This window comes from Lissotriton helveticus, chromosome 3_2, assembly GCF_964261635.1.
Source record: "Lissotriton helveticus chromosome 3_2, aLisHel1.1, whole genome shotgun sequence".
Lineage (NCBI taxonomy): Eukaryota > Metazoa > Chordata > Amphibia > Caudata > Salamandridae > Lissotriton > Lissotriton helveticus.
In genome coordinates, this window is record NC_136062.1 from 328,276,810 (window position 1) to 328,420,988 (window position 144,179).

Below are 144,179 nucleotides of genomic sequence, written 5' to 3' on the forward strand. Positions count from 1 at the left end.
TCCCCCCGTCCCCCACTGCCATGTGTGAGGCATCAGTCTCGGCCACAAATGTTCGAGATGGATCTTGATGTCTTAGAACAGGGGCTTATGTGAAGGCTTCTTTCAGTCTGTGAAAGGCCTCTTCGGCCTCAGCAGTCTACCGAAACTCCACACCTAACTTAAGTAGCTTGGTAATGGGGAAGCTAAAGCAGAAAAACCATTGATGAATCATCTGTAGAAGTTGGCAAAGCCAAGGAAACTCTGAATATCTCTGGCTGTTTTTGGTGCTTGCCACCATCTAATAGCTTCCACCTTCTGTGGATCCATACCAACGCCTTGGGGTGAAACAACAAACCCGAGAAAGCACACTTGAAAAGTATGGAATTGACATTTCTCAAGCTTGCAATTTAAGTGGTTGTCTCATAAGCGTTCAAAAAACGATCTCACATGAAGTTTATCTTCCTGTATGGATGCAGAGTAAATCAAGAGGTCATCAATGTAGGCTTTAACAAAGATCTAACATATCTTTTAATACTTCATTAATAAAGAACTGAAAGTCAGAAGGGGCGTTACAGAGTCTGAATGCATTACTAAATACTCATAAAGACCAAACTTGGTGCAAAAGGCTGTCTTCCAGTTATCTCCCTCTCTGCCTCTCACCAGGTGCAAGGCTCCTCGCAAATCTAATTTGGTGAAGATCTTAACATTTTTTAGCTGGTCAAGGAGGGAGGATATTAATGGAAGAGGATATTGATACTTGATCATAATGTTATTAAGTGCTCTGTAATCCATACAACATCTAAGACCCCCCCTCATTTGGGTATGAAGAAGAGAGTTGAAGAGGGATCTAGAAGGGCAAATAAAACCGATTCTGAGCATTTCCTCTGGATAGTCCCGGAAATACGCAGTCTCTTTTTCTGTCAGAGCATATATTCTGCTACATGGGATGCGGGTCCCAGGTACTAGGTCAATTCGACAGTCATAAGGTTGATGGGGGGCAGAGAAGTAGACTTTTCTGCATCAAAAGACTCTTTCAATTCAAACTAATGAACAGGCAAATCGGTTACTGCAGAACTAGTGAGAGCCGCTGTCTTTACAGGGGTGTCATATATGGTTCTTACAGTTCTCAAAACTAAAAGCCATTGTAATTTACTTCCAATTAATAAAGGGACAGTGTTGACATAACCAAGGTAACCCCAGTATGGCAGGAAATTGAGGAGACTGAATAAGATCAAAAGTGATCATTTCTTTATGTTTTTCTTCAATGATCAATGTTAAACCAGCAGTAGTATGCATAATAGGGCCAGACTTAAGTGTGCTGCCATCTATCTCAGGAAGCTTTAGACACTTGGGGAATGTCCTTACTATGTGCCCATTTCGAATCAATAAAGTTACCAGTGGCAAAGGAATCCACCATGATTTGTATATTCAAATTCTGGTGTCCCCACAACAAACAAGAGGAGAGGAAGAATTGGCGTGGAAGAGACAAATCAGTTTTTGTATGTGAGACAGTCAAACCGGCACTACCCGAAGTCTTTGTCTCATAAGGCTTCAGGTTTTCTAGTATTTCTATGTTTTGGTTTCACAGTGCATTCCCTGAGGAAATGACTTTGTTTAACACAATATAAGCACAGTTTTTTTTATCATGCCGTCTCTGCTTAACTTCCTCACTAGGAGGCCCATTTATGCTCCCAATCTCCATGGGTTCTGGGTCTTCAACTGGCCTGTCTGTCTCTGCTTTTTTCTCTTTGTAAACAAATATTCATCCTTCCTACTTCCCCTTTTCCCTATTTCTCTCACTTATTCAGTGGTCTAATTTAATTACCAGATCCTCCAAAGCAGCAAAGGTTTCGGGAGGATCTACCACTTGTGCTAGAAGATCCTTCAAGTCATCTCTTGGTCCTCTATAAAAAAAAAAGCGCTATGTTCCTCATCTTGCCACCCAGATTCCGCCGCTAGTCTATTAAAGGTACATATGTATGTTGTCAGATCCTTGGTCCCTTGTTTTAAATTTAACAGCTCAGTGTTAACTGACTATATAAAGGAATGTCTGTCAAAGAGTTTCTTGAGTTCCCTCTTGAAGGCAGCGTAGTTTTGCAATAAAGGGTCATTCTATTCTATTAAAGGTATAGACCAATTGGTTGCCGATCCCCCTAAATATGAAAGAACAAAAGCCACCTTCGCTTGATCTGTTGGAAAACAAGCAGCTTTACAAATAAAATGTAGTTGGCATTGGCTTATAAAGGCCACAAACTTGGTAGGGTCCCCCGTAAACCTTTCAGAAGGAGCTAATGGGATAGACTGTGGTGTGGTAACTTGTATGACTGTAACACTACTGCTAGGGGACTGAGAGGAAGATGGAAACTGGCATAATACCACCACTAGATTCTAATCTTATACCTCATTGCAAGGCGTCTACTCAGGCTGATAGGGTCTGTGTTTCCTTTTGCAAGTTTCCCAACATGTGAACTAAGTCTGAGAGCGTTATCTGACTCATTTCCATCACGTCCAGGCAGAAAGTGGATTTTTTATTTGGCGTTGCATTCTGTCAGGCTACTGACATTTCTGCAGGAACGTGATATAAATGATGAAAAGTTCTCAACTTCACCTGATCAACAAATGTCCCTAACTTGGTCAAAGTGCGAATGAGAACCTGGGGATGAGGGGAAGAAAACAGCGGAAAAAACACACACAAAGTTTTCATGTGGCATCTCCATCTGAGATAAGGTCACTGTAAAACATAACAGTGAACATTGGTAAGTATAAACTTAGTGTACAGCCATTAATCTTTCTCTTGTCCAGTCTAATATATGTATCTAGTTATGCATATACCTGATTATTTTCCTTCTCTAAGTTTTTCTATTTTCCGGGGTAAGTCTAGAGTATAGATGAGTCTGGAGTATAGAAAAAACCTGGTCAGAGAAATCTAAATGCAAGGAACACAGTTGAAGAACAGGCATAGTTTGTTTGTTTGTCATATATTAATGGACTGTAATAATGAAACCCACCAATTAGTATTATGTGCGCTGCTCCATACATATTTTAATTATCAACATAACAGAAATTCCCTTGATTGCTGGTAATTCATCCATTCCTTAACATCAGGAATCAGGAATGAACAAGGAGTCAAGAAAAAATCTAACCTTCATCTGCGTGGAGCCCATTTCAGATAAGTAAATTCTATAACCTAAAATATATAATGATGAACTGAGTACACTTTTTATATTGCTATATCAGTTTAAAGCTTTTCTATCTTGTGTTCATTTCAGGGGGTGGACAAGGAACTAAAGTCTAACGCTAAGGAAAAAATACCTTTTTGGGCTAATGAAAGCCTACCGCACTAAGGATTTCCATCAGGAGTCTAGTAATTGCAGGAATCGAGGAGTTCAATAAGGAATCGCAGGAATCGAGGAGTTCAATGCGGACGCCGCGAGGAAGCCACAATAGTAGAAACCTGATGGGAGAGAAAGCACGACCCAGAACCCATGTGAGTGACACTGAAGCAGAATCAGTGTTCCAAAAATTAGAAAGCAAAGCGTTCTTTCCTGTCACCAGGTAGGTCGCCCCCCTAGCCACCGTGTGGTCCTCCCCGTGCTGCGCTGCTGCGCCCTGACCGGCTTGTACCCGTGACCTGTGGTGCTGTACTTCCTTCATTTCTCCATCGGATCTTGTGCCTGTAATTTCGTCATTACCCTTTTGCATTTTGTAATTTTTTCGTTTTTTCTCCCCACTGTATCCTTGTGCTTGTCCCTGTAATTTCGTCATTACCCTTTTGCATTTTGTAATTTTTTCGTTTTTTCTCCCCATTGTATCCTTGTGCTTGTGCCTGTAATTTCGTCATTACCCTTTTTGCATCTTGTAACTCCTTCGCTTCTTTCCCATTGGATCCTCGTGCTTGTGCCTGTGATTCGTCATTCCCCTTTGTAACTTAATTGTTATTCTGCCCATCGCTCCCCCTTGCCTTCTGTGCCCTCCCGCTTCCCGTCTCGCCCTCTCGCTTCCCGCCGCTGCACCCTGCGGCCCTACCCCCCCGCCGTTCCCATTGGCCACCCCGCTCCCGCCTCTCAGCTGCTCCTCCCTCCCTCAGCCCCTCATATGGAGGCCGCACGGCGGACGCGCAGCAGACGTGCGCAGCGGGAGTGCCGATTGTGCGCCGAAGGCGCGCCAAAGGCAAGGCCGTCTGCGCCCGTCTGCGCCTGGACCGAGCCCAGCGCCAGGACCCCTGGCCCCCGACGATGCCAGCCCACACGACGGACCTACGACGCCGCCACCCTCATCGCACTCAAACCCGACCGAAAGAGAGCCTGCCACCGAGCCACCCCGAGACGCACCCACGGACCCTTCACCTGTTAAGCCTGCAAGTTCACCTGCCTCCGGACCTGCACCGCACCCAACAAGCCAAATACCAACAACAGCCACCTCAAGTGCATCCTGCTCAACACCCGCTCCATCCACAGACACGCCATCGAACTTTGGAACCTGCTCGACACAACTTCACCAGACGTCGCCTTCCTCACAGAAACCTGGATGAACGCCTCCTCTGCACCCGACATCGCCATCGCCATCCCAGACGGATACAAGATCACCCGGAGGGACCGCGTCAACCAGACTGGAGGAGGCATCGCCATCGTACACAAGAACACCATCCGCATCACGACCGACTCCAATGACACCTTCTCCGCCGCCGAGCACCTCCACTTCCAGATACACACCGACCCAAAGACGACCCTCAGAGGCATCCTCGTCTACAGACCCCCGGGACCACGCACACAATTCAGCGGAGACATCACGGACTTCATCAGCCCGCACAACCTCCCCTCCGCTGACTACATCCTCCTAGGGGACCTCAACTTCCACCTGGAGAACAACAAGGACCGCAACACTGCCGCCCTGCTGGACAACCTCGCCAACCTCGGACTCAAGCAACTGATCAACACCCCCACCCACTACGCCGGCCACACGCTTGATCCCGTCTTCTCATCCAGCAAGCACATCACCTTCAGCCACTCCACCGTACTTCACTGGACCGACCACAGCTGCGTCCACTTCAGCTTCAGAAGAACCACGACCCACCACCACCCGCAACAGGTTCCTCACAGGAGCTGGAGCAAGATCACCGCCGAGCAGCACACCACCTCCCTCAGCCAGAACCCACCCGCCAGCACAACGGACCCCAACAAAGCGGCCCGCAACTTCACGCAGTGGCTGACCGCCTGCGCCGATGACCTCGCGCCACTGGAGAACCCCCCCAGCAGACCAAGAAGCAAGAAAGCCTCCTGGTTCACCGACAAACTCAAGGACTCCAAGAAGAACTGCCGCACCTTCGAGAAAGCCTGGCTCCTCGACCAGACCACAGACAACATGACCGCCCTCAAACAAGCCACCCGCAAGCACCACCAGCTTATGCGCACCACCAAGAAGAAATCACTGAAGGAACGACTGGACAACAACGCCCACGACAGCAAGGAACTCTTCAGCATCGTCAAGGAGTTCTATAACCCCAGCACCGGCAACAACGACATCACTCCTTCACAAGATCTCTGCGACTCTCTCGCCTCATTCTTCCACCGCAAGATCGCCGACATCCACAACAGCTTCGGTGCACCATCCACGCACCCAACCCTCGAACCATCGCCCCCCACCGCCACCCTCCGCACCCGGACCACGCTGACCACCGAAGACACAGCCCGCACGATGAACACCATCCACTCCGGATCTCCTACCGACCCCTGCCCCCACCACGTCTTCCAGAAGGCCAACTCGACCATCGCACCCCAACTCCGGAACATCATCTACACCTCCTTCAACACCGCCACCTTCCCGGAGAGCTGGAAGCATGCCGAGCTCAGCGCCCTACTGAAGAAACCAACAGCGGACCCCACCGACCTCAAGAACTTCCGCCCCATCTCGCTCCTCCCTTTCCCTGCCAAAGTCATCAAGAAGACCATCAACAGACAGCTTGCCGCCTTCCTCGAGACAAACGGATCCCTCGACCCCTCGCAGTCCTGTTTCCGAGCCAATCACAGCACCGAGACCTCCCTCATCGCAGCCACCGACGACATCAGAACCCTGCTCGACAACGGGGAAACAGCGGCCCTCATCCTCCTGGACCTCTCTGCAGCGTTCGACACTGTCTGCCACCACACCCTAGTTCAACGCCTCAGCAACATCGGTATCCAAGAGAAGGCACTGGAGTGGATCATCTCGTTCTTTGCCGGAAGAACACAGAGAGTCCGCCTCCCCCCGTTTCAATCCGAGGCCACCGAAGTCATCTGCGGCGTACCGCAAGGATCATCAGTCAGCCCCACCCTCTTCAACGTCTACATGAGACCTCTTGCAGCCATCGCACGCCAACACAACCTCAACATCATCTCCTACGCCGACGACACCCAACTGATCCTCTCCCTCACCAGAGACCCAGCCACCGCCAGAACTAGCCTACACGAAGGGATGAAAGACGTCACCGAGTGGATGAAGAACAGCCGCCTGAAACTGAACTCAGACAAGACGGAAGTCCTCATCCTGGGACCATCGCCCTCCGCCTGGGACGACTCCTGGTGGCCCCCCGCCCTGGGCACCACTCCCAAGCCAACAGACCACGCACGCAACCTGGGCTTCATCCTGGACTCCTCCCTCTCGATGACCAGACAAGTCAACGCTGTCTCCTCATCATGCTTCAACACCCTACGCATGCTCCGCAAGATCTTCCGATGGATCCCTACCGAAACTAGGAAGACGGTCACCCAGGCACTCGTCACCAGCTGACTGGACTACGGAAACACCCTCTACGCCGGAACCACGGCCAAGCTACAGAAAAGATTCCAACGCATCCAGAACGCCTCCGCCCGATTCATCCTGGACATCCCCCGATGCAGCCACATCTCCGGCCACCTGAGGGACCTGCACTGGCTCCCCGTCAGCAAGAGGATCACGTTCAGGCTCCTCACCCACGCACACAAGTCTCTCCACGACCTAGGCCCCAAGTACCTCAACAACCGCCTGACCTTCTAGACGCCCACTCGCCAGCTACGTTTTACAAGCCTCACCCTCGCCGCCGTACCACGCATCCGAAGAGCCACCGCCGGAGGAAGATCCTTCTCCTACCTGGCGGCCAAGACATGGAACTCCCTCCCCATCCACCTTCGGCTGACCCAGGACCATCTCGCCTTCAGGAGACAACTCAAGAACTGGCTGTTCGAGCAGTAGCAGCATCCCCCCCCCCCAGCGCCTTGAGACCCTCACGGGTGAGTAGTGCGCTTTACAAATGTTATGATTGATTGATTGATTGAGAGCAGCTTGCCCAAATGCACTGCAGCTGACCCCAACGCATGTGCAGGGCGCAGGTCGGCCATTGTTGTAGTCCGATAGCTGTTCGTGCTCTGCATTCCTGACAATACTGATGATTGAGGTTCCCCCTAACTACTGCATATTATACCCAAATGTGGGGTCCTGGCTGGTCAGGTAATGTTATGGTGGGAAAATTGCACCATAAGGTACAGTTTAGGTGCACAGTAATGATGTTCTTGTGACAGTGGCATATACATGTCACAATATTATTTCCCTACATGTTACGACTCAGGCAAGTGCCTCCTGGTGAACAAAGTGACATGTGTTTACAACTATGGTGCACTACCTGTGGTGTTATGACTCTGGCCATAAGGCAGAGTGATTATGATTTATGGTCTGATGTGTTTTGACCTACAACAAAGTGATTTATGAGATTCTGTAGACCTTTAGGAATAGTGCCTAGTGGCACAAAAATTCATGTTGTGTGGTCTAATTTTTTTTACATGCTACACAATTATTTATGGTCTAATGAAGAGGTCTTCAAACTTTTGTAGGTTGAGCCCCCCACCTCAATTTATTTAGCTGTTGGGCCCCCCCAACACCTGAAAGGAATTTCTGGAATCTGGTACACTACATAATTGACCGCCGCGCGCATATCCTGGGCCATATCCAGCATATAATGTTCAACATAATAAGAGTGTTTAGTTAGGTGCAGGTTTGTGAGTGGGTGTGCTGAAATGACAGATTATTACATAGCTCAAACCACCATTTTCCTAGATAAATTGTGCGCAAATTGTTTTTACTAGGATGGTTTGTTTTACACATGACATTGATTGATAACACCACCAGCATAAATGTGACGGGTGTGCCTGGTTTTCGCCACAGACGGTCAACCTGTGGATGGATTTTTGCTACTGCAATCCTCAGGTTGTGCTCCACATCCAGGGGCAAATTTACAAGGAAGTGCTGCAGTGTGGCACTGCAAGCCCTTTGGCTGCGCCTCGCAGCAGTACTTCCGAAGCACAGGGAGGCAACATATTTCCAAGAATATGATGCATCTCTGTGCTTCCCCCTGCGCTGGCGCACAAACTGCAGCCATGCGCTGGCATAGGCATCCTTGCACCATGGTGCAAGGATGCCTGCGTCATGGGGAGATTGTTTTTGTGCAGGAAGGGGCCGAACTTCGGGTGGGGGCTAACACTCCCAGCCAGGGCTGGCGCAAGCACTTGTTGCACACAGTGCAACAGTCTTTTTTTGGTACCCCATCCCACATTTCCTCCTTCTTCATGAATTCCCTCACTACCACTCACCAACGATGCACCTCATCTCTTTATTTTGTGATAGCGCTACTCATTGTTTACTCACACTCAGTTCTGTGATCTGCATGGTACACATTCTGTGGAGCAGGCACATTAACCCTCTGTGCTGTGTGGGTGGCAGGAGTGCTCATGTGAGTGCACAGTGAGGCATGCAACAGTTTGCGAGTAGGGTAAGAGGAGGGACTGCAGGGTGAGCGAGGTGACCATATGAATTTGGGTGCAGATATAAGTGCAGAGTGGGACGAATGAACGTATGGTTAGAGGTGGGCTTATTTGAGTGAGATTGCAGCTTAAGCAGTGAGGGGGAGAGTTGAGTGAAATGTCACATGAGTGCGGGGCGAGTAGTGTGCTTCTGTGACTGCAGGGTGAGGTACAGGGTGAACAGTGCAAGTGCATTGTGAGTGCAGAGTTATCACTGTGAGTGCAGGGTAAGTGCTTGAATGGTGTGAATGCATGGGGATCAATGTGAGTGCAGGGTGAGCGTGAACGTGAAGGGCGAGAATGAGAAGTCAGTTGTCTGAATGCAAGGTGCATTCCCAGACACTTGAAGTAACTCAGAATGTTATTGAGGGCAGCGTAGGGTTTCAAATGTTTTTTCAGAACATCTACTTGACAAACCTCTGGTCTCTTTCAAGGAAGATTATTAATCAGCTGAGTTATCTTGACATTTTAATTGTGCCAGGAACGCGCAGCAGGTGTTTTAAAAATGAAGATATACTGGCAAAAAATGACGCCCCCACCCCTCTCAGCGCCCCGTGCAGTGGCACCGATTGCACCGCCCTAGAGCCGGCCCTGGTCTCCTCTACTAGAATATCGAATGCAAAGGAACAGGCCTGTCTGTTTGTTTACCTTCTAATTTAGCCGAGGAGACTTCCTGCCTCCTCACTGCAGCTGAAGCTGAAATAATAAACCCCCTCCTGGGACCGTGAACATAATAAAAACAGGGCACTTCGTGCCCCGTCGATTTTCCCTCTCTCCTCCCTCAACTTGCCACAGGGAACAAAGGTAAAATTAGAGTTGGAGTGCGCGCCCCCTCCTAGGATGGTGTTGCGCCCCCCCCCAGGGGGGCGCGCCCCACAGTTTGAAGAACTCTGGTCTAATGTGTTATGTGTATATAATACAAAGGTTATTTTTAATATACCCTTGAGTGTAGTCTCTTTTGTGTCATGCCTAGTGTGTCACTGGTGTGTGGGTGTGTTGCACAAATGCTTCACACATTGCCTCTAGGATAAGTGTGCCTACTCTGCCATGCTACCAAGGGGGTACGCAGGGGGTATCTTGGGTGTGTAATTCAGTTACCCTGACTCCAGTGGCGGGTTCTGCCTGGCTTAGGCATACACCCTAGCCAACCAGGAACCCCATTTAGAACTAGCATGGGATCCTGTACTGCTAGGAGTGCTCTTGCACAGAGGATCAAAGGCTCTATGCCATCAAATGGGTAGAATTGATTGCATCAAAGGTAACATTTGTGGATCGGTATGGTCCAAATGCAGATGAGCCAGAATGTTTTGATTGATTATGGGGGACAGTCCAAGCCAAACTTTGTGGGGTGGTTAGTTCAAATGTGTGCTGCAAGAAAGTGCAGATAAATTGCATTTTCCCTCCAGCTACCGCATTCTAGCTTCTGCACATTTGAACAGCATAGTAGCAGAACACCATCTAGTTGATATCTGGAGAACTAGTTGGTAGATCTGGGGGTTTCTAGTTGGCAATGGTATTCACCTTACTTCTAAGTCAGGATAAGGGGATTACAGTCCTAGATAACCCTTGCTCACCCCCTTGATAGCATGGCACAAACACACAGGCTTATTTCAGAGGCAGTGTGTTAAGCACTTGTGAATATACACAGTAATACAGTGAAAACCCTACAAATGGACACAACACATGTTTTATAAAAAATAAGCATGCTTTATAACGACTTAACACAAGACCACAACTGTCAAAAATCCACAATACTGTACTTAAGATTGACTTAAAAGATTGTAAAAGTTGCTTATTTCAAGTTGGTGATAAATGCGTCACGGTTCTCACAAAAGTACCTGTATGCTTAACGCAAAATAAACAAATGGCTCACAAAGGGAGATGCGAGGAGGTGATGCGTCGCTCCTCAATTCTTGCGCAGAGTGGGAGATGCGTTGTGCTCCTTACCGGTGAGGGGATGATGCGTAGGTACTTGGCATGCGGGCAGGTTGCGGTGCGCAAGATAGCGCCTTGATGCGATGCAACAATTCTGGTGCGCTGTCAGAAGATTGCGCCCTTGATGCGACAATGCGATGACAATGCGAAGACGCCCTGGCAGCCTTGCGACAACTCTGTACTTTGGAGCCGCGACAGGCCCTGCGACACGCTTCACTGGCGATGCGATGGCGACCCTCTCGATGGCGTCACGCTTCTCCGGTGATGCAACAGCAGACGGTAAACGACCAAAATATAGAATCCAAAATATAGAATGGACAGAATATCGATTGAATTACCAAAATATAGTTAGTCAGGATATATAATTTGGGGTAGGAAATATCGATTTCCATAATATCGAATTTAAAATATCGATTTCCATAATATCAATTTCTTTTTAGTGTTGTGTATGGTAGTATATGTGTTAAAATTATGTATTAATTTTGTAATTAATGAATGTAATGTAATTACATTTTTGCGTAATTCATTTCCGTAACGGGTTATAGATTTATAGGGAAATAGGGTGGGAAGTAATTTATGTATAGTAAATTAAATATTAATTTTTATTTATATGTATAGACAATTAATTAATTGATAATTAATTATTAATTCGTAAATATTTTGTAATAATGTGTAGCTAATTTTTATTAATTGATAATTAATTTGTATTAACCCCTTCCATGCTCATGAGGGAATGGTTCCGTCATGAGCATCGGTGCTCCTGTGCTGATGAGGGAACCATTCCGTCATGAGGCCAGGGGCACGAAATCCCTCTGCTGCAGACAGCAGAGGGATTTCCTTTTCACCCCTGTGACCTTGGGAGCTGGGGAAGAGCTTCCCCAGCTCCCGAGGCCCCCTCCCTGGTTTCTGTTCAATGACGATCAGCGCGCACGTCGCGCTGTCGTCATTGAACATAAACCGAAACTAAAAGGAGCCTTTAGGCTCATTTCAGTTTCAGTTTCTACATGCTCAGTGGGCTATCTCAGCCCCCTGAGCACGTAGAAAGACGGGAGAGGTATCATTGGAAAGGGAAATACATTTATTGTATTCAGTCTTTCTGCCCCCCTGGGGGGCAGATGGGGCAGTAGGCCCCCAATCTGCCCCCCGTGGGGGCAAAAAGCCCACTATACACCAGGGAATTTTTTTGGGGGCACTTTTTTTAGAGTGGGGGCTGCCCGAAATGGGTGCGCCAATGCAACCACCCCCCTGGCACCATTACAGCCTTTCTGACCCCCCTGGGGGGCAAATGGGAGCAGTAGCCCCCAATTTGCCCCCCCGGGGGGCAGAAAGCCCACTATGCACCAGGGATTTTTTTTGTGTGCACTTTTTTTTAGTGTGGGGGCTGCCCGAAACGGGCACGCCAATGCCCCCAGCCCTCCACCACCATTACAGACTTTCTGCCCCCCCTGTGGGCCAATCTGCCCACAGGGGGGGGCAAAAAGGCCAGTAGAGGTCAGGGATTTTTTGGGCAAATGGTAATTAGGGTGGAGGCATTATCATGCCCGTTTTGGGCAGCCCCCACCCTAATTAAAATTTGCCCTAAAAACTCCCTGGCGTCTAGTGGACTGTCTGACCCCCCTGGGGGGCAGATGGGGAATTACCCCCTAATCTGCCCCGCCGGGGGGGCAAAATAGCCCACTAGACGCGGGGGGGTTTTTGCGGGCAAATTTGAATTTGGATGGGCTACCCAAAAAGGGCATACCTATGCCCCCACCCCCTCCCCCACAAAAATAACAGCCTTCATGCCCCCCCTGGGGGCTCATGGGGCAGTAGCCTCCAATCTGCCCCCCCTGGGGGGGCAAAAAGCCAACTAGACACCAGGGATTTTTTTTTAGGCACATTTTTATTAGGGTGGGGGTATTGGCATGCCCGTCTTGGACAGACCCCCCTAATAAAAATTTGCCCAAAAAAGTCCCTGGCGTCTAGTGGACTTTCTGACCCCCCTGGGGGTAGATGGGGGCATTACCCCCCAATCCGCCCTGCCAGAGGGGCAAAAAGCCCACTAGATGCCAGGGATTTTTTTGGGGGGCAAATTTGAAATAGGGTGGGGCTGCCCAAAACTGGCATGCCCATGCCCCACACCCTCCCCCACTAAATTTAGAGCCTTCCTGCCCCTCCCGGGGACAGATGGGGCAGTAGCCCCAATCTGCCCCCCCCAGATTGGGGCCCAATGTACCAAAAAATCCCGTGTGTCTTGTGAGGTATCATTTTACTCGGGAGAACAAGGGGAACGCAGGGTGTTAGGACATTTGTGCCGGCACGGAGATCCCACGCAAAAAAGTATGGAAAAGTGATTTTTTTACCTAATTTTAAGGTTTGCAAAGAATTCTGGGTAGGAAAACGTAGGGGGACCCACGCATGCCATACTTCCCTGGACTCCCCCGGGTGTCTAGTTTTCAGAACTGTTTTGATTTGGTAGTTTCCCAAGTTTGCCACCGAGCCCCGGTTCAAAAACTCAGGTGCCCCCCAAAAAAATAAGGTACTTTTGCTATAGGTTAATTTTAAGTCTCCACCGTACGATTTGGGCCTTTTCCTGTTGCAGCCACGCAAGTGAGGTACCATTTTTTTCGGGAGACCAGGGGAACGCGGGGTGGGTAGAAATTTGTTGATCTACGGAGATTCCAGAACTTTCCACCACAGAAATGTGAGGAAAATGCGTTTTTTTGGTCAGTTTTTTAGCTTTGCAAGGGATTCTGGGTAACAGAACCTGGCAGGAGGCAGTTGGGTCACACCATCCTGAATTCCCTAGGTTGTCTAGTTTTCAAAAATTTATAGGTTTGCTAGGTTTCCCTAGGTTCCCGGCAGAGCTAGGGTTCAAAAAAGGAAAGGTAGGCACTTTGCCAAAAAAATGCCCATTTTCAATGCGAAATTGCGGTGCACCCACATTGCGTTTTGCGCTGTTTCCAGTCGCAGGCACTAGGCAGACCCAGGCAAGTGAGGTACCATTTTTTTCAGGAGACCTGGGGAAACGCAGGGTCGGTGGAAATTTGTTGATCCACGCAGATTCCAGAACTTTCCACCACAGAAATGTGAGGAAAATGCGTTCTTTTTGTCAATTTATTAGCTTTGCAAGGGATTCTGGGTAACAGAACCTGGTGGGAGGCAGTTGAGTCACCCCATCCTGAATTCCCCTGGGTGTCTAGTTTTCAAAAATGTATGGTTTTGCTAGGTTTCCCTAGATGCCGGCAGAGCTAGGGTTAAAAAACGAAAGGTAGGCACTTTGCCAAAAAAAGGCCCATTTTTACTGCGAAATTGCGGTGCGACCACGTTGCGTTCTGCGCTGTGTCCTGTCGCAGGCACTAGGCATACCCAGGCAAGTGAGGTACAATTTTTTTCGGGAGACCAGGGGGAACGCGTGGTGGGCGGAAATTTGTTGATCCACGCAGATTCCAGAACTTTCCACCACAGAAATGTGAGGAAAATGCATTTTTTTGGACAATTGTTTAGGTTTGCAAGAGATTCTGGGTAACAGAACCTGGTGGGAAGCAGTTGAGTCACCCCATCCTGAATTTCCCTGGGTGTCTAGTTTTCAAAAATGTATAGTTTTGCCAGGTTTCCCTAAGTGCCGGCAGAGCTAGGGTTCAAAAATGAAAGGTAGGCACTTTGCCAAAAATGGGCCGTTTTCACTACGAAATTGCGGTGCGAACACATTGCGTTTTGCGTTGTTTCCTGTCGCAGGCACTAGGGAGACCCCGGCAAGTGAGGTACCATTTTTTTGGGGAGATCTGGGTGAACGCGGGGTGCATGGAAATGTGTTGATCCACGCAGATTCCAGAACTTTCCACCACAGAAATGTGAGGAAAATTCATTTTTTTGTCAATTTTTTATGTTTGCGAGGGATTCTGGGTAACAGAACCTGGTGGGAGGCAGTTGAGTCACCCCATCCTGAATTCCCCTGGGTGTCTAGTTTTCAAAAATGTATACATTTGCTAGGTTTCCCTAGGTGCCGGCAGAGCTAGGGTTCAAAAAGGAAAGGTAGGCACTTTGCCAAAAAAAGGCCCGTTTTCACTGCGAAATTGCAGTGCGAACACGTTGCGTTTTGCACTGTTTCCTGTTGCAGGCACTAGGCAGACCCAGGCAAAATAGGTACCATTTTTTTCGAGAGACCTGGGGGAACACGGGGTGGGTGGAAATTTGTTGATCCACGCAGATTCAAGAACTTTCCACCACAGAAATGTGGGTAAAATGTGTGTTTTTTTGTCAATTGTTTAGCTTTGCAAGGGATTCTGTATAATAGAACCTGGTGGGAGGCAGTTGAGTCTCCCCATCCTGAATTCCCCTGGGTGTCTAGTTTTCAAAAATGTATAGGTTTTCTAGATTTCCCTAGGTGCCGGCAGAGCTAGGGTTAAAAAGTTAAAGGTAGGCACTTTGCCAAAAAAGGGCCCGTTTTCACTGCGAAATTTCTGTGCGACCACGTTGCGTTTTGCGGTGTTTCCTGTTGGATGCACTAGGCAGACCCAGGCATGTGAAGTACCATTTTTCTCGGGAGACCTATGGGAACGCTGGGTGGGTGCAAATGTGTTGATCCATGCAGATTCCAGAACTTTCCACCACAGAAATGTGAGGAAAATGCATATTTCCCCCCAATTTTTTAGGTTTGCAAATGATTCTGGGTACCAGAACCTGGTTGGAGGCAGTCAAGTCACCCCATCTTGAATTCCCCTGGGTGTCTAGTTTTAAAAAATGTATAGGTTTGCTAGGTTTCCCTAGGTGCCGGCAGAGCTAGGGTTAAAAAACTACAGGTAGGCACTTTGCCAAAAAAAGGCCCATTTTTACTGCGAAATTGCGGTGCGACCACGTTGCGTTCTGCGCTGTTTTCTGTCGCAGGCACTAGGCAGACCCAGGCAAGTGAGGTACCATTTTTTTTTGGAGACCTGGGGGAACGCGTGGTGGGCAGAAATTTGTTGATCCACGCAGATTCCAGAACTTTTCACCACAGAAATGTGAGGAAAATGCATTTTTTTGGACAATTTTTTAGGTTTGCAAGAGATTCTGGGTAACAGAACCTGGTGGGAGGCAGTTGCGTCACCCCATCCTGAATTCCCCTGGGTGTCTAGTTTTCAAAAATGTATAGGTTTGCTATGTTTCCCTAGGTGCCGGCAGAGCTAGGGTTCAAAAATAAAAGGTAGGCACTTTGCCAAAAATGGCATGTTTTCACTGCGAAATTGCGGTGCGAACACATCGCGTTTTGCGCTGTTTCCTGTCACAGGCACTAGGGAGACCCAGGCAAGTGAGGTACCATTTTTTTGGGGAGACCTGGGTGAACGCGGGGTGCATGGAAATGTGTTGATCCACGCAGATTCCAGAACTTTCCACCACAGAAATGTGAGGAAAATTCATTTTTTTGTCAATTTTTTAGGTTTGCAAGGGATTCTCGGTAACAGAACCTGGTGGGAGGCAGTTGAGTCACCCCATCCTGAATTCCCCTGGGTGTCTAGTTTTCAACAATTTATACATTTGCTAGGTTTCCCTAGGTGCCGGCAGAGCTAGGGTTCAAAAAGGAAAGGTAGGCACTTTGCCAAAAAAAGGCCCGTTTTCACTGCGAAATTGCAGTGCGAACACGTTGCGTTTTGCCCTGTTTCCTGTTGCAGGCACTAGGCAGACCCAGGCAAAAGAGGTACAATTTTTTTTGAGAGACCTGGGGGAACACGGGGTGGGTGGAAATTTGTTGATCCACGCAGATTCAAGAACTTTCCACCACCTGTAGGCCCCCAATCTGCCCCCCGTGGGGGCAAAAAGCCCACTATACACCAGGGAATTTTTTTGGGGGCACTTTATTTAGAGTGGGGGCTGCCCGAAATGGGTGCGCCAATGCAACCACCCCCCTGGCACCATTACAGCCTTTCTGACCCCCCTGGGGGGCAAATGGGAGCAGTAGCCCCCAATTTGCCCCCCCGGGGGGCAGAAAGCCCACTATGCACCAGGGATTTTTTTTGTGTGCACTTTTTTTTAGTGTGGGGGCTGCCCGAAACGGGCACGCCAATGCCCCCAGCCCTCCACCACCATTACAGACTTTCTGCCCCCCCTGTGGGCCAATCTGCCCACAGGGGGGGGCAAAAAGGCCAGTAGAGGTCAGGGATTTTTTGGGCAAATGGTAATTAGGGTGGGGGCATTATCATGCCCGTTTTGGGCAGCCCCCACCCTAATTAAAATTTGCCCTAAAAACTCCCTGGCGTCTAGTGGACTGTCTGACCCCCCTGGGGGGCAGATGGGGAATTACCCCCTAATCTGCCCCGCCGGGGGGGCAAAATAGCCCACTAGACGCGGGGGGGTTTTTGCGGGCAAATTTGAATTTGGATGGGCTACCCAAAAAGGGCATACCTATGCCCCCACCCCCTCCCCCACAAAAATAACAGCCTTCATGCCCCCCCTGGGGGCTCATGGGGCAGTAGCCTCCAATCTGCCCCCCCTGGGGGGGCAAAAAGCCAACTAGACACCAGGGATTTTTTTTTAGGCACATTTTTATTAGGGTGGGGGTATTAGCATGCCCGTCTTGGACAGACCCCCTAATAAAAATTTGCCCAAAAAAGTCCCTGGCGTCTAGTGGACTTTCTGACCCCCCTGGGGGTAGATGGGGGCATTACCCCCCAATCCGCCCTGCCAGAGGGGCAAAAAGCCCACTAGACGCCAGGGATTTTTTTTGGGGGCAAATTTGAAATAGGGTGGGGCTGCCCAAAACTGGCATGCCCATGCCCCACACCCTCCCCCACTAAATTTAGAGCCTTCCTGCCCCTCCCGGGGACAGATGGGGCAGTAGCCCCAATCTGCCCCCCCCAGATTGGGGCCCAATGTACCAAAAAATCCCGTGTGTCTTGTGAGGTATCATTTTACTCGGGAGAACAAGGGGAACGCAGGGTGGTAGGACATTTGTGCCGGCACGGAGATCCCACGCAAAAAAGTATGGAAAAGTGATTTTTTTACCTAATTTTAAGGTTTGCAAAGAATTCTGGGTAGGAAAACGTAGGGGGACCCACGCATGCCATACTTCCCTGGACTCCCCCGGGTGTCTAGTTTTCAGAACTGTTTTGATTTGGTAGTTTCCCAAGTTTGCCACCGAGCCCCGGTTCAAAAACTCAGGTGCCCCCCCAAAAAAATAAGGTACTTTTGCTATAGGTTAATTTTAAGTCTCCACCGTACGATTTGGGCCTTTTCCTGTTGCAGCCACGCAAGTGAGGTACCATTTTTTTCGGGAGACCAGGGGAACGCGGGGTGGGTAGAAATTTGTTGATCTACGGAGATTCCAGAACTTTCCACCACAGAAATGTGAGGAAAATGCGTTTTTTTGGTCAGTTTTTTAGCTTTGCAAGGGATTCTGGGTAACAGAACCTGGCAGGAGGCAGTTGGGTCACACCATCCTGAATTCCCTAGGTTGTCTAGTTTTCAAAAATGTATAGGTTTGCTAGGTTTCCCTAGGTTCCCGGCAGAGCTAGGGTTCAAAAAAGGAAAGGTAGGCACTTTGCCAAAAAAATGCCCATTTTCAATGCGAAATTGCGGTGCACCCACATTGCGTTTTGCGCTGTTTCCAGTCGCAGGCACTAGGCAGACCCAGGCAAGTGAGGTACCATTTTTTTCAGGAGACCTGGGGAAACGCAGGGTCGGTGGAAATTTGTTGATCCACGCAGATTCCAGAACTTTCCACCACAGAAATGTGAGGAAAATGCGTTCTTTTTGTCAATTTATTAGCTTTGCAAGGGATTCTGGGTAACAGAACCTGGTGGGAGGCAGTTGAGTCACCCCATCCTGAATTCCCCTGGGTGTCTAGTTTTCAAAAATGTATGGTTTTGCTAGGTTTCCCTAGATGCCGGCAGAGCTAGGGTTCAAAAACGAAAGGTAGGCACTTTGCCAAAAAAAGGCCCATTTTTACTGCGAAATTGCGGTGCGACCACGTTGCTTTCTGCGCTGTGTCCTGTCGCAGGCACTAGGCATACCCAGGCAAGTGAGGTACAATTTTTTTCGGGAGACCAGGGGGAACGCGTGGTGGGCGGAAATTTGTTGATCCACGCAGATTCCAGAACTTTCCACCACAGAAATGTGAGGAAAATGCATTTTTTTGGACAATTGTTTAGGTTTGCAAGAGATTCTGGGTAACAGAACCTGGTGGGAAGCAGTTGAGTCACCCCATCCTGAATTTCCCTGGGTGTCTAGTTTTCAAAAATGTATAGTTTTGCCAGGTTTCCCTAAGTGCCGGCAGAGCTAGGGTTCAAAAAGGAAAGGTAGGCACTTTGCCAAAAATGGGCCGTTTTCACTCCGAAATTGCGGTGCGAACACATTGCGTTTTGCGTTGTTTCCTGTCGCAGGCACTAGGGAGACCTCGGCAAGTGAGGTACCATTTTTTTGGGGAGATCTGGGTGAACGCGGGGTGCATGGAAATGTGTTGATCCACGCAGATTCCAGAACTTTCCACCACAGAAATGTGAGGAAAATTCTTTTTTTTGTCAATTTTTTATGTTTGCGAGGGATTCTGGGTAACAGAACCTGGTGGGAGGCAGTTGAGTCACCCCATCCTGAATTCCCCTGGGTGTCTAGTTTTCAAAAATGTATACATTTGCTAGGTTTCCCTAGGTGCCGGCAGAGCTAGGGTTCAAAAAGGAAAGGTAGGCACTTTGCCAAAAAAAGGCCCGTTTTCACTGCGAAATTGCAGTGCGAACACGTTGCGTTTTGCACTGTTTCCTGTTGCAGGCACTAGGCAGACCCAGGCAAAATAGGTACCATTTTTTTCGAGAGACCTGGGGGAACACGGGGTGGGTGGAAATTTGTTGATCCACGCAGATTCAAGAACTTTCCACCACAGAAATGTGGGTAAAATGTGTGTTTTTTTGTCAATTGTTTAGCTTTGCAAGGGATTCTGTATAATAGAACCTGGTGGGAGGCAGTTGAGTCTCCCCATCCTGAATTCCCCTGGGTGTCTAGTTTTCAAAAATGTATAGGTTTTCTAGATTTCCCTAGGTGCCGGCAGAGCTAGGGTTAAAAAGTTAAAGGTAGGCACTTTGCCAAAAAAGGGCCCGTTTTCACTGCGAAATTTCTGTGCGACCACGTTGCGTTTTGCGGTGTTTCCTGTCGGATGCACTAGGCAGACCCAGGCATGTGAAGTACCATTTTTCTCGGGAGACCTATGGGAACGCTGGGTGGGTGCAAATGTGTTGATCCATGCAGATTCCAGAACTTTCCACCACAGAAATGTGAGGAAAATGCGTATTTCCCCCCAATTTTTTAGGTTTGCAAATGATTCTGGGTACCAGAACCTGGTTGGAGGCAGTCAAGTCACCCCATCTTGAATTCCCCTGGGTGTCTAGTTTTAAAAAATGTATAGGTTTGCTAGGTTTCCCTAGGTGCAGGCAGAGCTAGGGTTAAAAAACTACAGGTAGGCACTTTGCCAAAAAAAGGCCCATTTTTACTGCGAAATTGCGGTGCGACCACGTTGCGTTCTGCGCTGTTTTCTGTCGCAGGCACTAGGCAGACCCAGGCAAGTGAGGTACCATTTTTTTTTGGAGACCTGGGGGAACGCGTGGTGGGCAGAAATTTGTTGATCCACGCAGATTCCAGAACTTTTCACCACAGAAATGTGAGGAAAATGCATTTTTTTGGACAATTTTTTAGGTTTGCAAGAGATTCTGGGTAACAGAACCTGGTGGGAGGCAGTTGCGTCACCCCATCCTGAATTCCCCTGGGTGTCTAGTTTTCAAAAATGTATAGGTTTGCTATGTTTCCCTAGGTGCCGGCAGAGCTAGGGTTCAAAAATAAAAGGTAGGCACTTTGCCAAAAATGGCATGTTTTCACTGCGAAATTGCGGTGCGAACACATCGCGTTTTGCGCTGTTTCCTGTCACAGGCACTAGGGAGACCCAGGCAAGTGAGGTACCATTTTTTTGGGGAGACCTGGGTGAACGCGGGGTGCGTGGAAATGTGTTGATCCACGCAGATTCCAGAACTTTCCACCACGGAAATGTGAGGAAAATTCATTTTTTTGTCAATTTTTTAGGTTTGCAAGGGATTCTCGGTAACAGAACCTGGTGGGAGGCAGTTGAGTCACCCCATCCTGAATTCCCCTGGGTGTCTAGTTTTCAAAAATTTATACATTTGCTAGGTTTCCCTAGGTGCCGGCAGAGCTAGGGTTCAAAAAGGAAAGGTAGGCACTTTGCCAAAAAAAGGCCCGTTTTCACTGCGAAATTGCAGTGCGAACACGTTGCGTTTTGCACTGTTTCCTGTTGCAGGCACTAGGCAGACCCAGGCAAAAGAGGTACAATTTTTTTTGAGAGACCTGGGGGAACACGGGGTGGGTGGAAATTTGTTGATCCACGCAGATTCAAGAACTTTCCACCACAGAAATGTGAGTAAAATGTGTGTTTTTTTGTCAATTGTTTAGCTTTGCAAGGGATTCTGGGTAATAGAACCTGGTGGGAGGCAGTTGAGTCTCCCCATCCTGAATTCCCCTGGGTGTCTAGTTTTAAAAAATGTATAGGTTTTCTAGATTTCCCTAGGTGCCGGCAGAGCTAGGGTTAAAAAATGAAAGGTAGGTACTTTGCCAAAAAAGGGCCCGTTTTCACAGCGAAATTTCTGTGCGACCACGTTGCGTTTTGCGCTGTTTCCTGTCGGATGCACTAGGCAGACCCAGGCATGTGAAGAACCATTTTTCTCGGGAGACCTATGGGAACGCTGGGTGGGTGGAAATGTGTTGATCCATGCAGATTCCAGAACTTTCCACCACAGAAATGTGAGGAAAATTCTTTTTTTGTCAATTTGTTAGGTCCGCAAGGGATTCTGGGTAACAGAACCTGCTGGGAGGCAGTTTAATCACCCCATCCTGAATTCCCCTGGGTGTCTAGTTTTCAAAAATGTATAGGTTTGCTAGGTTTCCCTAGGTGCCGGCAGAGCTAGGGTTAAAAAACTACAGGTAGGCACTTTGCCAAAAAAAAGGCCCATTTTTACTGCGAAATTGCGGTGCGACCACGTTGCGTTCTGCGCTGTTTTCTGTCGCAGGCACTAGGCAGACCCAGGCAAGTGAGGTACCATTTTTTTGGGGAGACCTGGGGGAACACGGGGTGGGTGGAAATTTGTTGATCCACGCAGATTCCAGAACTTTCCACCACAGAAATGTGAGGAACATGCATTTTTTTGGACAATTGTTTAGGTTTGCAAGAGATTCTGGGTAACAGAACCTGGTGGGAAGCAGTTGAGTCACCCCATCCTGAATTTCCCTGGGTGTCTAGTTTTAAAAAATGTATAGTTTTGCCAGGTTTCCCTAAGTGCCGGCAGAGCTAGGGTTAAAAAATGAAAGGTAGGCACTTTGCCAAAAATGGCCCGTTTTCACTACGAAATTGCGGTGCGAACACATTGCGTTTTGAGCTGTTTCCTGTCGCAGGCACTAGGGAGACCCCGGCAAGTGAGGTACCATTTTTTTGGGGAGATCTGGGTGAACGCGAGGTGCATGGAAATGTGTTGATCCACGCAGATTCCAGAACTTTCCACCACAGAAATGTGAGGAAAATTCATTTTTTTGTCAATTGTTTAGGTTTGCAAGGGATTCTGGGTAACAGAACCTGGTGGGAGGCAGTTGAGTCACCCCATCCTGAATTCCCCTGGGTGTCTAGTTTTAAAAAATGTATACATTTGCTAGGTTTCCCTAGGTGCCGGCAGAGTTAGGGTTCAAAAAGGAAAGGTAGGCACTTTGCCAAAAAAAGGCCCGTTTTCACTGCGAAATTGCAGTGCAAACACGTTGCGTTTTGCACTGTTTCCTGTTGCAGGCACTAGGCAGACCCAGGCAAAAGAGGTACCATTTTTTTTGAGAGACCTGGGGGAACACGGGGTGGGTGGAAATTTGTTGATCCACGCAGATTCAAGAACTTTCCACCACAGAAATGTGGGTAAAACGTGTGTTTTTTTGTCAATTGTTTAGCTTTGCAAGGGATTCTGGGTAATAGAACCTGGTGGGAGGCAGTTGAGTCTCCCCATCCTGAATTCCCCTGGGTGTCTAGTTTTCAAAAATGTATAGGTTTTCTAGATTTCCCTAGGTGCCGGCAGAGCTAGGGTTAAAAAATTAAAGGTAGGCACTTTGCCAAAAAAGGGCCCGTTTTCACTGCGAAATTTCTGTGCGACCACGTTGCGTTTTGCGCTGTTTCCTGTCGGATGCACTAGGCAGACCCAGGCATGTGAAGTACCATTTTTCTCGGAAGACCTATGGGAACGCTGGGTGGGTGGAAATGTGTTGATCCATGCAGATTCCAGAACTTTCCACCACAGAAATGTGAGGAAAATGCGTATTTCCCCCCAATTTTTTAGGTTTGCAAATGATTCTGGGTACCAGAACCTGGTTGGAGGCAGTCGAGTCACCCCATCTTGAACTCCCCTGGGTGTCTAGTTTTTAAAAATGTATAGGTTTGCTAGGTTTCCCTAGGTGCCGGCAGAGCTAGGGTTAAAAAACTACAGGTAGGCACTTTGCCAAAAAAAGGCCCATTTTTACTGCGAAATTGCGGTGCGACCACATTGCGTTCTGCGCTGTTTTCTGTCGCAGGCACTAGGCAGACCCAGGCAAGTGAGGTACCATTTTTTTCGGGAGACCTGGGGGAACGCGTGGTGGGCGGAAATTTGTTGATCCACGCAGATTCCAGAACTTTCCACCACAGAAATGTGAGGAAAATGCATTTTTTTGGACATTTTTTAGGTTTGCAACAGATTCTGGGTAACAGAACCTGGTGGGAGGCCGTTGCGTCACCCCATCCTGAATTCCCCTGTGTGTCTAGTTTTAAAAAATGTATAGGTTTGCTATGTTTCCCTAGGTGCCGGCAGAGCTAGGTTTCAAAAATGAAAGGTAGGCACTTTGCCAAAAATGGCACGTTTTCACTGCGAAATTGCGGTGCGAACACATTGCGTTTTGTGCTGTTTCCTGTCACAGGCACTAGGGAGACCCAGGCAAGTGAGGTACCATTTTTTTGGGGAGACCTGGGTGAACGCGGGGTGCGTGGAAATGTGTTGATCCACGCAGATTCCAGTACTTTCCACCACAGAAATGTGAGGAACATTCATTTTTTTGTCAATTTTTTGGGTTTGCAAGGGATTCTGGGTAACAGAACCTGGTGGGAGGCAGTTGAGTCACCCCATCCTGAATTCCCCTGGGTGTCTAGTTTTCAAAAATGTATACATTTGCTAGGTTTCCCTAGGTGCCGGCAGAGCTAGGCTACAAAAAGGAAAGGTAGGCACTTTGCCAAAAAAAGGCCCGTTTTCACTGCGAAATTGCAGTGCGAACACGTTGCATTTTGCACTGTTTCCTGTTGCAGGCACTAGGCAGACCCAGGCAAAAGAGGTACCATTTTTTTCGAGAGACCTGGGGGAACACGGGGTGGGTGGAAATTTGTTGATCCACGCAGATTCAAGAACTTTCCACCACAGAAATGTGAGTAAAATGTGTGTTTTTTTGTCAATTGTTTAGCTTTGCAAGGGATTCTGGGTAATAGAACCTGGTGGGAGGCAGTTGAGTCTCCCCATCCTGAATTCCCCTGGGTGTCTAGTTTTCAAAAATGTATAGGTTTTCTAGATTTCCCTAGGTGCCGGCAGAGCTAGGGTTAAAAAATTAAAGGTAGGCACTTTGCCAAAAAAGGGCCCTTTTACACTGCGAAATTTCTGTGCGACCACGTTGCGTTTTGCGCTGTTTCCTGTCGGATGCACTAGGCAGACCCAGGCATGTGAAGTACCATTTTTCTCGGGAGACCTATGGGAACGCTGGGTGGGTGGAAATGTGTTGATCCATGCAGATTCCAGAACTTTCCACCACAGAAATGTGAGGAAAATGCGTATTTCCCCCCAATTTTTTAGGTTTGCAAATGATTCTGGGTACCAGAACCTGGTTGGAGGCAGTCGAGTCACCCCATCTTGAATTCCCCTGGGTGTCTAGTTTTCAAAAATGTATAGGTTTGCTAGGTTTCCCTAGGTGCCGGCAGAGCTAGGGTTAAAAAACTACAGGTAGGCACTTTGCCAAAAAAAGGCCAATTTTTACTGCGAAATTGCGGTGCAACCACGTTGCGTTCTGCGCTGTTTTCTGTCGCAGGCACAAGGCCGACCCACACAAGTGAGGTACCATTTTATCGGGAGACTTAGGGAAATTCAGATTTGTAAATCATCTATTATTACCTATTGAGTTTTCATGCATTTCTCCCTTCCGAATGAAAGACATTGTGTAAAAAAAAAATCTTTTTGAAAAATGACCAATAATTTTCATGCTAGTATGAGTATTCCCAATTTTGAAAATGTGCAAATATATACTGTTTCTAAACTCTATAATTTTTACCCAATTCAGAAATACATAGGTGTCTTTCATACCGATTTTGCCATGTATACATTTTCAAAGAATAATTGCTCTATACCCAGTACATAATAAAATACCATTGCAAGTTGCTGCTCAGTTTTTGGCTCTGGGTTCGTCGGGTTCTTGGTGAAACTACAAGTCCTATATATCTCCACAATCAGGAAGGTCAAACGGATGTAATGGTATATTGCTTTCAAACAGCTGTCAAAATTACAAGAAGTTACAGGTGAAAATGTTGAGACTAAAGGATGTTTTTTTCAACTAATTTTCAATTATTCCAATATCTAACTGTTAGTTTCTATAAGGAAACCTTCATGGATTCAGACAAATGACCCATTTCTGAATTCAGCATTTTGTCTAATTTTCAAAAATGTATAGCTTTCCAGGAACCATTATTGCTTTCAAACTCATTTCTACCATTAACTGGAAGGAGGTTGAAAGCTCTAAAAATAGCAAAAATAGGCTATGTCCCAGAAAAAGGCCAAAACTGTGTGAAAAATGTTGGTTCTCTGACAAAAGCCTGTCATTCCCTAAAAGCTGGGAAAATACTGATTTCAGCCCCACAAACCCTTTTTTGGATAACATTTGCAGGGAAAAACCCGGAGGCTTTCATTTGCAACCCGTTTTTCCAATTTTTCTGAAAAAAACAAAAAGTTTACTGTATTTTGCTTATTATCTGGGACCCCTCCAAGGGAATCCACAAACCCTGGTCATCTTTAGAATCCACATGATGTTGGAAGAAAAGGACGCAAATTTGGCGTGGATACCTTATGTGGTCAAAAAGTTACAGGGGCATAAGCACGCACTACCTCAAATCGCCAAAAAAGGGCTTAGCACAGGAAGGGAAAAGGCCTAGCAGCGAAGGGGTTAATTGATTAATTGATAATTATGTTAATTGTATTTATTTGGAGAGGGTTGCGGGTGTATAGGGGAATAGGGCAGGAAGTAATTTAATTGTAATAAAGTTAATATTTATTTTAATTTTAATGTATTGATAATTAATTGCTTGGTAATTAATTATTAATTGGTAATTATTTTGTATTAATTGGTCATTATTTTTAATTAATTTTTTATTGGTATTGATAATTAATTTTATTTTAGTTTTAATATTAAATCATTACTTTTCCTACTGTTGTACTCTCTGGAGTGGGAATAGCAATTTCTACCCCTACGCTATTCAACGCTTTCCCTACTGTTGCACTCTATGGAGTGGGAATAGTAATTTTTACCCTTATGCTATCCAACGCTTTCCCTACTGTTGCACTCACTGGAGTTGGGAATAGTAATTTTAACCCCTACGCTTTCCAATGCTTTCCCTACTGTTGCACTCACTGGAGTGGGAATAGTAATTTTTACCCTCCCGCTATCCGATGCTTTCCCTACTGTTGCACTCACTGGAGTGGTAATAGTAATTTTTACCCCTACGCTAACCAACGCTTTCCCTACTATTGCATCCACTGGAGTGGGAATAGTAATTTTTACTCCTACGCTTTCCAACGCTTTCCCTACTGTTGCACTCACTGGAGTGGGAATAGTAAATTTACCCCCCGCTATCCAACGCTTTCCCTACTATTGCACTCACTGGAGTAGGAATAGTAATTTTTACCCTCACACTATCCAACAAATTCTCAACTTTTTTTACTTTACATTTATTATTTTTTCATTATAAGCTTTTGTACATTATTTTAAGTATGTTTTATTTAATTGTATTTAATTTTAAAAAAAAAAAATTCCGTACATTTTAAATATTCAATATTTCCGTTAACTATATTTAAAAATTTGATATTTTAGTACTTACTTGTTTGTAGATAGAGATTCTGTACTTCGATATTTTGGAGTGGAGACTTGAGCAGGAGGCAAGCACAAGTGCAAGCCCTTGAAGAAATATTCTGCAAGATGATTAAAGTTCTTAAAAAGTTCCTTCTCCTTTCCTTGGCAATGAAAAAAACTCTGCAGGCCAACCCAGCAAACAGCACACTGGCAGAGGGGCAGTCCAAAACTCCTGCAGCTTCCTTGGTTCTTCACCTTGGCAAAAGGTTTGTCTTGTTCCCAGAAGTTATCTTAAGTTTTTGGGTCTGGGTCCCAATATATATACTACTTTTCTCTTTGTTTTCTGAAGGCAGAGCGGCCTTCGCCCAGTCCAAACCAGTTCTGGAGCACTCTGTTTACATGACTCCTTTCCTTTCACAGTGCAGGGCAGAAATATCAGACGCCCCACAGGAGGTGGAGCCAGCATTGTGGATGAAAAGCACAACCCTAGAGCACTTTGTTGACATGATTCCTTCTCTTCTTTCACAGTGCAGGGCAGAGACAGCAGCCGCACCCCAGGGGGTGGAGCCATCATTGTAGAGGGAAGGCCCAGCCCTATTCAGATCCCAGATGCAACTCCTCCCTCCCATCTCGATGCAGATCTCCCTCTTTACCACTGGGTTGACTCATTCTGACTGCTGGAATCCCCCAGCCCTGTCACTCAATTTCCAGACAAGGAATACACAACCTAGCAGAGGCAGACTTTGGATAGTTAGACAAGAAAATACCTACTCTCTAAAAGTGGTATTTTCAAACACAGAATGTTAAAAACAACTGTACTAAAATATGTATTTTATAATTCTGAGTTCAGGCATAATACATTCACATTTCTACCATGTTCCCTGAGTCAGTTAGGATTATAAAATGTAATAATCTAACTTCCCATTCTGGTCAATGTAGAACAGATAAAAACGAAAATAGCTGTAATTCACTATTAGGACATGCTACACAAGGGCATGTCCTACCTTATACTTACAATGCATCCTGCCCTTGGGCCTACCATAGGGGTGTCTAATATGAAGAAAAGGGAAGGTTTAGGGGCTGGCAAGTGGGTGCACTTGCCAAATCGACATGGCAGTCACCGACTGCACACAGGCCTTGCAATGGCAGGCCTGAGACACACTTTACAAGCAAGCTGCTTCTGTGGGTGGCACAACCAGTGCTGCAGGTCCACCAGCAGCATTTAATTTACAAGCCCTGGGCACACATGGTGCACTGTACTAGGGTCTGACAAGTAAACCAAAGAACCCAATCATGGAGTAACTAATCAGTACATCAATTTAACATAGGGAGCACTTGCACTGTTGCACTAAATAGCAGTGACACAGTGCCCAAAGCAAATAACCAGCAAAACATATCAAAAACAGAGGAGGCAATCAGTAAAAATGGAAGGGGGACACACGCCAATGATGCCAGGTCTAACACGTGTCCTCTCCAGCTGCAATGTACGGAGAACTACCCTTCCCCTTGGGAGTTCTCTTCACTAAGGCAGAAAACTCTGGACAGACCAACAGCTTTGGCGTGATCTGTACCAGGGCGGTGTTCCACCGTAAATTCCATACCCTGTAGGGAAATGGACCACCGCAACAACTTTGGGTTCTCACCCCTCATCTGCATTAACCATCTGAGGGGCCTGTGGTCAGTCTGAACCAAGAAGTGAGGCCCAAACAAGTATGGTCTCAACTTCTTTTGTGCCCAGACCACAGCAAATGCCTCACGCTCAATTGTACTCCACCTCTGTTCCCGTCAAAGTAACCTACTGATGAAGGCTACAGGTTGGCCTAGGTCCTCTTCATTAATCTGTGATAGAACAGCTCCCACACCAAGCTCTGAAGCATCTGTTTGAACAAAGAATTCTTTTGAGAAGTTGGGCGCCTGAAGCACGGGTGCTGTGCTCATGGCAGTCTTCACGGTGTCAGAAAGCTTTCTGACAGGTGTCAGTCCGGTTCACTTTCTTGGGCTGCTTCCTGGAAGTCAGCTCAGTCAAGGGTGCAGCAATGTTGCCATACCCCTTGACAAGCCTCCTGTAGTACCCTGTGAGTCCTAAAAATGCTCTCACCTGTGTCCTAATCCTTGGGGGTTCCCATGCCAGGATGGTATCAATCTTGGGTTGTAGGGGCGCCACCTGGCCACTCCCTACCTGGTGACTCAAGTACACCACGGAATCCTGCCCGATATGGTACTTACTTGCCTTGATCGTGAGGCCTGCCTTTCGCAGTGCCATCAACACTTCCCATAGGTGGTGCAGATATTCTTCCCAACTGGTGTTGAACACTGCAATGTCATCCAGGTAGGTGGCACTGAAGTAATCCAATCCAGCCAACACCTGGTTGACCAACCTCTGAAAGGTGGCAGGTGCATTCTTCATCCAAAAGGGCATAACCCGGAATTAGTAGTGCCCATCTGGTGTGGAGAATGCTGACCTCTCTTTAGCCCCATCAGTCAAGGCTATCTGCCAGTACCCAGATGTCAAATCAAATGTGCTGAGGTACCGTGCAGCCCCTAACCAATCAATGAGCTCATCAGCTCTGGGGATGGGGTACGCGTCAGTCCTGGTGACTGAATTGAGTCCTTGGTAGTCTACACAGAACCGACGTTCAGGTGTGGCACCAGGCGCGGCAGCCTTTGGGGCCAAAACCACTGGGCTGGCCCAAGGACTGTTTGAGGACTCAATCACCTCTAAAGCAAACAACTTGGAGACTTCCTCCTTGATGTAAGCCCTGACCTTGTCAGACACTCTGTAAGGCCTGTGCTTAACAGGAAAACTGTCCCCAGTGTCGACATCATGGACGCACCACTCAGTGACACCAGAAACCAAGGAAAACAAATCAGAGCATTGTCCCAACAGTTGGCGATAATCTTGCTGCTGATCAGGGGTCAGTGTGGCAGAGAGACAGACACCATCCACTGACTTATCTTGCTCCGTTGCAGACAGGAGGTGAGGAAGAGGCTAGGAGCATGCCCACTTCGGACCTCTCTAAGTTGGGCTTCAGGCGGTTAACATGTAGGACATGCAAAGGATTACTGGGAGACCGCAAGTTCACCAGGAAAGTGACATCACTCTTGCGCTCCACCACCTCAAATGGACCGATCCACCTGTACTGGAGCGCACAAGGGTTTACAGGGGCCATGACCCAAACTTTCTGTCCAGGCTGAAGCTCAATCAGAGTGATCGTTCCACCGCTTCATCTCTTTCTGGCTGGCTTCCAGATTCGCCTGAGCGAGATCTCTGAATCGCCGAGTCTGAAGGCCAACATGTAACTGTATACATCATGAGGAGGTTTCCTGGGAGATTGCTCCCAGCCTTCCTTGACCAGGTCCTCTTCCTACATGGTGTCCATACAACAGTTCAAGGGGGCTGAACCCAAAAAGTGACTTTTGTGGCACCTCACAGTAAGCAAACAGAAGGCATGGCGAGAGGTCGGCCCACTTACACCTCATTGGCACTTCAAGACCCATGATCATGCCTTTAATGGTCCGGTTGAATCTCTCAACCAGCCCATTACCTGGTGGTGGTGAACTTATAGGTAATACCACACTCCTTGCACAGAGACTTCATATAACTGGAAATGAAGTCTGTACCTCGGTCAGACACCACCTCTCTGGGGAACCCCACATGAGAGAAAATCCCCATCAGTGCACGTCCCACCACGGGGGGCATCACTGTCCTGAGCGGGATGGCTTCCGGGTACCAGGTAGCATGGTCCACCAAGACCTGTCGCCCATGGCTGTCTTGGGGCCCAGTGGACCCACAATGTCAATGCCCCTCCATTCAAAGGGGGTGCTGACTACAGGGAAAGGTTGGAGAGGAGCCTTGTGCTTCCTTCCACTTTACCCACTTGCCTGGCAAGTTTGACAAGTTCGACAATGAGTATCTGAACTCTTCTGCATCTGGGGCCAATAAAAGTGGGAGACAAGCCTTTCAAAGGTCTTGTTCTGACCCAGATGTCCAGCTAAAGGTATCTCATGAGCCAACCCCAGTAGGAAGGCTCTGAAGCACTAGGGTACCACCAGCACAAGGGCGGACCCAGGCTCAGCAACCTAGGGCTCGCTATATAGGAGGCCGTTCTCACAGTAGATCCAATGTAATCCTGACTGATCACCTGCTGCCTGGTATGTGGCCTGTTGCCTCAAACCCTCAAAAGAAGGGCACTTCTTCTGCTCTGCACAAACTTCCTCCCTGGAGGGCCCCCCTTCTTGCTGCCAATGGGTCAGCTCAGGTAAGTTTCCCAGTTCAGAATCTTGCTCCCCTGTAGGTTCCAGGGTATCCCCCTCAAGGTCTGCCTCCTCCTGGACCGTGGAAACAATGGGGCCTGGTTTCCCATGCCCCCTACCTCTTCTCTTTTTGACAGGTTCCTGGGCCATACTTCCAGGCTCCAGGATCTCCTGAACACCCTTGGCTGCCATAGACCGAGGGGTCACACATGCCCGCTCAGGCAGACCCAACATCTCAAAATGAGCCTGCTTTTCCTCCTTAGCCCAAGGGGAGCTTTCCAAATCATTGCCTATCAAACAATCAGCAGGCATGGCTGGCCTCACAGCTACTTGAAGATTACCAGAGACTCCCCCCCACTCAAAGGGAACCTGAGCCACCTTCAAATGGCTTTCTGTGTTGTCAGTGGCAACAACTGGGAAGAATGCATTGGGGACCACCCACTCTTCAGACACCAAGTGACACTTGACAGCTGTCACACTGGAGCCTCCACTCTATGGCCATTCTTTGTCACCCATATCCTGTATTTTCTAGTGTTATCAGGCAGCTGAGTCTAAGAAACCATCTCAAGTCTCCTAATGAGATAGGGACATTTCTGCAGGACCCCACTCACCTTGGGCACACACATCCTCCCACCCAGATCTACACTGGCCATCTGACGGGGTGGTGCACAGGGTGCCATATACTGACCCTTTTGGGGACACTGGGGATCATACCAATGGTGGCCCATATGTTTACACTGAACGCAGGTAGCTGGCCCCCTATGAACAGGTTTACCTGTCTGGGGCTCTGACTTCTTCTCAGGCTGGGAACCCTTACCTCGGTTCCCTTGGAAATTACTTTGGGGCCCTTTCAGGAACTCCCTCTGTTTACCCTTGTCCCTCCCACTCTTCTGCTGGGGACCTTGCCCACCTTTGGCAGGGTCTTCCACATAACCCTTGTGAACCCTGGTACTGACCTAGCGGTCCGCCTCCTCACCAAGTTTCCTAGGGTTAGTTAACTTGCTATCAATAAGGTGCTGGTGTAGCTGTAGAAAACAATTAGCAGATAAGTGCTCCCTGGCAATCAAATCATAGAGAGCTTCAAACGTACCCACTTTTCTACCCTTCACCCAACCATCCATAGCTCTGCAAAAGAAAGATACATATTCTACCCAAGTGGTTCCCTCCAGCTTCTTACAATTTCTGTACCTCTGTCTATCGAGTTCTGGGGTCAAACCATACCTTGTCATTAGGGCTTCCTTCATGTGGGAAGAAGACATCCTATTCTCACTGGGTAGGTCTAACAAAGTATCCCTCCCCTCTCTCACAAAGCGGCCCCACAACCCTGCTCCCCAATCCTTCTCAGGGACCCGGTGGGCCAACATTGCTATTTCATAGGCTGCAAACCACTGCCCAATATCTTAATTTTCATGGAAATCTTTGATGACATCCTTGGGAATATATGCCCTGCCTTCTAAAGGCACAGATGGTGTGCTGCCACTAGAGGGATTGATCTCTAAGCCCTTTGCCTTGATCTCTAACTCCCTCAACATCCTCACAAGTTCCATTCTCATTCTCGCTCTCTCCAAGGACAATCTGTTATTCTCTACTTCCCTCTGACCCTCTATCTTAAGCTTAGCCATCTCCAGCTTGTGTGCTCTATTTCTCTCCCTGTTTTCCAACTCTCTGTGGGACAGGTCTTTGGAAGAGATACTACTGCCAGAAGGGGACGGAACCCCTCCCCTGGCTGGGGCCTATCCAGTTGCCCATTAACACCTCAAAGTGCTTTGGCTCCTGCACAAACAAAATTATCTGACATCAGGTCTGCCGTGTCTTTTGTCATTCCAGACAGTTTGGAGCCTTGACAAAGAAATAGGAAAATTGTTCCAGAAGCAGATATGGGAGTAGTATAAGAAACCCTCCCACATAAAGACTGGACCCCGGTATAAATATTGGACCGCCAAAGAAACTCATCAGAACACTCCTGGACCAGTTGTCATTACAGACGAAGATCTGATCTACTTCCAAGGACAACCTTGCTGTCTGAGAAAGAAGATTGGATATGCTTACCTTCATCCTAGGCTACCTGCGTGGCTCCAAGAGTCAGTTGGTTGACCTTCTGTAGGAACTACAGGGAAATAACAAGCTCCAGAGGCCTCAAAGCAACCACCCAGCTGACCTGCTGCATTAGAAGTGCAGTTGGACCTGACCAAGCCCTTCTGGCCTCTGCTGTAATGAGTTCCTGATTCCTAAGAGGTGCCCCCACCCTCAGGTTCTGGACCCTTGACTGACATCAGTTTCAACTCCCTCAAAGAAGAAAAGTTAAAATCCTGAAGTTTGGGCTTGCGTTACTACAACTGGGCCTCTTCACGCTGAAGCTCTGCCACCTATCACTACCGCCACCATGAAGCTCTCGTGAGACCTGCTCTTTGCGCTACAGTGACCACCAGTGAAGACCAGCAACACAGGGTTTTCCCTCTGTGCTAAAGCAGCAAGAGCCCGCAATGAATGCCAGCGTAAAGCTTCAGCAACAACCACCTGCAACGCTCTTTTCATTAAAGATAATGTTAAAATTGAATTTCACCCGTTCTACTCACTGGATTTTCATAGTTCTGGGATCATTATATTTATGAAAAGTTACTCTATTTTTCTAAATTGTTTTTGGATTTTCCTTGTGTGGTGTTTTCACTTTATTACTGTTGCATAAATATTTAACTCTTAAGCTTGATTGCTTTGTGCCAGCTATCAGAGGGTTCAACTCAAGTTAATTTAGTGACTTCTATAGTTCTCACTGACAAGTATTATGGTTTCTGGCTGAGCTTGACTTTCACCACACTCAACACACAACCCAATTTCTTTCAGGTACTTACTGACGTTACTAAATACATTAATTAAAATTAAATTTTGCCTTTAATATATGATTTTTAGTAATACTTGATTTACCAAACATGAGATTAAAATCAATATTAAAAAAACAATATTCTAAACAGATTGTATTAAAAAGCAACCAGGTAGGTTCATTGCAGCAGGCAGTAACTAATCGTGAAAAACTGTTGAAACTACAGTACAACACAGCTCATAACTAATTCCTCTGTAGCAGGTTTCACAAACTAATATTGCTGACTTATGTATCACATATACTTTAATAATGACCACAGTACACTTAGAGTTTGGAAATTGATTGGGCAAAAGGCAGTACACATTCAGTAAGGAAAGGATGATTATCCTACTTTTGGTATATGTGCCTATCCAGTGTGACTAATGTTACTCTTCTGACCTTGCAACGAACATTAAATGATTTTGGGGGCTTCTTATGTTATTGTAACGGCGTGGGTCCATCACAGGTTCAGGGGTGTGACCATGGTTAATTTCACCAGATGTCCACTATCTCATCTCCTTCTTTATACTTCCCGCAGAACGTCGAAATTTACTTTGAAGAACAAGAGAAGGAGACAGTACAATGGCCCTTTAACTCAAACTGGAACAACGAGTGGGAGGAGTCACAGCCAGACGTAGAGATGTCATATACGGAGAACGACGAATCAAAAGTGTGTTGTTCACCCGGAGGGAGAGAGTTGTCGAGCGGAGCGTGGAGAACGGAGGAAGCAAAGCGGAGGAGAGTTTGGGAGGATTCGAGGAAGAGGAGACGAGAGGCGGAGAAGTGAAAGCGGAGGAGAAGCCAGGAGGCCACCGATATTACGAGTCGCCCAGCCATACACCCGCGGGAGGTGTATGGCTCACACAGGTACGAAACAAAATCAAGGGCTGGGTCAGTCGTAAGAGTGTTTCTACCGCGTAACCTGGGTATTCACAGCTCCCCGGTTTTGTGTTCCCTACCCTGAGCACTGACCCCTCACTTCGGCACTGTATGTAGACGTGTTACACGGGTTGCTGTTCCCTCACTCCTTTCCCCGTAGACTGGTAAAATAAAGAGGACATTTGACTTACACCGTATTATCTCCTTCGGTTTGTACCGAGCGGCAAGACGGAATCGGACGTGACTACACCCCGACGGAACCCGGAGAGAACCCGTCATCCAGAATCTACAGAGCGCTGCCCACGAAGAGCCGAGAGAAGCCGTTCACCGCGTCGGACTGTACATTTCAAGAAGAAAAGTTCTGATTTGTTGTATAGCAAAATAAAGCCCACGAAAACCAAAACACATGTGTTACCGTTTCGTGCTGCGCTTGTCACAGTGGTGGAGAATGCGGGCATAGCGACCATCTCTGGAGAAAAGATGGAAACAGCAGATTGAACAACTCGTGAAAGGCCAGGAAAGACTTGAATGGGTCATAGAACAACATTTAGTATCGGCCCAAGCAGACAGAGAAATAATAAAAAAAGCGATTGAAGAAAAACCAGAACAAACCTGGGTTGATCCCATTGCGAGGGGAGGAGCAACTGAAAGATCCCAGTCACATGGGGCACCGGCCGTATCTCTACAGAAATATAGAACCGGGGAAGATCCCGACTCATTTTTACTAAATTTTGAGAGGGCGGCTAGAGCTTGTGGCTGGCCCGTAACTAAGTGGCCTTTCTTCTTAGCACCGCTACTGGGAGGAGAAGCTCAGGCCGCTTATCAAGTGGCAAACCCTAACGGAGATACCACTTATGCAGAAATAAAAAGAGTTATACTAGACCATTTGGGGCTAGATCCTAAAGGCATATCGGCTAAGGTTTCGCAAGGAGAGAGGCAACATTGGGGAATACCCTAAAACATTGTTCGTAAGACTAAAGATGGCCGCCGACAAATGGCTTTCACCCTCCACTAGCAGCAAAGAAGAAATCCTCGACCGCATATATTTAGAGCAATTTCTCGAGGCACTCCCATATGCCCCGCAAAAGTGGCTTAGCCAACATCACAATCTAACCACCACTCAAGCAGTAGAGATGGCATCCTCGTTTTCTCGAGCACAACCGAAAAACCCCAATTTGATTTTGAGAGAGAGAAAAAAATGGTTATACGACCTGAAAGAAATTTTTCTAGACTAAAAGAAACCCCACGACCACGTACATGGAGGACAGATAACTGTGGACTGTCGGGGCCACAATGTTTTGATTGCAGACATTGGGGCCATATAGCTCGTTTATGTCCCAAAAAGAGAGTTGATGAGGAGCCTATGGAGGTCAGGTACCTTCCCAGAACAGTTCTCTACTCAGCGGAAATGGGTGGCTCTTTTCGAGTAAGTGGGAAAGTTAATGGGTACTCTCTGCAAGCCTTGTTAGACTCCGGCTGTCGCCAGTTGGTCATACAATCACAACATGTGGCCTCATCCCAATGCATTCCCCGGGGTTCCGTTAATATTAAGTGCGTTCACGGAGATATTAAACCATACCCTATAGCAAACATTTCCATAGAGCCTGCATCAGGAACTCCACACAGGATAAAAGTAGGCGTGATGTCCTCGTTACCCGAAGATCTAATCATTGGGACCGATAATCCCGGCTTCCTGCAAATGTTTAAAAAAACTTTAGAACCTAGTCCTAATATACAAATCACCGACAACGGTCGATCGGCCACAGATCTCGGAGAGGTATATGTCCGTCCTGAGGTGGCTACCCTAAACTTTGCAAAATTATCAAAATATGCAACAACTCCCACCCGCGGTCCCTCCAAGGCAGCGGGATATGACTTGTATAGCGCATATGATTATGACATACCCGCAAGGGAAAAGGCATTGATCAAAACAGACATTCAAATAGTGGTTCCGCCCGGTTGCTATAGCAGGATTGCTCCTCGCTCCGGTCTAGCTGCTAAGCATTTTATAGACATCGGAGCCGGTGTTATTGATGAGGACTATAGAGGTAATGCAATAATATTCCTTTTTTATTTAGGGACAGAGACTTTTCTAGTCCGTAAAGGGGACCGAGTGGCACAGTTGCTCTGTGAACGCATAGCCTCCCCCTCATTACGTCAACTGGATAAATTGGATCACACAGATCGTGGGTCTGGCGGTTTTGGGTCTACAGGCCTACACGGAGAGCCGATACCCGCTCTGCTCTCGCCTGATCCATGGGTTCTCGATAGGAGTTTTAGATTTGCACAAACTAGTGACTCCACCCTTTTCAATGCATGGGAACAAGCCAACCAGAGACCCGAGGGGTACGACGGTTATCCCAGATTTTTAATTCAGGATGATATGCTTTATAGAATAGGAAAACAGGGAGATTCACCTCAACTCCTAGTGCCCGTCTCTTTCCGAGATCAGGTACTTTTTTCTGGCCATAGCCATCTGATTGCTGGCCATGCAGGAGCCGAAAAGACTACTCAAAATATCCTCAAACACTTTTTCTGGCCAGGGATATATAAGGATACTGAAACATACTGTAGTAAATGCGAAATATGCCAGAGGTTGAACATGGTTAAACCGCCGGCTCTTCCGCTTCAGCCATTACCCATTATTGGGAAGCCGTTCGAAAGAGTTGGCATGGACCTTATTGGCCCATTGCCCAAAACTCGCTTTCAGCACATCTTGGTCGTGGTCGACTATGCCACGAGATTCCCTGAGGCTTTTCCCTTATCTGCAGCGAATTCGAAACAAGTTTGTGACAAAATGGTGGAACTGTTTAGTAGAGTCGAATTCCCAAAAGAGATTTTGACGGACCAAGGTACACCGTTCATATCCAAGCTAATGAAAGACATATGCCGCACATTGGATATCCACCAGATCCGTACCTCTGTCTACCATCCTCAGACGGACGGTCTGGTGGAGAGATACAACCGCACCATAAAATCTACCCTCCGCAAGATGATGGAAGTTAGTGGGCACGAATGGGATAGGATGTTACCACTTGCTTTATACGCCATAAGAGCTCAGAAACAGAAACAGAGCAGCATGGGTGTATCAGCCTTTGAGCTGCTGTACGGGCGTCAACCCCGCTCCCTTTTAGAAATGACTAAAGACGCATGGGTAAATGAAACACCCGAGGAAACTGCTGCGACACTGGACTATGCTAACAGTCTAAAATCAAGAATTGGGAAATTAAGAGATTTGGCTTTGGCTCACCTTGAAACTAGCCAACATAGACAGAAAGTTGCTTATGATCGTGGAAAGAAATGGAGGCAGCTCCAAATCAATGACTGGGCCTTGGTTCTCCTGCCCTCCTCCACGCATAAATTTAAGGCGGAATGGATGGGTCCCTATAAAGTGATTGGGGTGATAGGTCGAACTAGTTACAAATTGCAAGTTTCTCCTCACAAACAGCAATCCTACCATATCAATCTTTTAAAAAAATGGTTGGGTCCCCCTCCGTCCGAAATTCATCTGACTGATCTGACACGATCAACTGCATCTACCTGTGACCAGCTTGTCCATAATGACGAACTAACTGCACTACAACAAAAAGAACTTGAAGAAACGCTGGAAAAGCATGGTGATGTCTTTTCTAATCTTCCGGGGAGAACGTCTCTGGCGGAACATTGTATTGTGACTCCCCCAGGCAAGAAGGTTAGGATTAGACCATATCGGGTACCTGAAGCTAGGAGATCAGCTATAAAAACTGAAATTGACGAGATGCTCCGCCTTGGGGTAATACAACCTTCTAAAAGTGATTGGTCTAGCCCAATAGTCATGGTACCTAAACCTGACAGCAGCAGACGTTTCTGCATGGACTTTCGAGCACTAAATGACATTTCACTCTTTGATGCGTATCCTATACCTAGAGTGGACGAGCTCATTGAAAAACTGGGAAACTCGAAATATATCACTACCCTCGACTTAACCAAAAGGTATTGGCAGGTTCCCCTTAGGCCTGAAGATACCAAAAAAACTGCCTTTTCTACGGATGAAGGACATTTTGAATTTACCGTACTTCCCTTTGGGCTGCATGGAGCACCAGCGACATTCCAACGCCTAATGAACACAGTCCTATCCGGTTTGTCTGATTTCACATCCGCTTATCTGGACGACATTGTAATATACAGTCCAGATTTGCCAACTCATCTCTATCATCTTTGCAAAGTGCTGGCGGCTCTCCGAAGGGCTGGGCTTACTGTTAACGCAAAACAATGTAAAATCGCCTTTCAGAAGGTTAAATATCTGGGTTACATATTGGGACACGGATTGATAGAACCCCAGATTAAGAAAGTACGTGCAATTGCTGAAACTCGTTTTCCATCTACTAGGAAAGAAATTAGGTCCTTTTTAGGACTTGTTGGTTATACCGACGGTTTATTCCACAATTTGCAGATTTGGCCGCCCCCCTTATGGATGCCCTGAGAAACGTGGGAAAATCCTCCACGCCTGTAATACCTACTGAACAAATGCTTGAGGCCTTTAGAATATTGAAGTCTATTATCACATCTACGCCTGTACTATCATCCCCCGACTTCTCTCGCCCTTTCTCTCTACATACAGATGCATCAGACTATGGCATTGGGGCTGTGCTGTCTCAAGTAGGTGTTGATGGCCACGACCATCCAATCCTGAATGTTAGCAGGAAGTTGTTCCCACGCAAACTGAAATATGCAACAATTGAGAAGGAGTGCCTCGCTATAAAATGGGCTATTGACAAATTGGCTTACTATCTCGAGGGCCGTCGATTTGACCTTTTTACGGATCATGCTCCACTACTGTGGATGGCTCGCAATAAAGCAAATAACGCTAGAGTCCTACGTTGGGTCCTATCCCTGCAACCATACTCCTTCTCTATTCATCACCGCAAAGGCACAGAGAATGTTGGGGCAGACTTCCTATCACGTCACCCACTCCCCGATCGTGAGTGTCCTGAGGGGGAGGTGTGTAACGGCGTGGGTCCATCACAGGTTCAGGGGTGTGGCCAGGGTTCATTTTACCAGATGTCCACTATCTCATCTCCTTCTTTATACTTCCCGCAGAACGTCGATATTGACTTTGAAGAACAAGAGAAGGAGACAGTACAATGGCCCTTTAACTCAAACTGGAACAACGAGTGGGAGGAGTCACAGCCAGACATAGAGACGTCATATATGGAGAACGACGAATCAAAAGTGTGCTTGTTCACCCGGAGGGAGAGAGTTGTCGAGCGGAGCGTGGAGAAAGGAGGCAGCAAAGCGGAGGAGAGTTTGGGAGGATTCGAGGTAGAGGAGATGAGAGGCGGAGAAGTGAAAGCGGAGAAGAAGAAGCCAGGAGGCCACCGATATTACGAGTCGCCCAGCCATACACCCGCGGGAGGTGTATGGCTCACACAGGTACGAAACAAAATCAAGGGCTGGGTCAGTCGTAAGAGTGTTTCTACCGCGTAACCTGGGTATTCACAGCTCCACGGTTTTGTGTTCCCTACCCTGAGCACTGACCCCTCACTTCGGCACTGTATATAGACGTGTTACACGGGTTGCTGTTCCCTCACTCCTTTCCCCGTAGATTGGTAAAATAAAGAGGACATTTGACTTACACCAGATTATCTCCTTCTGTTTGTACCGAGCGGCAAGACGGAATCGGACGAGACTACACCCCGACGGAACCCGGAGAGAACCCGTCATCCAGAATCTACAGAGCGCTGCCCACGAAGAGCCGAGAGAAGCCGTTCACTGCGTCGGACTGTGCATTTCAAGAAGAACAGTTCTGATTTGTTGTATAGCAAAATAAAGCCCACGAAAACCAAAACACATGTGTTACCGTTTCGTCCTGCGCCCGTCACAGTTATGTTAGCTGCATTTGATACAGCACAAAGAAATCATCCCCCTAGAAATATCTCTGTGCTAGACTAAATACAGACGTGCAGCAATAATTCATCTAGACCACTTGATATGCAAAGGCACGAAACTTGAGGGGGCCACCCTGCATGATACGTGGAGAGGCCCCCTCCGGGCTCAATCAGGAGTTCTCAAGCCAGAGTTGTGTGCTGAGGGGGCCCCTTGGAGCTTGGAGGCCCCCCACACTGCTGGGGCCTGTGTTACGCTCTGTGCAAAGGTTGTTAATTCCAGTGGATGGGAGCGAGATAGGAGAGTGAACTCCCACCATATCTGACAGTGCGAATTCGCAGAGTTCGCAAAAAAGCTTTGTCTTTAGACCTTAGCAGTCTAGTCAGGTTGTGCTTTTTGCACCTATTTTGTAGGTAAGATGAAGCATTCTCATTTAATGACGTACAGGTAAGACAAAAGAACCTAAAAATTAGCTTTTTCCTGATAGGTAACCAGTGCAAGGAGTTCAGAATTGGAGAAGAAGAGGATCTAGATAGAAGAATACAAACCAGTCTGGCTACTTTATTCTGAATCACTTGTAGTTTAGGCAGCAAAGTCTTGTTGGCAGCTAAACATAAGTTATTTCCATAGTCCAACGGACTTGGACAAGTGTTTTTCCGGAAGCTGGATGGAGCCAAAGAAAAAAAGTTATTCAATAATCGCATAGTAGCGAAGCAAGTTCCACAAATAGGCGATGCATGCTCTTAAATAGAGAGAGTGAGATCCAACTTTACACCAAGGGTTTTTGCCCACTTCCTTTCGGTACGGGGCTGTCCCCACTACAGGAAGCCAGCAATCTATCTTCTATAGACCCAAAGCTTTGCGGAATAGGAGTCTTTAAATTTTTTCACCATTTAATTGAAGACATCAAGGAAGCTATCTTCCTCATACAGTTATAAAAGTGGATTTAACCCCTTTTAGGTCCTGACCAAATGAAATAACCAGTTGTGTATCATCAGCATATGAAATCGCCTCAAAACCACATGCCTTGATAATCACTGCGAGTGAAGCAACATGGATGGTAAATAGTGTGGATCCCCTGTGGTACCACTTGGTAAACAGGCATGGTGCAAGATTTAAAGGGGTTCAAAGAAATGCATTGGGTGCGCTCTTTTAGGAAGTCAATAAACCATCTGAGCACCTTACCATAAAACCCAATAACTTAATAGCAATCAAGAAGCAGGCAGTCCACAGAGCAGTATCTCTGCAACAAACCACAGTGCCACAGTGGAACAAAGAGTAAAAAGTGTTTGTGCAAAATTAAAAGAGCAGCAATAACCTCCACAACATTTTTTTAATCTAAAGCACTTTTTCTGAAAGAGGTAAAAGTGTTTAAAATGATCCAAAGTAGTGAAAAGGTATTGCACTTTCCCAGAATGGGATAAAGTCAGTAGAATGCCACAAAGAAACACCATCAATAGGAGCAAGGTAATGGGCTGTACTGCATTCCGCTTGGAAAGAAATCAATTTTTCCTACACATTAATCAGTCTTTCTTAAGTGTCATCTATTACACCGACATGATCCCTTCAATAGGTGCCTCCTGGAGGTAAGTGATGAAATTAGAAAACACTTAAACCAGGGAATTCATGGTCAGTCAAATGCAAGCATGGGTCATCTGAAGATACCACCTTGTATTTCCATTTAGACGTGTTCTAATAGAACCCCTACGTAGGCCTGGGAGTAAAACTCAGCTCTGCTCCGCTCACAGAGTTTCCAGAATTTTACACCTCCATGTTCCTTGGAGAATGTCAAGTTACCGATAACCTCCACAATCCGGCACGGAGCAGAGGTTTTTTTTCTTGCTGCGCTCTAAATGTCCTGCTTGCATGCATTAGAGCGAATTGCTGGGTGCTCACAACCGGCCATGAGATTTCCTAGCCATTCGGGAGCACCACGAGATTTGCTAGCTGCCTGTTATTTCCCGTGCCATTTCGCAGTTACTAACGCGTCTTTTAGCTACTCCAGCATCTTCCGGCAGGTGAAATGTGCAGTACACAATCGTGAACGCACTCGATCTACCAAGGCTGCAATCCGTGGAAGATTCTCTCCTCGAGAAGCATCAAAACCTTCCTGAAATTATGGTTTGGAGTAAAAAAAAAATACATTGAAAGGAACATTGCCGTTGATTTTTTGGGCAAGGAGGCTATTTTAAAAAAACCAACACGAAGAAAGTGCCCAAGGGGCTCCAGTTTCCTGTTCCTGTCCAGCAGGTTCCTCCCAGTGCTTTGTCCATCTCTTCATTTGGATGTGGAGCAGGAAGGATCTCTCTTTGTGTCTGCTGCATATATACCATTGCGTTTAAGGACTATGTATTTGGATTTCACATGTAAGTTAAAACAACGTTGAGTAAGGGTTTTGTTTTTTTGACAGAGGGCATACACCAGGATTTTGTTTTTTAAATAATTTTTTTACAATTTATTTAGGTTAAGGTGGGCTGTCCTTTCAGTAGGGGTCATGTAATATTTCTTATTTTGCAAAGGAAAAATGAAGCACAGTTGAGTAAATTTTTTCCATGTTTTAAAAAAAAATTGCAATCATCTTTTAATTCACTATGTGGCCTAGTCTGCCAATGAGCCTTCCAGCCAGTTGGCCCAGTACTAGTCATGGTGTATGAAGCAACTGTTTCTGTGGTGTTTGTTGAACTTAAACACCTTTTAGGCCATAGGTGGGATTGGATTTAAATATATATTTTTTTGTGGCATCTAATGTTTTCTTTTCCTGCAAACAGTGTTTAAGTGGAGTAATGCCTTTGGAGGATGTGTGTTGTTGAAAACATTTTAAGCCCTGTTAATTTTTGTTTTTGGCATTGCTGAATTAATGCTGTGTTCTCTGTTTTACCATGCCTCCTTTGTCTGGGCAGTGTGATTGTGTGTTTGCCTTTGTTCCCCATGCCATTTTGTATAATCAATACCCATATGTCTACATGCATTTTTTTTCCAGGCCTTCTGTTTGTTGTAATGATCATGCAGCTGTGTAGCCAGCCAATGTGCTTTTGCAATAGGCCTTCATGTGTTCTTTGTCCCCGATGCCTTCTTGCTTGTTATTGTAACCATGTGGCTGGCAGCCATTTTGACTAGGCAGACAGTGTATTTTTGCCCTAGGCCAGCATGTGTTGTTCTTCTATCATTGTGTTGTGGCCATGCATCCTTGCTTGCTGGTTCACCATGTGGTCGGTCGATGGCCATTTTGAGTAGGCAGCCAGTATGCTTTTTCCATAGGCCTGCCTGTCTTCTCTTTGTTCAAAATGCCTCCTTGCTTGCTGTTTGACCATGTGGCTGGCAGCCATTTTGCTTAGGCATCCAGTGTGCCTTTGCCATAGGCCCACATATGTTGTTCTTATATCATTATGTTATGGCCTTGCATCCTTGCTTGCTGGTTCACCATGTGGCTGGTCGATGGCCATTTTGTGTAGGAAGCCAGTGTGCTTTTCCCATAGGCCAGCATGTCTACTCTTTGTTCACAATGCCTTCTTGCTCGATGTTGTTGTTACTGATGACCACATGGCAATGACAGGCAGCCATTTTGTGTGTCCAGGTAGTGTGGCCCTTTGCCATAATCTTGCACGGATGCTTGAGCAATGAGATGCACTTTAATGAATTAAAATTACATGCTTCAGGATAATTTCACTTATTTATGATTTGTTATTTTATTTTTTCAATGTCTTTTTTTAGTTTAGATTTTTTGAGTACTTTATTTAATTTTTATTTACATTTTTGAAAATGATCTTTTAACCATTTTCATAACATCTGTATTCAATGAATCAACACTATGTCTGCTATAGGTGCACCAAAGCATTAATTGTCTAAGGATTATTCCATTCTCATTTGTCAGCTGCACTCCCCTCCCTGAGTGCCACATAACATGTGATGCACATAAAGCACATAGTTACATCTGTATGTTGCTGTTGTTGTTGCTCTTTCTCATCCTTCCTGAGGATACACCAGAAAAGTTTATGTTGGTGCAGTTTTCCATTTTACGAATGGATACACTGTATTGTTAATTATTTATAATAACTTAAGTATCCAGTCTCCACACTAAATGATATTGTTTGTTTGTAGTACTAATTAAACTGCGACAATGCCACGTTTCACTTTTTCAGGAAAAAACAAACTGTGCCTTCCGCACCGGCTTTCATGAAGCAAGCTGGGAGCAGCACCCCCGCATCAGCGGACCCACCCCAACCTCAGCCCAAGCCCATGTCTGTAACAGAAGCAGCCAGTCCAGTCAAGGCAACGCCGACGAGCAGTGACGTTGAAATTGACTTATTTCTATTGCAAAGTAGTACACAATCATTGCAGGAAACTCAGGGAGTGGACAACAACAACAGCTGCAACCATCAATAGTAGTTCCTCCTGAAGTGGGAGCAGTCCAGGAGATTTATCTTCATGCTGAGGAAGTAGAAGAAGCCACTTTCAGAAGATCCATTGTCTTCTAGATCTAGTGCAAGGAAAAGCAGGGCCATTTTGTGTAGACAGACTGTGTCATTTTACCATAAGCCTGCATGTGTGCTTTGTTTTCCAGGCCTCTTGCTTGTTGTTGTGACCATGTGGCTGGTAGCCAGTTTACGTAGGCAGCCAGTGTGCATTTGCCATAGCCTTGCATTTGTTCATTGTTTGTGACCTTGCCTCCTTGCTGGTTGTTGTTGATTTGCATCTATTTTTTCTTATTTTGTACAGGACAACTGTAGCACACTTTAGTACATTTTCTCCATGTTTTTAGAAAAAAATTGGAAATAGTCTTTTAATTCACTATGTAGCCTAGTCTGCCAATAGGTCTTCCAGCCAGTAGGCCCAGTACTATTTACGGGTTCATGAAACAACTGTTTCCGTGGTGTTTGTTGAATTTAGCCATAATTTATGCAATTGATGGCATTGGATTTTTTTGTGGTATTTCATGTTTTCTTTTCCTACAAACGGTGTATAGATAGGGTAATGCCTTTGGCGGATTTTTGTTGTAACCTGTTTAGCCCGGATAGTTTTTGCTTTTGGCATTGCTGAATTAATGCTGTGTTCTCTGTGTTATCATGCATCCTTTGTCTGGCCAGTGTGTGTGTGTTTGACATAGACCAACATTTGCCTTTGTTCCCGAAGCCATGTGGCCAGGGGCCATTTTATATAGGCAATGTCAATAGGCCTACATGTGTTTTCCAGGCCTCCTGCTTGTTGTCGTAGCCATGTGGCTGGCAATATTTTTGTGTAGGCTGCTAGTGTGCTTTTGCCAAAGGCCTGCAGGAAACAACCTTAATAACGAATTTCTAACAACGAGTGGGCTTAACAACGAATCTTAAACAACGACCTGTAACTGAACCACAAACTCCTTAACCACTACTTGACCTGAACCACGACCTCCTTAACTGCTATTTTACCACTAATTTTCAGAGGTCAGTGTATTTATTAGTAAACAAATATTGTAAACGGTTTCAACAGAACATAATAGTGTAATTGGTTTAATTAAAGACTTCAACAATATCATGTTTACTAAAATATAAACATCTTTTTAAAGGCAAGCAGGACAATTAGTGATACATCGGTATTTATTTAAAGTGTGTGACTAAAGTAGGGGGCTAAAAAGTATGTCCAGTTTGAAGACCTAGAGTTTTCTAGAGTTTAAAACCCCTACCAAATGCAAAAACTGAAACTGGACTAATTACAAGCAGACGTATCTAGCTGAAATTTCATTTATTTATATATTAAAAAAATAATTGTAGTTTTTTTAATTTTAATATTTATTGTTTTATTTTAAATTCATTTTTTAGTTAATGCTTTTTACTTTTAATGGTTTTAATGTAAATGTTCTTACATTTTTGCATTTACTTTTTAAAATTTTTCCCTCATTTTCTTAACATCCGGCATCAATCAACACCATGTGTGCTATGAGTGCACAACAGCATTAATTTTCCAAATAATATTCCATTGTCATTTGTCAGCTGCACCTCCCTGAGTGCCACATCCCACAGGATGCACATAAAGCAAACAGTTACGTCTGTATGTTGTTGTTGCTGTTGTTCTTTCTTATCCTTCCTGAGTGTACACCAGGAAAGTTTATTTTAGGGTGTTTTTCAGTTTTATGAATGGATACACTGTATTGTTAATTATTAATAATAACTTAAGTAACCAGTGTCCGCACTAAATGATATTGTTTGTTTGTGCTACTAATTGATCTGAAACAATGCCTCCTTTCACTGATGTTCTTCTATCTGCTTGCTTACTTTTAGGTGCACAAACATCACCACCAATACTGCCAGACAGCAGGCCTGTGCATGACATGACGCATGACCACACATCACAGATATCTCCTCAGCTTGTGAAACTAAGTACCACTGTCAACTGACAGCTTCAAGATGCCCCCAAAAAAAGATGCTATCACAAAATTAGCCAGAAGGAACTTACCACTACAGGTATTTTGACCCAGACCATTTTCGGGCAAATCATTTTTTTGTGTCTGCTGTGCCTGCCTCCGGGGAGCAAGCTGGGAGCAGTCCCCCGCATCAGCAGACCCACCCCAACCTAGTCCCAAGCCCATGTCTGTCACAGAGGCAGCCACTCTAATCACAGCAACGCCGACGAGCAGTGATGTTGAAATGGAATTATCTTTTTCACAAAGTAGTACCCAATCTGTGCAGGAAACTGAAATAGCCAGCAATAGTAGTTCCTTCGGAAGTAAGAGCAGTTCAGGAGATTGAGCTTCATGCTTCATGGTGAGGATTTTAAAGAAGCCAATCTTTCCGAATAAACATTATCTTTCATATCTCCAGCAAGAAAAAGAAGGTTTAGTTCACCATCTTATTCTCCAATCCCCCCTTGTGGTGATCAAGACTCCACTTTCATCCCGCATCAGTGTGAGAGTGAGACACACCATGAGAGGCTGCGGGAAAATTAAGGTGCCTGAAAGCCCTAGACTTATGACTGTAGAAGAGGAGGATGATGAGGAGGATGATGATGAGCCAGTCATCATGGATGTTATCTCAGCATCAGTGGAGACCAACATTACCCCATCCCAACCTGCTCTGAGGGATGTTACCCCACAGATACCACCACCACCAGCTGTCACATTTGCAAAGTCCCGGCAGCAACCTGCATCCACAACCACCACAGTAGAAGTAGATAATGTAGAGAGGCAAACATCAAAACGCCCACCTACTATCAGTTCATCTGACATTGGCAGTGCCAGTGGCACCAGTGTCAGAAAGGGGACCCATTTTGGGGCTTCTTTACAGTTCGAAAGAAGGAACCTAACATTGCCATATGCTCCATTTGCAGGGCAAGTGTTAGTCGGGGTAAGCTTGGTACAAACTATGGTACCAGAGGCCAAACAACCCATTTTAGAAAACACCACAGAATCCAAGGAGAGGAGCGCCGCATCAGCCCAAAAATAGAATTGGTTTTGTTGAATGGGTGAAAGGCTGAGCAGGGAATCCATTCAGATCACTGTGGAAGGAGAAGAAGAGGAAGACATTTTTGATACGCAAATCAGCAGTGCAGTAGTATCGCCCAAATCAGCAACATTGCAAAGGCACAAGACTCAGGTCGAGACAAGTCAAGAGCGTACAGTAACTGCTCCATGAGACGCATATTGACCCTGCCACTGTCTGCTCACAAGAAGTCACCTGCAACAATGTCACCAGAAATGAAAAAAATCCCTCAACAGGGAAGGTCCGCACATTCAAGAACACACTCTAGTAATCTATACAATTTGTGTGAAAAAGTCAAAAGATATCTTAATAAGTCTGTACAAACGGGTGCTCGCTTAGCCCAAAACACCTACCACCTAAAGGTAGTATTTAGCACACATCTGTGTGCAACAACTTGTATACAAAAGATTGGGACTCCAGCAGCACTCCTTTAGTTACATGTAGATCATACACCATAACTATCACAATTCTTGGGACTTATAATATGTATCCCTATATTCAAAAGTGGACAAGGCACAACAACATTAGTCAGAATCAGAAATCCAGACAAGACATATTTCTTGCTGTTCAGCAGTCTTTATTCAAGCTGTGTAAAGAGTTTCTTTAAAATGTTCCCAGCACACGGTAACCGACACGTGTTTCGTCTTTTACTAAGACTTTTTCAAGGCTGGAATAACAAACCTGGTATAATAAACAAACTATGTACATTAAAAACAATTATATATAGGACATAGTTACACAATGCCCAAACATAACAATGTTACTGCTAACCAGATTTAGAATATCTTCGTAATACATACATAGAAAACCACATGGGACAAAATATAAACTCATCTTAAGACAAGACCTATCCAGATGTCATCAATACCAAGGTGCATGTATTAAGTGTAGCATCCATCTAGATATGGATATACACACACGCCCAAATCACTATTCCTGGCATGCTTAGGCAGGAGGGGCAGTACGAAAGCAACCACCCAGTGGCACATTTGTACAACACAAAGCTGGTAAAAATGTTAGCGCTGAACCTCCTTCCTATTTTCTTTTGTGGAAGTGGTGGGTTAGAATTATTGGCAGTCATCTGCCCGAAATGGAAGGTACCCAGCCGGTCCTATTTTGCATGAGTTACTTTTCTAGCGCTACATCACGATATGTTGGAATTGTTTGGACAAGCTTTGCAGCCAAGTGCTGTTCACACCAACCACCTGACAAAAGACATGTGGACCATTTGCCAAGCCACTGATGTAACATGTGTCACTCCACACTGGTTCTCTTTTGTTGGGGTTAGCGAAATGATATCTGCAGGTGTTGACACTGCTGAGATTTTTATTGGTGCTCAGAAGCATGCTGTAAACATCTTGGAAGACTTTAACAACAAGGTTGTTGAATGGCTGCAAACAAGAGGGCTTAACATTGGAGTGTCTGCCACGGACAATGGCAGTAATATAGTTAAGGCCTTGGCAGATGGTGACCATTTCAGGGACCTGTGTTTGATGCACTGCATCAATATCATTGTGCAGGACTTTCATAAAAGACAAGAACGAGTCAGCAACTTACTGTATACCTGCAGAAGAATCTGCACTCATTTCAGGCTTTCCTTTGAAGCCCGGAAGCAACTGAGGGTCTTTCAGTGTAATAATAGGATTCCAGTTAAAGCACTAATACAGGAGGGGCCAAAATGTTGGCACTTAACTTATTACATGTTGCAACATCTGTTTGAGCAGTACAGAGCCGATCAATGATTATGTCATGCAAAGAGGGGATGCAGCCATAAAAGGCATGATCCTTCATCTGGACCAATAGTGCCTAGTCAAATACCTGACAGAGATGCTGCTTTCTTTTGAGGTTTTCATACAAGAAGTCAGCAAGGAGGATAGTACCATGGGCCTAGCTATCCCATGATTGCATATGCTACAGGCACAGCTAAAGGAAGTGTCGGTAATGTATGCAGGTGTGGATAAAAAAATATGCGCATGAGTTGGTGGAGAGCTTAATCCTTCGATTATCTGTTAATGCAAGGGTGCAAAGAGACATTGTGTCATCCAAACATTGCATATGTGCCACAATTCCTTATCCATGGTACAAACAATTACTACTTTCATTCCCTTTTCAGACAGGGGTGTTTCAAACTACAAAATGTGGATTACTGAGCAAGCCAGTGACCTAGAAAAAGAACAGCTGAGATTTAGAGACCCACTCCTGCAGGTCACAAGTTGTGAGGTGCAGCCTTCAACTTCAGAGCCTAAGGGCAGTGCTGTTGACCCAGAGCAGCCAAAACAAAAAAGAGCACCAGCAACAACATAAACCAGAGCACCAGCCCAAAATCTGCATATGATTGGTTTCTAAAGGCAGTGCTTAAGTCCAGTGCGGAGGCAAAGGCAAAAGAGGTCGAGCAAGGTGAAGCACCAATGACTATTGAGAGGATGCTCCAAGCCTATCTGGATGACTCAACCAAGGTCTATCTTGATCAAAACCCATTGGTGTATTGATATGGGAAGAGGCGCCAATGGCCAGTGATCAGGAGACTGGCAATAAACTATATGGCTTGCCTGGTATCCTGTGTGTCCACTGAGCGTGTTTTCAGAGCTGCTGGTGAAGTTGTCACAGTGAGAAAGACCAGTCTCTCAGTGCAAAATGTGGAAAGATTAACCGTGATCAAAATGAACCAGCACTTTATAACACCGGATTACACCATACCTGAAGTACGACATGAGGAGGAGGAGAATGATTGGTCAGACTCCGGTCATGATAGTAGTGTGTTAGCAGACCTATTTTTGGGTGAACCACCTGATGTAGGGTAGTTTCTATATTCCCAATAGGCTCTGCACATTGAAATAATATATCCTATAGATTAGACGTATGACTGAGGTAGACTAGCTCTCTATCAAATGTATTAAATTAAATAGTGAGTGCCAGCTAGCTCAGATGTCACTAGAAACTTTCTCGAATTCACAAGAAGGGATTAGTTTCTGACAATCGCATAAACATGACAACTTTGTTTCCCAAGAATAAGAAATATATCCCTAGAGACGTGGAAACAATAGATAAGTATTTAACTTAGTCAATCGTTCATGCTTTGTTTCAACAGAGATGCAGAGAAATAGAGAGGTAGGCATTTTCAATAAAAGGTTTATTTTGAACAGTCTTCCTTCTCATGCAAGTAAAGTGAACTGCTCCAATCGTAATACAGGCTGCAAAGTATAGTGCGTACAGAGAGAACAATATTATAAAATAATACTGTAAAAGCATTGTATGGTCTCTAAGCCATATAAAAATACATACATAAATACATTGACTAAAATACTCAACTGGCGCTTCTAAAATATGCCTACCCCAGTGTACCTAACCTAAGTCTAGTACGCGGAAGGGAGTAAGTATTGTGTAGCATAGGTTTAGTTTTTCTTGGCCAAGAATCTATCCAAGATTTCTCTTAGGTTCTAATCAGCTCCATACCTTAGTTTAGAATGAAGGAGGTCTGGTATCTCTTGTCTTGGGACTCGATGGCCCAACACCCCGCAAGGGGAAATTGGAAACACCGGAGCTGGATTCTCGGCGAGAGAAAGACAGCCTCTTGATCAGTGCATCAGCTGGAGGGTCTGCTTCCTTCGGCACTTGCTGTAGCAAGCTGCGTGGGCAAGTAGATAGTCGAACTGCTCCGAACCACTGTGTCTTGCTAGAGCAAGTGAAGGCATATTTATACCTAGAAGGTGTCTACTTTGACATAAAGTCGGGCATAATAACATCAGTGAAGAACCCCAAGGGAATAGTTGTGCTTAGTAAAGTACATGAGTTCTTGGACAAATCAATATTCAAGCAAGGGGAGGTCCCTGACTGCTTAAGTCGATTTTCCAAGAAATCGTTGTGACAATTTGGTACGGGTGGAAGTAGCCATGCCTGTATTTGGACTGCATGGGCTATGTCTAAATAAGGGAATGATTTCTATGCCTATATTAGGGCAATGGGAAATGTACCTATATAAGGGCATGAATCGGGAAAATTCGCTCGGATCCTAAAACGCCATACAACACTGAGTTTGAGGGCGAACTCTAATTCCCTGACTACTAGGCCTAGGCAACCAATCATATAACCTTCTCTTTCCACCACCGAATCGCTTTGACAATAAAAAGATATAGCTAGGGAACAATATTTTATTTTGTTTATTTGTGTCTGACTGACTAATGCAGCTCCGCCATTTTAGGCACATTTTATTGCCCGATTTCCCTCCATTTCCCACAAGGACATTGGAGATACAAATGTGGGCCTGCCTCCGTCCCGTGCCTTTCTATATTTTCTTAGTGTATTCCCCTAACCAGACTGCCCCACATTATTTGATTTACAATACTGGCCAATGTCTATTTCATGAAACAATGTATGTCACTGTACCAAAGTGGCCATGCTTGAATTAGAACAGGTAAATGGCATGCATTGCACGCTGAATGATTGTTGTTTGGGAGAGTGTTGAGATGATTCATGTGGTGACAGGCTGTGACACTGGGTGTTTTTTCAACTATAACTATTAATCTTGATTTAGTTTGTGATGATATACAATGTTGGTGGCCCAACGACGGGTGATAATGTTTTTCCTGAAGGTGATTTTTTTCCTTTCCCTTTGACACTTAGTGAGATTTGTTTGCCAGGTCACACTGTTTTGTTTTCTGCTTCCTAGTCCTCACAGACCCAACCAGTCCCTTTCACTAACAAGCACATATCTAATCTACTCAAACAATGACATTATGTGTTTCTCTTGTTGCTTATCAACAGTGTTGTACTACAGGTTGATCTATCACATTTGAGTCGGGACTCAGTCGCTACAGAGTAGGACATATTACTCAGAGGTAGGAGGATTAAGGAAGGACTCAGGGCATGATGAATACTTCAACAAGTGCCACCAGTAGAAGGTAGTTATCAACGTCACCAAAATCATCCGATTTGGTGATGACTTTAAAGAGGCCTACCCAACTCTGTGGAGTGGTGGTGAGGTGAAAGAGGTGCGTTGATTTTACTTGATTTGAAATATGCAATGTTGCTTGGTGTGTGTGCCAGCTGGCTCAACTTTGAAACTATGTGGTGGTTGGGTGGGGGGCTTATTTTGGGTAACTGGCGATGGACAAGTGGTCATGATCATAATATTATGCATGTTCTGTTAGGCTATATATTACTTTTATGAAGATTTGATGACCAAGACAGTTGCGAGTATGATCAGCCAGATACATGCATCTTCTTGTGTGTGATTGTTGGTTGTTGTAAATTTTGTTTTAACTTAATTGACAGCACCTCAGTTATAACACTAATAATTACAAAAAGGACTTTTTCTTCTCTCTTATGCTGCCTCTGAGCCTTCTTGGTGCACTCCTCCTTATGAAGTTCACCTTTCTATCCTCGTTATTTCTGCAGTAGCATTTTTGTTTTACAATCCGCAGGCCTTCTCTTCTCCTGCACAAAAAGGGAAAAGCACCATAACACTCATGTTTACCTCACTGGACCGCATCAGCTAGGTATCTAAGAATGACGGACAGTCCAAGAAGAATGCAGATGTTTCTCCCAGGTTGGCAATACAGTATCATTTTTACTTTTAATAAACATTTTTTAGAACTGTGTGTGTTACCTACTTCACTCCTACATAATTTGTAATGAATTTGCTATTTTCCAAACCTAGGTGACAGAACATTTAATATATAATAATGTTACTTAGGTATCTCTGGGGCAGAAGATCTGTGTGGTTTGCATTGCATTTAAGTTACCGTATCTGCACTCATTCCTTCATTTCCTTTTCCTGCCATAACAGATTGATGATGGACCTTTCCTAAAATCCCCTTTCCCATCCATTCATCAAAGCCCTAAACCTCCTCCCGGTCTGTGTGATCTATTTTCATTGAGGTGCGACTTAATCATTTTCACCATTAATGGATCACAACGTTGGTGGGGCGGATGTGGTGAAAGCAACACCAATCAGTGCAGGATCTTCAGTTTTAAGCCTCTTACTAAAACAATAGTCCACATTGGCCCCATTTACCCACCCAAGCTTAAAAGTGATCAATATTTTTTGATACAGATGAACATCATTCATCAGCATCATCATTCAGGCATTCGGTGTTGGTTAAACGCTTAACCAATAACCATGTCCACTCCGGACTTTAAGTCCGCTTAACGAATCACAATTAAAGTGTCACTTTGGGAAACAATGCAGTACTTGCTTCTTCTATTGGGTAAAATAACTATGGTTCGTTGAAGGCAAGGCAATGGTAAACCCCCCAATTAGTGGTCAATATAGCCCTGTCAGAAAATTTTAAAAATAGGTTGCATTAAAAGGCAGATGTGAAAATTAAAACACCCTTAAAAACCTTGACTTGAGGCATGAATAGGCTTAAATATTTATTAATCAACCCAAACATTAAACCCACCCCTTCCATCCACCACCACAAACTGGCCCACCCGTCTCCCCAAACAAATTAAATGTCCCTGCCCTCTAACATTGTCCAACAACTCAGGAGCTCATTGAAGTACTGGTCCATTCATCTCTGCCGGGCTTCAATCTGCGCCAGCCTTGAAAGGACGTGGCGTAGTTGGGTGTGGTCTGAGAGGTAGGCAGCGGTAAGTGTTTGCTGGCAGACAGCTGCCTACAGACTGTGCCGCCAACATTGTGAATAGGAAGCTGGTGGTGCTGGGGCCCTGGTGACTAGGGGTGGGTGGAATTTGCGTAACCGCGTTACGCAAATCTCAGCGAAACTGTAAAAAGTCTCAGCGAACACGCTGACATTCTCTGAACATGCAGAATTGCTTGTTTGCGATGCTTTTTTCCTGTTCACAATTGGTGTTTGCGTGCTCGGGGGAAAATATCTCGCGAACACGCATTTTGAGTACGCGAACAAGGAAAAAATTCTGCGAAGTCGCAGTACGCAGAATTTTAGGCAATTTCGCGTTCCCCGTGGAACCCGAAATTACCCAAATTCCGCATATTCCGCGAGTGGAACAGAATTTACCGCCCAGGCCTACTGGTGACCAGGAGCTACTAGAAAGAAAAAAAGACAAATTGTAAACAATGTTCTACACCAACACCGCCAAAACAGAAGTACTCATATTGGGCCCAAACCCCAACGCCTGCAACAACACCTGGTGTCCCCCTGCCCTCGGAAGCCCGCCCACCCCCGCGGACCACACACGCAACCTGGGAATCATCCTGGACTCAGAGCTCAATATGGACCACCAGATCAATTCCGTCTCGTCCTCCTGCTTCCACACCGTCTGCCTCCTATGTAAGACCTTCAAATGGATCTCCCTCGAACACAGGAAGACTGTCACTCTTGCCCTGGTCACCAGCAGGCTCGACTATAGCAGCGCACTCTATGCCGTAATAAACAAAAACCTCACCCGCAAGCTACAGAACATCCAAAATGCAGCCACAGGACTGGTATTCAACCTGCCAAGACACTGCCATTTCTCCCAGCACATCAGCACACTCCACTGGCTCCCATCGAAGCTAGAGCCCACCTTCAAGATGCTAACCCATGCTCACAAGGCCCTCCACGACACCGGACCAGCATACCTGAACAGCAACTCAAATTCCAGGTACCTCAAAGGACACTACGATCAGCCCAGCTCTCCTACGCAGTGATCCCCCGCACCAGAAGGACCAGATTGGGAGGCCACTACTTCTCCTTCCACGCGGCCAGAGCCAGGAACGACCTTCCGCTCCATCTCAGACAGATAACATCACTCCCCAAAGCTCAAAACCCGGCTCTTTGACAGATCCACTCCTTGATGGACTGGAACATGCGGCCTCCCCACCACCCCCCAGCGCCTTGAGACCCTTAGGGGTGAGTAGTCGCACTTAACAAACACCTGATTGATTGATTTGATTGATGCTCTGTCCCAAAACCTGTTTAAATTATGTAGTGGGTGGCACAGTAGCAGTACACTGATGGTCCCCTCGGGACATTCAATTTGATGTGATTATTGTCAGCCACCATCACCCGGCCTCATAAAACTAAAGGCAAATGGCAAATGCTCTAAGTGTCTGAAAGGAATTATGGCAGAATAAACACAGCAACACACCAAGTTTTAAAAAATTGCTGCTTTTGTTTTTTGAACAATTTCCTAGTAAAGTGCTTAGATGCTTGGGGCTTCAGGAATTAGGCCCATTTACTAATGAATGGTCTAGTTTTAGCTACAATAATGCTTCTAGTCTAGTATGATCAGACAACTTGAATTTTCTTTTAGCATCACTTGTCTGAGGTTTTCATCTGCATATTTGCCATAGGAGACAAGCCCACTACAAACTTTCCACAATAATCAGACCTTTGTCACTACGAGGTTTGGGAAGCCTGTTGAATCTTGGGTCAAGGTATTTAGATTTTCTCTTTAATAGCTGGTCATGCAAGCTGTCAACAGGGATTGCCAAACAAGAATCCTTGTGTTGCTATGTGCATGTTAATTTTGGTATCACCTCAGGCCTATTTAACCTTTATGTCCCTCAACTATAACCTACATCCTTTTGAGCGATGTACTGCAGAACAGTTAGTGAAAGGAGTAGGGGCCGGGATATAGCTTTAGCACTTTCATCACAGACTATGCCAAGGTAGGCAAATTACATTATCTATTCACCATTGCATTCTTCTACTAGCATTTTTACTATTTACCATTGGCTTCGATATGCACCATTTAAGTTTTACATTCTCTCATCCACTCTTTCACCATAGAAAAATAGTCATCATTATCCAATCAATCCATCCATCTAAACATAGCTCTGAACAAACCTATCACCAACATCCATATACCCACCCATACAGCTTTGCTTTCAACCATTCCATTCACCCATCCTGCTTTGCCTTAACCCACACAAGCATTCCTTTCAACCACGCATCCACCCAGGCAGGCATCTTTCCAGTTTTACCCATAGGTTCACTTTCAAACATCCTTCCCCCAGCTATGCAGATTGATTTCTATCATCATCATCCACCTATATGCATCCTTTCACCCATGCATCCTTTCACTCATATATTACATACATTTCACCTATCCTTTTATCTTTCGTCCTGTTTTGCCTTTCCCATTAAACTTTTATTCTTAAAGCTCATTTATGAACCTTTGTCTGCTGATTTACAGATGGAAGAGGACTTCACGAGCAACTCAACTCTCAATGTATCTCCTAAAGCTTGGTGTTCACAAGTCAGTCAATGCCCTGACAGTGAATATATATATGTGAACAGGTGAGCAATGTGACTTACCACTGCCAGCCCCTGCTGCCGCTAGTACTCCCCCCTCAGTGGTGATCGTTACAGCTGCGTCTCCTCTGCTGGTACTGTCCCCGGCACTGGTGGTCTGTGCACCTAGAAGAGACACTACATATTTATAATTTTAGATGCCAGATACGCCTCCCCTATTCTCTTTGAAGCAAGATACAACCAAACAACAAAACCTCCCTACAGTTTGGTGACAGTTTTGTAATCTTCTATCAAAAATGCAAAACATCACATTGGGCATTTTGTTGGTTGGTAATTATTGAAAAACCAGGTAGTCATTCCAAATAAAAACTTTTTGTAATGTAGGGGCATAACTATAAGGAATTTGAGTTATTGAAGTGCAATAAAGTGGTGCAATAAGTGTTCAATGAAGGACACTTGGTCTTAGTAGGCACATACAATGGCGCTGTCCTCTTCATCATACTTCCTGCCATGCTGCATGGTCATTAACTGCTGGTATACTATGATATTAATACATACACTACACATGGGGGTCCACTATGACCATGGTCACTCATTCATTTTACTGTTTGAGCATAAGCAAGAACAACAACGCCTTCTCAATAAACATGTGTAGAATACCGTAACTGGGTGTTCAATCTTCACAGTAGAGCACCTGATCTAAAATGAGTTCTCTGAGTACTACTGTACCACCAGTCTATAAAGAGAGAGGGGAAGCTTAATGCCAAAGAAAAAGAAGCTACAGAATGGTACAGATAGTTTTGAAGTCAAGCAGAGAAATTGAAATATTTAGAAAGTAATAAATACAATAAAGTAGGGATAAGAAGTATTTAGGAAAAAGAACAAAGTGGAGTTGGAAACAAAAAATGAGACAGGCACAGAAGAAAGGAAAAAAACTATTCTAAATGTGGAGCAGTAAAAGATTCAAGAAAGGGAAATAATAAAATTAACAGGAGGATTTACTGGGCCCAGCAAAGCCATTGGCACTCGTGAAGGCACCTCCAGCCCTCTCACCCGCCGGCACCTCTTGATGGTATTAGCCTGGTACCTCCTGCCCCTGGATGCTGATGCAAGAAATAAACAAAATACAATAAAAAAAGATTGTTGTATAGTTAATCTATCCAAACATATTTTGACTGGGAGAGGCAAACGCAGTAACATGTGATTTAAGTTTTATAAATCAGATCACCTCTCCTATTAGTATCATGGACCTATTACTTAATTTCCTAACCCTATACCAAATTTCCTAAACTACATTTTGGAACTACTAATGAATTGCAATGAATTATTTGTGCTTCTCATCTCATTCTCGATCTCTCACCCTTGAAAGTATGACGTTACAAAGCATACATTTACAATGCATACCTTTACAATGCAGTTTTTGCATCGCAACATCCTTTACAATGCATACATTTACATTGCATGCCATTACAACGATTTTTTTAAAACTACCTTTACAACGCATTCCATTACATCACATTATACCTTTACAATGCATACCATTACAACGCATACCATTACATTGAATTTAAGGTAAGTGTTGGATAGTGTAGGGGTAAAAATGACTATTCAAACTCCAGGGGGTGCAACAGTAGGGTAAGTGTTGGATAGTGTAGGGGTAAAAATTACTTTTCTAACTCCAGGGGGTGCAACAGTGGGGTAAGTGTTGGGTAGTGTAGGGGTAAAAAGGACTATTCTAACTCCAGGTGATGCAACATTAGAGTAAGTGTTGGATAGTGTAGTTGTACTATGCGGCAATGGCATGCATTGTAATGATATGCGATGTAATGCCTGCGTTGTAGTGACATGCGGTGTGGTGACATACAATGTAATGGCTGCGTTGTAGTGACATGAGTTGTAAAGGATGTTGTGATGTAATTGCTGCGTTGTAAGTGTACTGCGATGTAATGACTGCATTGTAAAGGTTGTTTCCCCTCGCCCTTTGATGGTTCAACTCAGTCGGCATTTCTTTCAATACATACTTAATGATGCACGCATAGTTACTAGTTACATACAACACATCACTGGGAAATCGCATGGGGTGGAATTGTACCAGCTACAAAAAATAAAGGCAGAGAGAAGTGTGGGAACACGCTAGCTCACTAACACCAATACCTACCACTATCTCAGTGACAGGAAAGAGGAGTCTCTGCATAACTTCTTAAATAAATAGTTCGAGCGAGCCTCAACAAGTAGGATTAAGGAGCACCATTGAGCACCTGTCTACTCTAGGATAATATGTGTAACATAAACTTAACTTACCTGAGATTGCTAATTGAGACAAAAATGTTAGCATAGACAAAAAACAATAAATATATAATTTTTACTCAACAAATTCCGCAACCTTCATGCCAAGCCGGTCGAGCAGGTCCTGGTTCCTATACAGGATGTCCGCGCTGTTGGGTGTGCAGTGGCACACAGCCTGGTGGACCCTCTCCCACTGCAGCTTATGCTCCTGGAGGGCATACCTGCTACCAGGCTTGCTACCTGCTGTCAGGATGTAGGGGTGGTGGCGCTGCACATAAAAAACTAGTGTAGGCACCTCCACCTCAATGAATAACGCACAGGCTGCACTCTTTCGCAGCGCGGCCTACCACAAGGCAGGCGGCTGCAGCTGGTGGTGCTTGTTCGGGGTGGTCTGGTGCAGCCGCTCCTCTGCCATGGTGCTGGTTGGAGGCTGGGAAACAGAAGAAAGTAGAAGATACAAGAAGGAAAAAGGAGGATGAAAAGTAAGAAAGTTAAGCAACAAAAAAGAACAAAAGTAAAAAAAAAACAAAAAAAAAAACAACAAAGGCGGAGGGCAAGGTATAGAATAAAAATGAGATACAGATAGGGTTCAGAGGGTTAGGATTACAAAGATTAGGCAGGGATTGAAAACAGGCCTATCACAATTAGCAGAGCACAAACCAAGATGGCTGCGCCCATGTGAACCACGTGGTGCCGTTCATGTGTGATATCCAGTGCGAGAATGTACTTCTCGTTACGTATGATTGAAACATTATGCAAACTTGCATGGCAAGCAACTCCACCCACTTTCAGAACTCTGCGTAGCGCTGCAGAGTTTTTTACCACTTTGCGTAGTTTCGAATAGCGCTGCAGAGTTTTTTTACTTCTTTGCCGATTTGTGCGTCGCTCAGCTACGCAAACTCCAGTCAGGCCTATCCCTATGCCACCTATCACCTTGAAGGACACTGCTAGCCTTGACAGACTTGGGGTGGTCTTCCCCCAATTGTTTTGATTGCTTTATTCTCATTTTAATGAATTATATATGTTGTCAACCAGTGCTAATGTGCATGGGCTTCTCCCCTAAAACATAGTTCAATTGACTTGTCCAAAATTGGCATATTTATTTTATCTATATGTGCCTAGTAGAATGCACTACCTGTGTCCAGAGTGCCTACAGCACTGATTGTGCCACCCACACATGAAGCACTGTAAACATATCTCAGGCTGTCACTGCAGAGCATGTGTGTGTGGTTTTCACTGCCCTGTCGACTCAGCATTAAAAACCCTTTGTCAAGCCTTAAACTCTCCTGTTATTTCATATAAGTCAACCTAGGTACCCCACAGGGCAGGATGATGTATAATCCAAAGGAAGGACATGTACTTTTAAGTTTTGCATGTCCTGTTAGTGAAAAAATGCCCACATGTGTTTTTCCCTACTGTGAGGCCTACTCCTCTCATAGGTTAACATTGGGGATTCCTTATTACACTTATACACTGTAATTACCGATTGAGAAGGAGTGACTCTGTCATGTTGCATATCATTGAAATGGTAATGATAAGGCATCTTTAATGGTAAAGCTGAATTTGTCAGTACCCTTTTAAAAATACCACTTTTAGAAAAATGTAACAAGAACAGATGATTTACGGAATGCTGAACAATTCAAGCTTTCACCCCTAGTCACAGAACTAGGGTTAATCCATCATTTTAGTTGCTCATTATACCACACCATTTTGGACCCAGCCACATGTAAATCAGTATTGACCCTGCACCGCATGGGAACAGCCAGCCCAAAGTGCCAGGCCTGGTCCTCCCTGGACCGGGAACAAGCCTTCATGGACTGGTATCACCCCACATCAGTCAGGGTCCCTTGTATCAAGTGGCACAGTGAGTTTGGGACCCATGCATGGGCAAACCCTTCCCACTTAGGGCGATAAAAGCAACAAGAAAAGATGGACGGAATGCTGAAAAAATCAAACATTCACCCCCAATCACAGATGTGGGTTAATTTAGATTTAAAATTTGAACTCAAGAAAGCTTCCATGGCAGTCAGATAATGTTGGTGCCTTCACGCTGTCAAAATGTCATGATTCCTATTTAGTCACTATTTTGTAGCTTGAATCCAGCTACGGGACAAGACTTCAGGCTGAAGCCAAGGAGGGCTCCACAAGACTGAATACAATTTACGTGATGTTAAACGATTTCCTGTCGCTCAGAGTGGGGGAAAGATGGATGTTCAGCCCAGTGGCAATGCACCTTTGTCAGTGCTTAGAGGGTTTGTCCCAGTGCTCTTGAGGTCTTTGAAGCCAACATGTTTTAAAATTCTAGGTTTTCAGGATCCAACCAGACACACCCAGGAGCTTCAGCTTAAGGTGGCCATCGGGGTCAATGGCCAAGCTCCGTCAACGATTATAGGAATTTTAACAAATAACTAAAGCACTAAGACAATATTACAAAACACCACTAAAATTACTGTTCTAGTTTTTCACTAATATTTGTTGTTTAATTTTCCTTTTGATTCTCTCACATCAGTGTTTAGCACTGTGAAAAAAGTTTTTGTGTGTGAAATCTGGGTGGGAGGATTTGTAGGCAGTCAGAATGTTCTGGGTTTGAACAGCAGACTCCCAAACAGAACTTGCAAGCAAGTACCCCCTTTAGAACTGACTCTCAATGTAGCAAAAAAGAGCACTTCATGGCTTAGGTCAAGACTTACTCAGGGGAGGTGTTAGATATTAGATTACAATGTGAACATTACCGGCGCCATCTTGTCCCGCTTAGGCCTTTGCGAGCGCGTAAGCGGCAGCCATTTTAGACACTATGGCCAGTTCGTAACATTGCCGATCGCCTGCACGTCTTCCCGACCTCGCAATCATCCCCCACGTGCTGGCAGCCCCCAAGCATACATGCTAGGGTCATAAAAGCATCCTCAGTGCGACCCTTCCCCGGAGCCACTTCCCGTGCCGAGCCCACATACCCTTTCATCCCTTGCGCACGAACAGGCCCTTCGACAATCTCCTCCCCTGCACCTGGCTGCTCGATCCTATCCCAGGCCATAAACAACCCCTGCGGATACAGTTTATTGCCCCATACTGTAGGATTCCGCCTCTCATCAAAGGAGCCGGAATTAATCAATGCCACAACCCCATGAAATCCGACCGATTGCGCATATTTTAGCTCCTGCCGGAATGCCCAGCTGCGCGATAGCAATCACCTACTGAGACCGGGGGTGGAGGTACAGTACTATTGATATGTGTGGGAATGGGCCTGAAGCGGGGATTCCAAAAAAACGTCAGGAATGTGTTACACTGTAATAAAGAAATAAACCCATGTATAAAAGGCCAGGCCACAGAGATGCAGTTGGAGCACCTCGAGACGACACCCTGCTGTCTGATCTGACGCGCTTCCCTTCGAAGAATAAATCTGTTTCCTGCTTTCCAATTCCAGCGCCCGCCTCTTTATGTGATAATTACGATTGAATTAGAGGCGACTAACGCCAAAGCAGTGCTTGAGGATATCTGGGGAAAATCTGCTTTGTTCAACAGAGGTGTTGTAAATGACAGAATTGAAAAGAACTTCAACAGAATGAAAACAGAATGCAGTGCACAAATAACCCAAATATATAGACTGCAAGACAGAAATGCCCACTTAAAGGCATCACAAGTTAAAGAAGGAGCATGACAAAGGCACTTCACACATATATCGTAACCATCTACATGTACACAAGACCCCCTATGCCTTAATCATTCTACCAAGCCCTACCACCTAACCATACAACACCCTTATGTGCCAAAGACAAAATGGGAGTGTAAATAAGTTGAAAGCAGACATGTATACTTATTTTCCTTTCTTATTATTGGTATTATAACAATTCTAAATTAATTTTCACTTAAACCATAAACACTTCTTTCGAAAGATTTATTTCAATTTCTAGCAAAGTTGCCTAACAACCAAAAGCAATCTTACAACCAATGTCCATGCAACCCCAGACTTTGCTGGCAAATGCCTCAGCTTCAAGAATGTTTGATCCCAAAGTATAAACCCAAGTTGTCACTCTTTTAGTCGCACAGGAGACATATATTGCTATATCTAGAAATTGATTTGTGGCTTTAAAGTGGGGTCTGATGCTCTCTGGACAGGTCTTACCACAATAAGTTATGATATGCGATGCCCATGTTTCTCCTGTGGTACCACTGAAAAGAATAGGCAAATTTGAGAGTCGCAACAAGTGCCTTTTTCTGCATTCTATAGTCTACAGGATTGTCTTTCTTTCAGCCTCCAATATGGCTGGTAAATCTTGACCTTTTTTGTTTCTGTTTTTCTGTGGGTACCAATTGATGCTTTTCTAATTTTTGCACAGGTGTCTCCGCACTTCCTAAAGGGCATGTGCTCTCTGGTTTGAGAGACTGTGCAAGATCCCAGGCCTGTGTCATGAGACCAGCCCCTAACTTTCCTGGCTCTCTCGTCCTCACATTGATGTAAGAGCTAGAGGCTGGCTCTTCTTTCTTCCACTTCTTGCCTCACTTTCATGTTGCTTATCAGTGCTAGAGCAGTAGTGGTGGGATAGGTCTTGGAGAGTGAACATTCATACAAGTCGACTCTTCACTGCCTTGGGGATCAATAGTCAAAATAACAACACACGTTATTCCCACCTTGAGAAGAGAAAGTATGGAACAAGTGTGATGGTGCTCTCTTATTTTCAAGGTCAGAGGGATTCAACAGGCCACTGGTTCCCAGAAATCTAAACAAGAAACTGCAAAACATGGTCAGGTTTTGTTTGACCCATTAGCCACAGGTGATGTACTGGGTGACCATTCTGAAGGAGCTAATTTAACAACAGTTATATCTGACCCAATGAGACAAACAGAAACACGGTTTCTTTGTCTGGCATTTAGTGACATGCGCTAACCACTAGAAATGCTAGCTTATGCATTCCTGACCTGACTGCCAAAGATAATTCTCTTGTGCATTTTGAAATTGCTTTTACCCAGCTCTAAGACACTGTTCTTCCTTCTAGCAGCTCTAAGACACTGTTCTTCGTTCTAGCAGCAAAGAGCTCTGAAAACCGCCTCTTCTATCCTAGAGGCAGGTAGTCTCACTAATGCAACTCCCAAAATGCTCCTCTCAACCAAGGAGTAATATCATTAGTATAATAAACTAGATTGCTAATATTGATTCTATCTTTACAGGGCTGTTGCAGATCAGACAATAACAAACATCAACATTTTGCACAGTGAATTTAGCCTTTGTACAGAATATTCAAGGCTCCAATAATATGCCTAGGGAAAAATGTAGAGCCAAGCAAATCCATTTAAGAGAATATTATCCCATATAGGTATGCAGGCAAATTTGTACCAAGAGTCAACGTTTAAGAAAGATGTCAAATTTAAATGTGAGCATTTATAATGGTGGCGTTCATCCCAGGCTTAAGTGACCACGGAACAGAGAGGTCAAAAAGGTGGGAATCCCTCCTCACTACAGAGATGAAACATCACCCCTCTGCCCCTACTAACATTTTATAGAAGCTGCCAAGAGGCTGGCCCCTTTCCTTCACAGCCTTTGGGATTCTCCATGATGGTCGGATCAAGTTTCTTCCCTTCAGGACATCAAAGGAATTTCATATTGCCCTCTTTCTTCTGTGAGAAAGACATGGCAAGACGTGTGAGAGAGGGAAGCTAATCACTTTGCAGATTTCTCTCCCACCATCTGCCACTTCCCTGGCAAAGACAAATGGGCCTGTTGTTCAGGTAGACCATTGGAACAGCTAACAGTACAGGAGAATCCATTGTCCCAGCAAAACAGTTTAAACCTAAATCTCAGTATGACTGGCTGTGGTAAATTCTACAACTATCAAAGTGTATGAAGTAAATTATATGTGAACAAACTAATATTTTATATGAGTTAGGACATATAGTTACCCATGTGGGCCTGATGAGGGAACAGAAGTCAAGTCTACTCATCCTTTCCTATCTTCTTCCGTCAGGAAGATACAGTCATGTTTGTCGACTGCATCACTCTCGGAAGGGAGGGGCAGTAACATGGCTGGATTCAGATTGGAATCAATAAAAATTCAATGTTAACTTAATAACACTGTTCCGAACTGGCATTCCTTTGAGACATTGTCTCCTCGGTCTCCTCGGGTGATTTTACTATGTAAATCCACTTAATGAAAATAAAAACGATATAACTTTGCTCATTCCAATTCAACCACTCTTCATTTATTGCATTATCTTCATTGTTGCTTCACAATGTTAGCATATATTTCGTATCTTCATTACTTTGTTTAGGTAACATTTCACTCATGTATGCTGTTCACATTATGGCTTTAACTCCATATGCATTTCGGGACCATGCCCTTCTTCGGGGTAAATGAGTGCGATCTAAAAGTAAAAAGGATGTTGAGTTGTAAACCAGGCTGGTTTGATTTTCCCCAATCTAGCACAAAACTGGCAGGTGACTGTCCTTAAATCCAGTGCTGGTTTGTCAAAAACTGCGGGTGTGTAACGTAGTGCGAGAATAAGTTTAGCGGTGAATTCAGTGCTGTTAAATATATATGCCGTTGATTATACCTGTTGGTCTGTGTTCATTTTACACGAAATATAATATCGTTATCCATGATTGGCCTAACCCTTCACTTTCTGTACAAATTGGTCACCCCTATGGAAGGCCCAACGTTCCCCCCAGGGCAGGGTGCAGTATATGTGAAAGGTAGAGCGTGTACTAGTGCAGGTGACATGCTCTGGTAGTGAATGACAGCCATTTTCATTTTTCACTATTGTAAGGCTACCTTGCCCATAGGCAATCATGGGGAATGCTGGCTACAGTGCCTACCAGCATATCTTCCCATAGGAGCAAAGGTAGAATTTAATAACACATCTTTTAGTAAGGATGGTTTTTAAATCCTGCGTTTGAAAGCGGCACTTTTAGAAAGTGGCTGTTTTCTTGTCTGACCTTTCTGTGTGCCTTTTGCTGTTTGTGAATTGACTGTCTGGTTTGTGAGTGACAGGGCTGGGGGATTCCAGGAGACAGAATGAGTCCGCCCTGTGGTGAATAAAGAGATCTGCATCTAGATGGGAGGGAGGAGTTGCACCTGGGACCTGAATAGGACGTTGCCTGCCCCCCACAGTGCTGGCTCAACCCCCTGTGGTGTGTCTGATGTCTCTGCCCTGCACTGTGAAAGGAGAGAAGGAATCATGTCAACAAAGTGTTCCAGGGCTGTGCTTTTCCTCCACATTGCTGGCTCCACCTCTTGCTGGGCGGCTGACGTCCCTGCCCCTCTCTCTGAATGGAAAGGAGAGGCCAGGAAAATAAAGTGCTCAAAGAACACCCAGAACTGGTTCAGACCGGGTTCATAGACCTCCTGCACAAAGGGAACAAAGACTTTTAGGGATATAAGTTCAGGACCCCAGACTACAGAAAATTAGATCATCCTGGAATCAAGAAGTAACCTCTGCCAAGGAGAAAGCTGGAAGACGTAAGAAGGAAGACTGTCCTGCTGTTGCTTTGCCGGACTGACCTGCAGTTGCTTTGCTGCCAAGGAGAGGGGAAGGACTTTGCTTTGGCTGTATCCCCTTGCTTGAAGGAATTTCCAAGGGCCTGAAGAAGAGCTGGCTCCCTGTTAAGAAATCCCAGGAACAAAAGAACTTCACCCCCAGCTTCCCTGAACTCTGCTGAGAGTGCTCTGTTCTTCCTAGAGTCCTTGGGCCAGTTGTGGTGTCTCTGGAAGTTGTACCTGTGTTGGGAAGCTGGAAACCAAGATTTAAAGAACTTTCGGCAAAGTTTATCGCCGCGCTCGCTTGCGGAGCGTATCCCCATCAGTGCGAGGAAATTCCAGCCGCTATGAAGGCAGAGATCGTCACAGCGCTGGTTGCCGCAGCCAGAGTCATCGCATCCTTCGTTTGGGGGACGCACTAGTCCGGTGCGGGAAGATTACCATTGCCGCGAGTATCGTCGCAGAGCTTGTTGTCACTGGGTGAGATCATTGCACCGATTGTTTGCGGACTGCATCATGTCGCTGCGAGAGTCGTCGCAGAGCCATCACATCAAGGGGCCGCAAGTGGAGACGAACGACGCTGAGCCGCGCATCTTCGCCGCACCAAAGAACGTCGCCGTCCCGAAGATCGTCGCTTCGTACCTTTTGTGAGCCGCTTCCACCGAAACCTGTGCACCGGAATGCACGCAAGGTATTCCATCCCTCCCTGTACAGACCGGAGTCACCGTAACACGCCCGCTGCGTCCAGAGGGGTTGTCGCATCGCCGCCCCAGGGTCTCAGGAGTGACGCATAGCTTGCTTTTCAACGCTGCAGCTTTCACTTGGAACTTTTGTTGCATCTAAAGGTACTGTTGGCTAAAACGTGACGCAACTGTGGATTATTTTAACGCAACCTTATGAACTCATTTGAAACCATATTCTTGAACTGTGTATTTTTATCATTTTGGTCTTGTGTAGTTTAGATTAAAATACCTTTATTTTTCTAAACTGTTGTGGAGTCAGTTTGTTGTTTTTTCACTGTGTTACTGTGAGTGTTGGTACAAATACTTAGTACATTGACTTTGATAAGCCTGACTGCTCGTGCCAAGCTACCAAGGGAGTGAGCAGGGGTTATCTGAAGGGTGTATCTTTCTTACCCTGACTAGAAGCAAGGGTCCCTATTTGGACAGTGGTACCTACCTCTGACAACTAGAGACCCTTAGTTCTAACATTGTCGGTCTGCGGTGGGATCTTGAACTTGTATTTGTACTAGACCCACAGTGACTGGGTACATCACTAGTGAGTGCAGACCACTACGTCACCGCAAACTACAGTTGAGTTTTTTTTGTTTTGGTTCTATTTTTGATCATAACCCTGAAAGAATCCAAGCATCATGTCTCTGAATGGTAAACCAGCAAGTGAGGTTGCATAACTGGAGTTTGATATTGAAATGTTATGTGATTACAAAGTAGGTCAACTCAAGCAGTTCTGCAGGACCTTTGGATGCCCCATGAAGTGCCACTCCTAGAAGGAGGAGCTACAGAAGGCCTTAAGGGCCTGGTGGGAGACCAAAGAGGCTGGGGAGACAGATGGTGCAGAAGTGGAGGAGGATACAGAAAGGGATGGTTTCAGGTCACAGGATCTGCCTGTGTCCAGGGCGGCCTCCGGGGCTGGCAGCAACCATTCAGCTGAAAGTTTTTCCCCGAGGAGTTGGAGGAAAACCAAAGGGTAAGAGATCATGTTTGAAATATTGAGGCTTGAATTGAAGCTGAAGCAAATGGAAAAATATAGAGAAAGAGCGGTGGAGGAGAGAGAAAGGGCGGCAGAGGAGAGCGAAAATGCCCGTGCCCTGGAGGAATTGAAATTGACCTTGGCCCATGAATTTAGAATGAGGGAGCTTGATTTGGAGCTCGAGAGGCTTGAGGCCATGAGTGTCTCAGCTGAAGAAGAAACATGGGTAGCTCAAGAGGTGAATTTTGCTAAGTTGGAGGTGGAGTCCAACTCAGATGGTGGCAGCAAGATTATAGATTCTAGTGCTGAGAGAAAGGTACAAACACCCAGAGATATGGCGCCTGACTTGAGGGAGGGGATCGACATACACCAGGGGATTCAGGTTTATGATGTAGTTCCAGTGGAGTGCAGTGTCCCTGAAGTAGATTGGGGGACTGGCACAGGGGGACATATTCCTAGTGAGGGGAGGCACACTATACTGACTCTAGATGAGAGGTACAGGGAGAGGGGTTCCCCCATGGTAGAAACCATGGTATGTGAGTGTGAAGACCAGCCAGAAAAGTGTGCGTTATGTGACAGAGACAGTAGGACACTGTCTTATCAATCTCAGGAGAGTGGTGGGGGTACATGTGTGAGGCACTGGAGGGTGAGGCAAAGGGTAGCTTGGTTAACAACTGTGAGGGGCTGTGTGATTCATTTGTTGGAGAGCATATTTTAAGTCCATGTTTTCCAGAGCTGTGCCAACACCCGATGGAGTGTGAGTTCTCTGATCCCAGAGAGCTTGTGTTGGAGGCAGACCTCTTTGTGGATTCCAGAGAGGTTGAAGAGGCATAGGGGAATGATCCGAAAAGGAGTGGCACAGATATCTTTCAGACCTGTGAGGTGGAAAAGGTTAATTTTAGCCCAGTTAGGCCCCAGTTTAGTGGGAGGGGTGTAGGGGCTCACGTTCTGTCTCAGTGGAGAAGGAGTGAGTGTGGGACTGGGTTTAGCCAAGGTTCCCGAAACCCAGTCTCAGTGCCTGGAGGGTTCCTTAATGGAACACAAGGTTAGGGGCCTAGAGGGCGCTAGTATGCCACTTGAGGAGGATCTCTTAGTGTCTGGTGAACGGGGAGTGCCAGTAATCAGGCCTCCATCTGATTTGGTGTCTGGCAGTACCACTCCAGTTGGGAGGGCGCAGAAGTCCAGACTGAGGGGTGAGAGGGGGAAGGAGTCCCCAGTGGGAGAACCAGTGGGTCAGGGGCCAGCCAGAAGGGATGAGTCACTGCTGAGCGATCATTGTGACCTCACTTCTGTCCTGGGGGATCTTCCCGCTCTGTCACATGGACAGGGGTCGGGAGATCGGCGCAAGGCAGACTGTCACATGACACCTGAGTTGTGTGTCAACCTCAGGGGGGCATATGTGCTCCCAATGAAGTCCTGGCGTTCCAGGCAAGTGCACAACCGCAGGTATTGGTCTCTGGGTTGGGAGACCAGGTTCAGGACCTGCCTGACCTGGAAGGAAGGACATCCTCAACCAGTGTCCTGACCAGTTTGGCTTCCAGGGGTACCCCTCCAGTAGGGAGGGTGCAGCCCTCTGGAAGGGGGTGCAGAGGGAAGGAGCCCTCGCCTCTAACCCCAGTGCAACCCGAGCTTTTAGACCCTAGGTTGAGAGACCAGTTGCTGCAGAGAGGCCCTAAACTGGTGGGAGATTTGTGTTCTGTGGGTGACTCTCCTGGGAGGAGAAGGCAGGACACCAGAAGGAGAGGTAGGGGAGGAGAGCCTCACTCATGACCTCTGGTCAGTCTGAGGGTACAGGCCCTGGGCTGGCGGGCCAGTGTCAGGATTCCCTACCTGACTTGACAATAGGGGGAGTGGAAGAAAGGTGCCAGGCACCTGGGGTTTCTGCCCCCACTCTCTGATGCCACAGAGGTTAGAGAGGCCTGACAGGCATGCGGCCTGGCACTCATCACTGACAGTTGTCAGTGTCCCCTTTGGCTGGTTGTCCTGGTGGACAGGGTTGCCCCTGGAAGGGGGGCAGGAGTCACACCCCGGGGGTGAACTGGGCCACACTGTTGTGTTGGCCAGGTGGGTACTGTCTACCAGTGTCGCACATCTGTGAGTGGAGTCCTGGTGCACTGGGCAAGTGTTCCACCGCAGGGATTGGTCCTTGGGTGGGGAAGCCAGGTTCCGGTGTTGCCTGACCTGGAGGATCTAGACCCTAGGTTGGAGGACCAGGTCCGGGATGTCCCCCTGACCTCAAATCCCAGTTGCAGGATAAAACCCCTGAACTGGTGAGTGAATCATGCAGGACACCTGCCACATGTATCTTGACTATTCTAGAAGGGAGTACCGCTCCAGGTGGGAGGGTACAGAGCCCCAAGGAAGAGGAGGACCGGGTGTGGGGAAGCCCACCCCAGCCCCCTGTCCAGATGCCCGATACAGGTCCGGTACTGGTGGGTCAGTGCCAGGATGTCAGACCTAACCTGACTGGAGGGAGAGTGGACAAAGGGTGCCAAGCACCAGGGGCTACTCCCCCCACCCTCTGACGCCACAGGGGTTTGAGAGAACTGAGAGGCATAAGGCCTGTGTCTCATCCCTGACCACTTTCGGTGGCCCCTGTGGCTTGCTGCCTGTCTGTTGGGACACACCTGTGAGCAAGTTACGGTTAGGTGCTGCACAGGTGGTGTCCACAGAGGAGGAGAAGGGTTCCACATGGGTTGGCTTAGTGGACCCTGAGAGTATGGATAGAGTGATCCAACTGGGTTTAGGTCGGCGTAGAGCAGGATTAGTGCCCTGCTGTTTGGGCCAGTGTCCGTGTTCTATCGCCTTAAGCAGGGAATCCCATCAAGGTATCGTTTGGTCTACCCTGGCTTTAGGCTGAAAGGGGGTTGTATTGGAAATGTCCCTTTTTGCAGGGTATCCCCAAACATTTTGCTTCTTCCTCCCTTGTTTTTTCCTGACCTGTGGTTGTTGGCAGTAGGACTCTGGGCACTTTACCACAGCTGATCAATGCTAAAATGTATATGCTCGCTGAGTAAATTGTTATTGTGATTGGTTATTCATGATTTGCATATTTGTATTACCAAGAAGTCTCTAGTAAAGTGCACCGAGCGTGCCAGGGCTGGTGATTCAAATGCTACTAGTGGGCCTGCAGCACTGATTGTGCCACCCACCTGAGTAGGCCTAAAATGGTGTCTCAGGCCTGCCACCGCAGTGCCTGTCTGCAGTCTGTGAACTGCCATGTCCTCCTGGTCAGTGTCCCCACTGCCAAGGCCTAACCCTTCCCATCTGTACACATTGGTCACCTCTATGGAAGGACCAAGGTACCCCCTTGGGCAGGGTACAGTGCATGTGAAAGGTAGAGCATGTACTAGTGCAGGTGACATGTTCTGGTAGTGAATGACAGGCATTTTCGTTTTTCACTATTGTAAGGCTACCTTGCCCATAGGCTATCATGGGGAATGCTGGCTACAGTGGCTACCAGCATATCTTCCCATAGGAGCAAGGTAGGACATAAAAGTCTGGTATCCCTGAACATCAGAATTTAATAACACATATATTAGGAAGGATGGTTTTTAAATCCTGTGTTTGAAAGTGGCACTTTTAGAAAGTGGCTGCTTTACTGTATGACCTTTCTGTGTGCCTTTGGCTGTTTGTGAATTGACTGTCTGGTTTGTGAGTGACAGGACTTGGGGATTCCAGGAGACAGAATGAGTCCGTCCAGTGGTGAATAGAGAGATATTTATCTAGATGGGAGGGAGGAGTTGCACCTGGGACCTGAATAGGACTGTGCCTGCCCCCCACAGCGCTGGCTCCATCCCCTATGGTGCATCTGATGTTTCTGCCCTGCACTGTGAAAGGAGAGAAGGAATTATGTCAACAAAGTGCTCCATGGCTGTGCTTTTCCACCACAATCCTGGCTCCATCTCCTGCTGGGCGGCCGACAACCCTGCCCCTCTCTCTGAATGGAAAGGATAGGCCAGGAAAACAAAGTGCTCCAGGAACACCCAGAATTGGTTCAGACCGGGCTCAGAGCCCTCCTGCACAAAGGGAACAGAGACGTTTAGAGGTATAAGTACAGGACTACAGAAAATTAGATCATCCTGGAATCAAGGTGGAACCTCTGCCAAGGAGAAAGCTGGGAGACTGAAGAAGGAAGATTGTCCTGCTGCTGCTTTGCTGAACTGACCTGCAGTTGCTTTGCTGCCAAGGAGAAGGGAATTACTTTGCTTTGTGTTGTGTCCCCTGCTTGAAAGAATCTGCAAGGGCCTGAAGAAGAGCTATCTCCCTGTTAAGAAGTCCCAGAAACAAAAGGACTTCACCCCCAGCTTCCCTAAACTCTGCTGAGAGAGTTCTGCCCTTCCTAGTGTGCTTGGGCCAGTTGTGCCTCTGGAAGTTGTACCTGTGTTGGGAAGCTGGAAACCAAGATTTGAAGAACTTTCTGTAAAGTTTATCGCAGCCCTCGCTTGTAGAGCACATTCACGTCAGTGCGAGGAATACCCGCCGCTACGAATGCCGAGATCGTCACAACGCCTGTTGCTGCTGCCAGAGTCGTCTCATCCTTCGTTTGCGGGATGCACCAGTCTGGTGCGGGAAGATTACCATCGCTGCGAGTATCGTCGCAGACCCTGTCGTTAACTGGCTGAGATCATCGCACCGCTTGCTTGCGGACCGCATCATGTCGCTGCGGGAGTCATCGCAGAGCCATCGCATTGATGGGCCGCAAGAGGAAAAGATCGACGCTGAGCGCATCGTTGCCGCACTGGAGATTGTCGCCGCCCCAAAGATCGTCGCTTCGTACCTTTTGCGAGCCGCTTCCACTGAAACCCGTGCCCGTAATCCACGCAAGGTATCGCATCCCTCCCCGTACAGACCAGAGTCACTGCAATACGCCAGCTGCATCCAGAGGGGTTGTTGCATCGCCTCCCCATTGTCTCAGGAGTGACGCATGGCTTGCTTTTCCATGCTGCAGCTTTCACTTGGAACTTTTGTCGCATCTAAAGGTACTGTTGGCTAAAACGTGACACAACTGTGGATTATTTTAACGCAACCTTAAGAACTCATTTGAAACCATGTTCTTGAACTGTGTATGTTGGATTTTTGTTGTTTTGGTCTTGTGTAGTTTAGATTAAAATACCTTTATTTTTCTAAACTGTTGTGGAGTCAATTTGTGTTGTTTTCACTGTGTTACTGTGAGTGAAATGTTTTCAGTTTCACTTGCAACCACGTTTTGGATGGATGTTAAGTGAAAGTAAAATATTAAATGAAGCCAGAGGACCGTCATTACGAAGAAATGGTACTCTATCTCCTGCGCAATGGAGCCCTCTTTCTATGGTACTTTAGATCAAACTGTTTGTGGAATGGTAAGTAATGCTAACTAAATGTTATATGCATTCTTTATTTAAAAATCCCAACATCCACTGTATGCCATTACAATAACAGCAATAGTTTAAAAAATTGCTGTAACTGTCAAAGTGTTGACACTACTTATAATGAAATATTTAAACAAAACATTCATGTTATGACAATATTTGTTAAGTTGCAGCTTTGAAAGGTAATCTCCACAATATTCTGGTTCCAAAGAGAGTGCGGAACAGTATACCACATGGTAAAATGAAATAAGATGTATTTCCTTAAATAATTGCTAAAATTTAATGCACAAGTGAGGCATTGGGAATGTGTTATTTTATGACTCATCTGTTGTTTTGCTTAAACATCAAGAAAATCTACAAGTGCTTTAAAAATAAATGTACCTTTGAGAAGTTTTAGTAATCTGAGTGTCAGTCTAATTTACTGTTTGAGCATAAAGGTGAACCTCTTCCATATGTTCATTTTGTTGTATGCATGTTTATCTTTCTTGTGAAACTAGTTTGAAGACAAGCTCTAGGCAGCTGCTAAATAATTGCAAAAAAGAGAGAAAGAGCTCTAGCGAGACAACGCTACTATGCACTTTCAATCAATAATAACACTTCAATTGTTATTGGATGCATTCAGAATTTTTTCATACAATATTTAGATGCTTCTTTATAGCTTCCTCCTTCTGAAAACCCCATAAAATCAATATTCATCATGTACATATAGATAGTCCACTATAGCTGAGAGCAATTGGTTTGTTTTTGTATGGAACATTTAACTAAATTTTTACAGCCGTACACAAATGATTTGTCATTTAAAAATTTCAAAGTAGACTTCTCATGATGTGTTTTTAGATGTGTTTGGCCTAATAAATTGTGGCCTCCTTGGGATGTTACACAGCAGTGTAATCCCGCTTCGGATACAGAATAGTGATAATTGAAAATTAATCAAGGAACTTGTCAAAATCATGTTCTGAAGATTGTCTAAAAACATTACATTTAAAATTTGACTGTAATTTTGGTCCACAGATCTAGGGACTTATTACAAAAGCAAACGGTGGAACCGCCGACCACTATCGCGACAGTCAGGAGACCAACCAACAATGAAGCTGCAGTTGGACGGCAGTATTATGATATGACCCCCAGGCTTGCGGTCGGAAAGTGTTCCATACCACAGCAGCTTGTGCTGCGGCCAAGGGAAATGGCCTCAGCACAAGCTGCCATAGTGTGGCGCCCCTCCTGCACCCCCATGCACCCTGTGGCAAACACAAGATGGTGCATGGCACATGGTGCATGGTGGTGAGTGGGGACACTACATGTGCCCCTAGGATCACTATACAGTGGACCACGACAAACTGGGGCCCTTTTTGGGCCCTCCAAATCAGCAGTGACCAGCAGAGGTAAACGCAGTGGGGTAGGGCGGGTTGGGAGGTGGGCAGAAGTCAACAGACAATGGAATAGGTATAATAAAATAAATAAATAATACCTATTCTGTTGTCGGTCCGCTTCCCCTCCTGCCACACCCTGCCCCACTACACGCGCTTACCTAAGCCGGCTGCTGATGCCCCGATTTTCGTTGCTGATAGCCCTTTCATGCCAGTCTTTTCGTCATGAAAAGGATACCAGAAAGGGATATCGTTGCTTTGCTGCCAAGGAGAAGGGAATGACTTTGCTTTGTGCTGTGTCCCCTTGCTTGAAGGAATCTTCAAGGGCCTGAAGAAGAGCTATCTCCCTGTTAAGAAGTCCCAGGAACAAAAGGACTTCACACCTTAAGAACTCATTTGAAACCATATTCTTGAACTGTGTATGTTGGATTTTTGTTGTTTTGGTCTTGTGTAGTTTAGATTAAAATACCTTTATTTTTCTAAACTGTTGTGGAGTCAGTTTGTGGTGTTTTCACTGTGTTACTGTGAGTGTTGGTACAAATACTTAGCACATTGCCTTTGATAAGCCAGACTGCTCGTGCCAAGATACCAAGGGGGTAAGCAGGGGTTATCTATAGTGTGTATCCTTCTTACCCTGACTAGAAGCAAAGATCCCCTTTTGGACAGTGGTACCTGCCTCTGCCAACTAGAGACCCCCAGTTCTAACACAACCCCACTGCGCGGCCTGATTAGCCACAACCTACTTCTCTTCATCTCCCACCGCAGACTGTACAAAAGGGCCCATATACTCATAAAATCTTGGCAAGTCTCAATCCTTAAACCCACAAACAGGTATCTCAATGCTCACAATCATTGGTGGTTGAAAAACAAGAGAAGGATAATCAACTGAAGTAGCAAGCACAATTGTTGCTGGCAGGTGTGTCGCATGAGTAAGAGCTGGGGACAGGGATGCTGAGACAATAGGTGTGGCAGGAGCACTAACAGTCACCATTGCCACAGATGGCAAAGAAACAGATGAAAGAGGAGGAAGAGGAGCCGAAGCCAGAGCCATCGAAACGATAGCAGTAGACACAGGAACAGAGAGGACAGCTGTAACAAGTGGCTGTGATGACACAGGGACAGTGGGACATACCCTCTGCGGAGCATATGGGGGCGGGGGTCGAGTATCCAACAATACTTCCACAAAAGTACCATTTTCCTCTTGAGCCAAATACGATTTATCAATATGCAATCAAAACCTCCTATCTTCACATTCAACTCCTTTTTACTGTTTTTCTCTGTCATATGCGACAGCTTTCTGAATCAGCGCCTGCATTTTCCTTTTCCAGACCTCCTTCTCGGACTTCAATTGTCTCTGCCCGGCTGCCGGCTGCCACGTTCTAAGTGAATGAAACATAGACTGTCTACTTTGCATTTTAAATAATTGTTCCTCTAAATACCCAATCTTATGTTCATCAAAAATGCCTGTTAACAGCCTTTGCATCCCGGCATTGTCCCTCGTATATTTGTGCCACAATTTATTAAACATCATAGGTAAACATAAACAATGTGAACATGTGAGGGGTCTTTGTAAAAGACCCCTCATGCACCAACCTAGTTGGTGTCATGCTACATCATTGGGGTCCCAACCGGGTAGCCGAATGCCACCAGGTTGTCCTTCAACGGCTGGTTACAGTGGAGCTGGTACTTGTGTGATATGTGAAGAGGGTGGTGCTGAAGTACAATTATCTCTAGGGATCCTTACTAAATATCCTTAATTCTTAGTGGCCCAGAATAAGGTTAAAATCAAAAAAGAAGGCAACTTTGGAGAAAAATGCTCCTTGTTGTCACAAAAAATAGGTCTACATGTTTCAACCCTTAAAAGAGTATATAGGGCTTTCGTCAGGACCAAGTGCGTGAAGTGCCGGAGTGGCAAAATTAAGCCACGTGTAAAGTGAATTATCAACACACGTGCTAAGGTGTGTTGTGGTGAAAGTGGTGTCTGTATACTTACGGACCCACTGATAAAAACCTGTAAGGAGAGAAATAGCAGACAAAGCACAAATAGCATAGATGCAACATAGGATGCAATCTTTGCCGCAGTATTATTGTGCCACTGTGAGGTCTCAGGTAGGTAGGCAGAGGTGTGAACCGGGTAATACCTGGTAATCCATGCTGTTCCAGTGTGAGGTACTCCCTAATCGTGCATCGTTCTACTGGGAGTGACGAACACGTAGCATGCTGGTGTGTTGCTATGACTACAAAGGTAAAAAAGGCTGGAGGGCCCTGTGGTGCCTTACATACTCAGTGCTTGTGCGCACACAGACTCCGGCGTGAAAAGGGTCATGCGTGAGCTTTAACAAAAAACAACATTTGGACAATTAAAATAAGATTGCATGCATGAGAACATGGTAAAGGACAACATAGTTACACTGTATTTGTGGTGCTAGTAGCAATAATAAGGAGCATTTTTCTCCAAAGGTGCCTTCTTTTTTTATTTTAGCCTTATCCAGATCCACTATGAATGAAGGGTATTTAGTAAGGATCCCCAGAGATCATTTTAACTCAGCACCACTCCCTTCACATATCACACAAATACCAGCTCTGCTGTAACCAACCCTTGAAACACAACCGAGTAGTATTCGGCTACCTGGTTGAACCCCAATGATGTAGCATCACACCAACTAGGTTGGTGTGTGAGGGCTCTTTTACAAAACCTAATGGTTTTATGGCACTCTTGTAAATATGTTTGCAAGTGAGTCGACTTTTGCAAGTGCGTTTGTCCACATTGTTTTTGTATAGCTTAGATTTGGGATAGGGACGTACCCTGGATCATCCTCGCTCTCGCTTTGTTTACTCTTTAACATAATAGGGTCAAGACCATGCTTCACATACGTATCAAAATTTGGAGCTGAGCTTCTTCCAATCAAGCATTTACAGAACAAGAGACAGTACAAAGAAATCAGTTTGCTAACTCCAGGCATTTTCAAAAGAAAACAAGTCCACTATTTATGCCTGGCAAAGCCATTGCTAATGCTTTTATCTCAAAAACGGTCTTCAGAACGCAAACCAAAATGGTACCATATCCACAAAGAACCAAAACAAACTCACTTGATGTAAGCAGATCAAAACAATTTAATTCTCCACTGCAGACTCTTTAGACCAAATGGACAGATCCGAGGGATTTGCCATTTAAAACTCCAGTCGGGATAACCGCTGGCCGAGGCACCGTCCAGCAGAACGGAAGGGGCAGCTGCGAGCAATCAATATTCCTTATACAGGAATCCTTGAAACATCAGTCAGACAAGACGATGGCCTTGACCTCCTCCATACGCGGAAGGGGATGGGTCACTCACCCGAAGGAGTCCCTGTTTGGTAGTCAACTGAAAGAATTGACCCAATTAAGGTCACCTGGGTCACTGAAGACACCTCTGAGCATTCCACACCAAATGAAGAGTCTGTCAGACAGTAGAGAATAGACCAATATATCTGTTTATTCAGCTACATTCAGAGTGGAGCCCAATCATACCAGTTGCGTAGGAGTGCTGCAGAGGGGTAGACATCAGCAAGCATAAAGATACATAATGTACATTTCAGAATCATTGAAGGCAAGCCCATAATGGAATTTTCAAAGGAGATGCAGCTAAATAATGAAGTACAGAGGATACATTTCTATTCTGAGGCCAGGCACACACTATCTCCTACTCAAGGTCTCTCTGCCTATGCCCGCCACTAGACAAGTGGGATAAGACCTCTATCTAAAAGGAAAGGTATGCACTAATAAGAACAGTCTATTCATTAGTGAAGCAATACGCAACCTTGGAGAAATGAACCACAACAGGCACCTTTTCTCAGAAATGGTGAGGTATAGGATACCATTGTAATACAAAATGGCGTTGACATATAAAATGGTGCCGCGAATGCTAGCATACATGAGAGAAAGCATAATTAGTATTTTTCTATTCTAACACACTTTTAATTCCAACATCCCAAAGCAGAATTTTATTTTTGCAAATAAAAAAACAATGACCCTGTCACTAAGAAAGCTTTTTCCCATGTCTGGAGGCTCATTGAAATGTTTTCAGTTTCACTTGCAACCACGTTTTGGATGGATGTTCAGTGAAAGTAAAATATTAAATGAAGCCAGAGGACCGTCATTACGCAGAAATGGTACTCTATCTCCTGCGCAAAGGAGTCCTCTTTCTATGGTACTTTAGATCAAACTGTTTGTGGAATGGGAAGTAATGCTAACTAAATGTTATATGCATTCTTTATTTAAAAATCCCAATATCCACTGTATGCCATTACAATAACAGCAATAGTTAAAAAAATTGCTGTAACTGTCAAAGAGTTGACAAAACTTAGAATGAAATATTTAAATAAAACATTCATGTTATGACAATATTTGTTAAGTTACAGCTTTGAAAGGTAATTTCCACAATATACTGGTTCCAAAGAGAGTGCGGAACAGTATACCACATGGTGAAATGAAATAAGACGTTTTTCCTTAAATAATTGCTAAAATTTAATACACAAGTGAGGCATTGTGAATGTGTTATTTTATGACTCATCTGTTGTTTTCCTTAAACATCAAGAAAATCTACAAGTGCTTTAAAAATAAATGTACCTTTGAGAAGTGTTAGTAATCTGAGTGTCCGTCTAATTTACTGTTTGAGCATAAAGGTGAACCTCTTCCATATGTTCATTTTGTTGTATGCATGTATATCTTTCTCGTGAAACTAGTTTGAAGACAAGCTCTAGGCAGATGCTAAATAATTGCAAAAAAGAGAGAAAGAGCTCTAGAGAGACAACGCTACCATGCACTTTCAATCAATAATAACACTTCAATTGTTATTGGATGCATTGAGAATTTTTTCATACAATATTTAGATGCTTCTTTATAGCTTCCTCCTTCTGAAAACCCCATAAAATCAATATTTATCATGTACATATAGAATAGACTTGCAAACAAATGTATTTTGTATCATAATAAATTTCCAAAAAGTAACACATTCTTTAAAAAAACATCATCCTTGTATATAATGCATAGTTGTAATAGGAGATGACCATTAGATAATTTCAGAATATGGTCCTTCAAAAGATAGTCCACTATAGCTGAGAGCAATTGGTTTGTTTTTGTATGGAACATTTAACTGAATTTTGACAGCGGTCCACAAATGATTTGTCATTTAAAAATTTCAAAGTAGACATCTCATGATGTGTTTTTAGATGTGTTTGGCCTAATAAATTGTGGCCTCCTTGGGATGTTACACGGCAGTGTAATCCCGCTTCGGATACAGAATAGTGATAATTGAAAATTAATCAAGGAACACAGGTAGGTAGCTATTTATTTTATTTTATGTTCCCTTGCCTCTGACAACATTTCTTACTTGGCAGCCATTTCACTCCATTGTTCCACTTCACAGGTATGTAGCCATCTTACTAAGGGTATGAGAGGACAGGATGTAACTCAGCTCCCACACCAATCCCCGCTTGGCTGCCATTTCACTCCTCTGCTCCACTTCACATGTAGGTAGCCATCTTACTAGGGGGTTGTGGTGGCAGGAGAACACCACTACAAATCCCACCAGGCCTTCTTGCCTCCCCCATGAACAGGATGTAACAATTCACCCACCCCATAGCCATTTGGTAGCCATTTCATGCTCTCTTGCCTCACCCCTAAACAGGATGTAACACTGATCTCACACTATTCCTCACTTGGCAGCCCTTTCTTTCCACTGCTCCACCTCACAGGTGGGTAGCCATTTTAAGCTTTATTGCCTCACCCTTGAACAGGATGTAACACTCCTCCCACCCCCGAGCCATTTGGTAGCCATTGCATTCCTATGCTCCACCTCATTGTTAGGTAACCATCTTATTTCCTCTTGTCTCACCACTGAACAGGGGCTTACACTGCTCGTACTGCATTCCTCCCTTGGCACCCATGTCTATACTGTCCCATATGTCGGTACAATTGCACACATAGCTATGCTCATATACATGTCTGACTACTCACACTGTCGATCACCAAGGCTCCAGAAAAGAAATGTCAAGATATATCACAATATGTGCACAATGAAAAGTGTAAACACAAAGGATGGAAAGCATGAAGGTGATATAGCCACAATACATGCCTAGACACTCATTCAAAGAACATAGCATTTATGATGAGCACTGCAAAATGGACAACACAAACTGAACTATGTCTGCATAGTAAACAAATTGTAGTGCTAACTGAACAATACACATGCTAAACCTGCAGTGGCTGAGCATCAAGTTGGTAGGTTATAACATGTCCATCTAAATTGGCAATATTAAGGTGTACAATACTCATTATGTCCATGTCAGTACAAAAACACGTAATGGATATACCTCAATGTCATGCCATACAGGTAAACCCCAAGGATAATGTCCTAAATTTCAAATCCCACGCCATTTGTCTCCTTCAAACCATTACTCACTGTGTAACAAATGGTGTGAAATGCACTAAACATTCTGTCAATGTAATATTTATCCAACAGGTGGATCACAATCAACAGCAGCTTAGACTTAAAACACAGAGCAAAGCCAGTCTCCTTCACTGGATCATGAACTCTCGGATGCTGATTCACCCCACCAGTCGGACATGGAGGACCAACCTGACACTTCTGAACAGCCAGGGTAGACACAACCAGTGGGTCTCACTGACCCCCTCACCAGAGCAGCCACACCAACATTGAGCACTGCCCTCACTACCTGCGGACCGAACATCACCACCACCGCCGCCTACACCACAGTACCCATCCCGGAATGAGCACCAACATCACACTGGAGCCAAGTAGGTGCAGCTAATGTTGACACTGAAGCTCTGGCCACCTTTTCCATGAGTTACTTGGTGCCTATGAAGGCAACTGAGGGCAGATGGGCCAGGACCTGGAGGAACTCCAGGAGATCAAGCTGCTGCAGCGGTCCATGGACAACAGGTTTAGACAACCAATTAAGATCATGGGCCAGCTCGTTGGGGTGCTGAGTGATATCAGGGCAGCTCAAGTTACGCCTCCCCCCACAATATCATCACCATGTGGTCAGCCCACAGCTACACCTTCTACCTCTGTGGCTGCCACAGGGAGGGAGGCCATAACACACGCTGAGTTCTCATACACCTCTGAGCCGGCAGCAGTGAAATCCCTCCAAACATAAGCTGGGACGTCCGAGAAAGCCAACAGGAGATTCAAGTGGCAAGGCCCCTGCCCAAGCCAGGAAGCAGAGCTGCTTCTCATGTCACCAGTTGTGAGAAGAACATTGACTTTGTGGACTATCATGTCACACATTTCCATTCTGATGGCAGGAGTCTGTTGTGACTGTGGAGTTTGTAAAATGTGGTAACAACTCTAATGTTTTCAACTACTATCACTGACAACATTACCCCTCATTGTCCAACTTTCCACTGTATGGCACCTCATTTAACTTACCTTATGCACACATCCATTTTTATATGTTATACTTTTTCAGATGAAGTACTTTATGAATTTGTTTGCTAATGTATCACCAGATGAGATTATGTGCAAAACAATGTAGGCACTCACTAGGTGCGGCGCAAGCTAGCATTGCAGATGATGCTGACAGACATTGAAGTCAAAGGTACACACATATCTTTATTAGTGTCACACCTGTAGGTGAGTAGGAGGAGAAGCTCGTCCACACAGTGACATTACACATCTGTCACTAGTGGAATGTGAAGTACCACAGATTTCACATATTAACTTTTCAGATACAAGTATGTTGAGGAAACATCATGCACTGTCAAATGGCAGAGTAATCAAACTGATTTATCATTAGGGCTGCCACAGACATGTAATGCCGGCCACACAAGACTTCACAAAGCCAACCAGTAACAGCTACAGGGGGTCAAACCTGCAATTCAGCACTGGTACACTCCAAACAGGTGTAGCAGCATCTTCTTGATATCCTTATGACATGTGTACGTGTTGTCACTCAAGTTCTGTGGCATACAATCATGAAATACATGGACCCTAAATCCACTTCACCCACAGACAGGTATCAATTTATGTGAACAGTAACAAACATGCATTCGCCCACAACTACAATGTGGCGAAGAACACAATGGAACACACAGGCAAGGTACCAACACATAGCACAATAGAAATACCAAGATGTATCCATGAAACATCCATCCTATTGCGGCACAAGTTGCTTACCAACATGAGTTGGAATCACAAAGTCAGGGTCAGACATTCCCAGGAACACCTCATGTTCATTTTGCCGGGCAGAACAGCATCATAGTGCAAATGATGTCAGTACACTAACATGTCATATTGAAAATGAAAGGGCAACTGACCTACAACAAAATTCACAAGGATATTTTAGGTAAAAGTTCAATGATGTCAAAACAACAATACTCCACTCCGAGGGGGATATTCACTAGGACCTATCTCTGATTTTTCCCCATCTTAACGCATCAAAAGTGGAGATAGATTTAACACCCAATTCACAAGCTGATGCAAACTGTAGACATCGCCTGTATTCCCGCGATAACTGCCCCAAAATTTCTCTCCAAGGTGGACACCACCAACTAACCCTAATGAGATGCAGAGTAGGCATTCCCGTGCAAAAACACATGAAAAAACCACAACACCACTTGCACAATGAACTGCCCGATCTGCGAAGCGCAACAAAAATAGGTGATAAGCGGCGATAGCACCAGGGATTTAACACCTGCCTTTTGCTGGTGCTAAGCAGGATGACTACCCACAGCATTAAAGGGAGCCCAGCCAAGAGCCACACCTGAAGACCCACAGATGCCATGGAGACAATGATCATGCAGCTCCTATAGAGAGAGAGGGAAGGGAGAGAGAGTGAGTGAGAGAGAAGGAAAGGAAGGGAGAGAGAGATAGAGAGAGAGAGGGAAGGGAGGGAGAGTGAGTGAGAGAGAGAGGGAAGGGATTGAGAGTGAGTGAGAGAGAAGGAAAGGAAGGGAGAGAGAGAGAGAGAGAGAGGAAGAGAAGGGAGAGAGAGTGAGTGGGAGAGAAGGAAAGGTAGGCAGAGAGACGAGAGAGACACCGTCGCCCATGTGCACAAAGGCCACGCTGTTCACCTGCTGCCACCGGTGTGTCCATCAGTAGGCACACCACGTAGACCTACATCATGCGGACCCGCCCCGCAGCCCAGCAAGTCCCACACATGACACTGAGTCCTGAGTCATCAATGGTCAAGACCACATCAGTGCACACGTCATCATTAAAGGCTGCACACCCGCTTAACTATTTTGGGAGGCACTTACCCTGTGCAACGCCAATCAGCTCTTTTAACGCCGGTGGGACTCGGCAGCGAACCCTAACAGTGCAGTGGGTGTTCGCAGGGAAACGTGATCGGTTGACACGGTGACCTGTCCATGAGGTGTGCTGGTATGTTGGCACATTGCCACCTGGAGGTGTCGTATTGAAAGACACCATGGAATGATCGAAAGGATACACCCCTACAAGCCCTGATGAAGTTGCGCTATTTAACAGCAACGAAACATGTTGGCAATTTGATAGTAGGTTGGTTAAAATGGAAACCAATTTTAGTTTGAGAGGCCCACAGCCCAGAATAAAGGTTATAGTGGCTCAGTGAACTTCTCAATTTTATTGTTGAGAATCACTTTGTGTTTTGTTTTCTCACGAGGGGTGTGTATGTGGATTTGTGCACAAATGGGAATTATAACTTTTTGTTCCTGTGGAGTAAATTGATGTGTAGATTACATATTCTGTTCCTTTCCTTTCTTCTTCATTTCATGAGTGAGAGAGAGTTACCGATGATGATAAGTGGGTAGACTGGTAAATCATCAGCCAGCAACCCCTTGTGGCGGTTCTTCTGTGAGGTTCTCTCTCTCGCTCCTCACATTTTTCTCACTGGATGGAATGTGGGGTGTGGTAGTGGTATTTGGCAGACATTGCCTGGTTTTTATAAAATGGCCACAGTGACAATTTTGGGATAAATGAAGTCCTTAGAAAAGGGAAACAAGGAAAATTGTTGTTCCCATAAAGTCACTTACAAAGGTGTTGTGCCCAGTGGGAGGAGCCTCGTGTTGTTGTAATAGGCTTTGAGTGGGGGGCAGTCTCCTTCCTTTTTTTCCCCCTGTGCTCCTAGTGAAGTGAGGCAACGCCAATCAGCGCCATGTGATGGTAGGCCTGTGACGGCCACAAGGCCTCGGGTGCCACTAACCCTGTGCGCAACAACTCATGAGTCATTTATGATTGAGCACCGTGCAGCGTCCGTCATCCAGTCACCACTGCAGAGGGGAATGTGATGTTGTCGGCGCTTTATATTTGTGGGGTCACATGGCCTGTGATGCCTGTGCCGGATGGGTGTGGTGTGTGCGCAAACCTGCCCTCAGGGAGTGGCCTTGACATGCTAGACCAGTGACCTGCACACCACCAGCGAGTACGCCTGCAACAGGTGGCTATGTGGGCCCCCCTCGGAGCGTAAGTGGAGTGGTCTGGCCTGGCATACACCCAACCAGCGCAGGGCTAGCAACAATGACTCGGGGGCTCTGGGCGTGGTTCAGTCCATGTCCGGACAAGGAAATGACTAATGAGTGTGTCCCTGTTGTAGTGTCCACGGCACCCGTAACACAATACGGTGACTGACATCCCACTAGATGAGCATCATTGACGTAAGGGAAATCACTGTCCCTAAATTCATCCACACATTCATACATGAATGATGAAAGACATGAAACAGCAGTGCATTACTGGATGTTTATTGCACATCCAGTGGAGTTTTGCAGCTGGAGCAGTCCAGGGCCATGCCAAGCACACCACGCATTATGGGCCCGTGGAGGGCCAGCCAGAGTCCATCCGGGGTTGACAAGTACTGCGGAAGAAGAAGGGTACGGTCAGCAGTCTGGTCGCCATGTCATTGGTCATCAAACAGGATATGGCAGTCCATTTCGCGGTCCAAGGTGAGTGCAGTGGAGTGTATCAGGTGTCAGTGGGAGATCATGAGGCCATGTGCGGCACCAAGCAGAAACAGGCCAGGTAGCGGAAATGAATGCTAGTGTCTCCTCCTGACAACAATCCCATCCACGTCCTCATCCTCCTATGTGTGTTCTGCCCCACCTGTGAGTGTTGCAATACCGGCTGAGACACTGTGTGCCACTGACACATCAGGGGCCAGAGGAGGATTTTCGGCCGCACGGTGTGGCAGTGACACATCAGGTGCCGGGGTGGATACGCCTGCCGCACTGTGAGGCACTGACACACCAGGGGGAGGAGATGTGGACAGTGTGGGGGCAGCAGCATTCATCAGCGCCACGCCTTGTGGCAGCAATGCCATGATGAGGATCTGCAGGCCATGATAGATCCCAGCAACATTTTGCTGACGTGCAGCGGTGGCTGCCATCCTTTCTGCCTCCATCCGGACTGGCTCCATGAGCCTCCGCATGTGTGCCAGCTCACGGCTGGAATCGCTGGAGCCAGTCTTAACAGACAAGTGTTCTTCTCTCATGACTCCAGCAATGCCAGTCAGGGCTCGTTGAAGACCATGGAGCGGGCCATGGGTGTCTGTTAGGTACTGGTGCTGGTCCCTTATGGGACCTAGACACCCATGGATGTCGTCCAGTTTGGTAGTCATTAGGCCAAACTCCACCCACACCAGCTCAGCCGTCTCCCTCTGGCCCTCCAGCACAGGGCGTTGGAAGGCCATGGTTTGTTGCTGGGGGTCTTGGGACACTGCCGGGGCTGTAGGTGCCTCCTGCTGGGTGATTTAGGTAGTGGGTGGGGTCTACTCAATGCAGCTGGGCTGCCCTGATCCTGAAGGTGAATTGCGGATGATGTCCATGATGTGTTGGAGGGCTTTGGTGTCGATGGAGAGGGTGCCGTCCTCGTCATCAGTAAAGAGTGGCTGAGACTGCTGTGCAGGAGGTGTTGATGGTGCCTCTGCAATGTGAAGGAGAGATGGTGTACTACAATGTGTCCACATGTATGTAGCCGTATGGTACATGTTGACATACAGACAGCATGGCATTGTACATTATGACTGTGTGTAGATCAAGGCCATGACCCAGAGTCATTGTGGGTGTGCACTGTGCTCTGCTTGATTGTGCATGGGTGCCTATGGGGCCCACTCCACCCATCCCCCCAGTACCTAGTGGTCACCCTGTTGTGGTTGTGTTGTGTCCTGTAGGTCACTGTCTCCACATTTATGACTATCAACACCAGCTCCTCCATGTCATTCAGCACAAGCTGCGATGCTGGGCGCCCACGTCAAGTCTGCATTGCTGCCTTCTGGTTGGCTGCAAGTTTCTCCTTGGCCTTTCGCTTGATGTCAATCCATCGCCTCTTGGCCTCATCCATTGACCTCTGGTGCTCTCCGACGGCATTCACCTTGTCCACGATGTCCCGCCTTATCCCATTTTTGGTTCCTAATGACACATTGGAGGTGACGAACAGTTGTTGATGGTGTTCCATCACCTCCGTAATCTGGATCCCGTTTTCCTGCGGACTGAACTTCGTCTTTGACAAGGTTACAAGCACCCTTACCTGTAGGTTGCTTGTAGAAGGTTTCGCAGAGACGTTATGGACCAACTTCCCCAAATTCTAGGCAACACCTAGTGACTGTTTTATAACACTGAGGTAATTAAATAGAAATCAGGGAGGTAGGCCGGATCGTGGACGCTACCTGCTTCCTTGATTGTCGACCTGCGAAGCAATAAGGAGAACTTTTGTAAAAACTGATTTCTAATACTGTCTATTTACCCCTATCAGGTTTCTAAAGGTTTAACTGTGCCTTAGAAGAGTCCTACCTGCGACTGGTTAAGATGTGGCGTCGCGTCCGTGTTGTCGTCGTGAAGGGGGTAGGCTGGGCAAGGTCAGAGATGATGCAGAAGATTGCTTGATCAGTGTTTGTTCTCTGTAAAACAATTATTTAAAGAGGAATGATGAGTTACTGTCTTGCTATATTGTTTGCATTACTCAATGCCTCCCCTTAAACTATCTTTCACTTACTCTGAATTCTCACCATGCCGTTCTTCGCCTTCACTCCCTAGTATGTACAATGTTAAAACAAAAAGACAATTTGGCAAACAACAATAACATTTACTCTTTCTCTTTGATAATTCTCAAAGTCTCTAAATCCCTTTTCCAGAAGTCCTTGTAACTTTGCTCTTTTCCTTTAAAATTTCTACAGAGTTCAAAAACTTGAATTCTTTCCAGGTAAGTCTTTAGTTCGATAATTCACTGGTAGCTTGCTTGCGTTGGGCGCCAGATAATACAAACAAGAAGATAACTGTAACTTAGCTTTTAAAAGTCTCTCTTCTTCTTTTCAGGTGGTGCGCGCGAAGGATGAAGACCTTCGAACTCCGAAGTGTAGGCCGTCGTCTTTGGATTCTAGGATCCTCCAGGGGACACCTCTGAAGGGCGGCGAAGGCAGAAGGCAAAGCGCCGGTTTACGTTGGGTGTGGCCTTTTATAGTGAAGCCACACCCAGCCACACCCAAGGAAGGTTGGCGCATCGCGCGCCAAATACATGCGTGCCGTTTTTCCAGCGTGCGCGCTGAACCGGCATCTCCGGTCTCTTTCTGAGCTCTCTCCCGTCTCGACCACAAGTCTGCTGACTTTCTCTGCATTCTTACCTACAACTCTCAGGCCATATTGTACATCTCTGCTTGGCTCATAATTCAATAAACTCGGCAATGATTCCAACAAGCACTTGGTAAAAACAAATGAAACCATGAAAATACAAATATATCATTAAGAGCACAAATCACTGTAACAATACACATTTAGAGTGTTACACAATCATACACTAAAATATCACTGGCGTGCTGGTTGCACGGGACAGGGGTGGGTTTTTAGAGTGGGAAAACTACGCCTGCATATATGCGCATGTAAGGCTAGTGAGGAACGGGAATCATGACAGTACTCCCCTCTCAAGATCCCTCCCAAAATCTGTGGAACAGGTTTTGGTTTATTTGGATAACGAAGATGAAAATTTCTGATCAATCGAGCAGAATTTTGGACGTTGGAAAGAGGTTCCCATGTTCGTTCTTCAGGACCATAACCTTTCCAATGTATTAAGTAAAACAATTTCCCTCGGACTCTCTTTGCATCTACAATCTTTTGAACTTCAAATTCAGGGACACCATCAATAAGAATGGGTGGTGGATTTTTTTTAAATCTAGTCATTGGATTACAAGGTTTGATCAATGACACATGAAACACCGGATGAAACTTATACCTACTGGGTAAGGTGAGTTTAATACTGACAGGATTTATTATCTTTTCTACCACAAATGGGCCAATGAATTTGGGACGTAATTTTTTACAAATTGTCATTCTCAAATTCTTTGTAGATAACCAAACTTTATCTCCGATTGAATATTCTGGTGATGGTTTTCTATGTAAATCTGCTGATTCTTTTTGGCTTTCTTTCGCTTGAGCTAAGTGATATTGAGCCTGCTTCTGAACATGAACCAATCTAGTAATGTGTTCCTCCAATGATGGTATGACTGAAGGGATACATACTTTTTCTGGGACATTTTTAGGGTGGAAACCATAAGTACAAAAGAAAGGTGACAGACTGGTGGAGGAATTGTCTAAGTTATTGAAAGCGAATTCTAAAACCCACAAAATATCCGACCACTCTCTTTCATCTTCTGCCAAAGCACACCTAAGAAACTGTTCTATGGTTTGATTCGTTCTTTCAGTTAAACCATCCGTCTGAGGATGGTAACCTGAGGACATGCGAATGTCCATGTTCAAAGTTTCTCCTAAATTTTGCCAAAAGTGAGAGACAAATTGTGGACCTCTGTCAGAAATAATTACAGAGGGAATTCCATGCAACCTAATTATTTCTTTAGAGAAGATTTGAGTCAAATCTCTTGCAGAAGGGATGTTTTTTAACGGAATAAAATGAGCCATTCGAGAAAAATGGTCTACCACTGTCAAAATAGTGTTATACCCCTCTTTGGTCTCAGGAAGTTCCACAATAAAGTCCAGCGATATCGTGTGCCAAGGCTGGGGCGAAATTGGGAGGGGAAGTAAAAGACCACTAGGTGCTTGATGTTGTGTTTTATGTTGAATGCAAACCACACAAGTCTCAATATAATCTTTTACATCATTCAACAAGGTAGGCCACCAAAATTTTCTTTTGATTAACTGACTGGTTTTAGCAACTCCTGGATGTGCACACATAAGAGGATCATGATGTAATTGTATCACCTTTTTTTGCAGTTCCAGCGTTGGTACAACAATTTGTTCATTCAAATACATTAAACCTTCTTTAACTTGCATTAAAGGATACAAAATTTTCCATTCTTGAAAAGTCTTTTCCTGAACTCTTTGTTTAATGTCTTCTACTACATCAGTAACCACCACTCCCACCTTGAAACAAGCCTCAGGTAATACAGGTCGAACTTCTTTAAGAGAACTCTCCTTCTCCTCTACAGTCCCCAAACGTGACAATGCATCTGCCTTTAGATTTTCCCTTCCGGGACGATAAGTAATTACAAAATTCATTCATTTCATTCAAAATTGTAATCATTGAAGAACATTGTCCACCTTAACTGTCTAGCAGTGAGAGCTTTCACTGAAGGTAAAAATTGTAGATTCCTGTGGTCTGTATAAATTGTTATTGGATGTCTTGCCCCTAACAAGTAATGGCGCCATTCTTCGAAGACTGCTTTTATGGCTAACAATTCCTTGTCAGCTATGGCATAATTCTGTTCAGTAGGAGTTAGCTTCCTTGAGTAGTATGCGATTGGATGCATTTGACCAGTTTCTTTGTGTCTTTGAGACAAAATGCCTCCAATAGCAAACTGTGAAGCATCCGCCTCTACAATGAATGGATTGGAAGGGTCAGGGTGCATTAATACAGGTGCCGAAGTGAAATGATTCTTTAAATTTTGAAAGGCTTCTTCAGCATCACTATTCCAGTCAAATTTTGTGTTCTTCTTCAACAACTTAGTGATTGGGGTTACCAATTGCGAAAAATTACATATAAAGCGTCTATAAAAGTTAGCAAACCCCAAGAAACTTTGTACCTGTTTGACTGAAGAAGGGCTGGTCCAATCTAAAACTGCCTGAATTTTCTTAGGATCCATCTCTATACCATCTGGGCTCAGGACATATCCTAAGAAGTCCACTTTGGTGGTGTGAAAGACACTCTTTTCCAGCTTAATGTACAAGGAGTTGTCGAGTAGTTTTCGAAGAATAGCTCTTACTTGTTGTACATGTTCTGTGGTGTTTTTAGAATAGATGAGAATGTCATCTATGTACACTATGCAACAGATATCCAAAAATTCTCTCAAAACCTCGTTTATAAAAAATTGAAAAGCTGCGGGAGCGTTACAGAGCCCGAATGGCATGACCTGGTATTCATATAAACCAAATTTAGTACGAAATGCCGTCTTCCATTCGTCTCCACTGCGAACTCTAACCAAATGATAAGCTCCTCGCAAATCCAATTTAGTGTATATCGTGGCATCTTTTAATTGGTCCAAAAGTGTCGGGATCAAAGGAAGAGGATATCTATTTTTGATGGTAACATTGTTTAAGGCTCTATAGTCGATGCATGTCCTCAACTCACCTCCCTTTTTTGGAATAAAAAAGAGGGGGGAGGATACTGGAGATTTCGAATGTCGGATAAATCCATTGGCCAGATATTCATCTAAGTACTCTCTTAGGTGCTCGTTTTCTTTCTCGGTGAGAGCATAAATTCTACTACATGGCAATGTAGCCCCCGGTACCAAATCTATTCGACAATCGAAATCCCGGTGAGGGGGTAGAGTGTTGGCCTTTTTTTTGTCAAACACATCATGGAGATCAGAATATTCTTCTGGAATTCCTTCCAGCAAAAGTATGCTCTTTGAAGTCAGGGGAAAATTATTTCCTAGGATCAACACTTTGGAATCTGGTGTCGTCAGACAAGAAGATACACAATGCTCTGAGTCAAATAACAGAGTTCTTTCCACCCAATCTATCTTAGGATTATGCTTGACTAACCAAGGTATGCCTAAAATTAAGCGGAATTGAGGGGCATCTATGACGTCAAAGGTTATGTCCTCCTTGTGTTTATGTAAACAGGTCATTAACAGAGTTTCGGTGTAAAATTGGATCAGTCCCGATGATAACTCCTTACCATCTACTGCTTTGACCACTTCTGGGTGTTGTTTGGCCTTGGTTTTAAACTCTAACCTCTTCAAAAACATGGTATCTATGAAATTGCCTGTAGCTCCTGAATCAATCAAAGCATCAACAGTCCATTCCTTCCCCTTTTCTGTTCCAGATTGCAAAGTAACAGTTATACTAAGATGATGGGAAGCTATCTCAGGGGTTATTGAGGCCAAGCTAGATAACTCACTCGACAATCTGACCTCCTGATTCGTCGAGCCTGTTAGTTTTCCGACTGCTGTACTAAAGATACCTCAGAATTCTTACTTTTAGGTTTATTTGGGCGAACTGGACATTCCTTGACGAAATGACCTGATTTGCCGCAATATAAACACTGATTCAATTTTCTTCTCTTGTCCCTCTCCTCCTTACTCAGGGGCCCTTTAATTGTGCCTATTTGCATAGGTTCTACTCCAGAATCCAATTTTGACGAGCTTTCAGGCTTAACACTGTTGTATCTTTCCTTAAAAGAGAACACTTTAATTTCTGTTTTACCTTTTTCTCCTCTGCGTTCTAAAAGCCGATGATTTAACTTAACTACTAAGTCAATGAAATCTTCGATGGCGTCTGGTGGGTCTAAGATCTGTGTGACCATGTCTTTTAGCTCGTCTCTAAGCCCCTTGTAAAAAAGGGAAACTCTTTTTTCTTCAGGCCAGCGGGACTCAATAACGAGTCTATTGAATTGGGAAATGTAATGTAATAAATCCGAAGACCCTTGTTTGAGATGTAATAATTCATGGTCTGCGGACTGGACAAAAACGTGCTTGGCAAATAACTTTTTCATCGTGTTCTTAAAAAGTCTAAGGTTATATAGCATCGGGTCATCGCGCTCTACAATTGGCACAGACCAAAGGGCTGCGTCCCCCCCTAGGTATGACAGAATAAAGGCTACCTTAGAGGAGTCATCTGGGAATGCTGCTGGCTTAGCTATAAAATGCAAATGGCATTGATTTAAGAAGATCGAGAACTTATTACTATCTCCCAAAAAGCGTTCGGGAGGTGCTAAAGGTACTGTCACTGGAGTCACTACCTGAATTTGAGTTGGAGTGGTGGAAGAACTGGGACCAGAGTGCAAGGTTTGAAACCCTGGCTGAAACGTAGCTGGTTTCAGTACTGATCTTTGTGTTGGGGGAAAGCCCCACTGGCTTGAACTAGATTGCATATTACTCTGAATATCTGTGATATCCCTACGAAGAGCTGCGTTTTCGGCTTGAATAGCCGTTAACAAGGTTGTTATGTCTTGCAAGGAACTTGTGATGGAAGGATCCATAACGTCTGGGCGAAAATATCGTCGTGGGCTTTGCCTTCTGACAAGGTTACAAGCACCCTTACCTGTAGGTTGCTTGTAGAAGGTTTCGCAGAGACGTTATGGACCAACTTCCCCAAATTCTAGGCAACACCTAGTGACTGTTTTATAACACTGAGGTAATTAAATAGAAATCAGGGAGGTAGGCCGGATCGTGGACGCTACCTGCTTCCTTGATTGTCGACCTGCGAAGCAATAAGGAGAACTTTTGTAAAAACTGATTTCTAATACTGTCTATTTACCCCTATCAGGTTTCTAAAGGTTTTACTGTGCCTTAGAAGAGTCCTACCTGCGACTGGTTAAGATGTGGCGTCGCGTCCGTGTTGTCGTCGTGAAGGGGGTAGGCTGGGCAAGGTCAGAGATGATGCAGAAGATTGCTTGATCAGTGTTTGTTCTCTGTAAAACAATTATTTAAAGAGGAATGATGAGTTACTGTCTTGCTATATTGTTTGCATTACTCAATGCCTCCCCTTAAACTATCTTTCACTTACTCTGAATTCTCACCATGCCGTTCTTCGCCTTCACTCCCTAGTATGTACAATGTTAAAACAAAAAGAAAATTTGGCAAACAACAATAACATTTACTCTTTCTCTTTGATAATTCTCAAAGTCTCTAAATCCCTTTTCCAGAAGTCCTTGTAACTTTGCTCTTTTCCTTTAAAATTTCTACAGAGTTCAAAAACTTGAATTCTTTCCAGGTAAGTCTTTAGTTCGATAATTCACTGGTAGCTTGCTTGCGTTGGGCGCCAGATAATACAAACAAGAAGATAACTGTAACTTAGCTTTTAAAAGTCTCTCTTCTTCTTTTCAGGTGGTGCGCGCGAAGGATGAAGACCTTCGAACTCCGAAGTGTAGGCCGTCGTCTTTGGATTCTAGGATCCTCCAGGGGACACCTCTGAAGGGCGGCGAAGGCAGAAGGCAAAGCGCCGGTTTACGTTGGGTGTGGCCTTTTATAGTGAAGCCACACCCAGCCACACCCAAGGAAGGTTGGCGCATCGCGCGCCAAATACATGCGTGCCGTTTTTCCAGCGTGCGCGCTGAACCGGCATCTCCGGTCTCTTTCTGAGCTCTCTCCCGTCTCGACCACAAGTCTGCTGACTTTCTCTGCATTCTTACCTACAACTCTCAGGCCATATTGTACATCTCTGCTTGGCTCATAATTCAATAAACTCGGCAATGATTCCAACAAGCACTTGGTAAAAACAAATGAAACCATGAAAATACAAATATATCATTAAGAGCACAAATCACTGTAACAATACACATTTAGAGTGTTACACAATCATACACTAAAATATCACTGGCGTGCTGGTTGCACGGGACAGGGGTGGGTTTTTAGAGTGGGAAAACTACGCCTGCATATATGCGCATGTAAGGCTAGTGAGGAACGGGAATCATGACAGTCTTCCTCTTCTTCTTGTCCTTGCCTTTCCCTGTCCCCGAGGTCCCAGGCTGGTTGTCCGGGGTGCTTGAGGGGTTTCGCTCCTCCTCTGTGCCTGCTCTGGCTGCCTCCATGGTGCTTGGGTGTTGGTCAGTTTGTGTTTGGGTGTTTTTTCTACTTTTATAGTGATTTTTTTCACCTGCCATGTGTGTATTGCAGGCCTGGTGCTGCTTATCGCTGATTTCCTCATCGGGCTTTGGCCCATCGCATGTTTTTTCGCATTGAGGTTTGTGTTTTTATCTCCGTCAAGGTGGTTGTATCTCGGTCATTGGCCACAGTTTCGCCAGACTATCTCATGGTACCGCCTTGTTTTGAATTCCACGTTAACACAGGGTTATTTTCCTGCGATAGGTTGTGATGTGTAAAGGTGCGTTAGCATTTTTTGGGGATGTTTTGGACACACGTTCTTGTGAATATACCCCCTAGTGTACACAGTACATGGAATAGATCAGACAACACATACCTACAGCATAAACGTATACATCAGTTGAGAGCTCTTCCAGTGACAGCTCTGCACATAGTAGCCCACAGTTGCGCACACCAAACTTTCAGCAGCTGACCACATCCTCACTGCTTCACAACAACAGCAAATGCAACTGTCACAGTCATGTCATCTTACTGCATACTTACACTCAAGGGAAATAGTTGTTGATGAGCTGTTGACACAGGTCAAGGCCTTTCTCTACACCACTATCGTCATCACTGTTCATGTCAGGATTATCACCCTGGGGTCCCTATTAGTCCCCATCCTCCACAACCAGAAGGATGTCCTTGTGCAATGAAAGGTTGGGGAGCATGCAGCAGGCAACTATGATCTTACATACCTTCTTGGGTGAGTAGAGGAGGGTTCCACCCTCTTGTCCAAACAGCGCAATCTGGCCTTCAGGAGCCCAAAATCCCGCTCCACTACCCAACATGTCTTCCCATGGGTTGTTTTGAAGTGGACTTCCCCTGGCATTGTTGGATTTTTCAGTGGGGTCAGCAACCAAATCTGGTATGGATAGGCTGAGTCACCAAGTTGTGATGCACACAGATGTACAATCAGTATCCAGATTTTGTTGAGGAGGACACACACACATACACACACACACACACACAAAGCATTGGACACATCTCACTCACCAACAAGCCATGCCTTCTCTGGGGTATGTTGCTGTTCCGTATGATATCAGAGTCATGGGGAGATCCTGGGAATTCGGCACAGACATGCAAAAAACAACTAGAACCGTTTGCAGTATTTCACATTTGGCAAACGATTCTAGTTGTTTCACATTATTAGGATTGTTTAACTTGTTAGTTGTGAGCTGATGGGTATATCATTAGGGGCAGTGGGGACACACGTGCAGGGCTGCTGTTTGTGCAGGGTGGGTTGTTTTTGAGCATTATGGGAGTTGTAGTTTTGCGCGGGAGGGGGTGATTATCAGCAGTAGACTATTGACAGAAATCCGTCACAGGTTTTGGATATTTAAAGCCCGAGGGGTAGTCTGAATGGGCGGACCATTAGGAATGAGGATATCGTTGGAGGACAGCACGAGGGGCCGATAATGGCGGCTTTGAAGAGGTAATGGTTTACTTAAGGGAGGGAGAAAGTGAGTATAACAGGGAGGGTGAAACTGCGTGTAAAGTGCGATGTATTGATGGGAGTTTGTTGTTGTGGGGATGTTGGTTATAGTGGTGGAAATGGGTGATTAGTATTCACGGGGTTTGTTTTAGTGGGGTGGCAAGTGAGGCACGATATTTAGAATTGGGGTTTGCTTTGACACAGGAGGATCACGGATTGTGATTACATATTTTTTTTTGCATTTTCACGGTTTTGTCATTTAAGAATGTGACATTATTTCGTTTTATGCATTGGTCAGTTGAGTTGTTTTTTCCATCTTATTATAGAAACCCCCGACGAAAAGCCATGAAGGCTCGAAATGCATTGGGTCTGAGAATATTGTGCCTACTTCATTATGGATGCATCTGTTGAAAACGAGCCATTGTACAAAGCCTAAACCGGCATACAACTGGTGGATGAAAAGTTTAATAAAATATGCAGATGGAATCTTACTGTCTCCGCTGTGATGAATTGAGCTTAACAAGGATAAATTAGGAAATAAAGAATAGCATGAATATATGGTATCAGTGGATTATCAGAAGAGAACTGGGATGAACTGGTTACTTTGAGGGACTAACCCCACTTTTCGCAGTGCAACAGCGAGGTGCGCTAGACAAGTGCCCTGGTCTGATCATCTTCTTAATAATGTCTCACTCCTCCATGGTCAACAGGTCAGATAAAGGCAAGTAGATAAGCACTTGTCTTCTTCTCCCTCTGGCAGGGTACACATGTGTGGAAAAAGGAAAACATTTTCTACATGCCCACGGCTCAAAGTCCATCAGTGAAAGGCAACCTGGAAGGTCATCGCCTGGAAGATGCGGACCGTGGGGGGGTTCTAACCAGTGCAGAACTCACTCTCAGAAGAGGTGGGATTACATCTGCCGCATCACCAATAGCAAGAGCAAGTATGTCAAGGGGTCGACATGGGTAGGTGAGAATGCTTGACGCTCCTTTGGGTCACTGTTTACCTATAACATAGGCCTGCTACCTCCATAGAGGCCCTCCTCTCTACTACTTAAGTCTTGGCTTCTTTTTCTTGGGTGACTGTAGACATAATAGTTTCCAGCACCATTATGACTAGTCTTTCTGAGACTAAGATTTGGGGAGTTTTTCCCCTGTTTTAAAAAAATTATTTCTTTTATTTACTTCTTCATATTATAACTGGTCCTGATGAAATACCAAGGATCCCTTCCAGACCAACAGGGCTTGAAACATATTGACCCTTTGACCGTTTTCCCTGCCCACACTATTTGAACCAAACTATATTTCCTCTTTAGTGGAATATCACAGTTTGGTCTCTCTTTTTATTATACCCTGTGGACCCAGAAATAAAAACTCTTTGAGGGTACTACCTTGGTATTTTCAACCCAATACTGCACTAACTCCACACACCCGCACTCACCACTACATCGTTTTTTACAAAAAGATCTCTGCCAAAGAGACTTCTCGCGGGGCCCATGGGGATTGCAGCTCCGATCCCATTAGGAGCAAAACACCCAATGATGTAGCATGACACCTTCTAAATAGAGGATTCCCCCTATGATGTACAACCATCCTGAAACCTACTTATTTTCTATAGGCTAGCCTTTTTTGATCACCCTATCTTGATTCAGTCTGCAGCTTTTTGGGTAAAGTTCCCTAAACATTTTGCTTTCCCCCTAGACCTTTTTTCTGACATGATGTTGCCATCTTAGATGCTTTGGTCACTTTGGCACTGCTAAACAGTGCCAAAGTGCAAGTGCTCCCTGTATAGAGTAATGGTGATTTCTATATTTGCCTTATTAGTAAAGTCCCTAATAAAGTGCACTATGTGTTCCAGGGCGAGTAATGCAAATGCTACAAGTGGGCCTGCAGCACTAATTGTGCCACCCACACAAGCAGCCTGAAAAATGGAGCTCAGGCCTGCCATTGCAGTGCCTGCGCGCAGTTTGTTAAACTGCCATGTTGTTCTGACAAGTGCACTCACTTGCAAGACCTTACCCTTCCCTTTCTGTGCACATCAGACACCCCTATGGTAGGTCCAGGGCACCCCTTGGCAACATGCAGTGCATGTGAAAGGTAGGACATGTACTAAGGTGTGTATCATGTCCTGACAGTGAAACCATCTTCATTTGTTTGTTTTTTGCCGCTGAAAGGCCATTTTGCCCAACGGATAGAAGGCTGTGTAATATGTTTTCCAGCCTATCGTCCCAAAGGCTAAAAATGGAGAGTTGAAGTTTAGTATGCGTGAACTCACAATGTAATAACACATCTTTCTATGTAGGTGGTTTTTGCATTGTGTGTTTATAAGCCACGCTTTTAGAAGTGGCTGGGTTTTTGTGCTCTAATATTTCTGTGTGTCTCTGCCTGGTTGTGGATTGACTGTCTGGATTTGCAAGCGATATGATCTGGGGAATGTATTGACTCAGGGGAGGAGGTGAAACAGCAACAGACTGACCTGCATCCGGAGTGTAGGGGGAGTAGTAGCCCTTAGACGTGAAGAGGCCTGGGTTTCTGCTATAAAACAATTGTCCCATCTCCTGCCAAGTGATTGAGAATCCAGACCCCCACTAATCAAAAGAAGAAGGTGTCACTGGCAGGGAGGCACCCAGAACTGGTTTGAACACGGGTCAGTGCCCCCTGAACACAAAGACTTCAAAGCCATTGAGGGGTATAACTATGAGAGCTGAAGCCCCTGAACTATGGAGAATGACTTGATCAAGATTGAACAAGACTGGAGCTACTTCGTGGTCAAGAGGAAACTTTGCCAAGAAAGAAGCAACTGAAGAGACTGAAGGAAAGGACCGACTCTTGCTGTGTGTTCTGGGGCTGGCCTGCAGTTTGCTCTTTTAACCAATGAAAGGCTGAAGAGACTTTGCTGTGCTGTGCCCCCCTGCTTGAAAATACTTTGCTGTGCTGTGTCCTGAAGTAACATATCCCCAAGGGCCCGAGGTAAGCTGGCTTCTTGTTGCCGAAACTCGGGAACACAAATGTTTCCAGGAGAGTCTCAGCATTGCTGTGTGCTTGTGCTTTTTGCAGCCTGAGACCCTCGTAAGCAGTGCTGTGATCGTGGGCACCTGGAGTCCAAGCGAGGATCAGCGACACTGTGTGCGTGTGCTTTTTGAAGCCTGAACCTTTTGTGAGGATTGTCCAGTTATCGTGTGCTCTGGAATTCAAATGAGTCTCAACTACGCTGTGTGCGTGTGCTTTGTGCAAGGTGAGACTTTCATGAGGATTGCCTTGTTACTGTGCAACCAGAATCCAAGTGAGCCTCAATGATGCTGTGTGAGTGTGCTTTGTGCAGCGTGAGACCTTCGTGAGGATTGCCTTGCTAATGTGCACCCGGAGTTAAAGTGAGCCTCAGTGACCCTGCGTGCATGTTCATCAAGCAGCCTGAGACCTTTGTGTGGAGTGCCCAGTGATCGTGCACCTGAAGCTCAAGGGAGTCTCAGCGACGCTGTGTGCGTGTGCCCTGTGACAGCCTGAGATCTTCGTAGCAGTAGCGGCCCGGACCGGCAGCCCTGGAGGAGCTGAGCTGCCGGCCCAAGCCTGGCGTTGCTGATTTCCAAAGATTGTATCGGAGGCTCAAGTCACTAGAAACAGAGAGGAGAGTGAGTTTGTGTCCCCCAGGTAATGTTTGTTGACTCATGGGGCAGGGCGCGGACTCGCAGGGAGACACTCTTGGTCTCTCTCTCATTCCGGCAGCACAAGCCTCTGCTTCGGCTCATATCGTGGCCCCTATTGCCAAGGGAGTGGCAGTACCGGGGCCAGAGTGCGGAGTTGTACTTTTTATTATACCATACCCATGTGGGGGGCAACTGTTAACAGAGGCTAACTGCGAGTTAGCATGAGTGGCGGAGAGAACACCTAAGGCAACGTGATCGGTGCTGGAGTGCATTAAGGATTACTCAATTTCTGTATAATGGAGTACCTGATTGTTGTATTGCCATCCATCCATTATAACTTTATTTCGGTCATCTAGGGCCATAAAAGTGCAAGCATCAATAAAACAGATAGTAACTTGTGATTGAAAAATTTGAGCAGGCTCGATGTCATCTTTTTGTACACTGAAGACACAGGAAATACGAATCACAGAAGGGATATGAAAATATCCATATTACAGTCTTAAACCCGTTAAAAACAGAATAAAAGCAAACCTATGGCGATAGACTGCACTCTAAAAACTTTTTACACAAAATAAAAACGAGAATAAAACTAGACCCAAAACATGGATACACAGTTAATATGCCTGCGCGAATTCATAGCGTACATTTGTCCCAATGGAGTCTACTTAAAATAGCCCGCCGAGTGTGCCACATACAGTTAAAAAATCGTGATACAGCAAAGACTATGAGTGTGGTATTACACATTGCAGAAATTAAGGAGTTTGGCACTAAGGGACGAGGACTAGGCAGAGCTGTATACATAAATGAAGAAAACATTGCTTAAACCTCATTTTATTTGCAAGCTCTTATACTTTATGCTTCATGGCCAAACACATTTCTTTTTGTTTGCACCAGTATTTTATTTATACCTTTTACTTCATACGTTTAAACTTTCATTTGATTTTTTTCTATTTTGTATGAAAAGGGAAATGGACCTCAATTTTAGACAATACATTTATACATAATTTCAAAAAGACTTGCAAAATACATTTGAAATCCACATATCCATTAAGACATACTCAACATACTACATCACAGTACACAATTTTATACACAAAAACTAAATAAACAAATATTCTTAACCTTGTTCACAGGCTGCAGTGAATTAACCAGTATCATAGATTTTTGAAAAAATATCTATATATCCATAAGAGCACGAACACATTAATCACTTAGTACATCAAATGGAAATTAATTCTAGGTTTAGATATTTTAATTGCAGTTCCTCGTTAGATCATACTGACGGGTCGCGCTGCTTGGGGTTGCTCCCACTGTTTATTTGTCGATGTCGTCGTCTGCCACATAAAGTATAAGAGCTTGCAAATAAATTGAGGTTCAGGCAATTTTTTCTTCATTTATGTATTACACATTGCAGCATTTCTGCATTTCAGCATAACGGAGTACCTGATTAGTATATTATGCATTGCATTATTCCTGCATAACAAACTACCTGATTAGTGTTTGATGCATGGCATTATTTCTGCATAACGAACTACCTGATTGTCATATGACGCATTGCATTGTTTCTGCATAAGAAACTACCTGATTAGCGTACTACGCAATGCATTATTCCTGCATAAGGAATTACCTGATTAGTGTAGTATGCATTGCCTTATTTCTGCATAACGAAGTACATGGTGGTTGTATTGTGCATTGCATTATTTTTACATTGCAAAGTGCCTGATTGTTGTATTACACATTGCATTAATTTTACATTGCAAAGTGCCTGATTCTACCATTACGAACTGCATAACATGGTATTATGAAGACAGTGGAATGTTTAGAAGTGCTCATTAATATCACCAGAACTTACAAGGGCTTGCTGGGCTAACAACCAGCCATGAGGAATATTACAAATTTGCATATGTTGTATTTCTATTGTGTGGTCTTATCATATATCTTTTTATATAAACTTTATACTCGTTTTTATAAAACTTCTTTGTAGTCTATTTGTGGTGTCATCATTGGGTTGCTATGAACGTGGTTGCAAATACTTTACACATTTGCCTTGAAGATAAGCCTGGCTGCTCGTGCCAAGCTACCAAGGGGGTGAGGGGGTTATTTCAGAAGGTTTCCTTCCTTTCCCTGATGTGGAAAAGCAGGTCCCTATTTGGCCTAAGGCACCTACATCAGCCAACCAGGGATCCCGGGTCTAACAGCAGCCCAATGGGCTGGAATCCCCTTTAGGAACAGCTACCGTGTATGCGCATGGGGACATTGCTGCAGGTGCTATCTGCAGTGTGTCCATGTGGCCTTTCTGTACTAGAATCTAGCTACTTGTGGGACATATTAGCTGGGAGAGTGTGTTGCTCAAATGTGTGAGACAATGGGTTGTGGCTATCACAATTTTCATCCGTTTATTTATTTAGTTCATTTGTATAGCGCAACAGCTACCCAACAAAGGGTTTCCCGGCGCTAATGATCCAGTGATTTGATTGATTCAGGTCTTTAGATGTTAAACAGCCAGGTTTTTAAGGCTTTCCTGAATTTCATGTAATTTATTTCATTCCGTAGTGTCAACGGGAGAGTGTTCCAGAGTGAGGGTCCGAGAAATGAAAAGGATTTGCCGCCATCCGTGACAACCTAATTTTAGGGATCACAAAATGGTTAGCCGTGGCTGATCGAAGAGTTCGAGATGGGCGGTAAGGATGTACAAGATTTTGTAAATACTTTGGGGCATTGTTAGTGGAGATCTTATGCATAAAGCATAGGGATTTAAACTTAATCCGATTCTCAATTTTCAGCCAGTGCAATTCCCGGATGTACTTGGAGGTTGGTGTGGAGATGGGAATTTTCCACAGTAGTCTCGCTGCTGCATTTTGCACTGTCTGCAATCGGCGGGTTGTAGCCTTATTGGCCCCTAAGTATAGCACGTTACCATAATCAAGTCTGGAGGTTATTAAGGCATTGATAACTGTTTTCTGAGTGTGTTTGGGCAGCATCCAGCAAATTTTTTTTAACCTCTTTAATATCGCAAAGCAGGTGGCCGAAGTCTTCACAGCTTGCTGATTAAGATTAAGCGACTCGTCAATGACGACACCTAGGTTGCGGGCCGATTTGACTGGAACCGGAGGGGTACCCATATCAGCTGGCCAATGTTGGGGTCCCCAAAGCTCTTTATTCTTACCTAAGACAAGTAGCTCAGTCTTCTCACCGTTGAGCTTGAGAATTTTTTTTCTCATCCACTCAGCAATCTTACTTAATCCAAGTTTTAATAAAGAGGGATTGTCAGACTCCGAGGATGATAAAGAGAAGATGAGCTGAGAGTCATCAGCGTAGGAGAACATAAGTAGACCAGTCTCTTCTACTATTTTGGCCAGCGGACTCATATAAATGTTAAAAAGTAGCGGGCTCAAAATAGAGCCCTGAGGTACTCCATGTTTAAAAGTCATAATATCGGAGCAAGCGGATTGTGAGAAGACTTGGAATGTACGCTGTTCCAGCAGAGATTTAATCCAGTTACAGGCTGCGCCACGGATGCCTATGGAATGAAGTGTTTGTGCAAGGACGGAATGTGACACAGTGTCAAATGCTGCACTGAGGTCGAGCAGCACCTAAGCTACAGTTTCTGCCGGGTCCAGCATTAGACGGATGTTTTCGGTTACGCCTAGCAAGGTCGTCTCCGTGGATAAACCTGTGCGCAATCCTGATTGATGGGGGCGTAGTAAATCATGAGTGGTTATGAAATCAGTGAGAGACCTATGAATGTGTTTTTCTAGTACTTTTGCAAAGGTGGGCAGCAAAGAAATAGGTCTGAAGTTGGATGGCAAATTGGGACCTGCTCCCATTTTTTTAAGCAACGGATGAATCATCGCGTGCTTCCACTCGTTCGGCACAGTTTCTTCCTGCAAGGATGTGTTGAGGAGACTGGTGATTAAGTCCAGGGCCCCATTGCTGAGTTTTTTTTAGAACTGAACAAGGTAGTGGATCTTTGGGCGAGCCAGATTTAATAGTGTTTAGTAGTTTGCGAACCATATTGAGGCTAAGCTTCGGCCAGTTGTTAAGTGTAGCAGAAGATGCCTCGACAGGAGGGAACGGGCAAAAGGGATCCATCATAAATGTGAATTCACTGTGCTGCCTAACTGTGCTGCCTAACTCTGCGCAACATATTTTTCATTGCTGCCTGTAGTGAAAGAGGCACTCTTGTGGTTTGCCACCCTATGGTGACCTTCAACTACCACCATTTCATTTGAGTTTAGTGCGTTATTTCACCCTAGCCTTAAAGTAAGATGGTCCTGCATAGGCCCCCTTCTCTTCTATCTTGTGCTCGGTGTTGTACATTGATGAGTTCTTACTATTGGCTTTGACATGGCCTCATGTCATCTTGTTTTCTGACTTTGCCTTGCTTAATTATCAGTTCTTACTATTGGCTTTGACATGGCCTCATGTCATCTTGTTTTCTGACTTTGCCTTGCTTCTGCGTGTATAGCAGTGCTTGCAAGTTATTTGGGTTAGTGCTTACTATTGTCTTTGACATGGCCTCATGTCATCAGGTTTTCTGACTTTGCCTTGCTGTTCACACGTAGCTCGAAAAGTGGGGAGGGCAGGTTTCTGCTCATCTCTTTTTTCTCGCTCCTCACTGACCAGAGTGAACTGGGTATTATCTGTAGAATGTGCAACTCTGCCTCAGAATACGGGAGCTTGTCCAGTCTCCTTCTTGGCCTTATTACAGACTGGTACAACCAGCTCATTTTTTTCCATTGAGAAGGGGGCAAGGTTTTTTAGAAGCTTCGCCTCACGTTGAGTAATGATATTTAAGCTGGGAGCCTTTGGGGGCCAGGTGGAAGCTCGTCACAGAATACGTATTGCTGTGGAGGTGACAGAATTTGAGTCCTGATCGAACTCCTACCTGGTAAGGATGATGCCTATTTGATCAGTGAGGTGTTCCTAACCAATATATGTATATGTGTTCTACTCTTTGCTATTTATATATACTGCATTCTATTTCATAATTGTTCACTTGATATTTGGGAGTTTGCATTTACTAATATATTTGGCCTATCGTTCTAAACATTGCATTAATAAACTTGTATGTTATTTTAAATGCACCTGGATTTGTTTTCTTGCCCTGCCTAAAAGGAGTGCTGCGTCTTTTCCTCATCTTCAGGGGGTGATGCTCAAAGTGTATAATTTAAAGGTGCAGTGGTATTTTAAATGCACCAGAATTTGTTTTCTCGCCTTGCCTAAAGGGTGTGCTGTGTCCTTTACTCGTCTTTGGCGAAGTGCTGCTCAAAGGGTATTATCAAAGGTGCAGTGATAAATTTGCCTCCCAGGTGGGAGTGCAGGGTTTAGGTGTGTCCTTTTAGCAAAAAGCACATTCCTTACACTACCATATCTGAAACATTCATCTCTCATGCCACTGTATCCACTACATTATATGCTATTCCACTCCATACCTCTCCTGTATGCCAGTCCAGTGCACGCCGCTCCACTGTATGCTGTTACAAAGTACCTGACACCACTGTATTGCACTACAGTCTACACAACTCCATTATACGCCACTCCAATGAGCAATACTCCACTTAATCCTATAGCATTCTATACCAATCCACTGTACAACACTCCTCTCTGCGCTACACCACTCTACAGCTTTCCATTGAATGCCATTCCAATGTTTAACATTCCACTATACACCACTCCAGTGTGTGCCACTCTACTATGGCACACTCCATGCTGTTCTTATCCATTGTGCACTTCATCAATGTTTGGCTCTCGATCGTATGCCATTCTACTCTACTACGTTCTGGTGAAGGCAAATCCAGTGTAGTTCACTTCACTTTGTAACACTGTCCTCTATGCTTATCCCTTGCACATGTAGTTAGTGGAGTTGAAGAGCAGTAGGTGACATCGGCAGTGTAGAGCAGTTTACTGAGCCACTCCCACCTATCCTGATGTGTGTTGTAGATGAGTATGTGACATATGTGAATATGTATTTGAGGTTGTGCCATGTGACGCAGGCTCTGTCATTTGTGAGGTGGTGCAGTAAGTAAGGACTGCTGAATGCAGACTGCATAGAAAGGGCTTGTGAGCTGGGCACAGATGTTTGATTGTTTTGTGTTGGCCTACCCATAGTGATTTGGGTAGATCTAGGGTGACCAACTCAAATGTAAGTGGGGGTCTGGTATTTGTGATGTTGCATACAGGCTCCCAGTAGATATCTTTGGGGCATGGATGAGAAAGTCAAGACCTTTCCCACTATCTTGATGATCTAGGGGATAGGTGTTATATGTTGTGTTCCCACCTTCGCAGATGTTTACTGTATGCTATCTCTGGATATGATAGCCTTTAGATTGGTGATGTGGAGTGTGTGTATTATGAGTGTTACTAGCACTCTGACATGTATAGCTACACTGTTTGGTCTGGTGTGTTATGTTTGTACAGTGTGTTATAGGGAATGTTCCTCCTAGTAGCAGATGTTCTGTACTTGGGGATTTTCATTGGAATGCATGTGGAGGGTGGAGTGTGAGAGTGAAATGATGGGCCTTTTGGAGTGACTCTTGGATAATGGAGAGTGATATGTGTGCTGTCATGAATTGTGAAGTTTTTGTTCCTGAAAATGAGATCAGATATGGGTGTCCCTGGTTGTAGTGGTGTGTGGTGTACGCACATTGCTTTGTGTGCATGCAGTGGAGTCGGTGGCAGCACCATGACCTTTGATAGGTAGCAGGCCTCCTCATGTCCAGCTATGGTTGCTGTGGGATGTAACGGGATGTGAATAGGTCATGAGTTTGAGAAGGATGAAAGGTGTGATGTTTGTTTATTGGCCCTTTACACAGTGTGTTAAGTTGTCATTACAGAAGAGGGTGTGTGTGTGCAAGGTATGTGTGTTATTGAGTGTCTGAAATGAGTGTTGCATTTGTGAATTGCGTCTCTTTTGGGCATGGGAAATCAGGCAATGTGAAGTCTTGTGCATTTGCTATGTTTGTGTGCCCAATTGTGCTCTGGCCCCCTATCTGTGATCAATCTGCTGTTAGGATTATGGCAGCTAATGCATGGGAGGGGCAATGACCACTTGGCCCCTTTGTGACTAGAGGCGTGTTTGAGGCCCATCTGCATCAAAATGGGCATCTTTGCCTAGCACTGCATCACTGCCATTATGTAACCGCCACGGCTAGCCCAGATGGCAGATGTCTGTATGCAAATTGTACCCCCGCTGCAGAGGTGACAAGAGCCCTTCGTGCATGGCAGGAGTATGGGGAACATCCTTTACGATGCAACTATTACCCCGCACTACCATTACAACGGGGGGATTACAACGAAAGTCGTTACAACGACTTTCGCTAGAGGGCGATTTTGGATAGGGAATACTTTAATTTTCTAACCAACACCTTCCCTACTATCCACATGGACTGGAGTTGGAATAGAAAATTAAACTATTCCACTATCCAGCGCCCCCCCAACGCAAGTCGTTGTAACGACTTGCGTTATAATCACCGCGTTGTAATGGCATGCGGGGTAAAAGCATGCGTTGTACTGACATACAACCCAGGAGTATGGGACATGTCTATAGATTCCTGTATCCAACAGGATGTCGGAGGTTGACAGGAAAGTTGTCCCAGAGCAGTGACTGGGTCATGTTGGTGTCAGGCAGACCTGCAGATCATGGGATGGGCCAGCTTTGGTATGGGGGAGCTGAACTTGTCAGTGGAATATGCATGCAGTGATAGGTGTTTGACTTACCTCAGGTGGGGTCCGCGACAGCATTGTATATGGTTGTAGAGGACTAGGTAAATCAGTGTCAAGGCTTGTAAGGGAGGATCCAGGATATCCAAGGACGTGGAGAGGTGAATGAATGTTGATTTTCTTCTCTCTGTGGCTCTGTTTCTGCCATATCTGGCAAGTAGGTTTTACCTCCGCTTTCGGATGGCCTGATAGGCGCATGGTAATGGAGTGGGCAGTGGGGGGCGCTCTTTCGCCTGGCTGCCTGGCCCCATTTGCTCCGTCCGACATCGGAGCGGTGGGAATTTACTGTCAGATTCAGAAACACCGCTGTGGACGAAAATGTGCCTATCTTTGCCGATTGTAATATGGCAGACGGAATGCTCGCTTCTGGCGTGACAAATTTATACTTTTCCGGCTTCAACGGGAATGTGGAGGTGTTTACGACCACCATCGTAATCATTCCAAAAGATTGAAGATAAGATTGAAACTAATGCAACTCAATGAAATAATTAAAACCAAAAGTCATGGAAAATATATTCTTTTCTTCTATATTATGTACCATGATATTTTTGACATCTCATTTTTTTAAACAATATTTGCGTGTCATCATTTTTTGATAGAAGTTAATTTGTTGGAATTCGATTTCAAGGGCCACGTCTGTTGAATGTTTGAAATAGTGGACTGCTCTACCAGTTTGATGTTGCTGTAACAGTACCTGGTGGAACCCAAATCTGGAAGAGAAGGCCCAAGTCATATAGGTGATCTAGGGATTTCAGCAATGCAGGTCAATATCTTGATGATTAACCAGGGTCCTGTGCACCCTAGTAATTGTTAGCATTACATTCCTGGAGCTCAAATGTACCTCCTGACTAAATGGCAGTCCCAGCAAGTTCCTTACCAGAGCAAAATTGATGTTTGGCAGAACAAGCCTAGGATTCCTCTTTTGTTGGGAGTTCATGGTTTACCATAATATCTTCAGGCGGATAGATGTTGGTTGCCATCCTCGCTCGGTGGGCTTGCAGAGTACCCAGGCATTCAACCACCTGATTCCTCGAATCCTTGGTAAACTCCAGGCAGGCATTTCTCCAATTCTAAAAAAAGGGGAATAGTTGTAGGACTCCAGGTGAGGGAGAAGGTAGGACCCTGCAATCTATTTGCATCTTAGCTGCATAACATCTTGTGATTAGTTGCTCAGAGGCAGGAGCCAGAAACAAGACACAGGGGAGTGATCACTATCTTCATACAAGCCTACAAAAGTCCTGTTATGAGAAACACATGGGTCCTGATTCACAACAAATGGAAGACACTGTCCAAGAGAGGTTCACTTTATTATGAACGTTCCCAGATCACACCAGGAAATGTGTCCCAAATGCAGCTTTTAAGGGCCAATTGTTAAGGGTCTTGGGGCCAGATGTAGAACGTGATTTTACATGTGCAAACGGGTTAGGGAACCCAAGTCGCAATTCGGAACGGGCGGTCTCTTCCTAATTGCGTCCGCAATGCTATGTGTGAATGTTTTGTGACCGCAATTGCGGTCGCAAAACACTTGCAAATTACCACCCTATTCAAGAGGATGGTAATGCAGTCACAATTTGGTAGGGATCCCCAGGGGACCCTTTCCACTTTGTGACTGTCTCTAAAAATATTTTTTGAGGGCAGACCTGCCCTTAGCAAATGAAACAAAAACGTTTAATTTCATTTTTTTTTAAATGCATCCCATTTTCCTATAAGGAAAACGAGCTGCATTTGAAAAAAAAATAAGCTGCTTTATTAAAAAGCAGTCCCAGATATGATGGTCTGCTGAGCCCAGCAGGCCACAATCCCCGGGAGGGCTGGCATTCCCAATGGGATCGCAAATTGAGAGAGGCTCATTAATATTAAGGAGCCTCGCAAATTTCGTCCCAATTGGGAATCGCAATTGCGGAATCGTTGTATATTTCATTTTGTGCCTCGCAATTTGCGACTCGCAATGAGTCGCGAAATGCGAGGCGCTAAATGAAAGGGTCGTACTTCTGGCCCTTGCTCCTGCCTTTTACAGAAGGAAATATCTGGCTATTTCCATGGTGGAAACGGGTTAGATTAAAGCTTGTAAAAAACAAGCACAAAACACCAAAAACACATTGCTTCTTATGGATTTACTCAATGTGATATAGCACCATCATGGTATTATATTTGGCGGGGTTGAAGGTCAACTTTTGAGAATCCCTTGCGCTTGAAACTCAGCCAGTCACATGTGTAAATCAATCTGACAAGTGGAAATGGCTTTCTGATTCGGACCCAGCATAAAGTGGTGGAGACTCAAAATCAGAGTGAAAGGGCAGCCACAGTCCTCTGCAGAAGTGGTACATGTGAGTTACCACAAATAAACATAACAATAAACATAGGCTAAATATGCACTGCCTATTTCACAACAATTAGCATTTCTTTTTAATTTTTGTAATGAATATGCATTGAAAAGATGAAACACAACTTTGAAAAGAAAATTTTTACGAAACTGACATTTTCCCACTCACAAAATACTCATTTTGTTCCAGTAAAGCCCTACGCAATGAGTATCATCATTTATTCTGGCAAAACAGCACAGTTCTCCACACATAGGAGGGGTATATTATGTGAAAAGAGATCAGTAAAGATCCTTAGTCAAACATGTTTAGATGCAAGTTTTACTTGTTGTAATCATATTTTATTTAATGGGCTTCTTTTTTCAACTTTTGACATTGTGTCCAGTGTTCCCTACAGAACAGGTATCACTGTAGCCGTTTTAGAATGAGTGTCCTCTGTTTTTACAGAAGTGTGTTAAATCTCCATGGAAATCAGCATCTTGGCAGATCTGCAACTGTGCTGAATTTTACACATTGACATTCTACCACCTGCGTAGGCTGTCTCTAAGGGACTTGTCATTTATAATGCTTATTTGTAGATGCTGTTGCACGGCATCTGAAGAGTTTAACAACTACACCGTAGCATTATTTTTTATTACGATATTATATTAAACATAGTACTCCATTGTGCTCTTATTTTGCATTTTATCTTTTTCGATCTAAGCACAATATCAGGAAGAGAGGTTATTTACCATAATCAAAAGGTCAAGTTTCATAAAAAATGTCTCTGTGCTACACCTCATTGAAGTGTAGCAACAAGCACCACACTACTGTGTTACAGATGGGTTGCATACACTTAAAAACTTTTGAGCACTAGTTCTTGGAATTTTACCTTGTACTGCAAATATTGAGTGCAGTTAGGGTAAGTAGTTCACATCTTAAAACCCCAGAAGAGGGTACAGTGTATTTGTCGTTAGGAGGAAACCTTCCTTTAAATAAAAATAAGTCACCCCTGTTTAGGACGTTTTCCCCACAAGGCAATGTGCATGAAACTTAAAAGAAAACTGCACAGTACATCTGTATCGATCATACCTATGACCCAACATCACAAAGTCATAAGTCAATCAATCAATCAATCAATCATAGCATTTATATAGTGCACTACTCACCCAGAGGGTCTCAAGGCGCTAGGGGAGGGGGGTCCGCTACTGTTCGAACAGCCAGGTCTTGAGTTGCTTCCTGAAGGCGAGGTGGTCCTGGGTCAGGCGGAGGTGGGTCGGGAGGGAGTTCCAAGTCTTGGCGGCGAGGTAGGAGAAGGATCGTCCCCCTGTGGTGGCTCTTCGGATGCGGGGGACGGCGGCGAGGGCGTGGCTGGTCGATCGAAGCTGGCGTTTGGGAGCGTAGAAGTTGAGGCGGCTGTTGAGGTATCCTGGGCCTTGGTTGTGTAGGGCTTTGTGTGCGTGGGTGAGGAGGCGGAAGGTGATTCTCTTGTTGACCGGGAGCCAGTGCAGGTCTCTCAGGTGTCCGGAGATATGGCTGCGACGGGGGATGTCCAGGATGAGTCGTGCTGAGGCGTTCTGGATCCGCTGGAGTCTTTTCTGGAGTTTGGCGGTGGTACCGGCGTAGAGGGAGTTGCCGTAGTCCAGACGGCTGGTGACGAGGGCCTGGGTGACCGTCTTCCTGGTCTCGGTGGGGATCCACCGGAAGATCTTACGTAGCATGCGCAGGATGTTGAAGCACGACGAGGAAGTCTCATGGCTAGGTGATGTCAAGTCACATACTCGCAGACTGGCCAGCCCTCATACAAGGCCAGCCACCTGCAAACCAACTTTTTCCAAACCCGTCACAGGTGAGTGGTGAAAGTAATGCTTACTGACACCATCCCTTACTGTAATAACTTGGGAAAGGGCGGGGGTGGCCATGTAGTGTCCGAACCAACAGTGATTGACAAACATTTCAACCTGATCTGCCCAAGGTGCACATTGCTGGCCTGGAGAGACTGGTTTCTGCCCCTGGGAGCTTCTTCACAGCAACAAATTAATTCCAGCAGGATCCCGTCAAAAAGGTGTCAGGCCTGATGAAAACCTCAGCAGACACATCCTGAGGCCTGCACCACCGGGGATTCCAAACTCTAAAGAGTCTAGTTCTGAAGGTAAACATCTGACTGGGTGAAGGTACCAAAAGTATTAAGCCAGTGGAGAACTACCCTGTGCTCAAAATTTGAAATTTATGATCAGCGCTTATCCCGCAAAAAACAACATCTTCAATGGGACCTCGCCCAACGTTGCGGAGCTCTGGTATACAGACTGCTGCCTTGCCCAATTGAAGGTTTCTGACTTTCATTATTGAGACTCAAGTTCCAGGGTAAAACCTACAACCAACTCGAACCTGGTTGGTGTTTCTGACCCGCCACCATCACGATCAGTCATGAAATTGTCAGTAGGTTATGATTACGGTCTGGGGAGACCAGTTGACCCACATTGGTTCTTAATACTTAAAATCTAAAATTCATAGCTCCATTTCCTCTTATTTGATTTCATTTCATGTAGGTGTTGTTTTGTTCATTACATTATTCACTATTTGTATAAATTAGAGTGGGATTCCTATTGTGTGGTGTTTTTGACTTTTTAACTCTTTTAGTACTTCCAAATGCTTTACACATTTTCTTAAGTTAGGCCTGACTGCTCTGTGCCATAGCTACCAGGGTTTGAGCTCGGTTTCAGTTACTGAAACCTTCGACTGGCCTAACAATAATAGGGTTCGTATTGCTTGTGGTAACTACCATCCACCTGAATTAATAATTTAGTTTAACAGTTGTTTTATTATCCGATCTGTGAGCGCATTAGCAGATATATGTACCATGCATATTCTGACCTCATGTAGTTCAAGGCACTCTCAGATCTGTGGATTAATGGAAGGCAATTCTTTTTGTACAGCATCCATTGTCAACTTGTTCATTTTAAGGTCATTGCTGCTCATGGCCAAGAAAAGCATGCTGACAGTGGTAGGTAGAAGGGCTTAACTGAGCTGTTAGAAATGATAAGATGGCACCTACTGCTTCAGTGGTTTCTCACGTTGGTGTCATCAGATGGTAGTACTGCAATCAGCAAAGCTGCACACAGCACCAGTCCTCCTCCAAAGTTCCCTCTAATATCTTTAATGCTACCAGCAGATACTCATGCCAAAACAGAAAAATGCACAGTGCATCTGCATCTATAATACATATGACCCAACTTCACAGAGTCATGAGTCGGAAGTCTCATAGCTATGTGATGTCAAGTCACATACTCGCAGACTGGCCAGCCCTCATACACAGCCAGCCACCTGCAAACCAACTTTTTCCCAACCCGTCACAAGGTGAGTGGTGAAAGTAATGCTCACTGACACTATCCCTTCCTGTGATGACTTGGGAAAGGGCAGGTGTGGCCATGTAGTGTCAGAAACAACAGCGATTGATAAGCAGCCCAGGAAGTACATGGCCGATGCACTGAGGGGTATATTCACAAGGAGCTATTGCCGAATTAACTGCACTTTATCGCAGCCAAAGTCATGATAAATTTACCTCCCCATTAACAAGCTGGTGTTAACAGCTCACAGCACCAGTTAACCAGCGATAGCAGTCGCAAAAAACATCGCAACAGAGGACCCCCGCAGCTATCGCTAAAGAGATGCAGAGTAGGCATTCCCATGCCAATAGCCGCAACAACATGACACCTCAACATTCACAAAGACCAGCCAGATCAGCTATAAGAACACAAAATATGCAATAAGGTGCGTTAGCAGCAGGAAATTAACACCTGCTCTGACCTGGTGTAAAGTTGGACCACAGCCTGCACCACAAAAGGGAGCACAGCCCAGAGCTACACATGAAAAACTACAGATGCCCCCGAACAACTGAACATGCAGCACGGACACCCAAGAGGGCCACAACACCCACCGACACCACACCCAGGCCCGCAATACCACCCCGCCTGGCTCACCCTCAACCTCAGACTAGGAAACTGCACACCAACACAACGAATCCCAAAACAAATATTTTGCCTGATGTCGCACAAGCAGGAACATCAACATACATGAGTGGCCAGAAGATGGAGAATCAGTCATACAGCAATGCCATCACCAAAACAAAACACCATACAAACAAAAGCCAAAACAACCATTCAGATGAGTCCTAGCGAGTCCTCACTGGACAATCCGTAGGACACAGCCAGGAACACTAAATCCAACAGAAGAAAGTGTGCCATGCGCCCAACAAAGGAAAGAGAGGGAGTGAGTGAGGGAGAGAGACAGAGTGAGATTGCACAAGCAGCACAAGGCCTTACAGGGTACCATGCCAACATGTGTGTGTGTGTGTATCACCATCTGTACACCATGAGCCCAAGGCCGTGTCCCAATCTCAACACCAAAGCCACATCACATTCCGAAAACGCAAGTAGTAGTCACACAAACATCAGGGATGAAAGCTCCATTGTTCCAATGCAGAAGGCCTGAGGACACCTGCAACACTGACCTTGGTCCAGAACATGCCTGGAACACCCTGAGAGAGATGCCATGGCAGATGGTGACAACTCCCACACCACGCATTGCGCAAGTGAACTATCTGACTTATTCACAACCCACACACAGAAGCCCCTGCCTGGGGTACCCCCGCATGGGATGTCCTTGACACTCACAGAAACAGCAACCCATTCAGCCCAACGTTGCACACACATTCGAATCATTGCACAGAGCTGTGGTACATCCTCCACATAACTGCTGCAGTACAGAAGAGTGCCGGTTCCACGAGCCCAAGGCAATGGCAGGCCATACCGGGCAAATGCACAACCCCCGTCACGTGGAACACTACCGCGCACATATGCTGCATTTACTGGGGGCAGTGCCACTGGCAGTGCTGCGGATCAGTTACCGGCTCAGCTTTCGCATTGCCTATGTCACCTGCGTCCAGCCCTGGTTCCACTGCCGAACATGCACATTCGAGTGTCCCATGAAGGTCTGCCTATCCAACACAACCGTAGATTAATTGGACTATGACTTGTGTCTGTGTCCCCTGTTGGAACACCAACAGGAGTGGAGACAGACGTGCATGGTATGCCTCGCCATACTGCGTCTGTTTTGCCAGTTGTGCATGGGAGATTACACAATTGCTTGTGTGCAGTGACTATATCAAGGCGTTCCCTTATTGGGCTGTGTTGTGGATTGGTGAAACGGCGTGGGCTGAGCACACCTGCCCTGGTGGGAACTATTGGAACACATTGCACATGAAGGTGCATGGGCATTCATGGACGAGTAACTACGTTCCTGCAGCCTTATCCGAATGTGACCCACACCACAGGTCCCAACAACTTGTTGCATCATGGGGATTGCTCACATATTCTACCACAACAGTGGACACGTCTGCATCGTCCGGACTCTGGGTGCATGTTCGTTGAACAACGCGTGTGTAGACACATCTGTGCAAGGTGATGCAGGTTCATGGTCCGAGCAACCCATAATTGTGTGGCAACTTTGCCAATTCGGACACAACTTCAGGGGGGGAGCACACACATGGCAATCTAGCACGACATGTGAACCTGTTGGACCCTTTCACCTGATCACTGTCAGCAGAGCAGACAATCGGCGCACTCCGGTGGCAGAGCACTATGCAGATCCCATGGGCAGTGAGTTGTGCCCCCTCACACAGGGCAATGGGCAGACGCCAAACAACACATGATTCATCCAGCAAGCCATAGTGGGCTCTGAGCGTTGCCATCTGTGATGATTGTTGTCCATGTTTGCACCAACATTTCGGAATCTCGACATGTACCCATGCTGCATGTAAGTGTCTGTAGCATGTCCCTGCCTGTTGTCTCAGGGATACACATGCGGATAGATGTCAGTTACCAGGGTGTACCTTCAGGTGCAATCATTGTCCTTACATCCAGCCATACTTCCATACATAGGTGAACATAGTATTGACACATCTGTGTGATTTAGAATGTATTATTCACATTCAGGTGATTGACAGAGCTGGAGCTGTACATGGCTATCCAAGCCCACATCACATGGTGGGCCAACCAGAGTCCTTTGGGGATTGAGAAGTGATTAGGAAGTGAGAGAGTGCAGTCCGCAGCTAGATTAGAGGTGTGGCGCCGCAGCCAGGGCGACTGACGCTGGAATCTGGGGATCAGGGTTCGATCCCTGGCTCCGGCGGCAGGTTAGCCCAGCACCATGCGACTCTGGGCAATAGCTTGCTTAATCTTCCCGACGGCCCCCAGCGCCTAGAGACCCTAACGGGTGATTGTGCACTATACAAATGTGGATTATTATTATTATTATTATTGGCCAGCAGTGATAAAATGGGAGTCCGTGTTGGGGTCTGGCTAAATGTCTCTGAGTGTTCCGGGGGTCAGTCGGAGGTATTTCCCAGGGCATGATGCATAGGTCATAACCAGGCAGGGACAGGGCATATGGCGGTGATGGATGCTACTGCCTCCTTCCTCTCACAGTAATTCCCATCCCCTTCTTACTCCCCTGATGCAGGCTCTGTGTCCGGTGTGTGCGGCGGATGATGGCTGCATCACTGTGTTCCACTGACACACCAGACTGCGAAGGTGATGGGGCTGCATCACTATGTGCCACGGACACATCAGGGACGGAGCTGTGTGTGTCCATGTACCCACTGCAGTCATCTGTGAGTGGCTCAGTGACAGCAATGGCAAGATGAAGTACTACAGGGCACTGAAGTTCCCAGATACTACTCGCTGGTGTCCAGCCATGGCATACATACTTCCAGCCTGCATCTGCTCCATGGTCTCCGTTGTCCTCCGCATCGGTGCCAACTCTGTGCTGTAATCGTTGGTGCCTGTCTGACCACACAGTTCTTGTATTCGATTCATGGCCCCAGCGAGGTCAGCCAAGGTCTGTGGCGGGGCATGGTGCGCACAGGGGGTGTCTGATAAAGACTGTACGTGGTCCCTGATGGGACTCAGACACCCACGTATGGCATCAAGTTTGGCTGCCACGAGTTCGAAACCCACCCACAGCTGTTCAGCCAACTCCACCTGGCAACCCCACACACTTTGTAGGAACTCCATGTATTGGTTGGGTGGTTTTGGGTGACACCCATGGTGGTTTGTGTTTCCCGCTGTGTGGTCTGTGCAGGTGGTGAGCCCACCTTGGGGCCGCTGGCCTGCCCTGCTCCTTGGGATGGTTTGCAGAGGCTGTCTATTATCCGTTGGAGGGTGTCCTGACATATGTGCAGGTTGTCCTCTTCATCATCAATGATGTGAAGTGTGGTGTGCCCTGCAGGAGGTGTTGTTTGTCCCTCTACAATGTGAAAGGGGAGATGCAGGTCAACAGAGTTACACATGTATGTTGAAGATTTGCAGATGTTTACATTCAGATTGCATGACAATGAACATTGTCACTGTTTTGGTGGAGCTGGCTATTTGATGGCAGTCAGTATGTGTTATGACTATATGACGGATGTGTGGTAGTACAGTTGTTGATGGTGTTCTATCACCTCTGTGACGATGATCCGGTCTTCCTGAGGACTGAACCCCATCTTTGTCTTCCTTTTGTCCTTGCCCTTCACCGAACACAGGGTTCCTGGCAGTACTTCCATGGGGCTTGTGGGGTTCGGTTTGCCCTCTGCACTCGGTCCGGTTGCATCCATGTTGCAGCGCAGTTTGAATTGCTTTTTCTTTTTTTTCACTTTTATAGTGCTGTTTCCTGCCAGATGCATGGGATTTTCAGGCCTGTGACTGGTTTTCTCTGATTTTTGTACCGCAATTGGCCTCATTGTATTTTTTTGCGTTTCGCATTTTTGTATCGTGGCATTGATTTTCACGCGGACATTTGACGCGCTATCTGGTGTTTATCGTATGCTACCGTCCCGTTGTGAATTCCACGTTGACACAGGGTTCTTTTCCTGTGAGAGGCTGCGATGTTGGAAGTTGTGTTACGCTACTCTTGCTGTAGTTATCACACGTTCTTGTGAATATACCCCTAAGTGTCTGAAGCTAGTTTATAATGTAATGCTGCTGCACGTCATTAGATGGCAGTCCCCGAACACCCCTTAGTATTGCAGGCCAAGACTGGGATAAAGTCTGCCCACATGCTGCTTGAGTTTATCCAGGTAAAAAAAATATACCAGTAAATGTGCACTAGTTGATGTGCCTTATTAGCAATTACCATTCACATGACTTTGACGGGCAGAGCTCTGACAGCTAAATATAAACATGAACCTACTACCCCAATTCTTATCAATTGTTAGGCCTATGTCTAATTAGATATCCCATTCCATCATGAACAGTAATAAATATTAAAATATAAACATGTTTTAAACAACCTTTCCATGCCAACTAGGTGGAGCAGGTCCGGCTCCCAATGTAGAGATCGGCCCAACTGCGTGTCACATTCTGCTAGTGGCAGGAGACCTCAATATGGTGGTAAAGATGGATCGATAAATAGATAGATAGATATATAGATAGATAGATAGATAGATAGATAGATAGATAGATAGATAGATAGATAGATAGATAGATAGATAGATAGATAGATAGATAGATAGATAGATATTTTCTATGAAAAAATCAAAGGTTAAAGTGATGTTATATTTAGGCATTGTAATAACATGCAAACTGTGGTTTTAAAAAAAACACTGAAATTCAATAGTTATAGTTTACTGAGGTAACTATAATTTCGGCCACACCGTGCACTGTTCATGACCTCATATATTAAATCACTGATGGCATGATACATTACGTCATTGATGACATCACCAAATGAGCACCAACATTATTCATAGTATTTCAAGACTGTTTCAACTAAGTATAAGCATTATTAAAAAATAATTGGCCCCTGGTACTGCTTTTTTAATAAAATCTTCATCTTGCTGCATATATTTAATGTGAAGATATTGGTAGTCAAAGTCAAGTCAAGTCAAAGATAGCTTTATTCGATTCCATAAAAACCATAAAAGCACATATAAAAACATTAAAACATTAAAACATTAAAAAATCAGTTTTGATTTGATACAAACAAGTACAGTACAACTGCATCAATACATTTCCAGACTACTTACACAAAGTGCCTAATGCAGTTCAAAAATTCATTAGCTCATGGAAGTTCTACATCTAGTGATGAATTTTAAAAACTTTGATACAGTGATAATAGTTATTTCATCCTGAAGTAGAAAAATCTTGAAAAGAGCCGGTCTACACTGCCTTAAGCCCCAGCACTTTAACAAGGGGATTAAGTATCTTGTCCTTCCCCACCCATAACATTTACAAAAGAGAATGCAATAAATGGTGGACTGCACTGAAAGGTCGTCGCATGGGCAGTTACTTAGGTTTTTACACCAATCATTTGTGGCTGGGAAGGTAACCATCCTAAAGAAGTTACCCATTCTCAGCCGTGCTAATAACATTCTGTCATAACAACCCAGCTCGGGGCACAAATAAAGCTGCAGACCAGGCTCCTGCAGTAATGAATGATGGTGGAGAACGGAGGCCTTCTTTCCCTCAACAGACCAGCGTTAATCAGCCAGAAAAGAGGTACATTTTTCTTTAAGCATTTTTTTGGAGATTGAAGTTATCAGTAAAGGCGTATAGTAAAGTTCTGGGTGCCCTATATTTGTTAGGAAATCCTTGACATAAGAAAGCCACTGTATATTTTTTGACCCCTCAAGCCTCTTGCAGTCTGCAATAATCGCCCTATTAAGATCAGTTTCAGTTGAGGTCCAGATCTTATGCCAGAGCAGCACTGGACTGATCCTAATTAAATCAGTGAAATAGACCAAAGCAAGTTCCTTATGGCAGGCATAGGTTGGGGTGGACCTAGGGACGGCTAACAAATATATAAGAAAGCTATTCTCCTTCACCTGGATTTCCTGACAGTCTGAGATGCCCCAAATGCCGGCCCCATATATGGCTGTCGATACGCATTTAGCTTTGTAAATATCAAGCAAGATGCGTACAGGCCTGCCACCCAGCTTGTTTGCGAACTGCATTAATGCCCCAATAGCTCGCGAAAAAGCTAAGCACCTGGTAGTAATGGCTGTATTCCATGAACCTTTTTTATTAAAAACAACCCCCAAATAAGAAAAAGTACTTGTTATTTCTATCTTTGACTGCTCTAAAAAAGTGTAGCAATTTTTTTTTTCAATTTCAAATCTTTATTTCGATCACAAGATCATAAAAGATATACAAAGTAGCTGTTCTTAGTTAAAATTCAAATTACAAATAAATCATTAATATTAAAAGCATTAAAGATTTGAGCAATAAGTCAAGGGGTGACAATTTTCAAGATTCTCCAGCCATCTTAATCAATCGATTTCGGGTGTGCCACATCGCAGTTAAAAATTTTGCCACAGCAAACACAATTGGCGGAGATAAGTCTGTTTTTAAGATTCTGTAAGCAGGTAAAAATGTTCTAAAACCCAAGTTTTTGAGGAGGGGAACCAACCAGAATTTCCTGCTTCTCTGGTAGGCTCGGCAAAAGAAAATCACGTGGGCCTCATTCTCCTTTGTATGGTCACATGCCGGGCACTTCTCCGTGGGCAGCCGACGTGACCATGCTTTGGTGAAGGACATTAAAGGAAGGGTCCCGTATCTCTATTGCAGGAATAATTTCCTAGTTAACGCAGGGTTCATGCCATTCAAAACACTTTCCAGGTTGTAGAAGTCTTTAATTTTAATAAAGCGATGTGACAAAGAACCCTTGCGCGCATCGTCCAGAGCTCGAGAAAGCATTTTATCATAATATACCCTGGACAGCGCTTTCCTTGGAATCCTGATGGATGTGCTTCCCGGGTCTGACCATAGGTCCGGTAATCCGAGGTTCTCACAGGTTGTCTTGATATATTTTAGCCAAGGGATCTTAGTGGCGTTGGGTAGGGATAAAAATTCCTGCAACTCAGATCTATAGGGGAGAAGATTTTGGCTACTCCAAATGCGACGCCAGAATGTTAATGGTCTGAGCCCTAGTTCCTCCGTGATAGGTCTCACGCCCAGGTCCAGTCTCAAGGGCAGCAGTGGGGTACTTGGTGGAAGAGCAGTCAGCTGCCTCAAACATTTGTTCTCTGTGATTAACAAAGAGGGCGATGGGGTGTGGCCCCACATCTCTCCCCCATAAGTAGCACCCCCCGTACCTGTGCTTTGTAGATTTGGATAGCAGGGCTGAGAGGGCGGTGTGATGACTTGGTCGCAATTCTCATGATACCGCCTGCCTTCTGGGCCAATTTCATGTTTGCCTTTATCTGATGTTCCGCCCACGTGAGGTTTTGGTTAAGTGTTATACCCAAATACTCTATAGTGTGAACCCTTTCCAAGCGCACTGTGCCAAGCAGGGGGTTTGGGCGCTTGAAGGGCGTGGGGTTTAGGATCATGAATTTAGTTTTCTGCGGGTTAATTTCAAGTCCTCTTTCCGTGCAGAATTCAAGGAAACCATCTAACACCCGCTGTATGCCCATCGGGGATTTGGACAGCAGCAGGGTGTCATCCGCAAACATAATTGCGGGCACCCTGCTGCCTGTCAATTTTGGGGCGTCGGTGTTTGCAATCCCCGCCAGGTGCGCGATTACCCCGTTCACAAAGAGGCAGAACAGGGTCGGTGCGAGCACACAGCCTTGTCTCACCCCCCTGCGAACGGGGAATCTTTCAGTTAAATTGCCACTTCTCCCGCACCTGACGCGTGCAAAGTTGTTGTGATGTAGTCTTATCAAGATTGAGAGAATGTCATTGGGAACACCTAGCGCTTCCATTACCCTCCAAAGTTTTGTTCTTGGCACCAGATCGAAGGCGGCACGTAGGTCCACGAAAACCGTGTACAAGGTGCCGCCCTCGATCAATGCAGTCTTCCAGTACATGAGGTTTAATCTGAACAATTGGTCAATTGTAGAGACCCCACTCCTGAAACCTGCTTGATATGGGCTCAGGGTATCTGTTTCCTCGAGCCAGTTCTGCATTCGGTCCAAGATCAGCCTACCAAACAACTTCTGGGATACGTCAATGAGGCTTATTGGACGATAGTTGGCTGGGAGGAGAGGGGAACCCTTTTTATATATTGGGACCACCTCTGCGCCCAGCCAAGTATCCGGGACGTCCATTCCCCTAAGGATTGCGTTAAATATTAACAGGAGATAGGGAGCCCATATCCCTGGCTCCTGCTTAAAGAGGTCTCCAGGCACTCCGTCGAGCCCCGGTGTTTTACCTGCTGCCAGGCCCGCGATTGCTGCCCGGGCTTCCTTTTCTGTAAAGGGTTCACCCTCCTCGCCACTGACTGGAGTGCGGTAGGATGTAGACACCGCCGCGTCCTCTATTGCATATAGAGACTGGAAGTGATTTTGCCAAACGCTCGGGGCAATATTGGATTCAATAGCCGACGGCAGGTCTTCTGACCCGTTGTTGACTAACCGCCAAAATTTACGAGAATCTTTGGTGGCTAATGCCCCAGAGAGTTCCTCCCAGTATTGTTGGTCCCACTCGGCCTTGGCATTTACCAGTAGTGTCTTATATGCCCGTCTTCTGGCTTGTATCTCCTCCCTGCAACTACGCGCCTTGATAGCGAGTAGGAGTTCATGTTTCGAGTCCCGGCATGTGGCGTTATACCAGGACTTTTTATACAATCCACTAGGTCTAACAATGCCGTTTGAAAAGAGATCAAACTCCATGGTGCTTATTACTTCTCCATGGGTTCGCCATAACTGATCTCTATTTTTCACGTTCCCCAGATCTGCAGCGAGATCAAAAGCTTTTTCCAGCACAGTGGTAATTCTAGCGTAAAGCCTGGGTAACTTATCGCCACTTGTAACCAGTTTCCCCCACCTGACTCTTCTCCTGTTATTCTCCAGGAATAACCCTGTCTTTGGACTTTCTTTTTCCTGTCCCAAGTTCTCGATGCCTGGTACGGCGTATTCGAGTTCGAGGGCATTGTGATCGCTGTCCCCTCTGTCCAGTTTCCTGAAATCGATGATTCGTTGCCAACAGGACAGTTGGAATAAAACGTAATCTAATCTAGATTCCCTTCCTACTTTATTGTAGGTGCATTTACTTGGGGTATCAGATTTAGTGCGCCCATTACAAGCCCTTAGACCATGGTTAAGGGTAAGTGCGGTGATCTGTAGTGCAAGGGAGGTCCAGGCTCTTGGAGGAGGTGCCACCGTAGCAGGTATCAGCCATCTTGAATCCTCCTCTAGGGAGGGCCCATCAAGAAGGCCCGGCAGTGGCTCGTAGTGCGAGTTCTAGTCCCCTCCAACCACATATGGGAGGTCTCTTGGAATATCACTCAGGAAAGCCGAGAGTTCCTCAATGGTATTAGATTCGCGTTGCAAGACTACAGGTCGCGAATAGACATTTATTGTCATCAACTTGGTAGAATTTGGCCATTCTAGAAGTACCGGTAATATGTCTTCTGAGTCAACTGGTAATTGTCTAGCCTGACAACCTAGATGAGAGGCCACCCAAGTTGCCAACCCTCCTGATGGACGTCCCCTACCCCCCCATTTAGCAGGTTTTGAAAACACTAACAAACCCCGGGTGTGTATGTTCCTCTCTTGTCCAAGTTTCCTGAAAGAGGCAGATGCTTTTTGTGTTAACAAAAAGAGCCCACTCAGGACAATCCGTTTTATTTCCCAGCCCGGCTATATTCCATGAAATCAAGTTAAGGAATGGAGGTCTTGGGGGTGGTAAAACTTTTGAGACGAGGTTTGCCGTTCGATCTTGTGGCAAATCCTCGTGACCGGGCCCTGGTTTCCTACCCTTCCCCAGTGTATCAGTTGTGGGGAGACCGAGATCTCGGGACAACGTAAGGTCATTAGGAACAGTTATCCCATCTCGTAAAGCTTGGGGTTGTTGACAGGGGGTGATTCCATCCTCGGAATCGTCTGATGGAGGAAATTGGTGCAGGTCCCTGACTGTGGGCTTAAGCAGTCAATCAACCATTTCAAGGCTGCTATACCTATTTGAGGTCTGGAGGTAAGCTGGCTGGTGAATTCTATAGGGTCCCGAGACTTCTCTTCCCCCCCTACCGCCCGTGTTGCAAGAAAGCTTATTTTTTGATGAGCAGCACATAGTGAAGGTTTTCCCAGTATTTATTTTTAGGCCCCTAGATCCCATATAGAATGAGAATCTAGTTAACGCCTACTGGAGGCCTACTTGGGTTCTTGACATAATAACCGCATCATCTGCGTAGAGTAAAATAGGCAATATGGTGGATGCAATATTTTTGGAGCTTTATAATATGATCACAAGCCAGTGACATGCAAGTCATGCACTACTCATTGTTGAATTGACAGAAGCAATTTTACATGATCGGCTCCTTTTTTTTGTTCAATTTCTCAATCATTTTTGTTGCATCTTTGATATTTTGCAGTTATTTTCTCTAACAGGCTGTTAGTATTTTTTACTACTAGAAAAAAACAAAATTTAATTGGACCCAGAGTGACCTCAAGGATACGTTTAGTTAATTAAGTGTTTGTATAGAAGATGCCCATTTTTTCATTGGGCCTTGATGCGGGAGTCCCTATACTGGTGCCCAATGCTCTTGAAAGAGAGGGTAGTGACTTCCATAGCTGTCCGGAGTGGCTAGAGAAAACCTCTATGACCAATCAGGTCAGATTATTGAAGGGCAATACTCACCCGATTTGAGAAGATAATGTTGTCTTTCTTTCCATGGCCTTTCTGATATCCACTACTGCTCAGGGAAATATTCTAACCCCAACTCAGGAATCCCTTTCAATATCCACATTCCTTCATATGCACCAGTTTAATATTCTTCTTATATCATAATTTCACAACTTTGAAAAAATGATAAGTCATTCATGCCCTTTCAAAATACAATCACCGATAACATCATTTTGACGCAGTTTCTTGCTGGCGTAGGCTTTATTTCTTAGAGGTCACGAACGTAACAACGTTCACAGTTACAATAAATACATTTACAAATGCAGAGAATTCCCATTTTTCTTTTTTTCTGCCTTATAGTTTCATTAACTTCAGTAACAATTTTCATTGCCTAATATGCTATCATAATGTATTTACTGGGTAAAGCTATTAATACTGAGTAAATAGCCTAGCGTGTATTGTGTGTTAATGTGATTAGTGTTCAGATGGTGTGTTCAGAAGATCACATTTGGAAGTTGTTAAGATCATAACTAAAGTAAATGAACGTAATTCTCAAAAAGTGCAAAGTCATTGGAAAGCACTTGAAATACAAGTGCCATTGATTTTTACAATGGGCTTTTAAGATAATTTGATATAAGACCGTAAATGTTTGGATTTGTGAGTTATATATACATGGCAAGGCTGTGTCTTATGTAGTTTCTATGGCACATTTGTTTGAGTCAACTTCTTTTATTTTCTATGAAGTACAAGTTCCATCATTAAATTGGGTAAGCTCAACAGTTTATGTTTCTGCACAATCTGGAGCAGGCTAAAATTAAAATGTATTTTGTTCATATATTGGCAAGGGAACAGAGAAAGTATATTCACACTCTGATGTGGTACTGTAATCTGTATGCACCACCTTGATATGGGTATAATGACGAACCATGCAGGAATGGGTTCTTGCTTGTGAACATATTTATGACAATTGGGATACTCCTAGGTTTCAGCAGGATGACCATGTCTTGCAAAGCCATCTACTCATAAGCAATGATCCAACCTTGTGTGTACCTTCCATGTGATGACTAATGACATACTATGTCTCTGTCCACCCGCATAAACACAGGGTATTCCTAGAGCTGCACCTTCTATGATATTTTCCTTGCCGGTGCATTCATCTCAATGAACACATTTAAATGGTAGCCTAAACTTTACAATAATCCATAGGGCCCTTAACCAACACCTCGGACCTGCTAGGGAAAGGGCAGTCTTGTAGCACATTAGGTGAGGTAAAAAGATAAGTATTCTTAATTGCTTTGTGCTTTGCTTAAATATCTTCTTAATAGCTCTTCTTCCTCACAAAATCTACTTGATTCAAAAATGAATATAGCTTACTCGTCTGATATCAGATACTCATTCTAAGGTATTATATAACACTAGTGTAAGACATTGGTTTGATGGTTGACTGGGGTGTACGCCCTGGTCAAGCAGCAACCGCAGTCCTTTTCAGGTTAAGGCATAAGTGAACCCCAAATTAACCCCTGTTCACCACCTTGGTAGCTTGGCAGAGAGCAGTCAGGCTTAACTAAGAGGCAATGGGTAAAGTATTCAGTTCTTGAAATAGTAAACCAATGAAAACACACTACAAAATGAGCCTACAACAGATGTAAAACAATAGAGTAACTATTAATAAATTAAACAAGACCAGAATGACAATAAACCAATCAGTCAAAATGGCGATAATTCAATTTAAAGTTCATTATGTAGCCTATTATTAGAGCGAGAACCAAAAAGCACAAAGCGCTACTGGAGAAAACTGGTCACGCTGTACTTGGGCACACAGCAGGTTAACTGCGATGAAGTGTAGGGTAGCTACAGGGACCTAGTTAGGCACACTGAATGGAATATCTTAAATCCTGGCTGCTCAGCTTTGTGTGGATCTGTGTTGAAGATGCGCTGCACAGCGGAAGCAATGTGTCAGATCCAGGATACAGTGAAGCTGCAGTGCGAGGTCCTGTTGTGTTGCTTTCAAGGATTCCATCAACAGGGCTTGGGATGAGAAGTCTGGGATCCAGGATGCAGCACGCAGCTAGGAAGGTGTTGGTTCCGAGAACCTGCAAGGTTGAGAGCGGAGTCCAGCTTTGTCTTCAAGGATGCTATCAATGAGAGATGCAAGGACCTGGGCTGTGCCATCGGGCCGATGATTCACATCTGAGGACTATGGGGCAACAATGCAGGTCTTTTGCAACAAGTCCAATCCATGCAGCAGTGATGATGTTGGTTCTGCTTGGGATGTGCTGCTCAGCCGAAGAGATATGTTGGTGCTGTTCTGCCACTCTGCAGAGAATATGCACCAGTACCGCTGGCAAGCTACTTAGGCCCACTTCCTAGAGTCCAGGCCTGGTGTGGCATCAGTAGGCAGGGTAGCCTCAAAGATAGCAGAGTCCAGGTGCTTGGGCAAGGTGGTTGAAAGCCTGTTATGTCCTTGTGGCTTCAGATTAGGAGGCCAGCCAACAAGCCCTTGCAGACGCTCTGTGTTCTGGGTTCAACAGATTCAGTCCCTCTCACCCAGGCACAGGGGCAGCAGGCAGCAGGTGAGCACAACCAAGCAGGAGTCCAGCGGAGTGACAGTCCTTCAGCTGCACAGCTGTCCACCTTCCTGGTAGAGTATGGACAGGTCAAGAAGTGTACAGCAGTGGTGGTATCCCAGGCCCTTCTTATATACACAATTGGAGTTGGGGAGAAGTTTCTAGAGGCATGCATTTGAAGTGCACAGATGCTCCGTCCTCCCTGCCATTGCTCCAGACTAACTAGAGGGAGTATTCAGATCTTTGTGTGAAAAGACAGCTTAAATTGCACACATAGGCTCTGAAATGGCAGGCCTGGCACATGTTCAATGGGCTACTCAAGTGGGTGGCACAATTCGAGCTGTAGGTCCACTAGGAGCATTTAATTTATCAGGCCCTGTGCACTTATAGTACCATTTTACTAGGAACTTTACAGCAAATTATGAGTATGAGCCAATATTACCATCTATAGAGGGGAGAGCACATGTACTTTAGCAGTGGTAAAATGCTCAGAATCATATGGCCAGCAAAAATGAGATCAGAGTAATGGAGGTGGAATGCAAAATGTTGAGGGAAGACCGCTCTAAAGCTGACAGATCTAACTACTAGCTTACATTTAGAGCTGCTGAAAATGGAGCAATTTTCCTTCACCAACGATGCGTAGTTAATTTAATGAATTCACACAATTTTGCATTTTATGATAGAAGAATTTAATATGAAATATTTAAGATATTTTGCAGCTTAAAATATTTGCTTCAGCATAAACTGGTGCAGCAGATGTTATACTCTATAAAACATAAAGGCAGTCATTTTATTATTAATGTTTTAAATGTAATTGTGCAAACTTGTCTAAAACGGAATTTACTTCTTAATTTTGACTGCTCAAGCTTGTGTCTCGATCATTCATCCTTGGCTATTATTGCATTTGTTAGATTGCCTAATATGGACCTCAAGGTACAAAGCAAATCTAAATTTGGCCAGACGTTTTAGGAGAGTAACCAGTTGATCAGTCCTATTTGTGTTCTCCCTTTCAGTTTTCTTGGGATGTTGAGGAGCCTTGGTAAGCCTTGCAAAGGTGTTTCCAGATGGAAGATCATCAAACTCATTCACTGCATTGCGAAGACATTAGCAACGAGGAGAAATTAATTGACCAAGATGTTATCCAGGATAGGTGTGTAACGCACATGGAAACCGATAAGTAATTGGCATGGGCTGCCATTTAGGGGGGTAGGTGAAAACCTTACATGGAAAAGTAAATCCCAAATTATAAGCAGTTGAGAATTGTGTTACCTTTTGGAATTGATATACATAGAATACTATTCTTCAACCCTTTCAGATTATCTCCTGAGACTGTCTCATTTCATTACTCATACCTGGATTTCTCAGTTTCTATTTTTCTTTTTCCTCAATGGTCTGTATCTCAAATACACATTCAAACTCCATATCTCTGTTTCTCTTTTTACTGCTGTGTTGTATTCTAAAAGAAGATTGAGATGTTGTAATCCAAAGAAAATACAACTTGGAAAAGGTACCTTTAAAAAAAAAAATCATAGGTTGCTGGCAAATAGGCACACTGTTGAAAATGACTATATTTTGCGTGGCATGCCCCCAGATTTTTGCCTTCTTTTGCTGAACCCATCTTTTTGTTGGCCATAGGACTTGCTAACCATTGACCACATTCTACTGCTCTCCCGTTTTAAACTGGGTTAAATTGACATTTATCTAATTAACACATGTAATTTACATACACGTCCCTGGTGTATGATACTAAATGTATGTAGGCTGTAAATTAAATGATACTAGTGGGCTGCAGCATTTATTGTACTACCCCTTAAAGCACTGTAACACATGTCTCCAGGCACCCCAAGGCAGTCTGCATGTGCAGTTTTAAACTGCGTTTTCAAGATAGCAAAACAACACTTTTCCAAGGCCTAAATCGGCTTTTTTAATGACTGACCCCCTAAGCTGGGCCCTAAATGCCCATGAGTTTTAAAAAGTAGGGAATGTATATTTAATGTTTTACACACCCTGGCAGTGGAAATCCTCCAAAGTCATTTTGCTCTGTTGCAAGGCTGGCTCCTCCATGGAAAGCATTAGATTACACTGTAACCACTAATGGTGCTTAATTTCAGTTTGGGAGAAGCTCATAAAAATGTTCAAGGACTAATCTCAACTGTAATTCAAAATCCAACTTATTGGTCAAGATGGATTTTATATATTTCTATTTTGCAAATTCCACTTTTAGAAAGTTGTTATTTTCTTGTCTAAGATAAAAAAGGGAATTTTTTGTGTCACCTGCCTGCTAATGGCTCCCCCACGGTGCAATGTGAACTGCTACCAGATGTTATCACAGCGACACCTCTGGGTGGGCACGGGGAGCCCTATCCAGAAGAAGAATGGTCTTGCCCTCTTGGATGTAGGTAGAAAGGTGCACTGTGGGATAGTTCACTGTAAATAACACTGCAGAAATAAGTAGGGTCATCCTTGGGAACTTTCACCCCATACATTAGGGAGTTGAGAGGAGTTTCCCCCACCCACAAATTATCACTCAGCAGAAATGTGACATCCTGACTAACATCCTCTGACCATTCCTAGACCTGTGAAGAATTAGGAGAAGGACTGATCTAATGTCTAGAGAACCTAAGGGAAAACAAGACCTTCTTGCCTTCAAATCAGCATCCCAGGTGTAGCTCCAGTGGTCACTTGCTGAACCTCCTGTTTGAGCTACAGTGACGGAACAAGCTTCCGGAGTCCCTTTTATAGCAACTGACTGGCTGACCAGTACCAACAGGATATGCCCTGGACACTGCTGCTGAACTCTGTTGGAATGAGTCCTAATCCACAAGTGGTGCCCCCAGGGCTGTGACCCTTGACTGTTACTCCCCCTATCCTCAAACGGTAAGAATTGGAACTTATAAACTTTTTGCAGCTTTCTGTCTAGAGAACCTACTGAGCCTGAGATTGCAGTTGAAACTGCAGCCAGAAATATCACCCAGGAGGGTAACATGACACTGAGCGAGTGTGAGCCTAGGCAAACCATGGGCCTTATTGGACGAATCAAAAAGCCAGGTCTTAAGCTTCTTGTGGAATTTAAGAAATGAGGAGGAGGCTCTTATGTGTAATGGCATGGTGTTCCATGCTTGGAGCCAATTTGGAGAAGGCTCAACCTCCAACTTACATCCAGTGTAACTCAACCATATAACAGCAGTTGTCGTTTTGTGTTTTTGGTACCATTACTTATTCAAACTAAATTCCTATATCTGTTTATATGTCATTTTGCTTACCTATATGTCTTAAAATATTCTCTATTTATCCACATTAGTTTGGGATTTTTCTTGTGCTATGTCCTTTCAATATTACTCTTTGAGTTCTGCATTTGTACTTACACATTGTCTCCAAGTTAAGGCTGACTGCCTTGTTCCAAGCTGCCAAAGGGTTAAGCTCAGTTTTACTTAGTGACTTTAGTGGCCCACCCTGATAAGGATTGTGACTATTTGAGGTGGGTTTCCAACCCTGAACTTATAATCCATATTCGTGCACCCACAGGAAACGAATCCCAGAAAAGGATGTATTTTTCCCATTCCAGAAGCCATCTATACTGAGGACACTGATGACTCTGAGGATTGCGACATTTCTACTCATTATGATATGGAGCCAAATGGCCCTTTAAGAAATGCAGAATTACTGGGGACGCAGTTTTTCTGGGTCTGATTCCCCAGTAATTGATACATGCTATTACTGTCCTTTCAGAATTAAATGGGAACTGCAAGCATTTGGGGTGGCCTCATATGTGATGATGTGACACTGAAGCTTGACATTGGAAATTTGATTTTAGCAAAATAGTGATTCAAATATTTTTCTAGCTTGTCCGTTTCCGATCTCAGCAGTTTTAGTATTTTTGTCTGTACTCTGGATTTCTACATAGGACAGCCTTTCCTGTAACAGTAAAAATAGCTTTTTGGGCCTTGACACATGGTAACATTAATTGTCTACTCATTCCACATTTTGATACCATGCGCAACACATTCTGGGTTTCAAGGCCTACCTATGGGTGACTTACTAATACTTAAAAGGGGATTTTGTAGCAGGTCATATTGTGTGTTTAAAATGGAACAGTTTAACTAGAATAGCATCCCAAAGGCCAGGATTTCATTGTCAAACTAGTGGGTGGCATAATCAATGCTGCATCTAAATTGCCGTGCCATGGGATCAGTTTCTACTCCATAGAACAGTTACATACCTATTCCAATCAGGAATTTGGCAATTTCTTTTCACTAAGGGGGGTGGGGTGGATGGGGTATGCCGCCCTTTTTATGGGGACAGGGCACATCCTATCCAGGTGTGAATGTTAGGCTGTGCTCAGTTCCTTCCTCCCATCCTGAGGTTGCACCTAGGCTCTCCTTGTATGTGGCTGTCTTGAGGGAATTACATAGCTCACTGTCACCCAGCCCAGACATGCAATCAGACACAGGCTGCAGGCACACAGGGCTAAAAGCAAGAAAATGCCAATTTTCTAAAAGTGGCATTTTCAAAATTGTATTGATATATTAAACATTAATGAGGATTTATCAATACAAATCCATAGGTACCAAACATGATAGATACACCTCTTAATTAGGAATTACAGCTTATTAAAGGTAATAAAGAATCCCCAGTATTATCCTATGAGTGGGATAGGCCTCACAGTGGTGAAAAACTAATTTGTACGTTTGTCACTACCAGGACATGTAATTCAAAAAGCATATGTCCTACATTTTAATTCTATAGCCCCGTCCTAGGTTCTTCCTAGGGCCTACCTTAGGGGTGACTTTCTATGTAATAAGAGGGGAGTTTAATGCTTGGCAAAGGGTTTTTAATGCCAAGTCGACTTGGCAATGTAATACTGCTTTCAGGCTACAATCGCAGGCCTGAAACATATTGTAGAGTGCTACTTAGGTGGATGGCTCAATAAGTGCATCAGGCACGCTTCTAGCATTTAATTGACAGACCCTGGGTATATGGTATACCACACTACAAGGGACTTACAACAAATTAAATATGCCAATTAGGTATATGTCCATCAACCCATGTTTAAGGGAGTGAACAGAAGTACTTTAGCACTGCTTAGCAGTGGTAAAGTGCACAGGCCTAAGGCCAAATTGGAGGCAAGCAGACAAAACATTTGAGGGAAGACCCCCCTTAAGATTGACATGACTCACAGTATGAAACTGATTTGGTATTTGGAAAGGATGCCTATAGCATCCTCTTTTCAGATACCGAATCAGTATCCATTTGTAGTCCCATTTTAGGAGAATGGAAGCTCTTAAAATGGGGTTAGTACATAGCAAAAAGCATTATAACTATCATAGTCATATTGGAGCATTTGAGAACATCAAAATGCTTCCGTCATCTGGCGCCCAAAGCCCTGTACGTGTTGGAACATATGGGACACGGGGGTATATCTACTTTTCTCCATGATACGAATAAAAGGGCCAGTCAAGAGAAGAGAGCAAGGTAGGAGAGAGCGCATCACATGGAAAGAGCACCTCTTCAAATCTGCATTTGTTTGTGGTCGAAAACCTGTCAGATTGTTATGAATTTGTGAGAGCTCAACCATAGCTCACATCAAGACTGCGGACCCTTAACAGCCCTACACCATCTTAACAAGTAGTTCACAGTATGTTTGATGAAATCTTCCTCATTTCAGACCAACGTCACGTGCGGCCTTTGGAGAGTTGTGCACTGCTCATGATCGTCACTTGCCTTTTTAATATTTATACACCCATCTCAAAAGACTTCGATCTCATCATGCTTCTCTGGACTGGGTCATCTAGTATTTATAATCCTAGTAATCCCAAGGTTTAAAAGGGCACTGTTTGGAAGCAAATGCATTGTGTATCATGCAGATTGCATGAGCAAATAATGAGCTAGTTACCTGAAATATAGATGCGTTCCTTGCTGTAAAAAAACATTTTTTATTATTCCGCCTTATTTTTTTACTCTCTCAAAAACTCTGAGTTCTTAGCACTATATAAATAGTGGGTTGACTGTGAGCGCACTTGGAAAGCAGATTACGTTGCTTTTGAGCATCATGAAACATGAAAGCTCTATTCAAGAAAGCCGTGATGCGGTTGTTAATTGCCTCTTTCTGTATGCTTTGATGCCGCTCTCAGAACAACATGTACATTCTTCTTTCGTTGAAGGATTGTACCTAGATTTGAGATGCTGCAGTGATTTAGTAGTCTCAGATGTATAGCACTCTTCTTAGAGGGCTTTAATAAATAAATCATTGAGCTGTGTTGAGGTCTTGTATTTTGTAAGTGGCAATTATTTCTACCTGTTTAACTTTCTGTTTCAATTTGACATTTTATTCCGGGTGCACTTGCCTGTCAGTACAGGATGTTTGTTTACTGTTTACTCTTTGTACTTGAATAACCCTTTCATCCCAGATTTCATGTTTACCTAGCTTGCATTTTAAGAGCAAGGGCATTAGGGCAACATTTTGCATTGCTTTCTAGAAACTGAATATACTCTTTGTAAATCCTATGGTAATTTGACCACCTAGTTATCAGTCTCTGCCAGCCTCATGACACAATCTGCCCATGTTACTGCTCAGTTCAACAGAGCAAATACTTCTCGTCCTCTGTCTCGGTTCGCCATAAACCCTCTTTTTCTCCCACTTTTGTGTCCCAATATTCGGCTCTAACCACTATTCCTTGCACTGTGGTCTGCTGCTTTGCATGAATGAATGAATATAAGTCTTGTAAAGCGTGAACCATGCCCAAAGGCGTCAAGGCGCTCTGGATAGGTCCAGAGGTGAAAGGAGCGCAAGGAAGACCCAGCGATTAAAGGGTGAAAAGCCATGTTTTTAATGCCTTACAAAAGAAAAGGTAAGAGTCTTGACCAGAGATTGATAGGGGGCCAGAGTTTAGAAGCATCCAAGTATGCAGCAGATAAAATGCACCACAAACACATATATTTGATTCTATTGTGATTGTTTGTGCAACCTGGTCAATAGAAGATCAAATAAACACAGATGGCAATTTTAATTAATCTGTTTTTGAGTGTAGTGTGTAAGATTGTTACTCCCCATGATATATTACAGCATGCTTTTGATAGAGCGCGCGAGGTCACCCAGCCAATGATTTCGCCATTTCCGGCTACAGGGCCCATATACTTTCAATTCACACTATTCATTGACCAGGCGACTTCACGGGCTGCTACCAATTGTGTGCGTGTTCCCTATCGTTATGACTCAGTGTACCCGACTTACCATCCACCGACACGGGTACCTATGACTTCAATGGATCAGGGGCCTAGCTGTAAAAGGAAAGGCAGCAAATGCAATTTCAAATGACATTCAATATTGTTTAAATGACCACGGACAACTGGAAGTTTTAAAATGTTTATCTAGAGTTCGTTATTTTCATTCATGAGATATACAAGAATAAGGCATTCAATAACTAGGATAATGTAAATGATATAACTATAGAGAAATAAAGACAGGGTAATCATCGAAATACTGTTATAAAATGCAAATGGGAAAAATGCTATATACTCTCAGAAATGTTTAAGCATGGACAGACTATGCATGGGTAACTATAGGAGGGCCTATAAAGAGTAACACGCTAAACTTAAAGTGAAGGGACCTTTAAACAGTCTAGGTAAGGAGGTTCTAGACCATATCAGAAAATGACAAACTGCAATGCAAAATATAATTTCTACAAGGTAGGATGACATGAGAACATATCAAGAAAATTATGCAAATGACTTTACGTTTCAATAGTTTGCGGCAAAAGCATGGAAAAATCAACATGTGCAAGATGTCTTTTATTAAAGCAAAAGACTGAAATATAGAAAGGTGCAAGTTTTAAGGAACTTTGAGCAGTATTTACCTAGACTGGTGTGGAAACCAAACCCTGGCCACGGGTCAGTTAAGTACAGGAAACCCTCAAGGAAGGATACCCCTCAAAGGACAGCAGGTGCAGAATGGACACCCTGGACAGGACAGGATACCCTCAGATTAGGAATCAGGACAGGACCTCAGGACAGGACAGCAAACCCTCAGGACAGGACCGCTCAGGACAGGACCGCACCCGCAGTTTGGAAGCAACGCCTGCGCTCCACCCTCTCTGCAGCTATCGATCAAGACCCCGATTGGGTCAACGAACTCCCAGCAAAGTGCTTCGCCAGCACTTTAAGGTTCAGTAAAACCTTAGTCTATGGTCAATTTCGGACAGAGTGCTCCGCAGCTCTCTGTATCTTCAGTCACCTATTGAGTATGATGGGTCAGTGACAGGTCAGCTAAACCAGACAAGTCGGACAATTCCCTAGGTGAACCCAGGGTAGATATACTCTTTGGGACGGTGTACCACCCCCCAATGTTGCAAAGTGTCAGAATCCCTCAATTTGGATTGGTCCTAAGGTAGGATTTGGGTAACACACCAATCAGAATACAAGATTTGTATGCCTACTTTACATATTTGGGTACCGCCTGGCAAGATTGGGGTTCCCATGAGAAACTGTGCAGAAATACGAGTGACAATTAACATTGTAACACATGAGGAGCAACAATTCTCCGTTCTCGTAGCGCAGAGGTGGCTTTCCCAGGTGCATCTTGACTGTGGCTGCCAGTTGGCTGAGTTCCACTGTCCAAAGTTGCCACCTTTCAGTATTCTCTGGGCATGCGCAGAAGAGACCGTCAATATGGCTCCCAATCAGTTTGAACCCCCATTCCCCGCGGTACATGAAAAGTAAGCGAGAACAAATTAATACACAGAAATAACGTTATGAAATCACATCACAGGGTTGTACTTTCAACTTATCATCATAACATATACTTATGCAGTCTAAATGTTAGCTACATGGAAACAGGCACAAGAGCAGTGGCACGAGCAGTACCACATTGGGCCAAGCTATGTATTACGCATGCGCATAATTTTCCCTCCAACTCTGCAGACGCGTCAGGACACGTGAGTGTGGCTGACGCATGCGCAGTAACTAAATACAAGCGGCAGACATTTTAAGTGACTCGAGTAAATTATTTTAGTAAAACACATAGGCAAGCGTCTGGAAACCTCGTTTAAACATAAAATAAACATTAGTAAGACGTACACGTATTACCTTGTTACACATAGACGAGGTTCATGACTTCGGCAAGGTCGCAAAATATGCGAAGCTTTGCTTCATCAATCCCCTCTTTGATGATATTTACTATCATCACAAAATAAATGGAACCAGATGCCAACTTTCTTTCACACTTTATACAATTCTATCTCTTCCAGCAAGCGTTCCAACTTTTCTCTTTCAGTTTTGGTAGGGTGAGAAGTCTTCACCTTTTTGTATATCTGATCATTCACTTCCTCCAATTCAATCTCATCCATACTTCGTTTCACCCCTCTTGCATTCACTTCATGCTTTCCGGTGCGCTTGCGGCATTTGCAGCAGACAAATATGAAAAATAGGATGAGACCGATAATTCCAATTGGCATCAGTACTTTGAGCAATAAGCCTTTACCTATACTAGCGAACCAATGACCTACATTTGAGAGACCATCTACCAGTCTCTTCCAGGCACTATCAACCTCGAGTGGTCTGAGTTCCTTTGCCAAATTAGTAATATTTTTCACATATCTTTTGATCTGTACACTTTTATCCGGAATATAAGTGCAACAATGTTGCGCCTTTAACGTCCGGCAGACTCCGCCCTCTTTCGCTAATAAGGTGTCAAGAGCAAGTCGATTCTGCAAAACCATTGATCTGATCGCAACCATTTCGGTGTTGACCAGCAGAAATCCATGAGCTGTCTCAGTAGACAATACATCCACTATAGTAGACAATTTGCAAATTCTGTGAGTATTCAGAACCACTCCCACTCCAGGTATCAGTGCACTGAAAATACTACCCATTATTTCACCTATGCTTTCTCTTTTACTACGCACTAAGCCATTAGTATTTTCACTGCTTCCAGCACCTCCATTCACATGGTATATTTTCGGGAAGACAATGCCAAAATAGCAACTTCCATACCAGTGATCCGGCAATTTGAAATAAGCCTTGTCCCCACAAATATAATAAATTCCAGGAAACACAGGCTCTGACCCATTTTTGAAACCCCAACCTCCAATTACCTTGTAATTATGTTCGCTTTCACTGGAACCAATGAAAATGTTATTATAATAGCTAGTCTTCTCGCGGTGAAGACATAGCTTGCCTTTCTTTTCAAAATCCAGCAACAGAGCAGGACCCGCCCCACCAGTTGAGGTGCCTTCCATGTTCTCTGCCCACTTTGGCTTTTTCTGACTTTCGTCATTAGCCTTCTTTTGTATTTTAATTCTCCTTTTCTCTGCCATGTTTAGGAACATCTTTTCCTGCTCATGCAAAGAACAAGTCAAGTTATCTCTGTGTGCGTCCGCTATGTCAATGTTACCTATAGTCAGGAAATAATCTCCCATGTATCTTATTGCATCACTTTTGGTATGTACAGGATTCAAGTTCCCACGTATAGGAAGCTCAGAAAAGATCACGTCATTGTTAGAGTAATAGTACTGTAACGGTCCTCTTTTGTAAAATAAACTAGCTAAAATGCTACAGGAAATTCCGTATGTCAGTGGCAAGTGATGGTATGTCACGCCTTCAGCTACAGAAGTAGGTAGCTTCATGCAGACATAGCAATCTTCAATTTCCATAGTCTCTACATAGTGTATTAACAAGTTTGCGAAAACATTTAAGCGTGTCCTGTTTTTGATTCTATGATAATGTAGTTCCTCATCTGATGCTTCTAAGTCTTGTTTTGTTTGTCTCAGTGCTCTTTCATGTCTAGCTACACTCTGTGTTGTCAGCTCTTCACTGTCAGTATTTACAATTTCAGTAGGGACAATGTTAGTATCTTTACTCACAGCAAAGGGTATAAAGATTGTTAGTCCTATCCAGAGTAATATCAGGACAACTACACTACAGACACATACCTTGCAGCAAGTTTTGCAACAGCTGCGACTAGGTCTACCACTCACGTTTGAATCAGACATTTTGGCTCAGAAGAAGTTTCTCGACCCCTCTTTGTGACTTTACACGAGTATCTTACTTTGTGCAAATTCACGGTGGCTCTTCTTCCTCTTCGTCAGAGTACTCAGGGACGGGCTCTCCGTCGCTTACGTCAGTGATATCGAGATCTTCAAGCTCTTCTAACACAAGTGTCCATTCAGGTGACTTGTACTTTTTGTTTTGTCTCTTTATCCGATCACTCCTTCTTTTGGAAGAGTCTTCTGGTTGTTCTGCTATACGAGCACTTCTCCTTTCTTCTGCACGTTTTTCTTCTACTGTTTTTATTCTCAATCTCAATTTCTTTATGTATTTAGGCTCAAGATGCTTTCTTTTCTTAAGTCTTTTGGTTGGTACTTGGACTTCGTTTCCTTCTCTTGCCCTCTTATTCTCATTAGCTTGTGGCAATTCTGCTTCAGTTTCTTCTTCTTCTATCTGACTAATTCCAGGGCTAGTATCGGTTTCTTCTGCCTGGGTACTAATCTGGCCTTGTTCAGGTATACTGTGTGTTTGCTCTTCAAGTGTCTCTGATTCTGTTTCCTGAACACGTTCTTCTAATTCTATCTGATCCTGTTCAAGCACTTCGATCTCTGGACTTTCTTCTGCTCGAACTATTACACTATGTCTAGTCTGTCCCTTCCCGATATCAGGTGTCAGTGGAGGAGTATCAATCACTTGTTCTGTATTCCTCTCTTGTTCAAGATCCTTCACTTGTTCGGTATCGGGCACTTGTTCAGTCTTATTCACTTGTTCTGTATCAATCACGTGGTCTGTCCCTGTCTGACCTTCTCCTTCCTCAGTTTTGATGTGAATCTCAAGATTCTGAGGCTCTTCGCCTATGCCTTGCTTTTCCTCACTAGTCCACTCTCTACCTTCCCACAGTCTTTCATTTGTTCGAATAGCGTCTTCAGTGAGGTCAATCAATGGAATCCACTCTTCTGGCCATATGCTTGGCAGCTCGTCTTCAGCTATTTCTGGCTCAGCTTCCTGGACCCCTTCAGCAGGTTGGACTCTTGGTAGTTCGTCATCAACTATCCTTGGGCCAACGTCTGCCGATTCTGCAGCTTGACTGGTACTGGGCTGTACGCTGTCAGCTACTTCTGGTCTGGCTCCTGCAGAGTCCTCTGCTGGACGTCCTTCTGCTTCAGGCACTTCGTCTGGTGGTACCTTCTGGGTGTGGCTGGCGTGTATCCAACGCGGAACCCCAGCACACTTGACTGCTGTGGTAGTAACCAGAATCACCTGACGTTTTTCTCCCCACCTTGGCTCCAGGCAGCTCTTCCGAGTATGCTTCTTTATCTTCACCCAGTCCCCTGGGACCAGTTTGTGGAGAGGAGTCGTTGGATTGAGGATGGCGTCTTCTCCGATCTGGCGAGAGATAGAACGCACTTGGTCACCCAATCTCTTGCAGTATTCAAGTACCAAATCATCAGTAATACTCAACAGTTTGCTTCCTGGTACCCATGCTTGTCTCATTATTCTTCCCATAATTATTTCATGGGGACTTAGGCCTGTTTTGCGATCAGGAATACTTCTGAGTCCCATCAGGACCAAGGGCAGGGCCTTCACCCAGTTCAATTCAGTTGCATCACACAGTTTTGCTAGTCTGTTTTTGATAGTTCCATTTATTTGTTCCACCACTCCAGAAGCCTCTGGACGGTAGGCACAGTGTAGCTTTTGTGCAATTCCAAAGGCCTTACAGAGTTCATCGATGACGTCATTATGAAAATGTGAGCCTTGATCTGATTCAATAGTGACTGGCACCCCGAATCTAGGTATCAGTTCTTTTAATAAACACTTAGCTACCGTTTTTGCGTCATTTTTGGGAGTAGGGAAAGCTTCCACCCATTTTGAAAATAAACAGACCATGACAAGGACATATCGTTTCCCTTCACAATGGGGCATGGTGATGAAATCAACCTGTATCCTTACAAAGGGACCCCTGGACCTCCCAATTTTCCCCAGTTCCACTACAGTCTTCTTCCCTGGGTTCATCTTTTGACATGACAGGCACCTCTGGCAGAGGGACTCTGCTACTTTCCTGAACTTCTTACTGTACCAAGTCTGTTGGAACACTAGAATCATGGCGTCCCTACCAATGTGTGATCCTTCATGTATCAACCTCGCCATTGCGCTAAGTAGGTGTCTAGGTAACACAGGCATACCAGTTGGACCTATAATGACACCATCCACACGTCTTGGTCTACATCCATCTTCCTTCCACTTCTCTCTTTCTTGCCAAGGTGCCGCCTGCTGCCACTCTTTCACCTCATCCCATGTAGGCACTTCCTCAAACACCTGAAGTTGGCAGCTGGTTCCTGGCCCCCCTCGTTTTGGATTTACGATATACCGATCTCTTGCGCACCATTGGGCCACTCGATCAGCATAATCGTTCCCCAGTGATACCTTGTCCATGCTCTTCTTATGAGCAGCACATTTTACCACTGCCAGTTCCTTTGGTAACTGGATTGCCTCTAAAAGGTCTTGAATAACGTTTCCATTTCGAATAGGGGTACCCGATGAAGTCAGGAACTCCCTCTGCAGCCACAACTGGCCAAAGTCATGCACAACCCCATAACAGTACTGACTGTCAGTATACACTGTTATGCGTATGTTCTTCCCAATTTGGCAAGCTTTTATCATAGCAATCAATTCGGCTACTTGTGCAGACTTGATGTGATATAGATAACCTGCTTCCTCAATTTTCTCTAGGGACACTACTGCATAGGCAGCACTCAGGCCTCCTTGTTCATGCCTTAGACATGAACCATCTACAAATAATTCTTTGTCATGCTCAGGCAACGGCGTTTCTTTTATGTCTGGGCGTGGCTTGGTGTTGAATTCTGTTAGATCAATACAATCGTGTTCATCATCCACCCCCCCTTCCATATCCTTTGGGTCGGGGAGTAAGGTGGCTGGGTTCAGAATACTGCACCTGACAATGTTTACATTTGCAGCACCCACAAGAATCCTCTCATATTTAGTCAGCCGACTAGGGGTGAGATACTGTGTTTTTGTTCTGGTCAACAAAATTACCACTCCATGCGGAACATACACAGTTACCGGATGTCCCATGACAATTGACTCACTCTGTTCTAAACTGGCACAGGTAGCAGCTACTGCTTTCAGACAACCTCCTAATCCAGCAGCCACTGGATCTAAGGTGGCAGAGAAATATGCCACAGGCCTTCTCGTCGTGCCATGGTCTTGAGTTAGGACTGACAATGCGCAATTATCGCGAGTGTCACAGAATAGGGCAAACTCTTTGGAATAGTCTGGCATCCCCAATGCAGGGGCTGTACACAGACAATTCCGCAGCTTGGTGAAGGCTGTTAAGCTTTCATCATCCCATTCTACAATCTCGGGTGTCCCTCTCTTGGTCATTTTTATCAAGGGCCTGGCTAGGACTGCAAATCCCAGAATCCACTGCCTGCAGTATCCTATCACACCCAGGAACATTCTGATCTCTTTTTGAGTACGGGGTAACTGCATCTTTTGAATTATCCTCACTCTTTCCGATGTCACTTTTCTGACACCTTTTTCTATCTGGTGCCCCAGATATTTCACCGATTTTGCACAAAACTGTAACTTGTCAGGGGACACTTTATGTCCCTTTTCACACAGATGATTCAGTAGGGCAATGGTGTCAATCACACAATCCTTATGACTTTTAGACGCCACCAAGAGGTCGTCTATGTATTGCACTAAGACAGAGTTCCCAGGTAAGACCAAAGTTTCCAAACATTTTTTCAAGATCTGATTAAAGATAGAGGGGCTCTCTGTATACCCTTGAGGGACCCGGTTCCAGCAATACACGTGACCTTCGAAGGCAAATGAGAAAAGAAATTTGCTATCTGGATGCAAAGGAATGGAAAAGAATGCATGACACAAGTCTATCACTGTGAACCACTCAGCATCCCAGGGAATCTGATACAGAATCACTGCTGGGTTCGGGACAATAGGGCAACAGGGAACTACTATTTTGTTGACTTTTCGTAGATCCTGTACTACTCTGTACTTGCCACTAGGCTTTTTGATACCCATAATCGGAGAGTTACATGGGCTACTCATCACCTCCTGTATGATGTTTCCTTCTAACAATTTCTTTATTTCCACAGCAACACCAGCTTTCACTTCTGCATTCATCCTGTAGGGTTTAGTATTGGGGTATACTGCATTGTCCTTTATTGTTATCTGTATGGGGTCCACATTTTTCATCAACCCTACATCTTTCCCAGTAAAGTCCCACACCTCTGGCTTCACGGCTTCTTGTAGTTCTTGGGGTAAATCCTGCATGGTCATTCGTTTAATTTCCGAGTCAGGGCGGACTAACAATAATTTATAAATGCCGTCTTCATCTGGGGTCTGAATTTCAACACCCTTTGGTGTGCAAAAGATGGTACAGTTCATTTTGCACAGCAAGTCACGTCCCAGTAAGTTTACTGGACTGGTGTCGCAAACGACAAATCTATGCATTTCCTTAAAGTTTCCAAATGAGATCTCCATGGGCTTGGTAACAGGAGTACTAATCAATTGATTAGATACACCCACTACTTGGATGGCTTCTCCCGAGAGGGGTAGGTTTGGAACGTCCACTGTTCTCACAGTAGAACGGGTAGCGCCAGTGTCCAACAGAAAGGTGACATCGTTTCCATCAACCTTTCCTTCAATGTATGGTCCGGACTGGTCTACCGGCAAGGAGGCGCCAAGTACGCACTCCTCGTCCTCCCCTCTCAGGCCCCGTCAGTACTGGTCATCACAAAGGAAGGTATCATTTAGAAGATACTGCGAAGTTGCTGCATTTCTGTTCTCATTGCTTTCCCAGACTTCTATCTCATCTCCCTCTGCCTGTTTTCCCCTGTATACTTGCTTTGGTGCTCGGGGCACCTGAACTGTTTTTACCTGTGGTTGAGTCTTTCTTGGTCTCTCTTTCTGCGTCTGTGGAGTTAAATCAGGAGTTTTGGGGTTATCTTCGGGCAAGTAAGGACACTCGTTACGCCAGTGTCCAATTTCGCCGCACTGATGGCAGGGAAATTTCTTCATAGCCTCCTCCCTGCTCATTTTGGGCCGGGGCTTGCCTCCTTCCCCTCCCCCAGGGCCTTCATTCTTAGCATTTTTGACCATGTTACTCAACTGCTTTTCCTGCTGCTCTGCGAGCTTCACCTGAGCCCACATCACCTTTTCCTTGAGAGCCTTTTTCTTTTCTGCCATCTCGTCCTCGCAGTACTTTGCGTACCGCAGGACCTCATCTACCTTTTTGGAGTGCCAACATATTTTGTTATCTTTTATCCACTGACAAATTTCAGGTCTTAAACCATTTACGAACCTGTAAATGAAGTGCGTCATGTCCTTCATCTCGATGTTATCTATACCACTGTATGTTTTAAACACCTGTAACAGCCTTTCATAATAGGAGTGCACTGTCTCCTCTCTTTCC